Source organism: Camelus dromedarius, chromosome 12 (assembly GCF_036321535.1).
Source record: "Camelus dromedarius isolate mCamDro1 chromosome 12, mCamDro1.pat, whole genome shotgun sequence".
Classification (NCBI taxonomy): domain Eukaryota; kingdom Metazoa; phylum Chordata; class Mammalia; order Artiodactyla; family Camelidae; genus Camelus; species Camelus dromedarius.
Window position 1 is genome coordinate 60,599,072 of NC_087447.1, and position 118,168 is coordinate 60,717,239.

General features: G+C 39.4%; 3 protein-coding genes and 1 long non-coding RNA gene across 5 annotated transcripts; 2 read left to right on the plus strand and 2 right to left on the minus strand.

The window, feature by feature from the left end:
* Positions 1–15,325: 15,325 nt before the first annotated feature.
* On the plus strand, positions 15,326–65,116 carry FOLH1 (folate hydrolase 1). Of its 2 annotated transcripts, none has more exons than XM_031460532.2 (19): positions 15,326–15,602; positions 17,866–17,974; positions 22,787–22,973; positions 25,514–25,615; positions 31,836–31,961; positions 32,732–32,918; positions 35,818–35,911; positions 43,386–43,484; positions 43,766–43,851; positions 45,124–45,243; positions 47,240–47,322; positions 48,523–48,586; positions 51,022–51,089; positions 53,641–53,732; positions 55,760–55,850; positions 58,635–58,899; positions 59,171–59,252; positions 62,650–62,742; positions 64,092–65,116. In XM_031460532.2, the coding sequence occupies exons 1-19, from the start codon at positions 15,485–15,487 to the stop codon at positions 64,279–64,281; spliced, it is 2,256 nt and encodes a 751-aa protein (XP_031316392.2). In that variant the 5' UTR covers positions 15,326–15,484; the 3' UTR covers positions 64,282–65,116. The 2 variants fall into 2 exon arrangements, with proteins under 2 accessions (XP_031316392.2, XP_064348870.1); XM_064492800.1 differs by having other exon boundaries at positions 58,746–58,899.
* Positions 65,117–66,452: 1,336 nt separating this feature from the next.
* Positions 66,453–69,533, minus strand: LOC116155412 (uncharacterized). Its single transcript, XR_004139347.2, has 3 exons — positions 69,373–69,533; positions 68,560–68,671; positions 66,453–67,222 (listed from the first exon to the last, which is right to left on the minus strand). It is a non-coding gene; the product is annotated as an uncharacterized LOC116155412 (long non-coding RNA).
* Positions 69,534–73,057: 3,524 nt separating this feature from the next.
* On the minus strand, positions 73,058–78,749 carry LOC105088598 (tripartite motif-containing protein 64). The gene is made up of 6 exons (XM_010979472.3): positions 78,336–78,749; positions 77,723–77,818; positions 76,776–77,051; positions 76,081–76,103; positions 74,575–74,696; positions 73,058–73,551 (listed from the first exon to the last, which is right to left on the minus strand). The coding sequence occupies exons 1-6, from the start codon at positions 78,747–78,749 to the stop codon at positions 73,058–73,060; spliced, it is 1,425 nt and encodes a 474-aa protein (XP_010977774.3).
* A 9,203-nt stretch (positions 78,750–87,952) lies between these two features.
* On the plus strand, positions 87,953–94,760 carry LOC105088599 (tripartite motif-containing protein 77). Its single transcript, XM_031459308.2, has 6 exons — positions 87,953–88,075; positions 88,755–88,850; positions 91,550–91,780; positions 92,240–92,262; positions 93,094–93,191; positions 94,210–94,760. Exons 1-6 carry the CDS (start codon positions 87,953–87,955, stop codon positions 94,695–94,697), a joined length of 1,059 nt encoding a protein of 352 aa, XP_031315168.2. The 3' UTR covers positions 94,698–94,760.
* The last annotated feature ends 23,408 nt before the right edge of the window (positions 94,761–118,168 follow it).

The following is a 118,168-nucleotide window of genomic DNA, read 5'->3' on the forward strand; positions in this document are numbered from 1 at the left end:
TAGCATTGGGAGAGGAATAACCAGATTATTTATACACTTTGAAGGCATAATAAACAGGATTGATTGATGGACGGATGAGAAAAAGAGTGAAGTCAATGGGGAGGGGTGACTCTTAAGTAGTTGAAGTAACTGAAAGACGCTGACGTTAAATGAGATCAGGAAATGTGCCGGAAGATCAGGTTCGGAGGAGCTGGGTGTCAAGAGTCCTGCTTGGGATATATTAAATGTGAGATGTCTATTAACTGTGCAAATGAGGATGTCCAGTAGCAGTCGGATAGAATCTTGAGTTCGTGGAAAAGAACATTTGCACATCATCAGCATGATAGTTAAAGGTGTAAGATTGGGTGACATCACGTTGGGAATGAGTGTTGATAGAGAAGAGAATGGATTTAGGACTGAACCCCAGTGGAGAGATGAGGAGAATCAACAAAGGGAGCTACAAGGAAAATCCAAAGGGAATAGAGCTGAGAGAGTAGCTTCCAGAAGCCAAGTGGATGAAGTATTTCAGGAGTTATCCATGGCATCTAAGCTACTGAGGAGTTAGTTGAGATTAAAACTGAGAGTTTACCATTGAATCTAGCACTATGGACGTCATGGGTAATCTTGAGAAGAGTTACTTTTTTATTGTGGAGACCTTCTGAAGTAAATTCAAGTGAGAACTGGAGGAGAGAAAGGAGACAGAGTGAATACAAGAAATCACTTCCAAGGAATTTTGACGTATAGGGAAACAGAGGAATCAGGTGAGAGTTGGAAGTTATTTAAAGAAGGGGGCTATTTAAAAAAAGAAGATACCATAGTATGTTTGCATGATTATCTTTGCATGTGATGATCTGGTTGAGACAGAGAAAAACTGCTTAAAGAAGAAAGTCCAATTGCTAAAGTGAAAGGGGAGAATAATGAGTAACGTAATCTAGTAACATTGAGCATTATGCTGGGGGATTTTGAAGGAGGACAAAAGGAAAATGATCTGGAAGTGTCAACCAGGAGAAAGAAGGACAAACTCTCACATCTAGGTCCAGCGACAGAAGAGATAGGGAACAAACCAGCAGCTCCTTGAAAGCACGTATTCCCTAAGTTTGTTATGGTTGTTTTTCTTTCAACAGATATTTATTGGAATGCCAGCTACATGAGGACTTCTTAAATAATGAATTTAGCATTATTTGATCTTGCCGTTTATTTGAACATTTCACTCCGTGTATTTTGGAATCCACTGTGCTTCAAAGAAGACAGGCACTCACATCCCTGTCCTCTAGTCAATTTCCAACTCAGAAAACCACATTGTGCTTCCCTACATATCTTCCTGCTATTTCAGTGGGAAAAGCTGTTCTCTGCTTCCCCTCCGCGGCATTCAGCAGAAAGAACACTGCCTGCACGTGTCCAGAGAGGGAGGCTCTAGTCAAGTGGTGCTTTATATTGTCTCCTAATAGTGACAGTCTTCAAATTGCTTTCAGAGTCTGTAGAGGAAAAGTACCCAACGGACAAAATAACCTGCTAGGAACTTAATCATGCACCCTCAGCAACAGATCACTCAAATATAATTGGCTAGAGATTTCACTTTAATCTTTTTTTTTGTTGTCGGTCACATGTAACCATCCCTGTACCGCACGTGTTCTTTCTCCCAGACTTAAAAACTGTGTTTTCTCGAGCGCGTTCTCTTTTTCAATTCATGCGATCCTAATGATTCTTCTTTGATAAGAGTCTTTCATTCTGACGGTTCAATTCAATTCAATCCTCATGCTTGTTATAAGCAAGACCCCGGGTCCTAGGGGGAAAAGGAATGAAAAGATGAATGAGTTCTGGTCCCTGCAGGCCACAGGCTTGCTGTGAAGAAGGAAGTTTGGCTCACACTGCTTCCCTAATCTTTTGGCTAAGTGATAACAGAATATGTCTCAAGCCTCCTCACTTTAAACACTCCCCTGCAGTCGTGCCTGGAAATAGGAATTATTAACAGGAACCTCAGATGCTTCTTGTGCACACTAAGCCGTCCTGACAATACAGCTGTATTTCTCATCAGAATCTTCCTTTTATTAAGTGCTGAGGGAGTCTACCTCTCCCAATTTCTTCCTGCTTCAATGGTTCAGCACGTATATCCTAAAACACAATTCAGGTCACATAACTACTTTGCCAAAGTTCTATTTCTCCCATTGTTTACTCTAAAGTAAACTTTATACTCTTTAGCTATGAATACAAAGCACTCTAGAATCTGCCTGCAATCTGTCTGGTGCTTGGGGGGACAGTCTCTTTTGTGGGAAGAACAGAATTTGTAGAGTCAGAAACCTCCTTCCAGTTCACAGTTATCCCCAGGTATCAGTCTGGTATAATAACATGAGATTGAAGCAATGCTTGAGCAAACTTCAACATCCTCATCTGTAAATTGGGACAACTATGGGTCACCTCCAAAAAATGTGAATAAAATAGTGTAAATCTTGATTTCAGTTCCTGGCGCTTGCATTAAAACAATAATAATAGCTACTATTGCCATATCATCGTACTAACTTGACTTCTGTGTACTCCAGACAAATGGGCTATTGGTGATCCAGAGGTCCTTGCTTATTCCCCTCTTTGGAATCAAGAGTAAATGAGTGTACATCACTTGTAAATGGGCTCTCATAGTGTCTCCCCCTACTCTCTAACAAAATCAACTGCTCTTTGTAAGCTGAGCTCAAATGCCAGCCCTTGGAGGCCCTCCCAGACCATCTCACGGCCAAGGGTGATCACTGCGCCCTCTTCTTTATACACAGCTGTTTCTTTCCTACTTGGCAATTAGCACATATTGTATGTACTGAAATTACTGCTGTAAAAAGATGATTGGCCTTCTTTTCCTTCAAACTACTTATCCTAATGTGTGATTATTTTATCTTTGTGTATGTTCTTAATGCTCCACCCTACTGCCATCTTCCAAACCATTTGCTCCGTCAGAGTAGGGATCACCATCTCAATCCATATCCTGACTGAGTGCCTGTTACATAGTTACAGCTGGCACTCAACAAATATTTGATTAATAAATTTTACATCTGAAGGCAGGAATCATGTCTTATATTTTGTATCCCTTACGATAGTACCACAAAGTATGTGATCGGTAAGTTTTCTTCCCTTGATAAAGGCATACTCCAGTACGGAAGAGAAATGCCAAAGAAAAAAATCTGCAGCTAACAAGACAATTGTTTGAGTAGAGACACTTAGGTCTGGTATAACCAAGTTTAACAACTGGATGGCTTAAACGACAGAAATTTGCTGACACAGTTCTGGAGGCTAGAAGTCCAAAATGAAAATGCCGGCAAGATTGGTTCCTACTGAGGGCTGTGAGAGAAAATCGCATTGCATGCTCCTGCTCCAGCTTCTGTTGCTGGTAATCACTGGCGCCCTTGGCACGTAGAAGCAGCTCCCTGATCTCCCTCTTCTTCTTCATGAGGCCTTCCCCCTCTGTGAATGTCTGTGTCCAAATATCCCCTTTTCACAAGGACTCCAGGCATATTGGATTAGGGCCATCTCTAATGGCTCCAGTTAAACTTGATTTTCTCTGTAAAGACCCTCTCTCCAAACAAGGTCACATTCTGAGATACTGGAGGTTAGGACTTCAATATATAAAATTTGGGGAGACACATTCAACCTATAACAGGCACATATAAATTTGACTGGAGCATAGAAGTGACACATTTCTAGAGTTAGTCCAAAAAAGGATTTGAAGTTGATTTATAAGAGATTCACAGAGTACAACAGAATGAAAAATAAACAAGAACATACGGAAGATGTGTTAACTAACCACACTTCCCTAACATGTTGTGTATGGGCCATAAAATGGGTAACCAACAATAATTATAAAACGCTTCAATCAAAGGAAGATATTCAATGCTGGTATATCAGAAGTGCCAGGTCATCCACATTTCTGTCCAATGGGAGGAACTTTTTCATTTGAACTATCCATGAATATATATATCTCCCCAGGAGCAAGGAACAACCAGGCAAAGGGCAGATTTTACAAAAGCCTGATGCCACAAAACAGCCAAGAATGTTTCAGAAACCATTTGGGGCTCAAGTTTTTGTGACAGGTGATGGGAGCAGGGAATAGGGGAGATGTGCCGACTGAGAGATGAGTCTGGAGAGCTTAATTATTCAAGCTGCAAGTAAAATTAACTCCAGTTCCTTCAAGTAAAAGGGAGAGAGGGCAAGAGGGGTTTATTATAAGGACACAAGAGTGTCTCACAAAACCCAAGGGAGGGAATGATACTGGGTCTCAAGAAACCCTGGAATCAAGATCTGGAAGGTCAGGAATTAAGGGACGACTCCATTGCTAATACTGTCTCTGCTCCTGTCTGGACACGTGCTTTATTCTGCTTCCTAGTTAATCCTGGTTCTCTGTTGTGTCCACGTGATAGGCAGTAGCTGAGTGTCCACGTATGTAACACTTCCAGCCACTTTGAAGTTCAACCCCTCAGCAAAAGACTTTCCTCGAAGCTCAATCAGGTATCTTGTCTTTCTTCAATTAACTGTGCCCAGAGGTTTTCAAGGTAGATGTCTACTACAAGAATAGATTTGTATAAGGTTTGGGGAAAATGTGAATATCTTGATGAAAAAATTTAACTTTATGTTGTAGGTGAGGGAGGGGAGTAAAGGCAAAGATTTTCAAGCCAGAGAGAGATATGACTGTTTTATTTTTCAGGAGGACACCCGTGGTGGTTGCGTACACCTGAAAGAGAGAAAAGGAACAAGGTCTGCTTTGTTTAATGTTGTATCCGCTGCCCCTGGCAGAGTTCCTGACCCACAGGAGACGCTCAATAAATATTTCATAAGTAAATGGATAAAGAATGACTTGGGCTTTTATCCTGAGCAGCAATGGAGGATGATGTCATTTATTCAGGTAAGGCAGACAGGGAAGTCTGGCTGGAGGTCGGGGTGGTGCTGGGGAGTGGAGAGTAAAAGTGTTGTTGCGGGGGGTGACTGTCACTTTTATGTGTCAACTGGGCTGGGCGAAGGGATGCCCCAAGAGCTGGTAGAGTTATTTCTGGGTGTATCTGTGAGGGATTCAGTAAACTGAGGAAAGAAGGTTCACTTTTGCCAAGGTGATCAGGGCCCTAATAGAACAAACAGGTAAAAGAAAGAAGAATTTCCTCTCTCTCTTCTTGGACTGGGTCATTCCTCTTTTCCTGCCCTCTGACATCAGAGCAAGTGGTTCCTGGGCCTTTGAACATGAAGACTTAACACCAGGTCACCCCCAGCGTGCCCCCTCTCGGGCCTTCAGACTAGGACTGAACTGTACCAGCAGCCCTGCTAGTTCTCCAGCTTTCAGACAGCAGACTGTGGGGCCTCTTGGCCTCCGAGACCATGTGAGACAAGTCCTATAATAAATCTCCCCTAATGCATATCCGGCCCATTGGTTCTGTCTCTGTAGAACATTGACAAATACAGGTGGGTAGCAGCCAGCTTCTCTTTGACCATGTGACATTTGAATGGCTTAACAGAATTCCAGGTGGAGATCTCAATTAGGCCATGAGATACTTAATTCTGGATCTCAGGAGTGAAGTCTAGGCTGATAATCAACATGACAAAATGGAGAATTCTATCAAGATCAGTGATATTTACTGACACCAGCTTCTGGGACAAACAAATCCATTTGGATTAAAATAATAGAAGTTTATTTCACCTCTATAAAGTCCAATTGGGTATTCTTTTTTTAAAAATATTTTATTTATTTTGCTCTCTTTTTTGAGTAGGTGAGGTAATTAGGTTTGTTTGTTTATTTGTTTATTTAAATGGAGGTACTGAGGACGGAACCCAGGACCTCGGGCGTGCTAAGCGTGCATCTTATCACTAAGCTATACCCTCTCTGTCAAGTGGGTATTCTTGATTGCTGGTCACTCCTCCAAGCAATGATTCAGAAATCAATGTTCTTTCCATCTTGAGGCTATACCATTCCCTGGAGCCTCTGATAGTTCTGCTGGATCCTGCATATTCAGCCAAATGACTGAGGGGAAGAAAGAGAGCAGAGGATTGTGTAGGAAGTTTTTAAGGGCTAGGCTTGGCAGTGACAGGTATCACTTCCTCCCATATTTTATTAGCTCTTACACAGTGATGTGGACCTAACTAGCTTTGAGGGAGACTGAAACTTGTAGTTTAGCTGTATGCTTAGGAAACGGAAATGTGTTTGGTGAAACTCTAGCCATTTTCCACCAGATCGTGGATGGTACTGAGAGTCTGAAACCATCTCAAGAGATGCTACAGAAAGAAGAGAGCACAGGGCCAAAGGCAGAGCCTTAAGACACTCCAGCATTTAAAGGGTTGGTAAAGGAGGAGCTGGCAAAGGAGACGGAGAAGGGATGTCAGACAGCATGAGAAGAGTGATTTTTTTTCCCATCTATAAAATGGGTTTAATTTACTTCATCTGGAATTATCTGTATGCTTTGCAATTCATCCAAGAATAAGTGTTATTTTATGTCAAGTACTATCCGTCCTCATCATGTGGCAAAGTTTCTGGGTTATGTCCCCAGATCAGCTGCTGTGTACAGACACTGAGTCTGCCAGGGCCTTGATGTTGGATGTCCCAGCCTCCAAGCCTCAAGAACTATATAGAGCAAGGAGTGATGTCATCTAGTCCAGAAGAGAAAGTGTTCATTGGGGAACTAGCAATTCACTTTGCTAAACTTTCTGACTGTCTGCATTGTGATATTTTAAAAATCATTTTAAATGTTTTTAAAGGAAGGTTTTATATAGAAAAAAACTATGCAGAGTTTAATTTTTATAGTTGATATTCAGTTGAATGAAGTTTGAAAATTTTTTTAAAAAACTTGTTATTTCATAACTTCCTTAATTTCAGCATATATATCTTATTCCATCTATAAATCTAATAAAATTTAACAATAACAATGAGACCTTTTATAAGTTTAGTCTTATTTTACACACTTAATTAAACACTGTTAGATATTTTAAACATCATTTATACATTTAATATATTATGATATTTTTAGGCAATTCAATTGTCTGACAAACCTTATCAAGTTCTTAAAATTAATTCTTATAAGTCTAGAAAATTTAATTTATAATTATGAGGAATCTTAACTCCTTTTCCATATTTCAGTAAAATTACATGTAAATCTAGTAAGTATTTCAATTTAAAATCCAAAAGATTAACTGAATTACACAATTATACAGCTTACATTAGAATCAAGGCTAATCAAATAGGCCAAATTGTCTTAAATATCACATATCCCATTTTTGAAATACTAAATAATTAATGGAATAATAAGTATTTAATTTGGTTACCTATGCATTTCTGTGTTTAAATACGAATATTCTAGAGGTAAAAATATGCTTTCACACAAAGGAAATACTGGTGTCATCACTAAGGGTCCTCAAGGCTGCGCCCTTAGATGTTTACATACTTACCTGAGATACTGACCAGAGACACGCTGCGTGGGAGGCCCTGTTTGTCATCACTGCACCAGCCCACTCAGTGGTCTCGCAGACCTCGTAACCCACACAGATTTCATGCTTGAGTTTAGGTTTTACCTAATTCTTCTTCTTACAAGACTCTGCAACCCCACTCAGGTAGTTATATCACTGGATTGAATTTTCTTTTGGTTCTGATGTTATTTAAAATATTTTCCTATATAGATGTAAATAATTCTGATATTGATGGAAACCCACACTTTTGTAAATTATTCCTATTTGGTAAAAACAGAGGCCCTTTATAGATGTAGATAACTCATGGCCATACAGTGCCAAGGTGCAGCCCAGTCCACTAATGAGAGAGAAAGACAGACAGACAGACAGACAGAGAGAGACAGAGAAAGAGAGAGAAAGAATGAGGAGCAAAGATGATTGACCTCTGCCTTGGTAGCTTTGAGAAGAGCCTTCTCTATGGAATTCATAGAGATTATGAAAAGGGTAAAACTGAACAATTTACCTATAATTGCATATGTGAGTAACTAAAATAGATTTAAAATCAAGTATGCATGATTTCAAAGTCACAACTTTGAGATGTACTTGGCATGTTTGTATGTGTGAATGTTTGTGTCTTTTTCATAATATTTGTCATTGTTAATTTTTTAATTAGGTGAATACTCTAAATAAATCTAGATTCAGCATTTTTAAAAACTAAAAAAGTTAAAATTCATTGTTTTGGTTATGTTGTGGGCCTTTCAGCATCCTGTACTTTTTTAAAATTACCATTGAATTTGTTTGTTTTTTCAATTGTGGTAAGAACATTTGATATGAGAACTACCCTTTAAATAGATTTTTAAGAGTTCAAAACAATATTGTTATCTACAGTGCATGATCTCTATAGGCACAGTGTTGTGCAGAGATAACTACAACTTACTCATCTTGCATAATTAAAATTTTATAGCCCTTGATTAGCAACTTCCTGCAACCACCATTTTATTCTCTGCTTCTATGAGTTTGACTATTTTTAGATATTTCCTGTGAGTGGAAGTATGCAGAATTTTCCCTTCTGTGACTGCTTTATTTCACTTAGCATACAGTCCTCAAGGTTCATCAGTGTTATCACATACTGTAGGATTTCCTTCTGTTTTTTAATTGAAGTACAGTTGATATACAATGTTGTGTTAGTTCCTCGTGTACAGCATAGTGATATCTAGCTCCCTGTGCCCTACAGCAGGGCCTTGTTGTTTTTCTGTTTTATATATGGTACCTTGTATCTTCTAACCCCAAACTCCTAATTTATCCCCTCCCCAGGATTTCCTTCTTTTTAAAGGCTGAATAATATTCCATTTTGTGTATAAACCACGTTTTTAAAAGTCCACTCATTGACTGGTGGATATTAAGTTTGTTTCTACATCTTGGCTGTTGTGAATAGGGTTGCAATGAATGTAGAAGAACTAATATCTCTTTAAGATCCTGCTTCTGGATAAATACCCAGACATGGGGTTGTTGAATCATATGGTAGTTCTTTTTAAACTTTTGAGGATTTTTCATACCATTTTCCATAGGGGCTGCACTATTCTGAGTCTTACAAATAGTGTAAAAGGGTTCCAATCATTTAAAGCAAACACCAAAAAAACAGAGATTCTAGCTTTTAGTTTCTAGTTTGAAAGAAACAATGGAACATCTGTCCAATCCCCACTCTTCTATTTCCCCAATAAAATTGCATTTAATTGAATCTTCAGTTTATGGTTCCCCATATTTTCTCAAGAGCTTTGAAAAAGATATTTCTTTAGACACATGCTAACTCAGTTCCCTTTAGGTCTTAATAATGTATCTTTTCTCTGAATTCCCATTACAGACCTTCAAAACTATGACCTTTGCCATTATTTATTTTCAATTAGCTTCTGGCTGAGTTCTTACTTTTATATTCCAAACAAATACCAACCATTTTCACTTTACTCCATACAGTCACACTCACGTTGCTTCTTATCAAACTAAGATCACTAATATTCTATGATGATTCTGCTGTGTATGGAATAGACAGGGCCCTTCCTACCTCATTGGTCTGGAGAATACCTTGCCACTTTTCAACTTCTTTAAGGGCCACTCCTTCCTTTTAAATGTTTATTCATGGCAAGACTCCAGGTGCTACACTCCAGGACAGATTTCAGCTTTGATTCAAAATATTAAACTCTTACATGAATTAGACACACAGAGAAATTTTTGACATGCCTAAGAAAAAAATATTTGAGTTTTCACATCTATTCTTTAAAGTATTACAAAGCTAGTAAAAACAACAAAGGAGAAAATGTATGTACTAATGTGAAAGTCTGCATTATTGAGTAAAATAAGCATGTTACAAAATCATAGGCATGCCTATTTACAAAATCCTATGAAACAAAAAGAAAAAGGCAGAGCCCCCAGGTAAAAATTGAGTAAAACACTTGAACGGTCACTCCAGAGAATGCAAGTGGGCAAGAAACTTGGGAAAAGCTCCTCTGTCTTATTAGCTGTCGGGGAAATACAATTTAGTTGGCAAGCATGTGGAAGATTTACAATTTCGTATACACTGCTGGTAAGAGTAGTGCATAAAAAGTGGACTCATTTACTAAAGCTAATCATAAACATACCTATGACTTCTAGATGTATACTCACAGAAATAATTACATATTATCTCCAAATGCTCATAGAAGCACAGTTTCTAACAGCGAAGAACCGGAGATTTCTAGATGTCCATCAAGAGGAGGACCGTGGTGATCTGTATCTGCACAGTTGGTTAGTCCAGAACACTGAGAATGAATGAATTATTGCTACATGGGAAAACATGGTCTAGTGATGTGCTGGAGCCTGTTCCTACCACTCACAAGAGGCAATCTCCTTCCAACCGCACCTTCAGCTACATCATGTCATTAGCTTGAAATCTACCATGGCGGTAGTATTTCCATCACAGAAATTAGGAAATGCTACAAACTGGGGCTTTTCCCTTCGTTGGTAGAGCTGATTTACCAGCACACCACTGAAAGTATCTCACAAGCATAATTCTGAGTGTAAAAATCAAAAACAAAAGTAAATATACTATATAATTCTATTTATAAAAATTGCAAAACTAAACACTGGTGTTAGAATTCAGAATAGAATAGTGGATATTATGCAGTGTGAAGGGTAGTGATATAAATGGGATTGAGGAGGACTTCTGGCATTCTTGGTGAAGTTCTGTTTCTTGATCTTGATTCTGAATTACCAGTGTTTTCACTTTGTAAAAATTCATGAAGCTGTATGATTATGATGTGTGTACTTTCCTGTATATATATACTTTTTGATATATATACATCGAAAGCGTTCTTAAAATAAAAAAAATACATAGCAAGACGTTATTTTCTATTTTTAAAGATATTGTGTATGTGCATAGAAAAATGTCTGGAAGGACTGAATAAAATATGAGTACATATTAGTAAAGGACCAAAAATGCTTTCTTTTGAGTTAAAGTTAAATACTTGGATTTTGCACCATGCTGTTCTATTGTTTAAAGGAGCTTTGTAACTAGCTAGTGACTACTCATCATCTGATAGTGGCTAAACAATTCATTCCTTTAGAAGTATACAAAAAGCAATAATATGTATATGTATAACTGAAACATTATGTTGTACACCAGAAATTAACACAACACTGTAAACTGACTAGACTTCAGTAAAATAAAATAAAGTATTGATTGAGTAAGTATTATGTGCCAAATCCTCTGTCAGGCACAATCCTTCCTCTGTGGAGCTTTCAAAAAGCTGATAACTAGTAGCAGATGCAAGTGTATTACCTTTCCTTCACTTAATATTTCTTTTCTGAATTTATTATTTCTGGCACTGGGAGAGAAAGAGAATGGTCAGGTCACATTTTAGCTTCCCTACCTACCTACCAAGTGATGCCGCACGTTTTTGTGTGTGTATGGATGGGCACGTGGCACTGTGAAATATATCAAGGTGTTCTTCAAACAAGAGGTATCGAGGTTAATAGGAATCATTAAGTACAAATAAGGAGTCCACGATGCTTTCCTGAACACCAGCTATTGCTGTTCTTTTTGGCTGACAATCCCTGCTTTCTGGTGTTGTTACTTATCTTTCTATTTAGGCTCTGCCTTCCCCTTTTGAGTCAAGTTCTTCAGTAACAGTAATTATTTCTTATACCTCATAATTGCTTCATGACTTGGCATACTGTCATCCATTCATTCAAAAGGATTTTTCTGTATACGAGGCATTGTGATCACTCTAGGAAAATAGGAACATGATGCGGTTCCCGGCACCAAGAAGCTTAAAATCTGAAAGGAAAAGAGTAAAATGTGTAAGAAAAAAAAAAGTAAAAAGAGTGAAAGCAAAAGGCTAACACAAAATTAAGGAAATGTAGAGATCAGTATATTAGTAGCAAATGTCTATGAATATCAAGAAGACTTCAGAACATAAATATTTTTAAGCAGGATCTCTAAAGAGAGAAAAAATGATGCCTGTGAAGGTGAAAATAAAATGTCTACCTAGAGGAGTACATTTGCATCTTTGGATATTTTAAAATAAAGCATTATTAAATAAATATTATATTCACTTTTCCTTGGGAGTTTAGGAATCATAATGAATGGGTGAAGGAAGCACGTGGTCAGGGCTGGGGAGAGAACTGTATGAAACCAAAGTTCTCGAAATCTCACATAGGCGTGCAGACAAGGTGTAAGTATGTCAGATGTCTCACTGTCGTTAGGAGACATAACATGTAGAGAATTAACCAGCAAATAGCTTTCCTTTTTGACATCAAAGTTGTTCTTCAGTTCAGTCATTCGTTTATTGATTCATTGGAAGTGTATTTATCAAATAGTTTTTTTGTACCAGGAATTATGGGTACAAGTATGTGTCAAATAAAGTCCCTAAGCTCAAAAAAGATCACAGTACCAGGAAGCTATACAAGTGAACACAGTTAAAATACAGTATGATAGATGCTATAATCGAGAGAAATAGGCGCTATCCCGCTGGGTTTGGCGTTCTTCTACAGTCCTTATATGAAACATCATCGACAATTTTTCCTCAGTAATCAAAGAAGGAGGTACAGTGTGATCTAATGCTTATCAAAGCAAACGTGCCAGTTTTTTTTCTTTTTTTTTTTTTTTTGGCGGGGGAGAAGTTAATCACCATCACTAAAGCTTAGTTTCTTCAGCTGTAAAAGGGAAATGATAATGAAAATGATATCAAAATAAAATCTAGCCTGGCTTGTATAACCACTTATTAGAGATTTCAAATTCTTTTGGGTGAAATCCTGATAATTAAATGAAATAATTCCTGTAAAGCATATAGTCAGTGCCTATCATGCAGAATGTGCTCATATTAGTCATTGATTACTCATAAAAGATACGTCTTTCCCACTAAACTGTAAGCTTCACGAGGGGAGAAGGAATTCCTTCTATAAGATTTGACAAATATTCATTTGTTCTCTGATTTCTTCAAATGCAACCCATTTCACCATAAAGGATATTAATTAAATTGTTAGGCAGTCCTAATATTGTTCAAAAAACTCTTCTTATATTTTAGAAGTTTAATTTACCTCATTTATAGTCACATCTGATCTTCAGAACATCTTTATTAACAGAGGGTACTTAATAATGGTATTAGATGGTCCTATTTTTACAAGTGAGAAGATCTATTCAAGCAAATTGAATATGTGATTCTCAAGGGTACACATCTGAGACAGGACCAGATCCTAAGCTTAAGTCCAAGTCTTCTGACCCCAAGCCCAGTGATTCTCCAAATACAAGCAAAGGTCTTAGCAAATTAAGCCCATGCTCAATACAGTGGTTTAGAGTAAGGCAGACACTGGATTATGTCTTAGCTCAGTGACTTGCGGGGATTTACTTCATCTCATTAAATTTCAGTTTTCTAACATGTAAAACGCCAAGGGTGATAACATCAACCATGAAGCACCAGTGATGATTAAATGAGTTATTGTACATAAAGTGCCTCATTTAGAATAAGTGCTCAGTAAGTATTACTCATCTGCCATCCCTGGTTAGATCTGACCGTAGGAACATCAGGAGACATTTAATAAATATAGGACATCGTTAGAAAGAGATTAAGAAATTTCCTCCTCTCCTGTTTGAGGTCATCGAGTAGCTGTCATGGCTCACTGCTGACATTTTAATTTTCCCACGTCTCTTCATTTAGCTCAGAAATTCTTTATCAAAGTACCCAAGACTCTCTACAATCTAGCCCTGTCTCTCCTTAATCTCTCCCTGTCCTCTCCCTTTGCAAAAGGAAACTATCAGTCCTTGACTACTCTTCTGGCTCCCAGACTCAAAGTTTCTTCTCATCTCCCGTGGTTCAGAATCTGCTGGTACTTCATGGTTCTGTTAAACACACTGCTTCCGTAAAGCACTCCTACCTACAGTCCACGCATGCAGTCTCCCTCACGGATTATAAGAACATTGTTGTTTTTATAAAGTATGTGGTCACTGTCCCCCTTTAGATAATCATGTTGTAATTTTTTAAGAATTTATAATAGGGGTAGAATTATGTATGACTGATTCTTCAGGTTAATTCAACAAAGACTGATTTCATACCTACAATGTGAGACAGTCCCAAGTGCAGCTGGAATATGAAAACAGACACATTGGTTCTGCTGCCAGCATTAGTCTGGCCCAATATCTAATCAATGCCAGCTTTCCTCTGAGAAGGGCAGGGGGCGCAGCTAGAACAGTGTAGGTTCACTCATTACCCCTTTTTGCTGTTTTCCCATGATCTAACTGTGTAATTTCTGGTCAGTGATTCCAGGTTTTAAATAATTTTTAAGTGTTCAGTTTCTACACAACTTTGTTATCTGCTAAGAATTGAAAAATCACATTCTCTGTTCAGCTGTTAATGTTGGGACCCATATTTAGTTTTATAAGCTTTTCCCTGTTTTTAGTTTTGTTTTGGATTTTTGGCTCATGGATTTTATTTCTGTTTGTTGATAAAAAATGTAAGAGTGGAATGTTAAATTTCAGTTTAGTTCTATAATGTCAACCATTTAAAAATCTAAAAATGGATTGGTTAAAAAATGTTTCATATTTGAAAAAGCTGGGAACCACTATCTTAAAAAAAAAGTTCTGCCTTCAGCAAGTGCCCATATTATTTCTTTAAAAGTGGTTATGTTATGTAAAGAAGGGGATAATTCCTTAATAGTTTTTCCTTTTTTTTTGGTGGGGTGTGGGGTTGGTCTATTGCTGAAACTTTTTACAAACTTTTTATTGCTGAAACTTAACAAATTAAAGTGTAATTTACAATGTTGTGCTAGTTTCTGGTGTATAGCATAGTGATTCAGTTGTACATATATATATTCTTTTTCGTTATAGGTTATTACAAAAGATTGACTATAGTTCCCTGGGCTAAATAGTAGGACCTTGTTTACCTATTTTATATATAGTAGCTTGTACCTAATAGTTTATTAATATCAATGGTCTTCACTGGAAGAAAGCACAGTGGAAAGCCACACTGAGCCCCATCTCCTCTCTGACTAGCCCAAACAGCGCCGGAACCGGACACTCCCGTTTTTCACTTGACTTTACTCATTACATGGCTATAAAATATCTACTAGGATTTCAGATCTGAAAAAAGTTATTGAGAAATAATTTAGTCTAGTCTACCAACTGGCTTAGGGTATGTGCTTTCCTAGACAGATAAGAGCAGCATTCTGTTGGGTTAAGAGGGAAACTTTTCTTTTTGTGAATCAGATTGTGGTCCGCTAAGGGAAAAAGAACTTCTTGCTCCGCTCCCCCCGCCCCTTTCCTTTCTTCCTCCTTTTCCGTTCATTCTTGAGTAAGGGCTGGAGAGCTGCAGGCTGCGGAGTTTCTAAGCGCCTCTCCAAGGGGGCGGGGCTTTCTTCCGGCCGCGGACGCCGCCTCCCGGCGCCGGGACTGGTCCGGAGTGAAGGAGAGAAACTTTCTGGGCGGAGAAAGCAGAGCCCGGGGCCGGGAGTGGACTGGGTCCTGCTCAACTGATAAGCGCGGGCCCCAGCGGGAGGGAGCCTTTGCCCCGCGCCCGCGAGGCCGCAGTGGGGCCGCCGCCGACGCACGGGTCCCTGCGGGCTCCGCCGACCGCGCGCCGGGATGTGGAATCCCCTGCACGAAACCAGCGCGACCTCGGTCGCCTGGCGCCGGCCGCGCTGGCTGTGCGCCGGGGCGCTGCTGCTGGCCGCCGGCCTCTTCGTCCTCGGCTTCGTCTTCGGTAGGGGGACCCTCGCCACGCACGGCCCGGAGCCGACCCCGCGGCCCCGCGGTTCGCGGGACTCCCGGGCGGGCTGCCGGCGGGAGGCGGGGTCGCGCCGCTGGGCTCCCGGGGTCAGTGATGACTGGGTCGGGGGAACAGGTGGGGACGAGCGCCCCCGAGGTAGGTGGGACTTGCTGGGGGCTGTGCACGGCTGGATTCTGGACACGCTCCTGGAGGGCAGTCACCCAGGGTAAGGAGTAGGACGGAGAGACCCTGAAACTGAACTCCAGAAAGTTCCACCTGCTGGAGCCCTGCGGAAATTGGTTACGCTTCAGGAGGAGCGACCGATCTCTGGGGCGTTTGCCAGGTGGTCCAGGGAGTTTTGCAAGAAACGACCCTTACCTGTTTGGGGTCTGTGCTCTTGCGCTTCTGCCTGGAGCTGCTTCGTATGTACAGCAGGTAGGACTCAGGGCACTGCTGCATGAGAGACCTTTTCGCTCGCTTTTTCTTCTTGGGAGTACATACATAATGGAGGGACATTGTAACTGGCTGACACTGTTGTCAGTGCTCGGAACAGCTCTTTACCAGCAGTTCTTTCGCGTTTTCCCCGTGTACTGATTTGCAGACTCAGCCCAACTCTGCAAGGTAACCAGAGGGGCACCACGGACAAGCTGAGACTTTTAAATTCGAGTTTTGACTCTGCAACTTCTTCGTGGCCTTGAACAAGTTACTGAGTCTCTTAGCCTCAGTTTGTCTATCTTTATGATAAGAAGAGTATTTGTAACTTTTTGTACATGAAATAGCTAAAGCTCCCGGCACAGTCTTGAGGTATTGGCCCTTTTCTTTATTCTTTTCTGATGAGGAGATGCTTCTAGTTGAACATTAATGTGCCGGACTAGCCTAAGATATTGCCAGGTAGTTTGCCCCTACTCCCAATTCTGGGTCCGCTTTCTGGGATTTAGAAGACCAGGGCATAGACCAGCTAGGTTGGCACAGATTCAGTCTCTTTTTGCTTGCTGTGTGACCTTCGGGTCATTTAAAGACTTTTGAGCCACACTCTTCTCATAACTAACATGTGGATATTAGGGTTGTTGTGGGACTTAAATGAGGAAAGTGCTCTCAGTAAGGACACACTTCAACCTCAGTTAATTTTCTCAACTGTAAACACAGAAACAGACTTGGCAAGACTGGTATGGGGATTAACATCTTCTGCGTCTCTTACAGGCATTCTGTTCTCCCCAGTATTGCCCTCAGTACCATCCTTGCATCAGTGTTCAATGGTTTACACAGAATCAGTTCTTTATTAATGTTTGTTAATTTTTTCCTAGGATTCTGTGCTCTCCCCCCGCCCCAGGCCTCCCTCCCTCTTTATCCTGTTCATTTTTCAGATCTCAATTCAAGCATTTCATACTCACTGTGTCCTTCCCTTTGTTCCCTTTGTTTTGCATACTGGTGGACCTGTATTTCTGCCAACCATTTATTTCAATAGGCATGTATATATGCATGTGTGTATGTCTATATGTGATGAATAACTGGGAAACTCCTTGAAAGCTGGCTGGGTGATTTTGGTAACCATTTTATGCCCAAATCATTTCTCTAAATAAACCCTGCAATGAAGCCAACTGTAAGGGCTAATGGCTTTATGTGACCTGGCCACCCAGTGCCTCCAGCCTTCTGTGGGCACTGCCGTCTTGCAGAGATGCTGGGTGAACTGTAGTTTGCATTGTAGCTTTCTGAAGTTGAACTTCTCAAACCTACTTCAGCTGAAACACAAAATCTCAGAACATTTTGTTTTAGTTTCAGAACCAGAACAAATTACAAGTCTGTATTGCTTTCAACTCTTCGAAATAATGTATGTACTTGAAATATACTCATAATTAATTCATCACATTTACTAAATGCTTATTCTGGATCAGCAGAGGATTAGTCACTAGGGATAGAAGCTTTAAGGAGAAAGAAGGTGGGTCTCTTTGCCTTCATTTTCCCCATTAGTTGAACCCTATTTAATGTTAGTGCTAATTTCATAAAATATTTCTTATCTAAGAACAATACTTACTGAAATAGGATTAAAAATATGTTACTATTGATTTGTAATTAAAAGTCTGTCTGCATGACCTTTTTTTTCCAGTGGAAGAAGGCAAGAGAAATTAAACTTCAGAACATCTCAGTTCATGCCAGAGGTCACTGATAATTCGTGTTTTACATGTGATAAATACAGTAATAAGGAAAAATACAACCTGTGTATAAGCTCATACCTCATTCCTATGTTTGTATTTTACAGGATGGTTTATAAAACCCTCCAGCGAAGCTACTAACGTTACTCCACAGCGTAATGCAAAGAAAGCATTCTTGGATGAGTTGAAAGCAGAGAACATCAAGAAGTTCTTATAGTAAGCATCTACTTGAAAGTTTATACGGACAATTTGTTGGAAATTTTTGTTATTCTGTTTGGAAGTTTTGATCTAATATTTCATAAACTGGAACTTTAGAAGTTTTATTTGTTGACGATCTTGTATCATATTTCATCTGGAGAGGATTATACCTTCTTCAGCTGAACTTCATCATGATAGATGTTTTAAAGCAAAAGTCAGGAAACTTTATGTAAAGGTCCACCTTTTATAGGCCAGCCAGGTTTTGGCACAACTACTCAGATCAGCTATTATGGCACCAAAGAAGCCATAGAAAATACATAAATGAGTTAAATGTGGCAGTTTTGACAAAACTTTATTTATTGGCACTAAAATTTAAATTTCATATAAATGGTATGTCATAAAAGATTAATCTTCTTGATTTTTTTCACCTATTTGAAATGTGATGACCATTCCTAGCTTGTGGGCTGTAGCAAAACAGGAAGTGAGCTGGATTTGGTCAGTGAAACATAATTTGCTGACTCCTGTTTTAGAGGAAGGTGGTATATTTTAGTCAAAAGAATAAATTAGGACTTTGAAGTCAGACATACATAACGTTAAACTCCATCTTTGCCCATTGATATTGAAGTAACTTTCAGTGAATACTTAACCTTCCTGAGCTCCCATTTGCACATCTGTGAAATGGGGATGATGATATTCATGTGATGAGCATGAAATTATAGAACATATATGTGACCTTGTGTAAAAACGAGCTCCCTATTTCCTGAAATAGCTGTCTCTGGTGTAGAGCAAAAGAGGTAAATGAATAAATTTGAAAAGTATTTGCAAAGCAACAAAAAATAAAACACTTTTACTGAATGCTTGATTAGAATACAAACTTTTTCAAAGCAAAATGCTTGAAGTCCCTGATAATGATGAAAAGATTTCTTAGTAAATATAAGTTATAATTTTATATAAAAGACAGTCAAGTAAATATATATATGCATAGATGTACAAACATATATGTCTACTTAATTATGATAGAATTAAAACTATGAATAAAATTTCCTAGGGCACCTAGCGAGTCTATGGGAGGGCCATTTCAAATGAGAGACCCGGGAGCTTCAATTCTGTGGGAAGCCCTCTGCCTCTTGCACATGCCTTACTGTAATTATGTGTAATAGCTATACTGAAGGTCGTCTATTGAGATACATCCTTCACTCCTAGACAGAGCTGCTATCTCTGTTTCCTTCCTCCTTTCCTAACCTGGAGTGACCAGCAAAGAAGAAAAAATGAATGCCTTCTTTTATTTCATTCTCTGGAGCCTTGAGCAGGACCAGAGCAGTCAGCTTCTTGCTTGTTTCCGTGGCCTTGACTAAGCTCCTCTGTTTAGAACTCTAGGGTTTTCACCATTAACACACAAAAGAGAGAGATGAACAGAACCTCCAGTCACCCCTCCAAGGACTACAGAATCTCCAGAAGGCTCCCAGACGCTCCAGATTCTCAATTCGCTATTTATCAGAGTGCTTTCAATCTAATTACACCCTTAGGTCAGGGGTTATTAAAGTCTCAGATCCTCGATCTTGTTCCCCTTTGCAACCTTTGCTTTACAACTAAAGATTTTTCCACTGCTTCTGCCTCTCAGTAGCGGCTGGGAGGACTAAGTAGGGGCTACCTTTACAGTCTCCCTTGGGGTGCAGGGGTGCCCTGTTTTCCCTTTTATTTTGTTAACACCTGGTTAAATTCTCAGATCCTTTCACTGTTTTCTCTGTCTTTAAAAGCTTTGTGGGGGATGGGGGAAGGGTATAGCTCAAGTGGCAGAGCACATGCTTAGCATGCATGAGATCCTGGGTTCAATCCCCAGTACCTCCTCTAAAAATAAATAAATAAGCAAACTTAATTACCTCCCCCCCAAAAAAGAACAGAAAATTAATAAATAAATAAAGGAGCTTTCCTCCCCCACCCCGTTCTGAAAAACAAAGTTATTTTAGAATTTTACTAATCTGCATTTGAATACCAGTTCCACCTTTCACCAGCTGTCTTTAAGTCATCTAACTCCTCTGAGCACTGTTCATCATTTGTAAACTAGATGCAATGTATCAGAACAGGAGTATCAATAGCGCCCTTTATTAACTGAGATAATGTGATGGATAATACTTGGAACATATTTAAACTTTTCTAACCAGACAGAGTTGTATGAAACTATTTTTTAATACATGTCATTGGCTATTTTGGATTATTCTTTGTATTAAAAAAAAACCTTGATATTCTAATAGAATCAACAGATTGCTTGTGACACACTTCTCAATCGACTTAAAAAAAATATGAACTGCTTTTTATTAGTTATCTAATGGAGCCTCAAATCTTTGTGAGTTAGTGAGGTAGTAATATTCTTTCCATGTACCAATGAAAGTTAAGACATAGCCAGGATTATACAACAAGTTAGTGGCAAAACCTGTAGTACACTACTTACAGGATTTTGTGCCAATTGATTTATTTATCCTTGGAAACGGATCTTTTTTCTTGCTTGTCATTTTCAGGATCAACTTTGCTCCAAATGGGTAGGTTCTAATCCTAATCATAGCACACTTATATCCTAGCTGGTAATGACAAAACTTTAACCAGGAATTTCATTCGTAACCTTACCTAACCAAACTTGGGTCTGCTAGCCTGCTATGCAGCAAATCTGTAGACACTGGGTTGAGATGAAGGAGTAGAGACAGCATTTATTGCAGGGCACCAGACGAGGAGAACAGACAGCTCATGCTGGAAGACCAGAAATCCCCAATGGCTTTCAGAGTGGGGTTTTTAAAGGCAACATTTAGGGGGAGGGTAGCAGGACTTTCTTCTGTTTGATTGGTGATGAGGTAGCAGAGTGATGTTTCCAAAATCTAAATCATCAGCCTTCTGGTTCCAACTAGTCTGGGGTCTGTGTGCTTGTAGTCAACATGTAGTCACCAACCTCCACCTTGGGGGGGGGTGTCTTAGTTTCTGCAGAACAGCTCAAAATATGCATCAGGTTGTGATACTGCTTAAGCTATCATTACTTTTCTTGCTTGACTGCGTTTCCTTTGTTTCCGCATTCTCTCAATTCCCTAATTAGTAACTTCGAGTCTGCTCTTCAGCACTCGGGGAAAGCCTAGGAGACTAAAACCTTTTTCTACAAACAAGAAACGGGGGACACTGAGAGGCTTTTGTACCCAGGAGGGCCCCACAGGGTCCTGCTTAGTTGCAATCCCCCTTGTTCTTCAATGCTCATTAATCCTGAGGGGAACAGAGATGGGACAAGAAAGGGAATAAAGCTTTGGATAGAGAGGATAATCATAAACTTGGCGGAGGAACTCGGTTTTAGGGAGATTCAGTTTCAATAATAATGAAGTCTGATAATGATCTGTGTGTGTGTGTGTGTGTATGCGCGCGCGTGTGTGTGCGTGTGTAGGTTTAAGTCTCCCATAACGAGTCTACTTTCATCCAAGAGCAGAGGTATAGCTATCACTTCAGGAAACATGCATAATCTACATCTGCTTTAGTTATGTCACAGTTTGGATTTGTGTAATATGGAAGAAAAGAGCAACCTGTTGGCTGTTTTCTGTTGCCTTTGTGGGTATCCATTGATGAAGGGGCACATAGACTCCTGAGCTGCCTCTTAACGTTGTGTTCTCTCCATTACTTTCTTTTGCAAATATACATTAGAAATCCTATGTGAGGTGTTAAGCCCCTAAAATTTTACTGAATGAGGATTTTTAAATACTACTTTCGTAAATACAGTTTAAATGATTTTGACATAATTATAAAATCAATCATAGGAATCTCGCCCCCCATCCCCACCTTTTAAAAGATACACAGTAGAATCAAACATTAGAAATAGGGATCATCATCATGTTGTCTATTAGTTTGTTTTGTTTTTTTTTTAATCATCACAAGGATGGAAGTGTGTTGACTTCAGAAAAACCTACATATTTAGAACCAGAAATTCATGAAGTTCAAGAAGTCCCTGAGCTAGAAAGAAAGAAATGTCTTTTCGTGATACATGATGCTTTTTCAAATGAGGTTTTTTTCCTTGAAGGGATTTAAGTTGAAAATATCAATGAACTGAATCTTCAGGGAAACAGCAAATTTCCAAGACAGAGAAATATAAGACAAATAAACAATAGCACCCCTGTGTACGCATATTAAATGAGAAATTAGTCTATTCGTGAAAATATCTGTGGTAGCTAAAACTTTGGCCACAGTCTATTTGTTAAAGACATTGCTGGTTGGACTGTTTCTCATCACTGACTTTAAGCGTATTATTTTGCATGGTGAATAGAGTAAAAGAGATTCAGTTTGAGCTTGTGTAAATATGATCAGATTACTCCTTAATGAAGACACTTGATAAATGGTTGCTAATCAAAAGTTTTCTCACTTGGCTGTAACTTTCAGTATTTAAAAATAAATGTAATTATCAGTAGTTCTTGGCATGTAAGAGCTTGATCTTTGGATGAAAATATTGTTTATCTTCCAATTATATTTCACAAGGTGAAGTAAACAGATAATTCCATGAAAGTTCCAAGATGCCTGGGTCTTAAGGAAAGAATGTGACACTGTCCTCATCTATTATACAAGGATACATCTACAGTATTGCACATAACAATTCTCTACAAAGATCAGTGTATCTTGAATGAGTACAAATTAGAGCACGAAAATTTCAAAACACACGTGAAAGTCTATTTGATGCAATAATAGTACCACTTTGCTTTTTTGATGTGTCACATTTCAAGGTATTTTTTCATATAAATCTGCTTTATTTGGTGGTTGATTTGGGATAAAGGCTGACTAAACAATTTTTAACCACTTTGAATTTTTGTTTGACAGTAATTTTACACGGATACCACATTTAGCTGGAACAGAACAAAACTTTCAGCTTGCCAAGCAAATTCAATCTCAGTGGAAAGAATTTGGCCTGGATTCTGTTGAGCTAGCCCATTATGATGTCCTGTTGTCCTATCCAAATAAGACTTACCCCAACTACATCTCAATAATTGATGAAGATGGAAATGAGGTAAAAAGAAAGAAGAAAGAACCCCCACCCCAAATCTGCTCTTTTCGAATACCTTCTGTGAAGGAACGCCCTATACTATCTCCACATATTGACAGAAATCAGTATTGAAACTTGTGAATGGTGTCTTTAATAATCTTACTTCCAGCTTCAGCTCTTATGATGCTTGAATTTAATGTGATGATTGAAAGATTCTGAGAAGTTAACGCTTGATGACAGTTACTATTTTCTATTTAGTGTTGCACATTAATATATATTAGTAAACTTCCAAGCAACAATTAGATACTTTTTTGATAGGTTCAGATTATAAAGACCATGCATAGATTTGAGGGTGCTAGGAAGTCCAGAGATGGGCTGTTTGAGCCAGCAGGTTTGTATTGGTACTTAATGATTATATCTCATGTGATCATACGTCCGGCTGTGTGCCCAGATGTGGGCATTTGTAGGGGAGAGAGTTTTGAGAGAAATTCTATGGAATGATATCTACTCCAAAGAATTTACAATCTTCTTTGCAAGTGAAGGCACATATTTGGGAAAGAAGGTAATACAAGTAATTGAGCTATTTCTTATCACGATATAGATTCAATATGCAAGCTTATGAAATATAATTCACATATTCATCCCTTTTTAGCATACTTTAGAGCTCCCATATCTAAAATAGCCCCTTTTACTCTAGATTGCTTCCTTCAGTCCTTTTGTTATTTGGGCCTTCTAAATTGGGTATAGCTTCAGATATGTCTGGCTTGATTAGTCAACTGAAAATGTCATGTGGTTTAAGTATACATAAAATTTTAATCACCTCCTCTTATTGACTAATGAATCAGTCTCTTCTTAATGATTAATATGCTGTTTTGCGGTCCGTGATATGATCTCATGCTAAATTTCATAATATGAGTTGAAACTTCCCATATTAACTATTTTATTTATTTTTTATTTTGGGGGGGTAATTAGGTTTATTTATTTACTTATTTTTTTAATGAAGGTACTAGGGATTAAACCCAGGACCTTGGGCATGCTAAACACACACTCTACCTCTGAACTATACCCTCCCCCATATTAACTATTTTAAATTATAGTTGTTAACACTGTTTAACTTATAAAAGTCTTTTTCAAAATTTTAAAAATATTTTATGGTTAGGTGTGGGTAATACCAATATATGTTCTGTGATCCCATAATCTTTTAAATAAGTGGTGACATATCTATATAATTATCTACTAAAGGGTCTTTAAAAGTATATTTAGGGAAATTATTTAATGGCATAATAAAATATTGGGTAGTATAAAAAAAAGTACTTAAACCAAATTCGATCTATCAAATTTGATGATTGTGTACATTGAGGAAAAGAGTAAGCTTTCATTTCTCTTCTTGTTTTCTTCGTCTTCACCTCCCAGTTTTGACTGTACCGTTGCTTTTATTCCATTTCATTATCTGTTTTTTACTATTACAAGCATTTATGAAATTTCTAAAGCCTGTCACTTAATATAAACATATCATGTAGCAGTTTCATTTTAGAGATTTTCCTGAATTGTGTTAGCTGCCAAAAGCTTAGTCATTGTTTTGACCGTTATATCATTAATTCATTTTAATTTTTATCTAAGTTCTACCTGCACACAAAGAATCACCTAGTTCTCCAAAGGGCCTTGCTGCCTCCCTATTTCCTGCTTCCCTGAGGCAATCACTATCCAACCCTGAGTTGATTCTTTTGATATTCACCTCTATTTTTTTTTTAAATAATGTGCTCGTATTGCTTATGTTTCAGATCTAGGCATTATTTTCTGACATTGTGACAGTTCAGCTCTGTTCTCTTCCCTGTGCCCCAGCTACAAACACTCTCTTACCCTCACCCGCCTCCCAGTGTAGCGTAATTACTGTGACTAACCATTCACAGCCGAGCTGTGTTGTAAATTGCAAACTCCCTTATCTGGGCCGGCTCTAGACTTTGTCTTTTAATCCTTATGCTCCTCTCATGGGACCCCAGGCTTTGATAGTTACAACTAAGGCAAAAGCAGACTTCAGTGCTACCTTTCAGGATTCTTGCTTCCATGTCATTTTTTTTTTCTGAGTATTCCTTACATTCTTTTTCCAATTCAGTGACACACTTAAAAAGATTATGTTATATTTGATTCAATGTTTTTAGTTCTTTTCAGTGTGAATATTTAGATACTGTCCAGTATAGGTTCCCCAAAATGAAATATTTTGTCGAAGTGAATTTAATACTTAATTTGCTCGTAAGTAATTGTCTCAGCATGGCTGTAGGTGACTAAGAACACTGCATCATGTTGCTTTCTATTTAAGGATTCAAGTTTTCCTTCTAAATCAAAAACTGGTGCTTATAGATCCTCTAAGGGTCTGTAGTTTATTCATCTCATGAAATCCTCACAGCTTCTAGCACAGTGCTGGCTCTTTGATATGTATTCTCAAGACACCAAAGGACGGATTAACCCTCTGCTGACAAAAGAGATAATACACTTGTTTCCTTGTTTGATGGGAGTAATCAAACTTGACCTGCTTTGCTTCTATTGATTTTATCTTGTTTCTCTAGATTTTCAAGACATCATTGTTTGAGCCACCTCCTCCGGGATATGAAAATGTTTCAGATGTTGTGCCACCTTTTAATGCCTTCTCCCCACAAGGAATGACAGAGGTAAACATGCAATACAATACAATAAAATAACAGACAGATCCCCCTCCTATGGGCAGGTCGTAAGGAAGGGGGTATGAAGGAGGTTTTAGATATAATTCAAATTAATCTTTTTCACGTTTAAGAAATAGAATTTCTTAGTAATAGAAAAGAATATATATTATTTTGTGTTCATAGTGTTTTTTCAAGATAAAATGTATTACGCTGAGATGCAGCAATCCAAAATGTGCATTTATTGACTTTGACAAATGCACATACCTGTGTAATCCAAACCCCATCAACATAGAGAATATTACCATCACTTCAGAAACTCCACGCACCCCCAAGGCGATCATTCTCCTGATCTTTTTCCCACCATCGATTGGTTTTGCCTATACTAGAAATTCATATAAATGGGATTGTATAGCATATAATCACGTGTCTAGTATCCTTCAGTAAGAAGGGTCTTCTTCCCTTCTTATTTACAGTGGTATTTCTGTGTAGCCAGAATATACAAAAAATACTAATACCTCTTTATTTTAAAAATAGCGTTAGAATTACCAGATTAAATATATACAGACAAGTGATATATAGCAGCAGAAAATGCAACAGAGATATAATTTAAAATAGCCATAAAATATAAAATACATTGTAAAAATTATTAAATTAAATGGGTATGAACTAGTTGAAGAACACTGAAATTTACAGAGCAGAGAAAATATTATGTATAAAGAAAAAGATCATGTTTCTGGATGGGAACACAGAATGTTATAAGGAGAAAATTACACCCACATTAGTTGGTGGGTTTACTGTATCATCAGTTAAAATCCCCTAATTAATTTTTGTACTTTGTTTTTCTTTTTAATTTTTATTTTATTTTTCTTTCCAGTTTTTTTGAAATATAATTGACATACAGCACTGTATAAATTTAAGGGATAAAACAAAATGATTTGACTCATAGACATCATGACATGATTACCACAATAAGTGTAGTGAACATCCATCATCTTGTATAGATACGGAAAGAAGCAGAAAAAATTTTTTTTCCTTGTGATGAAAATTTTTAGGATTTACTCTCTCAACAACTTTCCTATATAATATACAGCAGAGTTCATTATATTTATGTTGTGCATAAATTATGTGTTAAATCTCTAGTACTTATTTATCTGATAATTAAGTTTATGCCTTTGACTACCTTCACCTAATTAATTACCCCTCCCCTCTACCCCTACCTCTGGTAACACAAACCTGATCTCTTTCTATGAGTCTGTTTTTGAGGTATAATTGACCTGCAACACTGTATTAGTTCCTGTTACACAACATAGTGATTCAGTATTTCTGTATGTTTCAAACTGATCACCATGGTAAATGTAGTTATGATTTGCCACCATACAAAGATACTGCATAGTTATTGACTATATTCCCCACACTGTACATTTTATACCTGTGACTCATTTATTTTGTTACTGGAAGTCTGTGCCCCTTAGTCTCCCTCACCTATCTCTCTCTTCCACCCACGTCCCTCCCCTCTGGCAACAGTTTATTTGTTCTATGTATCTATGGCTTTGTTTCTATTTTGGTGTGTTTACACATTTGTTTTGTTTTTTAGATTCCACATATAAGTCAAATCATCAGGTATTTGTCTTTCTCTGTCTGGCTTATTTCACTTAGCCTAATGCCCACTAGGTCCGTCCATGTTGCTGCAGGTGGCAAGATTTCATTCTTTTTCATGGCTGAGTAATATCCCAATATTCCACATCTTCTTTATCCATTCATCTGTTGATGGGAACTTAGGTTGCTTCCATATCTTAGCTGTTATAAATAATTCTTCAATGAACGTAGGGTGCATATATCTTTTTGAATTGGTGTTTTGTTTACTTTGGATAAATATACCAGGAGTGGAATTGCTGGATCGCATGGTGGTTCTATTTTTAATATTTTGAGGAACCTCCATACTGTTTTCCATAGAGGCTGCACCAAGTTACCCACCAACAGTGCACCAGGGTTCCCTTTTCTCCACATCCTCACCAACACTTGTTATTTGTTGTCTTTTTGATGATAGCCATTCTGACAAATGTGAGATGATATCTCATTGTGGTTTTGATTTGCATTTCCCTGAGAATTAGTGATGTTGATCATCTCTTCATGTGCCTGTTGGCCTTCTGTATGTCTTCTTTGGAAGAATGTCTATTCAGGTCCTCTACCCAGTTTCTAATAGGTTGTTTGCTTATTTGATGTTGAGTTGTATGTGTTTGTTGTATATTTTGGATATTTACCCCTTATCCTATTGATCATTTGCAAATATCTTCTCCCATTCAGTCAGCAGCCTTACAGTTCTGTTGATAGTTTCCTTTGCTGTGCATAAGCCTTTTAGTTTGCTGTAGTCCCACTTGTTTATCTTTGCTTTTGTTTCCCTTGCCTGAGGAGACATATCTAAAATAATGTTGCTAAAACTGACATCAAAGAATGTACTGCCTATGTTTTCTCCTAGAAGTCATATGGTTTCAAGTCTTATGTTTAAGTCTTTAATCCATTTTGAATTTATGTTTCTATATGATGTGAGAAAGTCTAGTTTGATTCTTTTGCATGGAGCTGTCCAGTTTTGATAGAATTATTCTACTCATAAAAGAGTCATAGAGATTATTAACTCATTTCTTTTAAGCAGATTTAAACTTTTCCAGATTAACAGGTGGATAGAAGGTGCATGGGATTCTCCATGGAATTGTTGTTTGTATTCAATATTAAATTAGTTTGCTGGCTGGTGTGTTTCACTGGATTACCAGTAACTCAAGCAGTGGAGTATTAATTTTTTTTAATTATTTATGTCTGTATGTGTGCTTGAGTTGTTTCACTATAACGTAATCTTCTGGAGTGTGACATACTGGACTTTGCTTTAGATTATTTGAAATTAGCTATTTGACAATGCCCATGAATTACAGCCTAAGCTAGCGGTTCTCACACTTCAGCATGTGCTGCAATGATCAGAGGGCCTGTAAAACACAGATTCCGGTTCCTTCCCCCTGAGTGTCAGTAGGTCTTTAATGAAGCCTGAGAATTTGTTTCCAGCGAGGTCTTAGGTGGTGTTGATTCTGTGGATTGAAGAAACATGCTGTGAGAACCAATCCTGGCTCTCCTAACACGAGCAAGAAGATGGAAGCTTGGAAGTAATGGAAAATTCTAGGCTCACAGTGCAAGATTGTATTTATTCCCAGTTGGAGAACAATGGTACAGTGTAAATGTTACAAGAAGGTCATTGTCTGATAACAAAGGGTTTTTTTCCCCTAACTAGCAGTGACAACTTGCATTTGTGAAGTGCCAAGAGGGCCCGTCTGTCACGCTTGTTTTCATTTTCTAAGTTTACTGTAATTTTCAAACTAATGTTTTCTCCAGTTCCTTCTCTGTCATAATTTGTTATGTGAGGAGTATAGATTTGTCAAAAGATAGCCACAATTTACAGATATTTAAAGTAGCTCGTCTCCCTAAAGTAGGTGATAGTAAACAGGAATACATTTCAAGTAGAATGTTTACACAAAAACAAAATTCACTGAAACCAAATTGGTTCATGACTGTGTGTTCACAGTCGGCATTAAAAGTGAGCCCCAGAGAAGACCAACAATTACAAATCAGACGCACAGTGCTGTCTTCCACAGTGCGTTAATGTTGCATTGGTCTTAGGAAGAAAAATAAGAGCTAAAAGTAAGCAAAGATTCAAATGTCACCTTCTCAATAGACTTTCTCCTTTTTTGAAAATTGCACCCAATTGAGTACTAGTTCCCTGTTTGCCTACTGTGTTTCAACTTTTTAAAAATTTTTCTGCAGAACTTATCACCTTTTAATATACAATACAATTTACTTAGTTATTAATTTTATTGTTTATAGTATCTCTCTGCTCTCCAGACTAATGTAAGTTTCTTGAGGACAGAGATTTGCTGTATCCCTAATTCTCAACATGATGTGTCTTCAACAGGCTTGTCAAATGCATCCTAGAATCAGCTTGGAAACAACCTTATTTCAAGATGTTACAGGTTTATTGTGCGCATGTCAGGAGACATGTGGTCGAAGAGAAAAACAATAAACAAAATAAAATTCAAACTAGAGTGTGTGAAGACTTTTCAAAGGCAGATGTAGGATCATTTTAAAGAAATCAGTTGCATCATCAATTTCTCAGTGTACTCTGTCACGGAATTGAGAACTAGCCTGTGGCGAGGTCCTGCTGGCACTCAGTCCCCACCTCCCTATTTACAGTTACTTTTCTCTTATTTTATGAGTAAGAGACATCACTCATCCATCCTAAGACAATAGGAAGCATATCTCTGAGTTGTAAAAAAACAATCTCTGGAACTCCAAACAAAGAGATGATGGTGAAAGATTCTAATAGTTGGGTAACAAAGATTTGGCAAGTCAAATGGTTTGCAGTTGAACAAAATTAAGGATGAACCTAGTTGAATTTCCAGCTGATATCATTAGAATGAACTTGGATAACAGATCAGTGTGAGGTTAAGGTGCATAACTTAGAAAGAGTTTAAATAATTTAGTGAAAATTCCATAACAAAATTTCTTTCATTCCCATCCCAAGGTTCCTCAGAACTTATGTCTAAAAATAAGAAATGTGAATAAAATTGATCCTAGGTCTGAACTTATTCTGGAAATAATTTATTCATCCATAGATCCATAAGCTAATACTTTTCATACCTCATAGCACTAAAAGTTGTATTTCAAGTAAAGTGTTCTGCTTAGGTATTATTTATAAAGGTTTGTAATGATGTTGTTAGACTCGCTTTGATGCTACTAATAATAACAGTAAGTTGTTCTTGAAGAATTTTCTTAACATGAGCAGCCTGAATCATAGGAAATAAATATTTTTAAAACTTCTATCTATGTATCTATCTATCTATCTAACTATAAATTTACACATACATTCTTAATCAAGGGAGGTTTGGCAGTGATTAATAAGACTTTCAAGCATACCCAGATTGTAGGTACTAGAAACTGAAACGGAATTGAGCATGCTAGATGTTAATTAAGGAGCATTCTCCTGGGATCGATATCTGTGGCGGGGAGGAGCAGGAAGCTGGAACAGGCAGAGGGAGAAACTGCATCTCAATGCCAGCTCAAGGACAGCCTCAGCTGACCCGATGGGCAGCTCTGGAGTCAGAACAGCCCTTCAGGATTGCCCTGGTTTGGACAAAGATGTGCAGGGCTTTATATTCCCTCCTTGATCAGTCATTGAATGTGTGCATCCTAAGAAGGGGCACGATCTTGAGCGAGGTGACCATAGCTGATCTCACGGGACAGAGAGCCTTCCCTGCAGCAGGAGTAGGAACGCTTGCATTGAAGGGGAATCTGGGCAGGGCACCCTCATGTCCCGCCTGAATATATTTTACTTGAGAGTAGAATGCTTTAGGGAAGGGGGACAAATAAACACAAGTTCAAGGAGAAACAGTGATGATAAGATTCAGACTGACCAGAGAGTGTGTTTTTTAAATGGATGATGTTGAATAATAAATTAGTACAGCATTTAAATTCCTCTGGATACCTATAAAAAGTGAGTTGCTTCTAAAAATGTTAATATTTATAATGGGCTAGAAATTGCATTCTTTGCAGCTACTTAAAAGGCATGATAAAATTTCAGGTGTCAACTTGAAAATATATTGGGGTACATTGCTTTTCAAAATTAATTTAGGAAGTAGGTGAGCAAAGAATGTGTGAAGAACACCGATCTAACTGGCCATTTTACAGACAGTATATTGAGACTCAGAGATGGTATAAGACTCTCACATAATCATCCTAATGATTTGAAACTAGATCCGTAAAACAGTGATATTATCTGACATTTCTTCTTTATCCTGTGGTGTGAAGACCCATTAAGCTACTGTTTGAGAATGTATTTCAAAGAGAATAATGCTGTCTTCAGTGGCTTCTTAATGCAGGGTGCCTGGACCCTTCCAAATTGCATGCAGCAGTGTGTGTGTTTATGTGCCTTTTTCTGGGGAGCGCTTCTATAGTTTTATAACCACTGCAGAGGAAGCATAGATATTAACAAAACTGACTATTTAATTCACAGGTCTCTAACCCAGCTAATTGTCTTATCAAGTCCATTTCTCCCTTGAATCTCTTATCCGAAGCTCATACTTTTCTGGCCCTGTTGCTTCTTCCCCCGTTCCAAGATGTGACGCTGTCCTCAGGCAGAGAAACCTCTTTGTAGTAAATCTTTCTTGTACTAAGTCACCCGTGATCTCAACAGGGAGACCTCGTGTACGTTAACTACGCGCGAACCGAAGACTTCTTTAAACTAGAGCGGGACATGAAAATCAATTGCTCTGGGAAGATTGCAATTGCCCGATATGGGAAAATTTTCAGAGGAAATAAGGTAAAAATCATCTCTTATTTCCTTTTCTGCAAAGATAAAAAGTTATGGTGTGTCTTACGTGAGGTGAACCGCATCCTTACAACTTTCTGAAGACTGTGACCTTCTCATAGGCTGTGCCCATGCTCACCTAATAGGATGACACATATATTTACTGCCTTAGATGGTGATTTTCAATTGGGTCTTTGGAATGTGGCCAGTATACATGTTCAAGGAGAACAGATTTTTTTCCACACCTACAGATCATGCCTCTAATTTACAAAGAAGTATGCACTGGATTTGTCAGTATCTTTGTTTTAAATGTTATCTTTGAAAATATTTACTAAATTAAATCTTAGTATGAGTTCTCACTGTAGGTAATGAGAGAAATCAATTTATACATAGCAGTTTTGAAAGTTACTATCGCTTGATTTCTTAATGTTTTTTTCTTCCCTGGGGGAAAATTAAATTTCAGAAATATTCAATCATAGAAAAAGTGAGACTCTATTCTGTGGATTCTATTTGTTCATTGTGCTTCTGTAACTAGAGGAAGAAAACAGCCAGTACTTGCTTCCACCAATATGTACATTTTCCAAATATGCTGCTCTGAGGGCTGATCCAGCCATGGAAACTCATTTGTAGAGCCTGCAGAAGGAATAGGAAAAAGCCAGTTCTCTGTGAGACGTCCTTTGTTAGAGGTCTAGTGGTAAAAGAGTGAAGATAATGTGTGGCTGCTTATTTAAGTGTAATTTTGAATAACCAACCTAAAACAAGAAAGACATTGTGTTTCCCAGGTTAAAAATGCCCAGCTGGCAGGTGCCAAAGGAATCATCTTGTACTCAGACCCTGCTGATTACTTTGCACCTGGAGTGGAGCCCTATCCAGATGGTTGGAATCTTCCTGGACGTGGTGTTCAGCGTGGAAATACCTTAAATCTTAATGGCGCAGGGGACCCTCTCACTCCTGGTTACCCAGCAAATGGTGAGTGATCAGACCGTAACCATCAGAAACAAACAACATTTTTACGTGATTCTGTCAAAGGATTTCCTTTGATAATGTATGTCTTTTTCTTACTTTACATCTAAGAAGAAAATTAAAGAGTTCTGAACTCTGGTAATTATTGGTTCTGGTCCCTTATCCCGTATTTGGAATCCTTGAGTCTGATAGGTTTTGAAATGCAGACATTTCCAGGTATTTAAAAGTAACCTGGTGTGTACACCATGTTATTGCATAGCATTCACATGGGCGGCTGGGACAGAATACAGGAAGCAACATGTAAATATATGGGCAGCAAAATATATGAACAATCCTATTAAGCAGCGGTAGGTAAGTAATATAAATAGACTCGTGTCTGCTCAAGTCAAACGTTGCTGCCAAATGAGTTCACATCAGATGATGTTTTATTGCCAAGTACAGTCCCCCAAATTAATGGATTTCACAGGTTTTTTGAAATTCTAGTTGTGGATAAGGGAGAGTAGGACAGAAGTTCTATAAACCTTTAGAATACGGCACATTTAGAATACGGAGTCCAGAACAGGCTTGGGGTATCATTACTGCATAAAGACAATAGTAATTCAAGGGGTGTTTCCTAAATGCTGGCTCTTCACATCCATTAACAGTCCTTTATGCTTCATCATGTTATTTTCTTTATTTGACAGAGGAGGGAAGTGAGGCTAGAAGTAAGCAGTCTGCCCCAGGTCATGACATCACTAAACGAGGAGTGGGGATTCAGATTCTGACAGTCGGGCTCCAGAGTCCATGTGTCTGTCTTAGGCTGAAATGCTCTGCTGTAAAACAGTAGATCATTAACAAGGGGAGCTAATTTATTTTGAATGTACCCAGCTATTTGATGACATTTACAGAAATCTGTAATCATTTGGTTTGTGTGGTTTCTAACTAACTAAGGTGTATAACTTGGATAAAATAGGTTGCCAGATTGTGGCATTTCCATAGTTAATTTTCATCTGTTTTTTTCTATCAAAGTGTAGATGCCTTTAAAGCTTCTGTGCTTTGGCTTGATAAATCTTGGAACATGCTACACTGACATAGATTTTTTTTTTAAGCAATACATATTGTCCTATAATAAAATCACATCAATCTACCTGAACTTTACTTACTTAGGCTTTTATTCCTAAGTTTTGGAAAAAAACGAGACCTCTCCCAAGCTCTGTTGGTTATAAAAGCTCAAATTATGAACATAAAATAAGATTAACTGGAATATTTCTGCTTATTATTCTCAAATTTAAAAGATGACAGTATAGAAAGAAAAATCATGTTATCCCTATGGGACTTAACATTTGTGGAATTCTCTTTTGTGCCCTTTTCTTTTTATTTTTACTATTTATTATGGAATAGTTCAAACATATACAAAAATGGAGATAATTATCACCATTTTGCCAATTTCATTTTCTCTTTCATCGTCCCTTTTTTGATTATTACTCTAGAGAATTTTAAAACAAATCTCATGCAACATATCATTATGTCATTTTACCCATAAAAAAATAAACGTTTGCAATCACCTCAAGTTATTATAATTTAAAATTTTGGAAAAAAAATGGAAAAATAGCTCTTATTTTTCTTAAATATCAAGAAATGTCAGAAGGTGTTTTTATTTTGAGGTAGAGTTTACATGTAATAAAATGCACGGATCTTAAGCGTTAACTCAAAAAAATTTTTTTAATTGCATACATCTGTGTCACTCAAAATATGATATAGGACATTTCTGTGACTCCAGAAAGTCCCCTGGTGCTCCTTTCTGGTCAGTTTTCACCACACCTGCCCGCAGAGGCAACCTCACTGATTCGTTTGCTTTTGATCTTCATATAAATGGAAGCAGACAGTATCTATTGTTTTGAATGTTGACAGAAAATCAAATTAACTGTCAAGCTAAGAGGAAAGAACACAGAATTTTAGTTAAGCCAAACTGAGAATTGTAAGCAGGAAAACAGATTCTTAGAACCTGTGAGAAGCATTCCACTGGTCAGGAGTTAGAGATACGGTTTTACACAGTTTTGAGACAAAGAATGTATGTACTGTATTGACAGGTTAGCATTGTACATAAAGTTCCACAGAGATGTTTTGATCAGTTATGCATTTACAGAGAGAGCCTTTGGTCAGTGTGACCTCCGGTCTGGGAGGGAAGAAAGACAATCTTAACATTACAATGCTGGCATCTGCAGAAAAGGACCATTTTCCTCAAAGGTGGGTTATAGCCTCCGGCTTTGAGGTGATCTGGTTAATGTACACAGCAGACGCACACTGCACACCAGGAAAGGCCACCCCAAAGAGGGCGTGCTGTTTTATTTCTTTCTCAGCTTGATGCTGCTGTGATAGAAAAATGTATGATTTTTCCTCATCATTCGCCTTGCTGCTTTCACTCAGTATAATGATTAGAGATCAGCCATGTCTTTGTGTGTATCAATAGTTTTTTCCTTCTGATTGCTGAGTACAGTCCTATTGTGGGACTGTTCTACAAATTGCTTATTCGTTCTCCTGTTTCCAGACAGCTGGACCGTGTCCAGCCTTGGCTGCTCAGACTCAGCTGCTATGAGCAGTTTTGTGCACGTCTTTCTGTGAACATATGTTTTCATCTCTCTTGGGTAAATACCTAGGACTGTAATTGTTGTGCCATAGCGCATCATTTTGTATAACACGACTTGTCAAAGAAGTAACCCAAAGGGACCGCGTAATTGTACACTCTTCCAGGAAACGGATGAATGTTTCAGTTGCTCCACATTCTCACTAACATTTGAAGCTGTTCGTCTTTTTCATTTTAACAGCTCTAGTTAGATGTACTTTAAGAATGTGCTGAATGTGGTTCACAGAGAACGTTTTGAAAGGGACTCCACTTTTATCAGAAGGATGTTCAACTTTTTTTCAGAATATGCTTATAGACGCGACATTGGAGAAGCTGTTGGTCTTCCAAGTATTCCTGTTCATCCAATTGGATACTATGATGCACAGAAGCTCCTGGAGTAAGTTTGTAAGAAACAGACAGATGGGCTGTTTGGGTAATTCTCCTTACTGGCAGTCTTCACCTTTTACGCTTTTATCTCTGTTGTTTGCTACTGAAATTCTCTAGTGGGTGAGGCGTACAATTTTATCATGAGTTTAGAGAACAGGGGTTCTAATCTGGAGTTTGCTTTAAATACTGGTATCCAGTGTGACAGCCAGCAGAGTGGGCCTTTCAGATCCTCAACTTCTCAGTCGGTGGCTGAGAGCGGCAGGATGCTAAATGAGGCCCACGACTGGGAGTCATGGGACTCCGCTGATCAGAGACTCCGGCGCAGGGCTCCCTGACAGCCTTGCCCAACTGGATGCTCTCATCAGCGTGCTTTTCCTCCTCCTCTTTCTCCTCTACCCCATGTCTGCCCTGCATTGCAGTCTGATGGCTCTCTCAGTCTTTCCCAGCTCCCTTCACAGGCCTTTCCCCTAAGAAATCTCCTACTCTCATTGCCTACTTCTTGGAGGACCTGGAATAACACTCTTTGAAAGCATCTAACATTTGGTTTTCGTCTCTGTTCCTGTCCTTCCTCTGCTTTCATTATTGAAGCTTCGCCAAATTTGTTACTATTTCACGTGACACTGCAACTCCTTCCTCTTTCCCGTCCTGCTTTCTCCCATCTGCACGCCCCTTCTTCTCCGTCACCCTTCAGCGCTAACTTCTCTGAAAGTGGAATCGCTGGGAAACCAAAGTGTCCAGCCTTAGACCCTTTTCTTCTTTCAGTTCAAGGCATTTTAAATCATTTTATTCTAGTATCTATAAGAAGACTTTTTATGACCCAGTGCAATGCCCTCATTTTTACAGGTGAGGAGGCTGTCGTCAGAGACTTGAGGGATCTGTCCAATTTAAGGGCAGATTAAGGAACTGCACCCTGTTCTTCTTTTTCATTTATTTTTTTTAGCTGTTAGCTTTTCTGCATGGGATTCAGGATGGGGCACAACTTTTGCAGGCACCTAAATATACTTACAAAGTCTAAATATTCATTATATTTAAAAGACGACATATACCATATATGATATGTATAGACCATATATATAAAAGATCTATATCTACTATGTATAGTACACACATACTATATATAAAAGAAATAGATACTGTTTATTTGGTGAGTATACAGGTGTATCTATATGTATACTATATACTTATAGTATAACCCCAAGGCTGTAAAAGTCTAAAAAAGTGAGCCTGTGTTATCTTTGTAGTTAGAACAATGATGCATGAAAAGAAAGAAGGGAGCATCATATGGAATTGGGGGTGAGGTTCATTGGCCATGTCTACCATTTGACTGCTCTGGTAAACCAGCAGGTTTGGGCCGTGCCCTAGCTGTGTAGTAGAATTACTTGATCAAAAAAGTTACGAAGGCATTTTATCTCAAATGTGTTTAAGCCAGCTTCAGTAAGTCATTTTGCAAATGCAATCATCACTAATAATGTAGCTTCTATGGAAGTATATTTTGTATTCAAAACACCATGATTACAAAATGAATTTTGGAAGTACAACACATTTGAAAGGAGGAGATGGTCTGTATATATCAAAAGCAGTAAGTTTCTATTTCACCAGCGATACCTACTAAGGTATAAAGAAACATTCTACATGACTGGAATTTAGTCATAACAGTTTTGAGAACATATAATTTGTTTATGAACTTCACTGTGAAAATTCACTCCTTCTGCGTAATCATCTAGGGGTATTGCCACTTGTCCCTAGTGGTGAATTCTCATATTCCCACAAATGGTTAGCAGTGTAACATCATGTATTAACTAGAAAAGACAGCATTTTAAAAGCTGGTTGTATCATAAAATGAAAGTTTCTTAATAAATGTGTATGACAAAGAGGAGAGATAGAAAGTTACATAATGGCCCACGAATGCTGAGAACTTCAATAAAAAGTTGACAAAATGTGAGTTACAGTAAATTAAAACTATATTTACCTGGATGGGAGTAAAAGGGGGCAGCATGGCTGTTCTCCCCTATTCTTGTTTCCATCTGTACTGACAGGAGTGTGGTTGTACAGTTTCTATCTGCCTCCCTGAATAACTACCAGCATTAGAATGACAGCAACCACAAAACAGTGAAGACGATACTAATAGCGTCTAACGCGCAGAGAGCGCTAATGATGTGCTGCGCTTAATTTGTCCTAATGTGCATACTGCTTTATCAGTTAACCCATAAGACAACTGTGTGAGTTAGCATTGTGATAATGAATGTCACAAAGTTCAGAGAAGAAGTGATAGATCTGGGACGGGAACCCAGGTCTGATGTGAAAGACAGCTCTGATGAGCATCACTCAGTCTCTGTTCAGCAACACGAGCATTTAGTAGGCACCTCCTTTTGTCGAGGCATGGTCTCATTCTCATGTCTCTGCTCAGAAGGCCTTCAGTGGCTTCCCACCACCTGTCCACTCAAGGTACATTTATGGAATGACATCCGTATGTCAGGCACTGTGGAAAAAGTATGATTTCTACATACGTTTTGTTCTCAAGGGTCTCACAATTTAGGACAGGTGCTCACAGCTTTATGGAGGCTACATGATAAGTGGGAAAATTCTAGCACACCATTGTCTGCCAATCTAGCTTGCCCCTACTTTTTTCTTAATTGAAGTATAGTCAGTTAACAATGCATTGATTTCTGGTGTACTGTGTAATGTTTCAGTCATGCATATGCATCCATATATTCCTTTTCATATTCTTTTTCATTATAGGTTACTACAAGATAGTGAATATAGTTACTTTCTTTAAATTAAACTCATTTTTTAAGATAATGATTCAACTGTAAGAAATAATACAGAGTCACCACTTGGCACTTACCTAGCTTTCCCCAACGGTAACATCTTGCAAAACAGAGTACAAAATCACAACCAGAATATCAATATCGAGAGTCATGATACAGAGTGTTTGCATCACCACTGGGATCCCTCGCGTTGCCCTTTAGCCACACCCACTTCTCTCCTGACCTGCTCCATCCACACCCTCTGACCTGAACCCCTCGCAACTACTAATCTGTTCACCATCCCTACAATTTCGTCATTTCAAGAGTGTTATATAAATGTGATTATGTATACACCGTTTTGGGATTTTTTTTCCCACGCAGCATAATCCTCTGGAGGCTTGTTCAAGTTGTTGTGTATATAGTTTGTTTCTTCTTAATGCTGAGGAGTGTACCATTGTGTTTGGTACCACAGTTTGTTTCACTAGTTGGACGGCAGCTAGTTGGAGCTACTGTGAAGAAAGCCGCTGCAGATAATCGGGTACGGATTTTCATGTCAACATGTATTCATTTCTCTGGACTCACAACTGCTGGTCATATGATAACCTTTTAAAGGATCTGACAGACTTTTCCAGTAGATGTATCATTTTACGTCCTACCAGCAACATAAAAAATAGACACTTCTTCTCATCCTTTTATGAGCACTTACGTACTGACATCACAAAGTATTTCAGGCTTATCTTGTATTTTCTTTCAGCATTTCTAGTTTCCTGATAATTTTCATTGTGAATGGATGTTGAGTGTTTCTAATGTTTTATTGATGCTGTGGTTGCTCAGTTTTTGTGTCAGTTAATATGATCACGTGGCTTCTCTTCAGCCTGTTAATATTGTGTGTTATGCTGATTGATTTTCCTATGTTGTATCAGGCTTGCAATCATGGGACAAAGCCCACCTGCCATGGTGTATGATCCTTTCAACATGCTGTTGAGTTTGCTTTGTTAGTATTTTGTCGAGGATTTCTGTGTCAATATTCATCCTGACCTTCAGTTTCCCTGTGATTCCTTTATCTGGTTTTGGTATCAGGGTAATGTGTGTCATATAGAATAATTTTAGAAATGTTCCTTCTGGTTTTTGAAAGAGGGTGTCAAGCACTGGTGTTTATTCCTGAGCAGGGAAGCCGTCTGGTGCTGGGCTTCTCTCCTGAGAAGTTTTGATTACTTGTTATAGCTTATTTGCATTTTCTCTTTCTTCTCCAGTTTCAGTAGTTGGTGTGTTTTTAAGAATTCATTTCATCAGGGTTAATTTGTTATATACAATTGTTCATAGCATTTCCTTATAAATCCTTTTTATTGCTGTCAAGTCAGTAGTAATGTTCCCCCTTTTGTTCCTGATTTTAGTAACATTCTTCTCTCCTTCGTTTCTTGGTCTGTCTAGCTAATGATTTGTCAATTTTATTGATCTTTTCAAAGAACCAACTTTTGGTTTTGTTAATTGTTCTCTATTTTTTTTCTTATCTTTATTTCACTGTTTTTGTTCCAGTCTTTATTATTTCCTCTTTTATGCCTGATATGAGTTTAGATTGCACTTCATTACTGAGTTTTTTTAGTTGGAAGATTAATTTATTGATTTGATATCTTTCCACTTTTTCAATATGGGTGTTGATAGTCATACATTTCCCTCTAAGCACTGCTTTAGCTGCGTGCCATAACTTTTGGTATGTTGTGTCTTCATTTTCATCCATCTCAAAGTGTTTTCTGTTTACTCTTGTGATTTTTTTTTTCACCCAGTGGTTTATTTAGGAGTCAGTTGTTTAATTTTCATCTATTTGCAAATTTTACAAATTTCCTTCTGTTATTGATTACTAAGTTCTTTATATTGTAGTTGGATTAACAAAAGGTTTGTATGATTAATAAAAATCATAGGATTATATGATTTCAACCTTTTAAATTTATTTGGAGTTGTTTTATAGCCTAATATATGATCTAATTGGGAAAATTTTCCATGTGCACTTGAGAAGAATATATATTAATACTCAAGGCTTCTGTTAGGTAAAATGTTCTATATGTGCCACTTGGCATTTCTGGTTGGCCAGCTTCTTCAGCTCCATGTCTGGGATATGTGAGCCAAAAAAGAAAACGTAAGGAACTCACCACTGTGTCATTCCTTGTGCCCTGAGGTCCCAAGCTGGCTCATGTTCTTCTGTCCACCTTTCAGGGTCTTATGTTTGTTTTCCATCTGTTTATAGTCCAGAGAATCTAGCTGTACTTAGCAGGAGGAACAGGGTAAAGCACATCTTCTCTATCGTCTCAGAAGCAAAGTCCTGCTGCTTTTCAGGCATCTCTGTTATGTTCCCTAATCACTTTATACCCCAGCCAGTTTAATCTCCGTGCCTTACAGTTGCTCTGGCTTTCCTGCCTCCATGTCTCTTCACATCACACACTGTCACTGGAGTCCTCTTCACCTCCATCCTCGTATGCCCACATCTTACTCATTCTTTAAAATCCAGACAAGTGAGACCTCTGGGAAGCTCTCTCTCATCCCACAAGCTCAATCAAGCTCTGTTTTGTTCTTTAGGACTTTATCTATTTTCTGGCATGCTCTGTTTTATTTTATAGTTGGCTGTATATGTATCTTCTTCTAACTAACTTATAACTTCTTCGGTGGAATGACCATTTCTTACACATACTGGTGTTCCTTTGTGAGTACAGTCCAGTGTCTTGAGCCTTATAGACAATAAATCTTTGCCAAATGGACAAATAAAAATTAATATGCTCCAGGATATAGGTTTTTCAGTTCCTTGTTGCTTACAGACACTTACTCAGTATCTACCATCTATTATAGCCTTTCAAAGACATTTTCAGTATTTTCTGAAATTTTTAGGCTTTGAAATTTTAATATTCAACTTTTTAATCTTCCTGGATTTTGTTTAAATTTATAGAGTGAAAGAAAGACCTAGAGAAACTTATATCCCTGATTAATTATCTCAGTGACATTTATTGTCAGACTAAAACCTCTGTTCCTCATAGATAAATGATGTTTCATTCGTCGATACATCAGATTCTTACTTGCAAATACTATGTTCTGTTCCAGTCATCTATTTACTTGTCCTTGTGGAGACACTGTAATCTTGGCTTTGTATTTTATTATTTTCTGGGAATATGTACTATTCATTACCTTCCTTATATTATAATATATAATTGACTATTATTCTTCTTGATGAATTTAAACCTTTTTATGTTTTTCATATTTTTATTTTGAAAAGAAAATACATTTACACAGTTCAGAATTCAAAGGGGTATACAAGAAAAATTTATCCTCCTGCTCATTTCCATCTCAAAGCCAATCAATGTTATTAATCTACAATATGGAATTGTACCAATATTTTACATATAATCAAGCATATGTATATTCTTCATTTGCCCTCTACAGTTTTTTTGTATACATAATACTCTGCTGTTTTGACTATTCATTATGATATTTAGCAATGTGAAATGCCCCTTCATTTTACTTGATGCTTTTCATGTGAAATTTTATTGTAGATAGGCAAATAAATTGTATAGTATATTACATAAAGTTCATATAGTATATTACATAGTATATTTGATAGACAAATAATAGTATATAGTATGTGAAATTATGTTTGTTACACAGACTCTCTAGTGAGATAGGAAAACAGACGAACCTCTCTGATAGGGTATTTTAAAACAAAAATCTTGTTCACAGTTTTCCATAAGCAGATAATCTTATTGTTCTAGTATTGCAAGTGTTACTAGTAGACTCTAGGTCAAGTCGACCTATTCACATTGCCTCCAATAGGTAGGCAGGGAACAGGCACCTGTGTGCAGGTGCAGAATAAAGGAGGAAACCACAGAAAATGTTCCATGCAAAGCATAGTGTGCATGGGGGTCTGTGACTAGAGACAGAACCATGAAAGATAGATTGACGTTTTCCACTCTCTTAAGTTTGTCTGGAACCACCTCCTTTTCTCTGCTTCTTTGAACCAAAAGTACATATGGGTTTCCATGCCCAAAGCAAGACTAAGTTCAAACAGTAAAGGCAGGTATGTGGGAGTGAAACAAGAGCCCCACCTTTCCATAAATAGGGCCATATTCTCTTTCTCAGTCACCTGCTGAGCGAGAACTGGGGCCAGTGGCGTGTACGGTGTGTGGGCTGGTTCACCCGAATCTTCCTTCCTTTTTGAATTAAAAAATAAATAAATAGCATGATACTTTGAGGGGCTGCTGGTTGAAATGAAATCCTTTCCTTTGCTCTTCCTCCCTCCCTAACAGAGTGTGACAGTGCTTTGTAAAGGATGACCATACACAGATTTGGGAAGGTCTTCATCAGTGGGAGGAATCACATAATGCAAAACCCCGAGGAGCGTGACAAGAGCGGCTTCTTCCGAGCGCGCTCTGGAGAGCCCTTTGCACGTGGTTTCCTGTTGGAAACTGATCACACAGAGTCCACATCCTTATCAAACGTTTGAATGTCAACTATCCCGCTAATCAGCTGCCTGGCTTTGGGCATGGTACCTAATCTCGCTCTAAGCCTCGGGTGCTCATGGCAGAATCACCTCAGAAGAGGTGTGGTAAGGTTTAAATGGCATACCTTATGCACTTTGTATTGCCCTGACTCAGAGAAGCTATTACGAGCAGGCCCTCCCGACAGCAAGTTCATTGACGTTTTAACCTATAACTTCAAAGTTTTCCTGCAGCTAATAATACTTTTTGTGTTCACCAGAAAAATGGGTGGATCAGCCCCACCAGATCACAGCTGGGAAGGAAGTCTGCAAGTGCCCTACAATGTCGGACCTGGCTTTGCTGGAAACTTTTCTACCCAGTTAAGAGACAATTTTTATTGTAACTCTTTAGGGGGAGGAAAGCTTTAAAAAAAAAATTATGGAGAATGACTGAAAAGTAAAATCTGTCTACTACCAGCAGGAAACAAAACAACAGGCTAAAGAGGGGAACACACCTACAGCCTTAACAGTTGTACTAATGGCCAGTGTAATGCTTGCCTGTGTGCATTTAGAAATCTTCAAGACGATGTCAGATTTCAGCATTGTGGGTGGCAAGCTGTTAACCAGTATTTTTAGACTTCATCCTTTATGTTTGCATTAGAAAAGTCAAGATGCATATTCATTCCAACAATGAAGTGAAAAGAATTTACAATGTGATTGGAACACTCAGAGGAGCAGTGGAACCAGGTAAATTAATCATTTGCTCAGCAAATATCGATCGGGCAGTTCTTTGGTGCCAGGCACTGCTCTGAGCAGCAGGGATGGAGGGATGGAGGGTAAACAAAGCAAAGCGACTCTTTGTCCTAAGAGAACTCACATAAGCACAAAATAGATCCATAGGAAGTCATTTTGCATTGTGATACATGTTGAGAAGAAAGTAAACTTTGGGACCAGGTTTGTCAGATGAGCGACCTAAGTGATAAATCATGCTTCAATGAAAGGATCCAGGGAGGAAAGGCAGGGAGGGACAGTTTACAGGTGTTTAATCTGAGTTTTCTGGGTTTGTTCACCACCTATTTTGCATGGGGAAATATCTTCATTATAACGATAAATAACACTCTTAAAGAGTTTAGGTAACCTAAAGTTAATGAACCCTTTAGTTTTATTTTACACTGAAATTGGTGAAATATATTGACCCAATTTCTATATGGTTTCAGATGACCTGCTGATAAATACATTCTAAAAATAATCTTACTTCATTATGTGTCGGTTCATTAGGAACTATACGGTGATGTATTTCTTACCTAAATGGATAGAATTAAATTCCATGTCTTTCTTGCAAGCAGCCAGTACTTTCTTTCAGGGATCAAGAATATTGATATACTTCTAATGAGCACTAATCTAAATACAACTGGCTATGTGTTGAATCTCACCAAGTACCTATTTTGTGCCAGTTCTGTGCCAGGCATTGGGGATGGAGGGATTTTTAAAAAGACACAGACCAGGGACAAGAAGCCCCCTACGTTGAAGTGCAGTAAATGGTTTATCAGATAGGAAGAGATTGCGCTGAAAGCTGGGTAGGGGGGCAGGTCTCTCTCCCTACAGGAAACAGAGGGGGGGAGGCTCTGAGCTGTACTTTAAAAACTGAGCAAAAGGAGGAGAAAGTGGAGAACTTGTTATGTGGCTACTGTGTTCTCTTACTCTGAAAATACTGGCAACAAAGCGCAAACAGGTCAGAGGAGTAATAGAGAATTATATAACTAGGTGGATAAGGATAATTTTATACTCACTTATCACGACTTATATATTTATAATTACTGTAATTCACTGAAGTATGCATTCGCTTATCACATTCGTATTTTCTTCATACGTCAGAACAAAGTGACGTATTTACGTAAGTTTTCAGGAAACTTGCTATCTCGAGGCGTGAGTGCTCGGTGTGTAGTGCTGTTGACTCATTTGCAGTTTGCTCCGTTCTTGACCCGGAAGGGTAAGTCATTTTGCGATGGTGCTCTCCAGACAGATATGTCATCCTTGGAGGTCACCGTGACTCGTGGGTGTTTGGTGGCATTGACCCTCAGAGCGGGGCAGCTGTTGTTCATGAAATCGTCAGGAGTTTTGGAAAGCTGAAAAAAGAAGGTAATGTAAACAGAGAGTAAAAACACCAATTTTTTTCTGCATCTCATTTGGGTCCTCAGCAAAGTGAGTGGACAAATACTGCCTTGTGGGTTTGTGTGAAGGGCCAACTGAGGCTACATGATACAAAGTACATCATCTTAGCTGCATGGAGTACTTTGTAGAACTCAGTAGCAAAAGTTCGCTTTCAATAATATAATGACTACGTTACTCAAGTCAATAATATGGTGACTGTATCATGTTGGTTAATTATATTGTTTATTCATTTTTTCACTTATATATATAATATTTACATTATTTGTATTTATATATGAAATTATAATCTGAAATAAAGGAATTACACTGTTAGGGGTTTCTCTTGGCAACTAAGACGATGGAGATGGGTTTTTTCCCTAGAGAGTACACACCAGAATTAGGTCAGAAGCCAAAGCATCCTGGTCTGTGAAATGTGAGCAGAAGTTTCTTGGGCTCTTCCAGCCTCATGCCTCAGGTCAAGGACACTAAGTGACTGAGGAGATAGAAGATGACTCAGAAAAATGCTGGTCTTCTTGCTTAATAGGATTCTGTCGAAAGTTTGATGTCTGCACTTGTTTACTCACCCCCAGCCTTGGTTTCTCTCCCAGAATTTAGGATTATGCTGTTAGCGCCGTTAACTTCCAGTCATTTTAGAATCTTCATATGAAAACAAAAATAAAATTTAGTTCAAACGGTTGCTGTTTAAAATAATCATTACACACCGAGAGCAGAACACCCATTTAGTTTACTGACCCTGCGAACAAGGTGTCTGGGGGCTATTTTTTTAAGCAATAAAGATGATGGTAAAAATGTTAAGTTTGCAAGGTACTCACTTTCTCAGTGAAACAGTGTTATCATACGTGTTATCTGTTTTGAACTCATAACCACCAGGGAGATAGTCACCTAGTTATTTCTGCTCTCATTTTATAAATAAGTTAACCAAGGTTTACAGAATCAAGTCATTCATCCAAAGACTTACAGCTGGTGTGTGGAAGAGTCAGAGTTTCATGATTTTTCAAGAAGATTTCCTGTGGCAAATATAAAGCATCACTCCAACAATGACAGAGTTTGTCAAAAGAATGCAATGGTGAGGAATAAAAATTAATAAGAAATTTGAACAATACTCTTAACACACTTGACAAAAATGGGGTACTGGACTCAACAGCCCCAGGGATATACATTCTTAATAAGCGCAAAGGAAATACTAAAATAATGACAACTTACACTTTTTGGAGCACTTGTTCAGTGCTGGATTTGTACGTATTACTTCATTTAATCCGCCCAACAATCGGGCTGGAACTTGATCTTTACTCTGCTCTTCCTGGTGTACAGATTTAGAAACAGAAGCTCAGTAAGTCTGAATAACATTCCTTCGGTTGGACTGCTAGTAAGTGAGAACCAGGGCTTGAAATGAGGTCTCTCTTTAACTCCAAGGTCAGTGTTTATAACTGCAGTCCACGTGACTGCCCTGAATGATGTGGTTCACAGCAGCAGCCGACCCTGGTGTTGGGATTGGAGCGTCTGTTGATTAATTCCGGCAGAGGGTGGAGTGAAATCACACAACCAGCTGACTCTGAGCAGTTGTTCCTGGGAGGCCAGCACGCGTGGAAGTTGTAAAGGGTTCTCTCTCAGTTATTTCAGCTCTCAGAGCACAGACCACATCTAGCAGTCTCGGCACCTGCAGACCGCAGATGGCTTCCCATGCGTAGTCGATCATTACAAACCTATTAGAACATTTTGTGACCTCACTGGATTTTTACCATGTCTGCCTTTTCCCCTTTTTCAAGACAAATGTGCTATTTTGTATTGACAGATCAGCTTTAAAAATCTATCAAAAGGAAATTACGTAAGTAAAGGTTGTCATCATGATTCGCTCTTCCTAAACAACCAAGGGATCTGTTGCTGGTCTTTTTCTGTTGGGTGTGTCGCTGTCTTGGCTATAGTACGCATTTCCCCTGCATTTATATGTATGTGCATATTTCAGGATGGAGGCCTAGAAGGACAATGTTGTTTGCAAGCTGGGATGCGGAAGAATTTGGTCTTCTTGGTTCCACTGAGTGGGCAGAGGTTAGTTAATAATTTGCTCCAAGATACATTTTCATGATAACAAAGCAGTTAGGATTTAATTCCCAAGGATGTAAGAATAACAAGTCAATCCGGTGAGAAAATATTCCAACTTTTCCCCAGAAAGTCTATAGGAACATATTCTCGTTCAAAACTCAGTAATAAAAGTTCTTGTCCCTTGAGAACTAAATTTTGTTTGAACTTTTAAAACCACTTAATGTCAATTGTCAATATATTTTAATCTTCGTTTTCTGGAAGTGTGATAGTCACTCAGTTCACTAGAAACTGAACATCATGTAAGATGTCATGTTTCTGTTTTTTGCAAATTAGCTCCTAAAACTGATCACATTTAAATACCCCTTGAGTTTGCACTGTCTTCCTCATAGCATAATGACCTACTGTAAATTAAATCATGCTAAAAGTGAGGAGGAAAGCCCCACCACAGAATATTTACCAGGCCCTTTGGAAAGTAATTTTACCTGCATGCATTGTTGGTTTTGTGAAATAGAAGCATGACCTGTAAAGTGCAAAATTAACATTTATTCCATTAACTTTCAGTCATTCTGTAAATGTTTACTTGGCTTCTGTCATCCTCCAGGAATTATGAGAAGCCCTGTAAACTTCAACTTTCTTTGAAGGGGTCAGTGGGATGTAGTGCTCCTGTAGACAAAGATTTATGCTGGCGTCAAGAAGAGCATACATATTTTGAGAGCTTGATTTGTCCTTTTAATATTATTTTCATCACATAGAACTGCATGTTTTCCACTTTATTTCTTATAGTCAGGACGCTTAGAAAATTGCATGTTTTAGAGATTCAGAATCCACGTTTATCAAAAAAAAAAAAAAAAGCCTACTTACACTCAGTTTTTTAAACTGCAGTGGTCAATTCTGACCAGTAGGTGGTGCCATAATATAGGAGACCTTATTGAAGGAGTCAGTGTGATTAAGAAATCAGCTCCTTTTCCACTTAACATATTAAGAATGTAGACAGTCTCATCTTCATCATTTTAGCCTTAAAAATGTTTTGCTCATTATTTCTTACAAACTGACATTTTTTTCAAGCAGACCCTAAAAATCTTATGTGTCAAACTTGTGGTGAACTTGAGCCAACATAATTCAGAAATCTCTATACAGTAAATGTAGGTGTGCGTTTTTTTAGAGGGGGGTTATGGCTATATGTTTGTTTGTTTGTTTTTATTGCAGGAGAATTCCAGACTCCTTCAAGAGCGTGGTGTGGCCTATATTAATGCTGATTCTTCTATAGAAGGTGAATATCCTTGGTCACATAGGAAAAGATGAGCAGTTTCTTTCATAAATTGTTCCCTAACAAGAAATGCAGGTCCATTAACATGTGGTGAGGGAAGCTGCTGTCGGTTTGTTGTGCTTACGGCAGTGGTGAGCCCTGGGCTGCTAATTTAGGAAAAATTCTTTGATTTGTTTCATCTGGCAGATAACCTTGTCCATGGTAGGAATTCAGTGAATACCTATTAAATGGATAAGTCATTTATGGTACTGAAGATTTCTATGATTTTAGAACAGGGTAGCAAAAAGGCACGATTTAAATTTAACCCCTGTGTCATCATAATATCATGCGTACAAAGTTTGAAAAAAAAATGCTGAATTCCAAGATTTCATCTTTCACCAAGAATATTTCTTCTTAAAATTTTTTTTTCTTTAAAGACTGTTTATGAAGCACCTCTCTATGCAATGTACTTCCCAGGATTTCAGACGAATCAGAGGTTAGGAAAGAACAGTCTAGGACTCAAGAGTTTACAGCTGACTATAGATGATAAAATAAATCAGTCTAGGATTTTAATATATGCAGGTACTCAGACTATAAGCAGACTTGTCTTGGATTTCAGAGGAGAGAATGACAGAAACTTTAGGAAAAGCTTGAGAAATGCAGAAGACATCGGAGTCAGGCCTTTTAGAATGGATTTGCTTTGATAAACAAGAGATTTGAACTTAGGGACAATCGCATGTTGTTGTCCAAGAAACTCACAGTCCATTGTCACTGCCCTGCAGCCCTACACATCTTTCTGTTCCTTGAACACGTGCAACTTCCCAGCCATTGCAACTGCTATTCTCTGTATTCAGATTGCTGTTTAACCCACTCTGTTTAATTCTTTATATATATATATATTATTTTTGCAGGGAGAGGTAGTTAGCTTCATTTATTTACTTTTTCAGTGGAGGTACTGAGGATTGGACCCAGAACCTCATGCATGCTAAGCATGCACTCTACCATTTGAGCTATACCCTCCCCCTAATTCTTACCTTTACAAGTCCTCCCTGAAATGTAATTTTTTCTTGGAAGCCATATCTTTGTAGCACTCATCTCTGCCATTATTAAGAAATTATTTGTTTTACAAACTGCCTCCCTTTCTAGACTATATACTTCAGCCTAGAACAGGCAGGATCATACATCTTCCCTCCTGGATTCTTAATGTCTCAAATATTGTTTGCATGGGTGCAACAAATGAATGAAGGGTAGGCTTAAATAGAATATTTTCTTGATTAGTAAATCTGCCCTGTCAACAATAATCGGGCCATTGATGGAGGTACATTGTTATTTATATTTTCTCCTTTGTGCACGTGGCTGAACTGCTTTGTCCCCTAAGTTAGGTCGTGCATTTCAGTTAACTTTTCCTCCTAACTTTCCTTAGTTAGTGGCTAAGGGCGTCCTCTTATTCTTGGCCCTGCTACCCACTAGTGGTGTGACCTCAGGCTGTTACTTTCTGTGTCTCAGTTTTCTCACCTTTCAACAGAGTTAGTAAGAGCACATATCTCAGAGGCTCATGTACGCGCAAAAGAAGGTAATATTCACAAAACTCCCAGACCTGTGCCCTGCACAGAGTAAGTGTTCCAAAATGTTAGCTTGGGTCATTATTATCCTTATTTAAACACACGGATGAAGATGAAATGCCTTTGCCACATAGAATAAGTATTCCAAACATATATTCTTCAAAAGTAGAATAATGTTCTCTCTATTGCTAGCTTTTTTTTTTTTAGACTTGATTTTTCATGTATCTTTTTTTAAAGTCATTGGATTTTTCTGATCACATCATCCCCTGATTTAAAATGCTGCATTATATCCCCATCATTTTAAGAATCAAAAGCAAATGACACACCTTAACGAGATCAATATTCATAGTTGGTATTCTAACATTTTTGTAGCATTGTCTACATTACGTAGTTACATCAATTATTTGTAAAAATAAATAGAACCATAAAAAAAGCAGTTACTCTATTACATTTTCCCAGAGTGTTATTTTTCCCTGGTTTCAGCGAATAGCTCCTTTACTCTTTCTTTCAAATATAATTTTCATTCACTTTGAATTAAGCTTACTGAGGCTCCCCCCCCCCTTTTGGCATGTTAGTCTTGATTATAAATGCGAACCTACAGCATAAGGTCATGGGTCATAAAGTTTAATGGAAACTCAAGATGACATTCTTTTAATTAAATTTTTTGAAGGAACATAGTCTTTAGTTGGGGGACGTTGCCACAGAAATAAATTCAAGGTTCTTTTCCTGGGGGTCGGGGAGGAGGATGGCTTTCAATGAGTGATGAGTTGCAGAGTTTTGATCAGACTTAGGTTTTAAAGGGATCATCCTGGCTAAGGACTTAGGAAGGGTCTTTGAGTGGAAGAATAAAATAAAGGAATGAAATAGAAGACAACCTATCTTCTCCTTGTCTTTCAGGAAACTACACTCTGAGAGTTGATTGCACCCCACTTATGTACAGCTTGGTGTACAATCTAACAAAGGAGGTAAAAATCATTACCTTGAATTTTAGAGAATCTAAGTTCTACAGATGATGTGTTCTTGAAGTGGCTTTGCTATGTTAAACGCCCGTGCTATTTTATGACTTGTCTTTTTTTTCATATGGCAAATACCCACTCCATAGAACGTTACATCCAATGAACAGTTCACGCCTGCTGCCCCGGCTCTCCCCACGCTAATCTGAGGCAGCCTATGGGAAGTGTTATATCTACCATCTCCATTTGAAAATGAATAAACAGCTCAAAAAAGAAAAAGCATTTAGCCACTAAAGTCACACAGCTTGTTTGGTAGCTGAACCGGGAACTTGGTCCTGCAGTTTAACTCCTTAATTTTAAAACTGGCTTCACTCTTTAAATAGAATGATACCAGTTAATTCAGGACTCAGGAAGAATTGACGTTTCCAACCGATTGAGAAAGAGGCTGTAGAAGGACCCCAAGGGCTGACTCCAGGCGTGAATCAGTCTGGGACAGAGGCTAAGGCCATTTCCCCCCTTCCTGATTGCCCACCACGGGCTCAGTCGGCTGAGCTCCACGGGGCCTGGCCATCAGCTGAAGTTACCGTAGTTCTGACAGCAGCACAAGATACTGAACCTGGCAGAGAGGCGGTACCCGAATTTCTTCAGGACCTCCAGGCAGCGCTTCAGTTCTCCTGCCCCCAAAATCCTCTGGTCCTAAAGTTCGTCCGAGTGAGTTTTCATGGCAGATTTGTATTGTTATACTGATTACCTGATTTGAACTGGACTTTCCTGTCCAGATTCACCAACTTAATAGAAATACCAATGGAAATATAATTACCAAGAAAAACAGTTATTGCCCTCAGATAGGGATTTTAAATAAAACCTAAACATATCATTAAGCTTTGGATTCCCAGGCATGGAATTTAACGTATTAACTTCTCCAGTAGGTATAGAACGTTTTAATTTGGCAATAGTCTACTCATGGTATGACTGAAGAGCGCCATTGGGTACCTGCAGTTTTATCAATTCCCATGAAATGTATACAGAATTAAATATCTGAAACGTTGTGTTTCAGAGAATTCCCACCATTTCTGTAATTTAAGGTCAATGCTGACGAAGCCTGACAGTTACATTTGTTGAGCAGGTGGATTGGTGTCTCCGTAAGACAGACCAAATGCAAAACCACTACTCTCTAGGTCAGGTTTGAAATTGTGCTGCTTGACAATTTTGGATTTTTTAAAATTCTGTTTTATTTATTTGGGGAAGGTGATTGGTAGCATTTCAAATTTTGGTGATAAACTGAGAATTTAGTAATATATTTCTGCATTATTCTAAATTTGTATTTCTCAAAATAAATGGGGTGGTACTGTCTCCTGTGTCAAAGTTTTGTGTAAACGTATTGTTTAAGTGAAATTATTTTATTGTTTTGTATTGATATTTTACAAGTTAAGATGTTAACATAAATTCTGACTCTCTCCTCATGCTTATATAAATGTATTTGTGTTCCCATTAACCTTTGCACAGTATTTAGAGAACCTGGCACACTGAATTCCATGTTTTTACTTACAGTTCCCACTAATAGACGGTGTGTAATGCATCTTGTTAAACTTTGTATCACTGGTATCTGCAAAAAGTCTTCAACAGCATAGGTAGTTTATAAATGTTTTTTGAATTTGTTAAAAAATAGAACATAAGACTTTAATTAAATATAAAATAAAGTTTTATATCACATATTGTTCAATTAGCTGTGAATAATCATGAAATATTAATTATAGGTTAGTGTGCTAAATATTTTAGCATAACATCTAATGCTCTGAATCTAGAATTCAATAGTAGTCATATTTTATTCCCTTAGTTTTCTCATCTGTAAAACCTGTAATTGTATTGAAAGCCCCATGGTTTAACACAATTCAATAAATACTCAACTAATTAAATAAAATATTAGTGCATTTGTTTTGGTATGTATTATTTAATGACTTTGACACCCTTCTTGGCACAAAGCAATATTTTTAAAAAATACCTTCCTTAACCAGCTTGTTTGTTTTCTTTTTTTTTATTTTGTAAGAGGAGGAGGAATATACTTTTGAGACTAGCATCCCTTAATTCAGAAAGATTAAAAAAAAAAAAAAAAGACCAAAAACAAAATCTTACAACCATTCATGTGAACACAATGGCTTGGTAATAATTTGATGTAGGTTTCTTTTTCCTTACACTCCATGTATTTTTTTAAATAATAGTTGCATTATACATAATAACATGAGCATTTTCCCATATTGTCAGCAACTCATTCTTAAAATTCTTTTTTTATATATAAATCTTATTTTATTTTATTTTTCTAACGGAGGTACTGGAGATTGAACCCAGGACCTTGTGCCCGCTAAGCACATGCTCTACCACTGAGCTATATCCCCCATTGTTGTCATTCTTACTGACTGCTAATGTATGAATTGCATTCCTTATTTTGCTGAATATAATTTAGCTACTGATTCCCTGATTAATAGATATTTAGGTTTTAAAATGTCTGATTTATAAGTATTCTCTCTCTCTTTCTCCCCTTTTTCCCCCCCTTCAACTTGTGCAGCTCCAGAGTCCTGATGAAGGCTTTGAAGGCAAATCTCTCTTTGAGAGCTGGAACGAAAAAGACCCTTCTCCTGAATTCAGCGGCTGGCCCAGGTAGACAATCAAAACCTCCTGCTAAAGTCAGTATGGGATCATGTTGAAAATAACAGGGTATTTTCTTTCAATAAATAATAGAAATTGAATTAAAAGTTTTCTAACCTCTGATAAAGAAAAAGCACTGCTTAGGTTGACAAATAAAGTTGTTACCAGAAAACTAGGTTAGCCTCTTGGTGGGTGTTGAGCCAGAAGACACAGCCAAGCCCAAGAAGGGGAGAAAGAAGGATTTATTACCAGCAAGTAAGGAGAGCACTGGGGATCATTCCCAAACCAGTGTCTCCCAGAACAGCAAAACCGGGGAAGTTTTGAGCTAAGGGTACGTGCATGTTCATGAGGGGCTTGAGCGAAAAATTCATAATAAAATTGGGGCAAAGTTTGACAGAGTCTTAAGCGTTAGTTGATTGAAGTCAGGAAAGGTCAACATCAACTTTCCTTAGGTTCCCATTGGTCTGGTGGTTGAGCAGTCCAGGGGGTTTGAATTCTGCAAAACAGCTCAAGAATGGGCTTGGGCTCATCCTTACCCTTGTAACAGAATGGGGAGTCCTTACAACTGCGTTACTATCTTTGCTGTTGTTACTTCTCTTGCCTGATGACAGTCATTTGTTCCTAAATTCTCTTGTCCCCTTAGATCATTAATTACCGAGACCTGTTCAAAGCCGAGCATTTATCACAAAATGACACAGGCCAAAAATGACTTCTCTTTTTCCATTTTTAAAAATTTTTTAATTTTTAAATTTAAAATGTTTTTATTATTTTTTTAATTGAAGTGTAGTTGATTTACAATATTGTGTTAGTTTTAGGTATACAGCACAGTGATTCAGTTATACATATATATGTTCTTTTTCAGATTCTTTTCTATTATAGGTTATTACAATATACTGAATATAGCTCCCTGTGCTGTACAGTAGGTTCTTGTTGTTTATATATTTTATATATAGTGGTGTGTAAATGATAAAAATGGCTTCTCTTATGTCAAGAAAGCCAGGCCTGGTTCTTTCTTTTTCTCCAGGGAACCTCTACCCTATCTGCTTAGAAAATATTATTATGTTCTTTGAGGTTAAATCTGTAAGCCATCAAACTATGTTTCTCTTTTGAATAAGTAGTATATATGTGTGGCTCTAGATCTGTCTTCTGGTCAATTTATAAATTTTTTTTCTGAACATCATACAGTTAACAAATATTTATATATGTGTAACTGAATCACTTTGCTGTATACCTGAAACTAACACTGTAAATCAACTACAGTTCAATAAAAAATAAAATTTAAAAATGAAAAAAAATCTTTTTTAAAAAAAGTGATGTGCAATTGTGATACTGTGATTCATAAGAAGAAGTGTGTATCTGGTCCTCTGAATTCTCTTACAGAGCTCCTAAAACCCTTGGAATTTCCTAAGTGACGAGAGGGACAAAGATGTCTTTTATTACGTTAGTGAGGTGACTTGGACCCCACCTAAGGTGGGGGCTCCTTGCCAGGAGAACCAACCAAGTGACTAGAGGACTCCAACTCTCAGCCCTGCCCTCCACCTCTGAGGCGGAGAGAGCCTTACAGTTGATTCAGTCATCAGCGGCCAATGATCTAATCAATCATGACAATAGAATGAAGCCTCCATAAACCCCCCAAAGGACAGAGGGGACAGTCTCCTGGGATTGAGCCCTGAAGCTCAGTGGAATCTGATGCTGTCTCTGGGTAGACAGTGTCAGAATCGGACTGAATTGTAGACCCCAGCTGGTGTCCAAAGCTTTGCTTGTAGTTGATGTGGGAAACCCCTGCATTCCCCCAGGTTGGAACTGGGTCCAGGAACCCAGAAGGACAGTGGTTACTCCTATCCATAATAGTCTTATGGAAGTAAATATTTGTGATCAGAATTGACTTTCCTCTCTCTTTTTTTTTTTTCTGCTTGTCTAAGGTGATATATCTAAAAATTGTATTTTTAGTATTAAGAATGGAGTTTAGTTAAGTTAACCTTTGATCTGCACTCAGTGAAGAACTTAACTCAAATAATCCTGTATTTTACCCCTAAAAGGATTAGCAAATTAGGATCTGGTAATGATTTTGAAGTGTTCTTCCAAAGACTGGGAATTGCCTCAGGCAGAGCACGGTACACTAAAAACTGGGTAAGTCTGTCCATAAGGTCTTCAAGATTATTTACGAATATATTTTAGACAAACAAATAATTCTGAATCAAAAAAAAAAGTGACTTAACACATCATAATTGTTCCACCCCTGATTGTGTTCAGAGATTAAAATTCTTTCAATGTGTAGTTGGTTTCTTCTGACTTCTATCTGCATGTTTATGAACAAGTATGCCTGTGCTGCTTTGCTTTCCTTTTCAGTTTTCGGTATTATGCATTTACTTCTTAGGGAAAATAGGCATTCGGTTCTCTTATACCACTTCTTGTCCCAACTCTCGAATACTGTCCCTCGTGGCATTTTCTCAGTATAGAGCTGTGCTACACTCGTTGATTAGCAGACTTTTCCTTCCCTCATGCATATGCAATTAACTCACCTCAGACTCTTAGAATATTCAAATATGTCAGGTGCCCTGGGAGATTTCATTTTCCCCGTCAGGGCTCTTCTGCTCCTCCAGTTTCTCTGGTTATTCTCTGTGCCTTTGGCACAACTCTTGCCTGTGAAATTTTCTTTCACTAAAAATCTGAGAGTATTTTTATTTCTCTTGTATTTTGGATTTTCTATTTCCTGGATTTTGTGTCTTCCTTTTTGTTACGATCTCTCTACTCATTTTGGAGCACATCCTTTAGGAACTTCTTGAAACGGGTGAATGAAAGCTACAGACCTTGCAAGTCTGCAAAAGTTATCTATACTACACACAATTCTTCAATTGTTTGGCTGAGAGCAAAATTTTGGTTGAAAATCCTGTACCCTCAGAATTTTGAACTCATTGCTTTATTTTCTTTTTGTCTTTCAGCCCCTGATCTCTTGTCTCTTTTTTTTTTTTTAAGGAAGATCTTAGTATCTTCTCTTTATGACTGTGTTGTTCTTGGCGTACACATTGTTGTATTAGTTATGCCATTTTTTAATATGCTGGGCTGGACACAAAGTGAACCCTTTGCTCTGGAAATCTGTGCACTGTAATTGGAGGAAGTGGCTTTTTCTTTGATTATTCCCTCTTTCCCCTTTCACAAACTTAGTCATTTGTTTAGCATCTAGGGATTAATTTCTGTTGTAATAGTCTGCTCTCTTTTGTTCCTATCTCTGTCTTTTTCTACTTTCTGGGATATTTTTCTCAAGGCTGCCATTCATGCGTTCTTTTTTATTAAGTTTCCTCCATTTCCTGCAGTACCTTCTTACTCTGAGTTGATTTTACTTTAGTTTGTGTGTTTGATCTGTATCTTTCAAATTAAAGGCTTTATTCAAATGCCTGGCCACCTTTGGCAGTCTGTCTTTGGGAGAGAAACCATAAAAGACTGATTGAAGCCCTGTATGCAGGGACGGTGCTTGTTGACTGGGAAGTTTCACAAGAGACAGACTGAGAATGCCTGGTCTAGTTGCTTCGTTGGGAGGCAACCGACACTGAGAACCTACAGGTCTTTTTCTTGGGCTAGTTATTTTGGCCAGACAGGAAATCTTTAATCTCTTACCATGGGGGTAGGACGTTAGGCAGGGTTAGATGGGGTTGGTGATGGGGTAGATGTTAAGATTAGGTACATTTTACTTAGGAGAAAACCACAGCAAAGAAAGGTTTAATAACCACCCAAAATTATTTGGTAATAAGTCCTGAGGCCTGGATTCAAACTCTGGCAGGCTAATTCCAGAGTCCTACTCTCAACACACCACTATATAAAGTGTTCCATTATATCAGTGTTGGTGTCACAATATCAATGTACACATACACACCGTATGCAGAGAGAGCTGATGGCTACTCTGAAGCTTTATTAAGTTACATAGTCTTATGTAGCAAAGAAGAATGACAAGGGAAATGGTTAACAGACAGTGTCTGGCTCAAGGTCATAAGACCCTTGATGTTTCGGTAAATCATGTTCATCTTGGCACCAGCAAGCCTTACAGCTTATCAGGGCAGAACGTATGAGAAACAGCTGCTTAACAACAGTCTTCCTGGACTCAGGCGGCTCTGCCTGTCTTAGGTTGCCCCGCTCTGGGGATCTTACCTGTCACTGGCTAACCAGCCTTCTCACCTCTGAGTCTGCAGCCTTTTATGACTTGTTTACCATTCCAGCCCAAGGCTCGTTCCTTTGTTCCCACAGTTGGGAGGCTACAATCAGTTAAAAAGGAAATAAATAGATAGCTAAGGATGTGAAAAAATGGATAAAAGGCATAAATCAACAATTCATAGTTTGAGAAGTCCTTGCCTCTTGCCTTTTAGGTATGTTCTTATACCTGTCTGAGCATTATTTCCCTCCCCTCAGGGAGATTCTGGACCCACTCCTGAACCCCTCCCCTGCTCAGAGGCCTCGTTTGTCCCCGCACTGCTCGTCCGAGAACTGCTCGTTCATGGAATTTATTCACTAAGCAGTTTGCAGCATTGCCCTATATAATACTGTATCGTGCTTGCTTACTTGCTTCTGACAACCCTCTGTCTTCTTAAATTTGTTTCACTCAAATGCAAATTTATCTTGTCTTTACTTCAGAAACATTTCTACATCTCCTGTTTTCTTAAAGGCAAGAATGTTAGGTTTTTCCAAGATAATTTTTATAATATCATTTATGTTCTAGACATACACTTTTTTTTAAACTAGTAAAAACCTGGGATGGGTTTTAGTATTTTAATATTAATACTTTAGTAAGTGGCTTATTGAAGTACTTAAATTCTTTATTTATTACTGACAAAAACAGTCTTAATAATATTAAGAGTAAATATGATACTGTGCATTTTATTATGTTATCTTACAAGAGAGATTTTTTTCATGCGTTTTTTGTAGGAAACCACCAATTTCAGCAGCTATCCACTGTATCACAGTATCTATGAAACATATGAATTAGTGGAAAAGTTCTATGATCCAACTTTTAAGAATCACCTTGCTGTGGCCCAGGTTCGAGGAGGAATCGTGTTCGAACTAGCCAACTCCATAGTGCTCCCCTTTGACTGTCGAGACTACGCTGTTGTTTTAAGAAACTATGCTGATACAATCTACAATATTTCAATGAAACATCCACAAGAAATGAAAACATACAGTGTGTCATTTGGTATGCTACCCTTCCTCTTTCAAAATTCACAATCTATGTTTCTATTGATCTCTAAAAGGTAATGACTTACCTTAGATCCATTTATTATCTATCGCTGCTCTATATGATCAAATATTTTATGCATACAGATGTACCTTCCATTTCAGTGACGCCTGTCTTGCAGTACACAAAGTATAAATACCTTGTTAAATACAGAAGAGGACACCTTCCTATGGTGCTCCCTTTGCTGAAGCTACAGAACGATGCCATTAAGTGCTGATTTCTGTTGCAGATGCACTGTTTTCTGCAGTGAAGAATTTTACAGAAGTTGCTTCTAACTTCAGTGAGAGACTCCAAGACTTGGACAAAAACAAGTATGTTCTATATAGATAAAGTTATACATGTAATAGATACGATGAAAGAGAAACACTAGTTGACATCTTTGTTGCTGAAATCTCTTTGGAAAATTTTTTTCTGCTTGCTTTCTGTCCACTCTAACTTCCTGTACAAGGATGGATGCCGTATCTCTCAAGAGATACTTTCCACTATAGCATCGAAGGTCCTGCACTGTATGTCCCCATCTTTTTCCAGTTTTATCTCTTGTTCTTTCAGCATCTATACATCATCCTTCAACCAACCTCTCCTATACCAAAACACACCTTCTTCCTCTCTCTTCTTAATGTCATTACCCCACAAAGAGTTCCTAATTTCCACTTCCACCTGGAAAAATTCTCTGTATCCAGAATAGCAAATAAAGTCACTACCTTTTTTTCCAAAGTGAAGCATTTAGGATTAATTCTGGTAAAAATCTCAAAAGTAAAACATAATTTGAGCAAAATTTTAAGATGGGAGGAAAATAGAGAATATTAGACACAATTTTTTTAAAAGTAGAATTTTGAGTGACTATCCACTACATATTAAATTTATTATGATGATACAAACATCAAATCTTTGGGGACTGATGCAAAAATACATAGAAAGACAAGAACAGACAGACCAAAGATTAGACTAGTGATATGTAAGGATGTATTTGTAATAAAGGATATATTGAAATCAAAGGGTTAGAAAAAAAAAAGATACATACGTTTTAAGAGATCCCAAACACCATATATTCTATGAAGCTGATTTTCTATCACTAAAAAAAAATGATGTTTCTTCTCCGTGACAAACTATCTGATGGCTTGGTATGATAATCTAGGACCCTTGGCTTTCTCTTCCTTGAGTATTTCTGTATTTGTCTTACCATCTCTAAATGATAGGAAGGTACAGTTTGTGTGTCTGTATTATAAATCCTGAAACACCTGGAGCACAAGCGACTGCACGTAATAATAGTAAATGGTGGCTAAAGTCAATTAAAGTGGATGTCGAAATTCTCAACCAAAACTTTGAAATCTGAGGAAGAGACACTTCTTTTTTTTTTTTTTTTTTTTTGTGGTCTTTTTTTAAACTGAAGTATAGTCAACTTACAGTGTTGTGTTAATTTCTGGTGTACAGCATAGTGATCCAGTTTCATATTCTTTTTCATTATAGGCTATTATAAGGTATTAAATATAGTTCCCTGTGCTATATAGCAGGACCTGGCTGTTTATCTACTTTATATATAGTAGTTAGTATCTGCAAATCCTGAACCCCCAATTTATCCCTCTACCATCCCCTGTCCCCGCTTGGTAACCGTAAGTTTGTTTTCTATGTCTGTGAGTCTGTTTCTGTTTTGTAAATAAGTTCATTTGTCTCTTTTTTTAGAGTCCACATATAAGTGATCTCATATGATATCTGTCTTTCTCTGTCTGACCTTCTTCACTTAGTATGATAATCTCCAAGTCCATCCATGTTGCTGCAAATGGCATTATTTTATTCTTTTTTATGGCTGCCTAATATTCCACTGTGTGTATATGTATATGTGTGTGTGTGTGTGTGTATACATACACACACATACACACACACAACATCTTTATCCAGCCATCCGTAGATGGGCATTTAGGTTACTTCCACATCTTGGTTTCTGTAAATAGTGCTGCTCTGAGCACTGTGGTGCATGTAGGAAGAGACACTTCTTTGAATCCTGCTTTTCTTGAGTTAATCCCTTAATTCATCGTAAAAGGATACAGAGTATTGACTCCTTGGTACCTTCATGCACACATAGCATTTAACCTCAAGACCTAGCCTCTTCCAGTCTCTCCAGGAGGCCAGCATGCTTCTGAAGGGAAAAGATCCCTTTTACCTAAGGCTGGTGCTCTGGGCATTTATCTCCCAGGGATATTTCAGATTGAACTCTGCTCTGCACAAGGAATATCCAAGCAGGCTGTGTGTATTCACATGAATTTGTGTGTTTGTAACAATGCTTTATAAATTTGGTTCAGAAACTTAGATTGTCGTATTGAAATTATGGTTCTTGCAGTTGCCTCCTTTGTTAGTTTGTGAACTGTTCACAGGTAAAGTCTATACCTAGTTTACCTTTATCCTATCACACCTGAGTTTTGATGCTAAATAAATGAGTGTTGAAAATAGCTCAAATCCAAATTGTGGGGCCTTTATTCTGTCTTCCTTTCATCAGCATGGTGAAGGGATAGTACTGAGCTCCCATTTCCCTCTAGGACATTCTGGTTGTGAACCTGGTCAGGTTTTTATGTATCTCATCTATGGAATGGGGCTATTACCATCTCTATCTTGGAGGATTTCTCTGAAGGTAAAAAAATAGTGTTTGTATAAATTGTATAAACATTCAGAGTAGTAATTGGCACATAGATAAATCAGTAAATAGTAGCTGTTATTATAAAAGCTAAAACATCACAAAACTAAGAGATAATTAAAATTTTATATAAAGTAATTTATGATTCCTTATTGTAATGATTGTTTTTTCTCTCTCCCTCCCTCCCCATCCACCTACCTATCTCTTTTTACCTACCTATCCATTCGTCCAGCCACATACCCTGCAATCCATCCATCTACAAACCTGCCTCCCTGCCCACCTTTCTTTCTTTTTTTTCTTCTTTCCCTCCTCTTTCTTTTTTCTCCTTCTTTCTTCCTTTCTTCCTTCCTTTCCTCTCTCTCCCTCCCCATGATTCCTTATTGTAACAATTATTTCTCATTGGTTAATGAAATTATGACAGATTAATCCATTGAATTTAATAACATCGTTGCACTACTCTAGACTTGCTGGTAAATCTTCAGTTATATTGAGTCATTCTTGTTACAGTAACACTCTTCCCTGCCCTCTGGAATGTGACCTCTGCAAGCAGGAAGTGTTTGATACACAGCAGGCATTCAAATGCTGTTGAAAAGATGGATTAAGCCCCACCTCTTGTGCTCACAATGGGTGTATCTTTATAATAATAACAATAAGAATACTATTAGCTGTCATTTGGTAAATACGTATACTTTTTCAGGCACACTACAGAACATTAATAAACTATCCCATTTCAATATTGAAATGACTTCTGTGAACAGATTATTAGGATACCTAACATGAAAAAAGTCCTGCCAATATTTAAGTATCAAGGTTTATCAATTAATTACTTCAATATAAATAAAAATTACTACAATTTTTTTCCCATTGGCACATTGAACTGTTTCGGTGGTTTTATAAGCCTCAGCAGAATAGCATTTTATAGGATTTTGAAAATGTAAATATGCATGCTACTGTTCTTAATTTGCATGTTACAGGAATTTAAAATATATTTTAGCTGTGTTTACTTCTGTTTGAGATTTTTAGTTTGCTGGGTATTACATGTATTTTCATGCAGCTACAACTGTCCTCCTTTCCATTTCTAGCCCGATATTATTAAGAATTATGAATGATCAACTGATGTTTCTGGAACGAGCATTTATTGATCCTTTAGGATTACCAGACAGGCCTTTCTATAGGTAAGGATAAAAATATGACTCTGTAGTCTAATACAATACCATTTTTTTCTTATTTTTTGCACTGAGGAAAAAAATACAGTTGATTTTTGCAAGCAAATAGAAAATTCCAAAATATGTGTCATAAGTGATAAATATTTATTTATGTAATGCAATACGATTGCTACAGATCTTTATTTTTATTATCTTTTTTGTTTCTGTTTATAAAACAATGTATGTTCACTGTAGAACAGTTAGAAGATCCAGGAAGTCAGAAGTAGAAAATAAACATTTCCCCCATTCAATTAGTCATATATAAAATCATGTTTATTCTTTGGTATACATGATTTTAGCCCCTCATTTTGTTTTAAGTATATCTGTATTTATGTCATAAATATATGACATAAGACATAATAAATATGTATTTATTTACTCTACCTCCTAATGTGGACATTTATTTTTTCCTAATTTTTGACAACTGTACTTATTTCAAATAAACGCAACTGTCTCCAGGTTGATCTTACTAAGTACGCAGGATGAATCAGAGCATGGATTACCTGGGTGCGACCCCATCTTTCTATACAGGAATTCTCTCAAATGATTGGAATTGGGAGTAAGGGCATCATCCAAACAGCGGGAAAGATCTGTCAGGGGCAGCACGACCATGCCCCTTTCCTTCCCGACCGCTCTGCTGTGGAACCTGTCCCTCCCTTCCAGGGCTGACGCCTGCGCGGTTGTAGCTCCTTCAGTAAAACCTCACCTCCTGGGTCATGTCGGACATTACAAAGCTGTCTGTAGTGATTCTTCATGCTCGTGCTAGGCATTCTAACGTGACTTCTCTTTTAAAGACGAAAATAAAACCCACAATAGTAGGTTGGCTGGTCACAAACAGGACTTTATAAATCACACTTGTGCTACATCTCAGAGGGTAGAGTGGTTTTTCCAAGCCAGCACGTATTTGCCATGTGCCTTGAGACTGATCTCTTCATCTCCTAGACCTCAATTTCCTCCTCTTTGAAATGCTAATATCAACTTTGTAGAGTTTATTTTTCAAGGACTAGAAAAATTGTCAATAAATAATTTAGTGGAAAGCATGACTCATAGTAGGTGATAGAGGTCCTTACTGTCACTGTCTTTATTTTTATGGCTCTGAACCACTTTTAAGTCATCTGTTTAAAGTCAGCATATAATTAATTGGTACATATTTCACAGACTAGTCTTTGGAGATTAAACTTGGAAGTTTAGTTGACAAGTGGCTTTTTCAAATCATAAAGTTAGAATTATGTAATCCAGGAATTGCTGAGTGTCCCTGTGTTTTCTCTTGTACATATCATTCGAGCAACTAATAGACAGCAAACTACTTCTGCCAACAGGCACATCATCTATGCTCCAAGCAGCCTCAACAAGTACGCCGGGGAGTCGTTCCCAGGGATCTATGACGCTCTGTTTGATATCGAAAGCAGCGTGGACCCTTCCAAGGCCTGGGGAGAGGTGAAGAGACAGATTTCCATTGCAGCCTTCACAGTGCAGGCTGCAGCAGGGACTCTGCGAGAAGTAGCCTAAGAGGGACCTTCAGAGAACACACACTGAGCTGGTGCGACGCATCAGGCAGGAAGAATCATGATGTATGTATTGATAAGCTGGAAAATAAACTTGTGTACATATATATATATATATATATATATATATATATATATATATATATACATATACACAGATAGGTATTTTTTCTTCTCTCTATAGAATCAAATAAGAAAGATAGGTGATTTTTACTCTATAATTATAGAAAGTTATTCTGAAGTTGAGCCAAGTGTTGAAACTAACAGGCTAAAATTGTAATACACTTGTGTGGCATTGTCAGAGAATCAGGTGTAATTCAGCATTTCCAAACCTACTCTTGTCAGTGCACACGTAGAAAGCATCCATTAAAGAACACATGAGAAAATACACAGAGCTGCTCCAAGCCAGAGGCCTTAGCCGGCCCGTCTCCCCCGGCTGAGGAGACCAGTATCTTAGCTCACTAGACGGGCAGCTCTGGTGTAACCCAGTGGAGGTAAATATAGTCCCTCTATACTATAATTACTTTTTTTAAAATTAGCAAATATGTTGTTTATACCAAAGGGCATACATAACATATATGTACAGTGAAAATAATAAAGAAATGGGCATTTGTAAAGCTCCCCCAATAACCAGGTTAAGAAGAGGCACATCGCAGATCTCTGGATCCCCCATGTACTGCTGACCACGCACCCTCCTTGCCTTCCAGAGACACTCACTGTCTTGAGTTTTGCATTAATCTTTGCTGTTATTTGTAATTTCACCACACACTGCTGTATCCCTTACATGTTTCTGGCTTTGAGTATTTTTAGAATATTTATAAATAAAATCATGCCATGTATATTTTTCTAGGACCTGATTTTTCACTCACTTTTGACATTTCATCCGTGTATTACTGTGGCTTTAGGTCATTAAATTTCACTGACACAGAGCATTCACTTGCATGGATATAACGTTTATCAGTTAGCATCCAGTCAAGACAGAGAAACCACGCAGAAACATAAAAGGGGAACATTATCATAAAGAATGGCTAATTATGATAGCATTGGAGCAATGAGCTACTGTCTAGTAAAAGGTAAAGAGAAGTTTAAAGAACAGAAGAATGGCAGATGTGAGGCGCAGTCATTGTCCCTTAGATGGAGGACTGCAGGAATACGCAGATGTTTCCTTAAATAGATCAGGCCATTGGATAAATCCAATCAAAACGGTTTGAACTTGCGCTTACGCCTGTGAAAACCTAATCTTCTTTTAAGAGTTTAGTAAAATATATCAAGTAAAGTGTAGTCTTTGGAAATTCTACAAAAAGGCTGAAGAATAAAATTGAGTCTATTATCCAAAAAATAAAAGACCTTCACTGGTGAACATTAGGATGCCAAGTACGGCTGCCAGTGAGCCCTGTGTTAGAAAGCAACCAGCCTGGCTGATGCTGACAACTTTTCCTCAAAAACTATCATCTTGAGACCACTTATAATCCTCATCCATGGGTGTGGAATTTGGAGATAGGAGGTTCCAATCCACCCTCTCTTCCTAGGACTTCTTGTAATTACTGTCTGTTCAAGGATTTGAAAACAAGGTGTCTCTCATGCAGTGGGCCATCTGTCTAGTCCCATGTTGTCTAACAGGGAGGGCAGCCACATCTAGCTATTAAGCACTTGAAATGTGACTAGTCTGAATTGACCCGTGCTGTTAAGTATGAAATGAATTCTGGACATCAAACACTTAGTATAGAAAAATGAATGTAAATATTTCATGAATATTTTCAGTATTAATTTTATGAACCCAATTTCTTACATCGCCTCATACCTAGAGAAGCACTAAAATCATTAATGGAGAAAATCTGCTCCTCGTGACCAGCAACCATCCCGTGACTCGCAGTAACTGTCTACCGAGATGTGTGCTTGATTGTACGTACCCCCTTCACCAAAACCCCATGTGTACTGACCTCCCCCCACCCCCTCTTCAGAGCAGCTCCACAGAGCTATCTGAGGCCATCTCCTGGGCTACAGTCATCAGTAAGCCCCAAATAAAACTGAACTCACAGCTCTCTCATGTTTTTCATTTTTTCCCGCTGGACACAATATTAATACCCATTCATGATTAAAATAAAACCCTCTTAGCAATCCTGCAATAGAGGCTCATTTCCTTAACTTGATAAAGAATATCTACAAAAAAATTTGCAGATAGCATCACAGTTAATGGTGAAACTCTGAATGCTTCTCACTAAGATTAGAAACAGGGAAAGAATGTCTGCTCTCATCATTTTTATTCAACACAGTATTGGAATTACAACCAGCACAATAGGGACAAATTTATATATATATAAATATAAAGCTATATATATATATAAAGCAATATATATAAATATGGCATACAGTTTGGAAACAGAGAGATAAAATTGTCCCTATTTGAAGATGGCCTGATTTCTTACACAGAAAATAAATCCTAATGAATCTACAAAAACTCCTAGAACTAGGACATGAGTTTAGGCAGGCCAGATGATGCAAAATCAACAGTGTTTCTATATACTAACAACAAACATGTGAAAACTGAAATTAAACACAATATGATTTACATTTGCTGCAAAGAAAATGACATAGTTTGATATAAATATAACAATACGTGTATAGGATCTGCATCCTGAAAATTGCAAAATGTTAATAAAGGAAGACCTAAATAATTGGAGAGACTTACCATGTTCATGGATTGAAAGACTAGACATAGTAAAAATGCCAAGCACTCCTAAACTGCTCTATAAGATTAATGCAATTATTATCAAAGTCCCAGCAAGAATTTTTCCAGACATATACATATTTATTATATATTTTATATTAAAAGGCAAATGATATAGAATAGCTAAAACAATTGTTTAAAAGAACACAGTGGGAGGAATCAGTCGATGCCTTGTTACGGCTTACCACGTAGCTTCAATAATCAAGACAGTGTGGTGCTGCAGAGAGAAGGCACAAAGATCAGTAGAGCATCAGTGAGCCCAGAAACAGACTCCCACAAATATGCCCAACTGATTATTGACACAGGAGCAGAAGCAATTAAGTGGAAGAAAGACAGCCTTTCAACAAACGGGGCGAGAGCGGCTGGACGTCCACAGGTAGAAGAATGACCCTCAGCCAAACATGACACCTTATGCAAAAATTAGCTCTATAAAGAATCATACACTGTAATGTAAAACGTAAACTATAAAATGTGGGGATGAAAAAAGAGGAGAAAAAGGATCTAGGACTCGTCACAGAGTTCTTTAAAAAGAGTTCTTAAAAGAGTTCTTTAAAACGTTCTTTAAAGCACAGACTGATAAATTAGACCTCATTAAAATTAAAAACTTCTGATCCACAAAAGACCCCAAGACCACTGCTGAGTGAAAGAAGACACAAAGGAGCACGTACTGTATGATTCTATTCACATAAAATTCTAGAAAATGTGAAAGAGTTCATAGTAACGTGAGACTGATCAGTGATTGCCTAGAGCCAGGACAGAAGGGCGGAATTAACGGCAAAGGGCATGCTGCAAATCTTCTGTGTCTTGATGGAGGAGGTGGTCTGCTGAATTTATTTCACATCACTCAATACTCCCAAATTGTAGGCTTTATATGGATGCAATTTATCCTATGTAAGCTATGCTTCAATAAAAACTGTTGTTTTGTTCTTATGATACGCCTTTGAAAGAGTCTGAATATAGAAATAAATGTCACGGTAACTGCCCTTAAGGAGTTCATAGTCACTCCCCTGAATGTCACTTTCTCCTATTAAGAGACTGGTGGGTTTCCACTGATCTTCTGCTTTCTTTTTGTCCTATTTGTGTTACTTATATTTGCGACACGGGATAAAGGTTTAATTTGTGGCAGACAGAATCTGAAGCTTCAATTTCCTTTCCTCTAAATCAGAGTTTACAACCATCTTAGTCTTCCTGACAGAATATGACTTTCAAATAAAATTGCTGATTAAACCCAATGGGCTGATTAAGCACGGAGAAGAAAGAATAACATTCATTCGCAGTCCAAAGTTACGTGAAGTTGAAACATCTCTTAATAAAGCAACCGGATACTTTTTATGCAGATAAAATTAGTGAAGAAAGACTCCTGCAACATTCAAATAGATTTCATCCTAAGAATGGTATAAAGGGACATCTTAAACTACCATAAATTAACAAGTATCAAAAATTTTCACACAAAGAAATTACCCACCTGAATAAATACTCAGTTTTCATACAATTCTCACCCTGCAACATTCTAAACACTTTATTTTTAAGATCAAATATACAAGACAAACTTACCGAAGAAATGATTTAATATTTTCAGCTTTCATCTCAGACAGCAGTTCGCCCCTTACATTTTGGTGAGGGCTCACTGAAGTGGCTGTTTCTTTGAGAGGCTTACTAAGCCAGCCTGGAGGGAGAATACAAACACGTATGCACACTACAGACACACATAACTGCTTTTGACTTTATAAAACTAGAAGCCAAGGGGAAAAATTTGCCCTTATCCGAGAAATACATCATGGTGAGCTTGACAACAATAACAAAAAAAAAGTCACACAGATGCAGAAAACCTTACAATTCTGCTGCTAATTCTGAGCCGGTTAAAGGAGTCTGGAGGAGGGGTAGCTTTTCGCTTCCCCACGTGTCACGCATCACACGGGCCTCTGGCTTTCCTGTTCCCCCCCGGGGTCTGGGTCAGAGCGCAGCGCCTCACACACAGGGAGCATTCCACAAACATTTACGTGATAAATGATTACGGAACGGCAGCTTTTTGCAGCGCTGCCCATATTCGCTACAAGTTTTGCCTCCTTAACGATGCTTGGAAGTGAAATCACCTTTTTCACCCCTGCGGATAGTGGCAACTCTAAACTGCCCTTGCAGCCGCCCTTAACAGTACCGTGCAGGCGGTGCGCATTTAACACACTTGAACTTCGGCCACCCTCTACTAGGAAGGCTGAAGCGGCGGAGCTCGCCGGGCCGGGCGCTCGGCCGGCCAGGGCGCCCCGCGCGCAGCCCAGCCCCGCAGCCCCGGCTCCCGGCTCCTCCGCGGAGGGGCGGCTGCGGGCGGCGGCGCCGGCCCCGGCCCCGGGGTCGGGTCGGTACACTTACCCACCAGAAATCCGCCCAGGAAAGAGGCCAGCGCTGCAGCCAAGCACATCCACAGGTGCGGACGACCCCTGGACTTGGCCATGGCTTCGGCGGGGCTGAGCGAGAGACGCCGGCCGCCGGTGCGAGGTTCGGGAGCGCGGGAGAGCGGAAAGCGCGCGCCCGGTGACGCGGAGGACGCCCAGGTCGCCGCCCACCTCGGCCGCCGCCGACCGGGCGCAAAGCCCCGCCCCTGCCCTCCAGCTCTGTCCAGAAGCGAGTGGAAATCGGCCCCAAACTCCTGGCCCCTGTGGGCCCCAAACTCCTGGCCCCTGTGAGCCCCAGGGGTTTTGGAGGGGAGAGAGGAAGCCCTGCAAGGGGAGGAGACAATCTTCCTGTTGGCCGGCAACGTCCATTCTGTTGCTCCTGGACAAAGTCGGCCTGGGGTGGGAAGGAGCAGCTGAACATGTCCCGAAGTGTTCCCTGAAAAACTCTGCTTACCAGCCTCTTTCCAGGAACTGCTCAATTTTGGCAGCAAATGCATTTAACTACTGCTTTTCCTTCCGTGTTGATTACCTTCCTGCCAGATTCTGGCTAATTTCTAACTGGTCACACTTGGGGAGCATTTCTGGTCCTGGCTGCTTCACGTGCTGCTTAACCAGGTACAACATCCGAACTGATGGGATTGGGTTCTTTCGTTTTCCTTTCCCTGAACAAGCCTCCAAATTTCTGTAATTGTCAGTTTCTTCTTCTGTAACTGGGCTTTTCCCCTACCTCACTGGAATGTTGTAGGTTCAAATTAATATTAACCATGAAAGTGCCTTGCACCATAACTGATGGTAGGTTTTTAACAAATGTCATGCTCCCCGCCCTCCCACTCCTATCTCATTTCTCCCAGAATTTTTCTTTAAAAGGTTTACAAGATGGTAGTCCTTGTAAATAGGCCACCTGCATCCATCCATTTTACCCCGGAGGAAATCTTTTAGCAATTCATGACTGGATTCCTCCTATCCAACTAAAAGCAATTTTGCAGCCAGAGCAAAAGCTACTGAGTGGACTATGAAGAGGACAGTATGTTTCTGCTTATAACCTCAACTTCACTGCGTTGTCCGAGGTCATGTTGATCTCAGTTAAGGCACTTTTTTTTTTTTTTTTTGCTCCTAACAAGTTGCTAGAAGAATCTAATTTCTTTTCCTTGCACTGTAATTGCTGATGGTCATATCTGATGGTTTTTCCCTCAGAACTTTTGTAGAAGCCTTGATCGTTAACTTTGAACCAAATATCTTTAGTGAACTAGTTGATTTCAAAATACATGTATGTTGTTGAAGCCCTAAGTAGCTTCACCTTTTTTAGCTACTAGCCCCTTTGTTACTCCTTAACTGATGCCTCCAGCATTTCCTATTTTAGAGATGAACATCTTTAAAATGATACCATTTTCATAACAAAGTCCCCTCAACGCACACACACATACAGCAGCACAGACAGAGATCTAGAATGAAGTTATTCAAATAGAACCAATAGCCAATGAAGTAATCACACTCCTCAAACCTAGTTTAAGGAACAGTTCTGTTATGGGACACAGTGGGGCGGCCGGTCAGTGACATGGTGATGCTCGGGTTGGTAAAAGAATTTACCAGATAATGTATGGGAATAGACAGGAGTTTTATTAGAGGTACATTGCCAAAGACAACAGTGAGCCACACAGACAAGAGGTGCCTGTGTGAGCCCCAAGGGCCAGTTTGGTGTCTTTTATAAGATAGGGTCACAAGGTGCCTGATTGACTTGTGCACAAGTCTCTGATTGGTTGTAGGTGAGATAAGAGTTTTAGGGTCTGTGAAGGACAGTGGGGTTTATGACTCTGATAAGGTGGGCTAAAACAAGCCAACCTGAGCAAATTCCCTAGAGCATCCAGAATTATTTTTATGTCCCATAACTAAAGAGTATTAAGATTTCAATAGCTAATCCAGTTTCTACTGTAACAGTTGGGTAACAAGGATCTCCTTTATGCCAAAAACAAGATCAAATATTATGTGTCAGTATATACAAAAATGTGTGACACACAAACTTTTTGAGAATTGATTATATAATTTATTAATTTCTATACCCTTGGCACTTTTTGTCTGCTACCCATAGGACCATGGGCTATTGATGACATATCTCTCAAAAAGCAGAATAAAATTGCCAGGAAGGAAGAAATTTTCCTCTCCCTTTCTAGGTTCTTCTGGTTGGTCTAAGAATTAAATTGGCATGAGACAGGTTAATAGGACAAATCCAAGAAAAGTTTAATAGCGTGTATACATAGGAGAGACCCAGGAGAACTGAGTAATGCACCAAAATGGCCCAAACCTCTCAAATAAGTACCATCTTCAGCTAAAGGCAAAAGAGGATGTTGGAGGTAGTTTGGGACCTCAAGTGGAGGAAGGCAATTCACATGGGGATGGAAAAGCAAATGTTTGGTAAAAAAAAAAAAAAAAAAAAAAAAAAGTGTGCTGGGCCATGCAGAGACAATGGGACACAGAATGGACTCTGATCTCTAAATGTTCTCAGTATCACTGTGTGTTCTCTACCAGGCTCATGGAATCTGTCACCAAGGAAGCAAACTGAACTTCTAAAATGTCTGTTCTTTCCTCTCAACCTCCCTATCTGCTATTATCTGTTTTTATCTGAACCACGAAGCAGTTATTTTTGGTTTTTGTTTGTTTTGCTCTCTGTCTGACCCAATTCCCCGCCCCCCAGCCCCCACCCCAACCCATGTTCCTTGCAGGTATATCTGGTGATAGCTTTGTTCAGTGAACAGTTCCTCTATGTAAATTACTTTAGGCAGTTAGTGGCAGAATGTCAAAGTTTATTCCTGAGTCTTTTGGGCTTTGATTGTTTTCAGCTCCAAACAATCCACATTCCAGAGACATTTTGGGGTAGCAAATTTTGCTCCCATTAAAAATCATCACTAGTAAAAGGGTTGTGGGAGGTAGAGAAAGTAGAAACTAATAATTAAAATGACTAAGTTTTTGGAGTTACTCAGGTTTCCTTCCTTTTGTTTGCTAAGCTGAATGATACACCACTTCATTCTTCTACCCCAGTCTGGCTCAGATATGCAAGTAAAACACATTGCTTACGATGCAGATGAAATGTGAAAGCATTACGTTAAGCGAAAGGAACCAGAAACAAAAAGCTACACGTTATGTGATTCTACGTACATGAAGCACATATGATAGAAGAATCCATAAAGACTGAAAGTGGACTTGAAGTTGACAGGGGTAGGGAGGGGAAATGGGAAGTGTATGTTAATGGGCCCTGGTTTCTTTCGGGGGTGAAGGAAATGTCCTGGAATAACATAGTTATGTTTCACAAATCATATTTGGATATTACTAAAAACGGCTGAATTATATATTTTAAGGGGGTGACCTTTATGGTATGTCACTTTTATTTTAATAAAACTATTATTAAAAAAAAAAAAAAGAGCCATTGATTGTGTTCTAGGAAATGCTCCATAATAATTAATTTTTATTTAAAGAAAATTTGATTAACACATGTATACATGCAACATGGTTATGCCATCTTATACACATACAACACTTACGTTCCCTTAAATTCCCAATGTGCTCAAAAGCAATCTCGTGTCATTCTGCTGCCTCATATGAGGTCTCAGGACAGCCATGTCCTCAGACATGGAAGTTTATCAAAAAAAATGGTCACAAAACGTGACTACTCATGGGGCTCTCAGGTAAAGGAAAGGCTTCAGAGGGGAAGAGAACGGGGATGGGAGGAAACTGTAAATGAGGGACCCCGTGCAAACATCATAGAAGCTCACAGTTCCATCGTCGTAATCCAGAAACACCCCAACCCTACCCAGAGGCCTCTTCACATACTGAATTAACGCTGGGGAGTTGGTGGAGAGAATATAATGATTGTTCACCTTCGTCGAAAATAGAAGAAATGCTTCCACAGAATTATTAATGATGTCAGTAACATTTGTCAAGACATCTTCACAAACTCCCAGGACCCAGTTCGGGGAGTGGCTCACATCCACCTCCCAGTAATGCCTCCCGGAGGTGAAGGCCTCAGCTCCCCACACCGCAAATCCCTCCGCCCTCTGGGGCTCTGCGGCCTCGCCGTGATGGTCACCTCCAGATGTCACACGTGCATCCTCGTCAGAAAGGCTCACGTTTGGAATGGTCGTTTTCAGACTCACAATGTTATCCACTGCAGAAAGAGCAAAAGTTAGGTCAGCGATGGGCTTTCCATGTCCTAAGAGGCAAAGGCTCTCCACCCAATGAAACTGCATTTTCCCTTCTCCAAGCAAATACAAAAACGAAGGGAGCAAAGAGTTCAGACTGACTCTTCTATGAAGAACAAGAGTTATTACTACCTCTACAGCACGGAGAAACCCTTCAAATCTTACAGAAAGAGAAAACAAAAGTCCAGACATACGACAAACTGTGTGAAGACTGATGTAACGTCAATCTCTAGATAGTTTGTTTCAGGACACACTGAAAAAATTTTTTCTTTAGAAAACTTTTCTTGTGTCCTTTGTCTTTAATACTATTCAATATAAGACAGCAGTTTGCTATTATGTGGGTATTTATTGGGCTACAGTATCTACCTATTAAATTTGCAAAGGTCAAAAACTTTGATACAAATCCATAAATGAATAGTTTGGAAGCTTGTGAAAAGAATGTTCTGGCTAAGCAAGTTCACATATCTCCTGCCTTTCCGTTGTTTTGAGATTGATCTAATGGCATTAAAATCATTCTGCTTACACTAATTATAGTCCTTTTTGGTCAAATCATCCTAATTTTAGAAATAAATATTCTTTGTAGAATGCATGATAAATGCACTTGTAATACAGAACCAATTAAAAGCACCAGGGCTATCCTCAAGCTTTCCAGAGTGAAATAAAGTGAATAAACACAATACTGACTGCTACTCTGAGAACTACATACTTTCTCTCTGTAACCACAGGACCAAGCTGATTGCCCTCCTCCTGCTCTGCCTATGTCAAATGTAACTAAACATGTGTCTGGATTTGCATTCTCAGTGAACTATAGGATACAAAGTTCAGTCTTGATCTCTGTAACATAACTATGCAGGCAGAAAAGATGTAACAATTTTTTAAAGTCAGGTACTATCTTCATGTCAGAAAAAATAAAATGAAAATAAAAGAGGGCTCCTTCACAAGAAGCACTAATGAAACTGAGGCCTGATCACCAAAGGGCTGAGTCTCACCTCTGAAGGTGTTCAGCATGTCTAAGGTTCCAGCGATGGGCCAGGAAGTGAGCTCCGGGTTCACTGGCTGAGGCTTCTGCATCTGTACCAGCTCAGCCCTGTGAAGAATGACATCAGTTATACTTCAGGGCCAAAGGGTAACACAGCCGTTACCAACAAAGCAATTTTTTAATTCAAGATATTTCAACAGAATTCTCCATTTTTGGTGAAGAGGGTACATATTATATTCTAAACTCCTGGGAATATAATACATGTTCCTTTATTTTTTTCCCTAAATATAAATTATACCAAATTTCAACTTTCCTATTCATCTTAGATATTATTTCATTTGTGAAGTTGTTAAGGTTCATTCAGTGCCTCCGTTCCACCTCCAGGAATGCAGAGACACTGGGCATTTTACAGACAGCAGAAAATTCAGGCAAAGCCTTTGGGACTTCAGTCAGCAAGTAGTCACCAAGCATACATTCATTAAAAGGAAGAGTGCACTGAGCCAGACAGCTTTGCTCTTGTCAGCCAGTAATAGAATCCAGTGCCAGCCTGGCTACCCTGGTCCTCAAGCTCTCACTTCCCAGTGGCACCGGGAAGCTGTTCCCTCTGAGGTCCTGCCTACAAGGGGGCGTGCTGGTGAACAGGCTGAGTCCTTTTACCACTCCTAGGAACAAAATCACAGGCCCCCTTCCCATTCTTTCCTGTCTTTTTCATCTTCCCGCTCACTGGGACAGGTGTTTCCTCTGTGACACCTTAGAAAAACTCCCTACGATTTACTGTGGTGAAGCTGGAGAGGATGGGGTGAGTGTGTAGAACAAGGACAGAATATTGGATGGTTTTTACGTGTATTTGAATTCAGTCAAATGAGAAGGAAATTTCTGAGACCAAGGAATAGAAGACCTTGGGGTTTTTTGGTATGAAATAGAAAATATATGCAAGATCTTATGGTAGCTCACAGAGAAAAAAATGTGACAATGAATATATATATATGTTCATGTATAACTGAAAAATTGTGCTCTACACTGGAATTTGACACAACATTGTAAAATGATTATAAATCAATAAAAAATGTTTAAAAATAAAATAGAAAATATTAATATTAATAACTCAAAAGATGGGCAATCTGCCATTCACATCCTAGGGTTCCACACCTGTGAATTCAACCATAGACTGAATCTGTGAATTCTGAATGGAAAATATTCAAAAAAAAAATCCAGAAGTCCCAAAAAGTAAAACTTGAAAACAGTGCACATGAGGCGACTATTTACATAGCATTTAATTTCCATTATATTAGGTGTTATAAGTGGTCTAGAAATTATTTAAAGTGTATGGGAGGATGTTTGTAAATTATATGCAATTACTTTGCCATTTTGTATAAGGAATTGTGCATCTTGAAATTTGGGGGGTGGGGTGGGGGCTGGAACCAGTTCCCCATGGTGCCAAGGGACAAATGCACATCCACTTCATCGAAAAGACGACAATTTTCTCAGAAACTAAAAATCATTAACGTAAACTCACCTTTCCATTGCATTTCGGAAGTCCTGCAATGAAAACAAGTAAGATCGTGTTAATCATGAGAGCTCTGTCCTTTTGCCTCTTTAGTATTCTTGTTGTTCAGTAAGGTACTTTTTCCTTAGTTCCCCTTTAAGAAAGTCAGGCTATATTAATAAAAGGAGCTAAATTCAAAGCCTATGACAGGCTTCCTCAGGGTGCATTAAGGAAGGAAGAAGGTCAGGAAAGGGCTGTGTAATGAGGCAATAGCCTCCAGGTTCCCAAGCACTCATTGCCCAGCCCTATTCCCAAGGAGAGATCTCACCATTTACAATAACAGTTAAAACAAAACAGGGAATCATCAAAAACTAATTATAGAACGCATTGAAATTGACCAATTCTAAAAATCTTGCCTACACAAGGAGCAAAACTTCAAAGTCTTCAGCAGTTGTGGGATAAGAGAGAGTGACAACAGATTAGGGAAACATATATTGAGACCTTCTCCCACAAGGTTAATGCTCCCCTGGTCACAGAGTTTTGCTGATTTTGGAAAATCTAATGTGGATCGTACTTCTGATTACACTGAAATAATTTTGTCCTACGTCAGCTACTAAAAGGGAAGACTCTCCCAAAGATTACCAGGATATGAGGGGGTAAGAGATCAGAGCATCCTCCCTTATGTGGGAGTAACTGTATATGCAGCAACATCATGGTGACATTGCCCAGAAAAGTGTTTCTGCCTCTGAGAATGGGCTCTCCCTTCTCACCTGGAGCAGCTCCACATCAGGCTTGTGGCACACCTCCGTCAGCTCTCTGTACATTTCTTTCAGACTTTCCTTCTGTTGAGCCATTCTGAATACACTCTCCTTGAGTTGGTCGGAAGTCTCCTTGGCTTCCTTCTCCAGCGCCTCCAGATGGACTTGCTCCTCCTCCTGGAGAAATAGATGCATCTTCTGATATTGAGCTCGAATGGTCACCTTCCTCAAGGACACATAGTTCTGCAGAGATGGTGGATGAAAAAGAGTTACGCATCCTCACTCTCAAAGGAAAGCTTCAAATGCGACTTCCCTAATGGCATCAAGAAAGATCTTGACAAACTTTCTGCCTCACACCTGAAAGCGTCTTGAATACTTGCTGGTCCTTTCTGTCCATCCTTTGTCTATGTTCCTAGTCTCTTTCCCAGTTTAAATCAAGCCATCAAGGGGCCCCAGGCTCCCTCCCTGGGATGCTTCTTCAGGGTTCTTATCCCATCAAATATTTTCTCTCTTACCTGAATCTTCTCTTCCTTTTGTTCCTTTACCTGATTTTTCTAAATATTTTTAAAAATCAGGTAAACTCCATATTGTAAAGTTTAAAAAAAATTCTCCTGTTTCTCCTCTAGCCCTTTCCTCTCCTTCACAGCCACACAAGTGCCATGTTGTCTTTTACTCCGTGTCTGTTAAGTTTATCCCAGCCACCAAAATACTTCTCATGACCTGATTGCCCATAGTATAGCATTCTTTGAGTTTGCCTGTATTGACCTGTATATTTGTGATTACTGATCGGTCCTTTGAAGCCACTAGTTTTCCAGGGAAGAGACTTGGTAACTTGAATTTAGCTGAAAGTCTAAGCCAGAATTATATCGATCTCCATACCAAAAAAAGAAAAAAAAGAACATTTTCATTCTTACCTCAAATGACTGGATTTTGTCAGTTTCCTGAGTCAGATTGTTTTGCATTTCTTGATTCATTTTCCATAAAGAGCCCATTCTCTTTAGAAGTTTCTCCTGCAAAGTAGAAACTTTGGGCTTTAGTGACTCAGAAGTTGACACTGTAAATTTCACCCCCTTATTTATTAGCAAAGGCTCATAAATTGAGAAAAAGAGTAATCTTGAGTCAGAATGGGGTGGTCTGATTTTTCCACATTAATCTAATCTGACTCTAATATTTCAAATACCGAAAGTGATTGGAATGTATACTAGCAAATTGAGGGAAATCCACAGATAAGAAAATCCATTTCCTAGGAAACTGAGACTCAGCCTTTGATATAAACTGACTAAGGAAGCATCGAGCTTACATCCGAAGCCAGTGTTCCTGGTGCTGCCACCTGCCCCAGGATGCAGCAGTCCCACATATTTGGACCGCTGGTCAACAACATTGCAACAATACACTTATATCATGGGATTCACATTGAACAATCCCCACCTCCACTGTCTCCATTCCCATCAGCTTCATTATCATTCTCTTCTTTTTCTCCTGTTTGGGAGCCTGTGGACTCCACATAGCTTTAGAAGCATCACCTACCCTGTATTCGTCAGCAGCCCATCGTAGTGGATAGTGGCTGTGAGCCCCATGTTCTGGGGATTCAGAGCAGGACACACAGAGCAGGGTCTTGTCCACCTCACAGAAGAGCCCCTTCGCTTCTTGGTGTGTCGCACAGATCTGCTGCTCAGAGCTGCTGATGTGGTTAGCTCTAGCCTGTCTGGCAAGGGAAGCCAGCCTCTTGAGAACAATATTGGTTTTAAACTCCAGCTTCTCTGACACTGCCCTGCACTCAGGGCAGCTCAGTGGGGTTAGGGCTTCCTCCCAGCAGAGGTGCAGGCAGGGACTGCAAAAGCTGTGCCCGCAGTCTGTGGTGACAGGATCTATGAAATAGTTCATACAGATGGAGCAGATAAGCTCATTCTGGAAGGCTTGCATGAAGCCTCCTGAATCCATGCTTCTATAAATTAACAAGAAAGAGAGAATAAGAGAGAAAGTCATTCTTCTACTCTTATTAAAACAAAAAATCCTTTAGACAAAGTCTTGTGAGATTTACCTATTTGCCTATCCCCAGAACAAACCTAGAAACGGTGAATACAGACAGGTTGGGTTTCTGCTATGAAACAATGATAAAATAAGAGAGCCCTTTGCAACTTTTTGCTTAAGGTAAACCATGTTCTCAATCACACTGAAGTTACTTGGAAAACTTTAAAGATTAGAGCAGAGAGTAAAAGAGGGTGATAAAAGGAACATCAGAGCACACTCACATTTTCAACTGCTGATTGTTCCAGCGACAATGATAATCAGCAAAAATGAATCAATAGTTAAAAAAAAATTAGAATAAACACTGGGATATTCTCTCTATACTAGAATATCCAGAGGTGAAGTCAATGGAAGCGTGACGGTGTCCTCTTTGTTTCTGATATTTCCCCACGTGACCAATGCCACCTGGGAGTTTCTACCAGTTGGTTAGATCTATTCTGAACACTTTTCAAATCTAGACTACAAACTGAAGGCTTTAAACAGATAGCAAATAAGACTTTACAACAAGGTGTTCTAATTAATCCAACCCATTTAACGCTTGGGTTAATCTGCACAAAGACCATGAAATGTATATATGATATTGAACATTTTTGGTGTTTTATGAGTTTTGTGTATGTGCATATATATATATATATATGAAATTTCTTTTAAAAACCTAAAAACATCTAGTAACCCATAAGGTAATAGAATAAAAAGGATTAAGTAACTTAATATTACAAATATCAGCATATTTTAATTGTTCTAGTTACGGATATTTTCAACATTGATGTCATTTTTTAATAAAAAAAAAAACTAAGAAAACTACTTGTTTGTTTGGACAAGACTCAAGCAGGCCAACAGGAAAATTAAAATTATTGGGATAAGAGAAATCAGGCATGGAGATATTTACAATCAATTCTGTGTTCACCAGAGTCTCCTGCGAGCGGTCTCAGCTCTGGAAGGCTGGACGTCTGGAAGTCTGTGGATGTCAGGGTCAACGAGAACTCTCCGATGCCCGGCCGCAGCAAACTCCCTCAGTCTACGCTGAAGAAGTAGTGACCGCTGGACAAAGGCGCTTTATAAAGCGTTAGACTCACCTAAGGCCACACCTACGTCTTGAGATTGAGTCCTGTCTTCAAAGGGGATTGGAAAACACTGATTGGATCACTCAGAAAGATGTGCAAGCGGGTGATTAGGTTATAGGAAACAACACCTGGGGAATAAGACCCTAAAAGAATGTAGACTTCGGGTTTTTTCATTGAAGTGTGATAAGTTTACAATTTTGTGTCAATTTCTGGTGTGCAGCACAGTGAATATAGACTTCTTTTAGGGTAAACGGAAGAAGGTGACTGGGCACAAGTTGTTTGAAAATACATTTTAACGGAAGCCATGCTTTCATGAAATGACTTTTTATTCTACAAGCAATGGCATCACAATTTTTCAAATTTATTTTCCTATTCTACTTTTAACATTTGTAATAGCCAACGAAGTCTCTAGCCATTGTTTATTTGATTATGCCCAATAATAAAACATTCACTGAAATAACTGGACACATCGGCACTGTATACCTTTCTCATAAAAAAAGTGTAACTAGGCACTCAAATGTGGTTTCAATAATTGTATAGCAATTGTATATATAATAATTTGTTGAATTAACTTTCCTAGTTAATTGATATATTTAATATCAATGGGTATATTTATATTAAATATTAATATAATGTAGTAATTATTTGCATAATAATTATGTCTAATAAAATGCATAAAGAAAATTGTTGTTTTATTAAGGTATAATTGACATATAATGTTATATAAGTTTCAGGTATACAACATAAACATATACATATACAACATTAAAAAGTGGGTATTTTTATATATTGTGAAGTAATCACCACAATAAGTCTAGTTAACATTTGTCACGGTACATAGTTATAAATTCTTTTTCTTGTGATGAGAATTTAGGATCTAGTATCTTAGAATCTTTCAAATATGCAATAAAGTATTATTAACTATGGCCACCATACTGAGCATTCTGTGGGATGTTATTTTTAGCACAGGTGCCAGACTACCTGTATTTTGCTGACACTTATCACAGTTCAGCAAATTACCCATGATTAGATATTAGATGTTTCATTAAGTTATCTAATGTTTGGGGATTTAGGTCTTATTTTTATAACATAGGAAAATAATCTAACCTTGCTAGAAATTGAAAAAGTGAAAATGTCAATAAAAGTCACATTTTAAAAAATTACCAAAATGAAAAAAATGATAGCCGTGCAAGCCAGCATATGCTAGAAAGAGGAAAAGTAGCTGGCCTCTTACTCCAAGCGTAGGACTGTAAATTAATGTAAGCCTCACTTGACCAGCAATTGTACTTCAATAATGTGTCCTCAGGATATTAAGGAAAGGAAAGGAAGCAGTCTATATACTACTAAGGTATATGGAGATGTGTACATGAGGGCTTTTCCTGACATTTCATTCTCGGAAAATTGCGCCAAATGTTTCTTCACATGTTACATATCATCTACATAAGCACGTAGAGGAAGAGCTTTCTAACCTCGTTTTTCTGTGGACATTAAGTGGTTGGGGGTATAGTGCTGTTAAATGATGCTCTTTCTTAGAGGGCTTTCTCCAACATTTGCAAGCTCCATTGTTCCCTGGATTAGTGATTATTTCACACAGCATTCTAAACTTGTATAAACCAGACTCTGTGGTCTCATCCCTACCTCAAATAATAAATACAGTAATTAATCAGTTGCTACCCTTCCTATGTTTTACTAAATATCATAATAACTTCTCGATTACCCTAACCCCCAGCAACCTAGTCTTCAAAGGTGAGACAAAATCTGGAGATTATAGACTAGTGGGAAAGCAAATGCATATATATAGAAGTAAAAAATGTGTAACATCTCTAATGAGGAAGAGAAATCTGCCGTGTACAGATTGGAGAAGACAACAGACAGCACCTGGCTGAACCTGCCATTCTTCGCCCCCTCATCCTTCCATGGGGAAAGCCCCCTGAAAACACATTTATTAAAATGACTTGAGCCCCTGGGATGGCCAACACTGAGCCTGCCAAAAAGCAGAAAAGAACCACGCCCACTCCTGTGTGCTAATTCTGCAACAGTTAACCAATGTGACTTCACCAGTGTTTACAGGCTTAACTCGATTAAAAAAAAAAAAAAGAACTTAATATGAACACGAATGTAAAAATGGGCAGTTAAATTGTCTCCAGAAGCTATACGTTGTAACAAATTTATTGACGCTTTCTCCTTTAGAATAAAGACTAGGGAAAAGCAAGCTTGCAGTTCTGACGGAGAGCTAGACATCTGGTAGACAGCACAGTGGAACTATTAAGATGGGTCTCACGGGCATGGTCCGGACTCGGGTTGGCTGCCTGCTACTGCTGTCTTCTCCTCTTAGCTTGCTGATGCTTGTCATAGTTGAAGCCAGGTTCTAGAAACAGAGGTCAAAGTTCATTCAGGTGGAGGGACCTTTTTTATTTGAGAGAGGTGAATCAATGAATTAACGTCTTTCATTTTGGCTACCTATGGACTAGTTAATAATACCTGATGAGGTTCTTTCTTAGCAGAAAACCATCTAGTTTTCCACTGTTGAGTCCGATGCTAGCTGGAAGATTTTTTTTATGTGTTCTTTATTAAGTGCCTGAAATGCTCTCATTCCCAGCTTGCTAAGCCTTTTGATAAAATCATGAATGAAACTCAGATTGTGTCAAATGCTCTTTTTGTGACTATTGATTTGATGTGATTTTCCTTTTTTAGCCTGTTAGTATGATCATTACATCAACTGATTTTCATTATTCAATCTGTTGAGTTTGTGACTTTTTTCACTTAAATGGGAGATTCACTTCTGATCTTACACGTTGCAGTGGTTTGTTTATCATCATTGCTGCATTTTACCCTGTAACCATATCACACTTCAGTTCTACTGTTGGTGTTGCATTTGTGTTGCTAAAGATTTCGCCTGTTACTTGGAATGCTGCTGTGAATACTCCTGTACGTGTCTTTTTGTGAACACGTGTTCCCATTTCTGTTGAGTGTACGCTTCCCTGTGTCATTAGGCGGGTATATGCCCAGCCACAGAAGATACTACTAAACCACACTTCAAAGTGGTTGTACAGAAGGGTATTAAAATCCCAACATTTGCATATCCTCATCAACAAGTAGTAGTTTCAGGTATTATTATTTTTTAACATATTGTTTGACATATTGGTATTATTTAAAAATTGTAATTTTGATTAGTGGATGGGATGAGAGAGGGACCTGTTGCATAAAACAATACTATTGAATGTAATGCTTCCTGTGACCTCTGGCATGGGACTTTTTATACCCAGAAACAGATTGACCCCCCCTGGCAGGTTCAGTATCCCAGGCAGGGAATAAGGTTGAATCCCACATGCCCTACTGGGAGAAGTTAAATATCCTTTCCCAGCTCATCGTGTCTTCCTGCAGCCACTCAGTGGGAGACACTGGCACTATTCATGTTGTGGATGTTGCTGCTGGACTGTTTGTGTTGGTTATGATTTATAAAAAGAGAAAATCATCACCTGCAGAATCTAGCCCTGACTCATGGTCACTGGAGGCTTCTGAAGTTGGTAAAGGATCAGGCTGTCAATGAAGCAAATAGCATAAACTTCTCATATATTAAAAAATTTAAGGTTAACTCCAATGAGTCTCACACATTTATTTTTCTTTATCCCTAATTCTGAGTTATTTGATTGTGCTGTGCCTGTTACTCCATCTAGGATGGAAACAAAAATCCAGATGAATGTTCGTCTCCTAATTTTCTCACCTTCAGACAAGTTTGAGGAACACAAAGCCATATCATCTACAGGGGAAAGAAATATCTCATGAAACTATGTAGACTTCAATCCTGAGTTACTTTTTAGCTTTTTCTGGGAAGGCTCTGTAAATGGTATTTTCTCCGGGAACTTTGTCATGTTGGGAGCAAGCATAGACTTCTCTTTAGATATTTGGCTTCTACGATAATTAAATCACAGAATAATTGTGTTTTCTGTTTCTCTCTCTGTTTTTCTCTTTCTCTGTCTCTGTCTCTCTCTCTGTCACACACACACACACACAGACACACACACACAGATGTCTAGATGGAAAGGACACAAAATAATCATAAATCTTAGACTTTGATTTTGTTATCTGATGTTTTAAGGGGGAGAGGATGAAGGAGAAGAATCTGATATTTTTTTTCATTCATTTCCATGGGTTCTTCCCGCTAGTTTATTTATAACAACACATTTCAGATCTTACTCTTGGTCCATAGAAATAAGTGTCAAATTCTTACCAAAGAGGTGAACAGACAGGAAGATCCAATACAAAATTCTTTTATAGGTAGTTTATTCAGCTATCATGGTGTGTTCAACGTTTCGGATTTCCACCTCTCATCCGACCTTGTCCAAGCTCTCCGCTCAGCTCACATAAGTAAATATTGCTGGTGGCAGAGTCCAGCATGAGCACATTTGCAAGTCTCCTCTTGTGGGTCAAATTATCCCCCATATTATGGGAGATTCTGATGTGTCACCTGAAAGGAGAGGACCTAGAGAAGAGAGGGAAGCAAAGTAACTGGCAGCTAAGATAGTTGAAGCCCTTGGGGTGGGCGCATGAAACTTGTACACGGTCAACAGTGCCTCCAATCAGGCTATTTCTCAAAATGAGGGGGGTTTTTTGTGGGAGGAGGGACAGGGGGATGGAAGGCTGGGCAACGAACAGTGTTTCATATCTCACTGTGGACTTCAGGATATTTTTTGCAATAGAACTGCAAAGATATCTACAATGATCATTTTCTCAAGAAGCTCACATTTAAGTAGAAATTTTAACTCCATTGTTGTATGTGCAGAAGCACACAAAAAATGAAGCAATGCCAGAGATAAACTTATTACTTTCAATCTGTAATTTCCAAGAGAAGAGAATACTGAAGATAAAAATTTTGGAATCCTATGAAATACGTCACGATTTTAGCCATGGATTTATATGAGAAGAGCAGATTTGTGATTACTGAACAGTCGATGTAGTAGAAATAGAGTGTTTAAAGGTTTCCTTTCTAGTATCCTTCCTTGAATTGAGCATCATTGTCTATCACTGATTAAATAGGGAAATGTTTTGAGAAGGCTGAATAGGATGCAAAGCCAGCCAAGATAAAAAACAAACAAAAGAAAAACCCTTAAGAGATGGTTGCCGGAAACTTAACAGACAATATCATTATTTCTTTCACAAAAACATCTATGATTTATTTTGGTCAATTATATAATATAAACTCATAATATGATCATTAATTCCACAACATATCATCAATATCTTAATTCTGCATATATATTGAATAATAGAATGAGAGTGTATGAGATAATGTGCAGGGTACTAGGAAAAGGGACAGACTCAGAGAAGAACCAGCAACAGCTATTGTTACGTGCACTTATAGATGGAAAGAAAAAGCAATACTGTATTACCAAAAAGGGAGAAAAAAAAAAAAAACCCTCAGAGGGATGAATTTTGTGAAGAACTCAATGAAAAGTATAAAATTTCAGAGAATTTTAGTTCCGATGAGGTAGACAAGATCCATAAAACTGTAGAAGGCTACTCTGCCAGGGCCGTGAGGGGATTATTGGGCAATTTGACAGCACTGGGCTGACAAATGGATGGTGAGTGACTCCTCTTCCTGAGGAAAGAAACATCAAGGAAGTGATGCACGCAAAGCCAGACAGATAATCAAGTATACTGGGTGGTAATGAGTCGCTGTGATTAGGACTAAAACATGGTTCCTTAAATGCAGATATGAAATTCATTTTCGGGGAGTTCACTTATTTTGGAAACAACAACTCGGCGGATTACAAACGTGAACTCAAGGCATGACTTTTTATGAGATCGGATTATGGCAATTGGATTAAGTAAGTTTCAAACGGTTTCCTATGTTTTCAACTCTGCAAAAATCTAATCACTTATACCTTTTCAAAGATTTGATAATTGAATCACCTGGAGGAAATGGGTGTGGTCTTCAGAGAATATATAAAACCTCTAGCAAAGAGCCAAGTTCATTCTTCTCAAGCCCCTGTTTGGAGTTGGCCCAGCTGTGAAGACTTCTGAAAGCTCCCAACACTGGGAGGTGAGCTCCTCACCCTTGCACTGAATTTAGCAGAGTTACTTATGAACAAGAGTGAACATCTCATGAACGGTTCCCAAAGGTGAGTCCCGATCAATGTACAGTGCCTTTCTGCTATTTTCACTTTAAAGTGAAACTTTACTGGTAATCTTGGACACTAGAGCTAAGTCGTTTTATTTTTTTATCAGTAGTATCTATATGTGAGTACTGGATCAATCATTTATTCAATGTGTGATTTTTAGAAAAGGTACTTATTTTATCGGCAAGTAAATGTCAAATAACCTCATTGTAAAATGTTGGTAAAGAAGGAAAATTAGTTAATAATAGCGTTCAGAAGATTAAAAGAGTTAATGCATGTAAAAGGAAGGAATCTAATGCCTAGAAATGGTAAATAACACATATTAGCTTCTCCTATTACCATTTTAATGTTATCATTATCATTACATCATCAGTCTAGAAATGATTATGTTCATAATGAAGTCTTGGCCAGCTTCTAGCCCACTCTACACAGGGCTTACCTATATACTCTCCCTGGTCTTCAAAACTATCTCCTTGTTTGAGGAATATTTGAGTCCATGGCTTCAATGTTTTATATCACTGATAATTTTGTGGCCACTGATCAGAAGTCCTTAACTCCCCTCTCAAAAGTTTTTCTCTATAAATGTATCTATGCACCTTCCCTTCATTGTTACTCATTTTTAAGAGGTAACTTAAAGCTGATTTTATACTTGTTCAATTAAGCAATTGTTTACTTTCTGTCCATTTTGGACCAAAAATAACTTCTCAACCATGTAAATATGTAGCCTCTCCCATTCAGTTGCTCACAGGCAGGGAATATAACAGTTACCATATAATTAAAGAAAATGTTTACTCACAATGTATGATAAGGTAAAGTCTGTCTCCTTTAAACTAAATAAGCAGTTTAACGTGACATGATGTGACAGGAATGAGTTAACAGTCTTAGGGCTGATACTGGCTTTCCAAATGTTTCTCACGTCCATTGATGATTCCCTACCAAATATATTATTAATCGTGATGTTTGTGAAATGATTTTTCTATTTCCTTGATTCCTCTTGCATTTATTGGCAGTCTCACAGTTGGTTAGTTTGTTGCCTCGATGACATTATCAAAGACCCAGGTCTTCTGTTTCTCTGTCACCCTCAGGCTGTAGGCTTTGGTGTCTAGGCAAGTGCACTTTCTGGTCACAAAATGACAGCCCCATGACTCACCTTCAAGTACTATGTGGAAGAATATGAGACAGTTGACTCTTATTTTTCTTTTAATGAGCCAAAAAAAAAAAACTTTGACAAAATCCTTCTAATAATATTTTCTTCAAATCTTATTGGCCAAGTAGGGTCTAATGGCCATATAAACTAGCAGAACACATAAACCAGCAGAGGTATAAACAGGATTATTTTAGGTGGAATATGACCAAAACTCTGTGGCCAGGGATTGTTTTGGAACTGCACTAGAGAGCTGAAACTCTGATGGGAAAGCTGTGTTTGACCTGGCAGTAGGCTGTCTGAATATCATGAGGACGCTCCGTTGCTCAGCATCCTCTTTGTTAAATGCAGTGCATAGCCTGTCCTGCTGTACACACAAGCCCATTGGTATGAAGGGGAAGTAAATAATTCTCATTCCCTTTGGTATGTTTAATGGTTTTGAAAAGAAACTTCTTTTAATGCTCATGACAACATAATGTTCTCTTTCTTTTCTTCTCTCTCCTCAGAAACATGAGTGCCGACAGCTTCCAGGATGACTTCACCTGTTCCGTATGCTTTAAGCATTTCATTGACCCAGTCACTCTAGGCTGTGGGCACAGCTTTTGTATGCCTTGTCTCTGCATCGGCTGGGAGGAAGCCCAGGATCCCCCTCGCTGCCCTGTGTGCAGGGCAACGTCCCATCCAGTAAATTTGAAAACCAATATCATTTTGAAGACACGGGTGTTCCTTGCCAGGAGGACAAGCCCCTGTGAATTACCCAGCTCTGCAAAACAGACATGTGAGATACACATGAGTACGAAGAGCTTCTTCTGTGAGGTGACCAAGGATGCGCTGTGCTTACCCTGCTGCCAGTCGAAGGCGCACGTGACTCATGGGCACTGCTCCATTGAGTGGATGGCTGAGGAATACCGGGTAAGCAGTGGCTGAGAGAGGAGTTGCAATCTGGGGGACTCTATCTGAGAGCGAATGCAATTGAAGTGAGAATAATTATTCTCCGTTCATGTAAAATATAAAGCAGATCCTAACTAGTACTACGTGCCAGGGACTATTATTGAAGAAAGGATGGTCCCAATCTTAAACACTTTAGTTTTTACATCTTAAAATCTTACAAATCGAGTTGACATTGATGATGATCATGACTAGGATTGGGATAATTCAGTATGAGACTAAGGTGGACAAATCTGGTAATTTCAGTGACTTTGGTCACTATAACCATGATCGCAACAAGCCTAATGTAACAATCTCTACTTAGAAACACTGTCTTTTAGCTAAAGTAACAGAGTAGTGGGAGATGAAAACTAGCAGCAGAGCAACTCTAATCTGAGACAATAGTCACTTAATGCAAATTGGCTAGGTGGAATAAAGGACGAGGGCCAGTTTCCTCTATGGAGAAGCACCCATTGCCACTATAAGTCTAGTCTGTGGACAGAAACATGCTACACACTAGGTAACTTGGCTTAACAGTGAAAATAAATTGGTCCTTTGCCATCTTTAGTTATTATTTATCTGATATTTCCTGCCATTCTTCCACTCGGATTTAAAATTGTCAATATCACCTTATCTGATAATAACATGTTTGGTTCCTTTGCAGCAAAAACTTCTGAAGCAGATGCGGTCTGTGTGGGAAAAGACACAAGAAAATAAAAGAAATCTAAACAGAGAAACTAGCAAAGTCAGGATGTGGGAGGTAAGCAAGAAATTCTGTTTCATTCAGCACCGGCTTGGGACACATGCTGATCATTCAGTAAGTTCTTGAACTAAAAATCATAATGTTTATCATCCTCTAGGAGTGGGTAACCACCAGTGGAAGGCTCTCATCTAATCATGTACAACGAAGTATGTCCCTTTGTTAGGATTTCTTTCTAAAAATCAAAATACCACGCTAAAAGAGCTTATTTCCTGTGTAACACCATAACACACCAACGGATATAGAAAAATCAGAATTATCAAGGGATACTGTACTTAGTGAATGAGATAAACCCAAGGTTTTTCCAAAGCAAAATCTTTGAAAATTCAGGAAGACATTAGCTGGCTACTCGGTAAAGGGCAATTTGAAGTCAGAAATACATGGGGATGTTGGGCAGGTTGTGACAGTTGAACACTAGAAACTATAGGAATCATCAAGTTAGAATTCTACAAAGTTCATGTTGGTTGTCACATGTATAATAAGAGGCGCAGGGCTGAGAGGTATGGCTGGAATGTAGGATAGTTCAGGTCAAAATGTGACCTAAATACATGGCTGATGAATTTAGGTCTACATTTGTTGATTAAAAAATGTGGATTGAGCATCACAAAGACAAGAGTGAAATTAAAGTACATTTATACCCTCAAAGAAGTAAAGATTTAATGATGGAAAGGTAAAAAGCAAGCACTTCTTCCCATTAAGAAGGAAATTTGAATGGGGCTGTATGAATGGCAAAGAGATGTAACAAAATCAACCCAATTATTTAAAGGTGACGTACTTGGGTTATAATTTGCACTATTTTTCTTTGAAATGTTGAGTGGTTGCTGTGCCCTTTAGCACAGTAACTGTTCTAAGCTAATGTAGAAACAGACAAAAGGAATAGATTTCTTTGTACTCAAGGAGCTCAGAAAGTAATGCGGGAGGTGAATTAACACGTCTAAATATAACATCTGTGGTGTGACCCATTGTGATGAGTGCTTTTGAGAAAAATACGGCAGTAAAGGCAAATAAGAAAAGTAATTTGACAAAACTGAATTTTACATACGATGAGAAAAGACTCACTATGGAAGATCACTTTTGGACATAAGGGTAGAAATCGAGGCAGGTGTCTATTTGGGGAAAGGGCTTTTTAGGAAGAGATAACTAAATCCACCACGTCTCAGACTAAATTTATGCTTCTTCCACGCCACACTTCCCTTTGTTTCTCCATTGTGCAGACCGTGATATGAAGGAGAATGAGAGAGCATGAAGAAATTGGAAGTCAGACCTGAAAGTTGAGGAATCCTTAAAGGAACGTTCAGGGATACACTGACTACAGACAATGGGAAATGATCAGATTCAGGGATATTCTTTACAGTTGAGAAATGTCAGAAAATAGGACTTATGTGATGTATAATGTTAAGAGGATAAACTTTAAAAACTGAGACCCAGTTTCTGCTTTGAGGTTTGAGCATCACTGAGGATAGAAACAAAGAAGGAAGTGCTGGCTTGGGTTAAGAAAATTTTCATTTGAGAAATGTTGCACTTTGAGTCTCTGGGAGATATCCTAACAGAAATAGGTTGTAGGCAACTGGGTGAGTGAGGTTGGTGCTTATGTGAAAGAGTTGGTCTGGGCAGGGATATTGAAAAATTGTCCAGGAGAGTTTTTAAAAGAAAAGAGTAAAATTTCCACCTGGAAAGATAACTGGAGGACTTTCTGTGTTCATGGGTCCAGCTGGGAAAGAGGAGCAGGTGGAAGAAAATTGACAGAGGGAACCGGGGGGGGGGGGGGTTGACTGACCCAGGGTGGACAGGCTTTCTAGAAGGAAGGACTGGTGTGAGATGAAGAGATTAGGAACTTGCGTATTAAGAAACGTATGGATTCAGCAAGGGAGGTTCTTGATATGATGAATGTGGTTTCATTAAAGTGCTGGGAATTAAAGATGGTTCATTGCTTTGATGAAAGATTGAGAGTTTCATAAATGAGTTCAGTGACTGTACACTTGTGATTCAAAAATCTGCTCCTTGGAGATAAAGATGACAGCACGAGAACCAAATGGAGACATCAGGTCAATGGTGGATGTTTTGTTTTGCTTCAAACAATGGGGGCCACTACTTTAAAAAGTGGAGAGGAAAGAAGGAAGAGAGAAAGTGAAAAAAAGAAAAAGAGAAAGAAGATGGAAATTAAGACCGGAAGTTGGCTGTCTATTGACCCGTGTCTCAGGCTAGGGTGGAAGTCAGCTAAGACGTGGAGGGTGAAGCCTCGGTCAGAAAGAGTCAAGCTGCACTCACGCACACAAGGTTCTGGTCCACGTGCAGTTTGTGGACCTGGAACTAAGTATTACAGAAAGGGCTTATCTAATTCTATTTGCTATTTTTTCCTAAAAGGAAAGAGTCAGCCTGTAGATAAAATATCTGAGGATAAGACAGACTAGATAAATTTAAGAATTGGAGTTCTTTGTATATTATCCAACACAACTATTAAATCACAAGTACCTATTTTCAAGAAAATGTGGATATTTGAGGCAAAGTAGTTAGAGTCAAGATTTTGACTGCAGATGCAATGAAATTTTAAAAAATGAGGATAGTTTAAAAAGGAGTTCCAAAATTTCTGTTTATAATGAATGTACCAACATTTCTAAGTATCAGAGGACAAATAGTAGCTACTAGGCTGGATGAAATCTCCCAGACTATATGACCTAATTAATTCACGGTCACTCTAGGGTTATGTGACTCTGTGGAGGAAGATGATCTTTGCTGAATATTGGAAGATGTGCCCCTTGGGCGACCACGAAGAGACACGTTATTTAGAGAGAATAGAGGAGGAAAGCAAGGAGATTTTTCAACAACTTAAGGAAAGTCAACACAATATGGATGTGAAGGGGCAACTCTTAAGAGGGATATACGAGGAGCTGAAGGAATTGTGCCGCAGACCAGACATGGACCTGCTCCAGGTAAGGACTGAGGAACGCAGAGTCGTGTGGTTCTCAGATAATGTCCACCTTCTCTTTGCCTTCCATCATGTGTGGGAAAGACGCTCTCTGAAGCTGTGGTACAAGAGTTTGATGGGTCTGGGTATTGCTAAGGACCGAGGGCCATCCCTGCCATATACAAGAATAACAAAACTTTGTGGAGAAGTAGGTTAAATTAATCCTAGACAATGCTTCTTAAATTCTCCTAATACACGTTAGATTACTGAACAAAGAGGCTTCCTTGAAGAGAGATAGATTTGTATCTGGTCCCAGCAGTAATGAGAAATTGGGGAATCTCTGCAGCTCATTTCCCCTTCCCATTCTCATGTACAATTTGCTGAAATTTGGGTTCACCCACCCTTGGGAATAAGAAACTAAGTTTCCACTCTGAATTTCGTGAAAAGTGCTAAGACTTGACCTTCTCTGTTTTTCTCTCTACAGGGTTTTGAAACCGTGTTGGAAAAGTAAGTTTGCCCTCCTTTTCAAGTTTTGAGAATTGAATCTGTGATCAGTCAGTTGATGTTGAAACGGGAGCACAAGTTATCATGATGTAGAACCTCCTTCATAATGTATTTATGTTTCCCTTTCTCAAAAGTTAGAGTTTCTTTCATTGTTTTGCCTCAGGTGGAGTGGGGGAGGGGGCTTATGCAGGGTTCTGTGCAAAGGTGGCATGAAAACAACTCTCATTCCTGGTTAGACATGCAAACACAGTGAGCATGTGCCCAAAGTCCTGACACGATTATGTGCAAGAATTAGGGGTTTCAGAGAAGCCTAAGGTGGATGCAGGGAGAGCCCAGGCATAAAGAGGGCCATCGGGGGTTGGGTTTCCAGGTGTCGCATGTGGCACCTTAAAAAGCAAAGATCCTAGGGTGCACCTTGTGAACGGGGTCCTGGGAAGCAGGGCCACTGCCCCGGCAGAGCTCCTCTGCCCCAGCTGTGGTCACGCAGACACCGAGCATTTCAGTGGTGACTAGTGTGGATTACAGATCAAATTGCCTTTCTTCAAAGTCCTTCATTTCAAACCATTTTGCATAGGCAAGTGGTTGAGAAGAATCAGATTCAGTCACGATGAACCTGAATTGGATGCTGCGATTGCTGTGTTAGGAGACAGGACGGGATTTTATTTTTCATGAAATAAGTTGTAATTTGCTTCAGTTCCCACTTGGTGGCGTTACCCTCATGGCCCTGAACCTAATTATGAGGCTTTCAATGAAGCGTCTTGGGAGGGATGCATATCTAATCATTGTCATGAAAACTTTGAGCTCAAAAAGAGTAACTAAGTGTTCTTCTTGCAGGAGTGAGTCAGCGCAGCTGCACATGCCCCAGCCTCTAGTCCCAGAGTTCGGTTCATGTCCCAGGCCCGGACTGATAAACTGGCTCGACCAATTCCAAGGTAACAGGCAGCCGCTGGGTGACAGAGCTGCACATTCTCCTCTGTTAGTTTCCCGTGGGTTACCCTTCCCCATCGCTCTGTCTGTGGGCTCTTTGCTGGAACTTTTATAACCAAAGTTACCTTTATAGAAGAATAATATATATGTTACCTGAGGGGAAAAGCCGCTTATGATAGATTATAAACAGGTTTCTGGACGGTAAACAATAGGGAAGATAAGCCTGCAGCTCACAGGGGTGCAGTGTTGACTGTTCACATGGAGCAGGAATCTGCATGCACATTCAGTACATTCCAGGTTCTAGGTGAGTTATCACTGCTTGTGAGATGCTTGGAGAGTTTTAACTTGATTTATGAAACTCTCTGTAATACATCCACTTTACAAAGAACACATTTTATTCACATGATATAAAAATACATTAAGATCAATTTTATTAAAAACATAATAAGAAATTTTATACACAGTTCATGTGCAACATTGGCAAAGTAAGCTGACAACTCATTTCATTAGATTTCTCCCTTTTCTTTTCAAGGGATGCTGGCAGAAAATTCTCACAAAGGAACCACTTCAAAAAATGTGAATTTTTCTTTCATTATATTTTAGCTTTGCAGGCTTTAGGGGAAAGTCCTTACGTTAGGAAAAGAAAAGTTCCTTAGGAGTTATTATTACTATTATTTTTCTTGTTGTATGTTTTCTGAGGAGGTGGGCAGGTTACTTTTGTTTCTGACTGTGAAGTTTTAATTAAATGCCAATTTCAAATGTTCCAGGGAAAATCATGGCTAAAACTTAGCAATATGCCTTTTCTTTATGTATATTTTTAAAAATCATGATTTTTTTTTCCATCTTGTCTCATTAAAATCTTCTTTTTATGAGGACAGACCAGTAACCCTGGACTTTCTAGATCTCTCTTGCTATTCTGTCTCCTACTTCTAGTAATGAGCTAGGAAACCCAGACACTATGTAAAGCTCACGTCCATCGTAAATTTATGATACCATTAATACAATTTCCCCTTCTTCTTGCAGTGTATGTTGCCTTGGATAATGAAACAGTCACTTGTCAAGTCCCTCTGTTTGAAGATCTGAGACGTCTGCTGTCTGATCGTCCTGATGTCGCCAACAATCCAACAAGATCTAAATATTTTCTTGCGTGGGGAGCTGAGTCATTCACTTCCGGTCAACACTACTGGGAAGTGGATGTGGCAGACTGTGCTAACTGGGCGATTGGATTTTGTAATGATTCTTGGACAAGGAAGAATGACATGGTGGTTGACTCGGAAGGAATTTTTCTCCTTTTTTGTATCAAAGAGAACAATCAGTGCCATCTCTTTACCTCCTCCCCACTATTACCTCAATATGTCAAAAGGCCTCTCGGCCATGTGGGGGTGTTCCTGGATTATGAAGGTGGTGTAGTGAGCTTTGTCAATGTGGCCAGGAGTTCCCTCATTTGTAGTTTTCTCTCATGCTCCTTCTCGTCTCCTCTCAAGCCTTTTCTTTGCTCTGGACACCCATGATTGGGGACAAGTCAGAAATTCGACCACAGGCGTCAGGATGTCAATGACTGGGATCACTAAGTTAGTGCCTGCTTGATTTTCTTTAACTTCACTTTCCTTTGTGAGATGTACTGATTGATTTTAAAGGGTTGATATGTTAAGTGTATAAATTTGTTTCCATTTTCTTTAAATAAAAATAATCTCTCTTGGAACACTGTGCCCTCTTTATTCTATGTCTTGGTGTTTTGCTTGATTTTGAGGGTGGCTGGAGATAAAAGAAGACCTGGGCTTGTTACCCCAGTTTAATGGGTTAAGGCAAGTGCACAGGTTCCTTCTCACGGGCAGACTTGGAATTCCCTTCTCCTCGCTGTGCCTCTTACAAATCATGGCCCTTCAAGTCTCAGTTTTAAAATCTCCTTTATGGTATTATTGCTAAACCTTCTGGACTAAACGAGGCCATCTTGTTGTAGGGACTCACCACATCTGACACTTTTCTTTTTAAAACTCAGAACCTACTATTGGCCTTTCCATCTAGGTGACTTGTTAGAAGAAGGTTCACGTCTACGGCATGTACAGATAAATTCCAAACAAGTAGCAGAGACCTACCTGCTGGAAATGTATCTGTTTGAGTAAATTAAGAGATGTACAAGGTCATGTACAAAAACATGCTATTCCACTGTTAAAAGGCTCATTAAATGTAAGGGTAATCAGATGGAAAAACGGGGGATATTACCTAACAGAAGCGTGAAATAGGCTAGCTTCAGAATTCATGGGCTGGACAAATTCTCCATTACAGACAGAAAATAGGAATGCAATCATATCTTAACAGAATGACACTGATAGAGAAAATAGAACTGCATCTTCAGAAATTTCAGATATTTTAATGAAGAAACCTGTAGTCACAGCTATTTTGAGTTGTCACTAGCTTAGACAGTAAATTTTTTGTGGTTTAAAAGAAAGAGTACTCCATTAAAAAAAATGCTTTTAAAATGTTTCTAAAGTTAATCAAACCTTAAAAGTTTCAATGTCACAGGGCATGACCACCATGTGACCCACATCTACCATACGATCCAGCAATTTCCCTTCTGGGTATTTATTTGAGGGGACAAAAACACTAACTGGAAAAGATGTATGCACCCCAGTGTTCACTGCAGTGGGTATGATTCCCTGTGCCCCTTTACCCCAAGTTGGTTGGGCGTTTTTCCCCCTCCTGTGTCGCAGAGGCATGTGCTGAAGGACTCAGTGCAGGAACTGCAGGACGACGGCTACCTGTGTTCGCAAGATTCAAATCCACACACTTCTCCAGGTGTGTAGGCTAGTTTTCCCCAGGGAGTAGGGGAGAGCGGCGAGGACCTCGGAAAGTAGGACACAGAGCAGAACTGAGAAGAAAAACAACACCAGCTGTGGGATTTCAGAGACGCAGGCACAAATCAGGCTTCCACACGCCACACACGCCGCCTGTGACGGTATCATTAGTTTATGTGGACTTTTTTGCAAAAGTACATTTATACTATAAATATATTCCTTAAATGTGCCTTTTTCACTACATAAATACATCATGTAACTTGTTCCATATTAGTACCTACAGAGAATGTCTTCTTTTCAACCTCTACTGAATATTGCATTGTATGCGTGAAACAGTTTCCTTGACCATTTAATTATTGACAGTTATTTTTAGTAAGTTTTTAGTCTTATTTTAGGACATTTTTTAGATGTATAGAAAAGTTGCAGAGGTAGTTCCAAAAGGATATAGCACTCACCCAGTTTTAATTTTCTTTAATGCTATTTTCTTGCATTTTCATGGTATGTTTGTCAAAACTAAGAACCCAGATTGGGACATTCTACTCCTAATCTCCAGATTTTACTCAGATTTCACTTGTTTTTCTGCTAAAGTCCTATTCCGGCTCCAGAATGCAATCTATATACCACACTGCAGTAATGGGCATGACTCCTTACTGTCCTCTCCGTTTTTCATTGGTTTTCATGAACTTCACATTTTTGAGAAGTACTGGTCAGGCATTTTTGTAAATGTCCTCAATTTTGAGTTTTCTTATATTTGTATAACTAGACTGGGCTTATAAACTATTGGGAGGAAGACCACAGTGGTGACGCGCCCTACTCTTCACATCAAGTCAGAGTCCCAACATGACATCACTGGTGACATTAATCTTGATCACTTGGTCATGGAACTCTGAGCCCGATTTCTTCACTGAAAGTTACATTTCACTTTCCCTACTTTATTTTGTGCAGTCAAGTCACTGAAGGCAGACCACCCTCAGAGGAAAGTCGGTGAATATATAGGTTTTTGAATTTCTTCAAGAAGAATAAACTTAACACATTTTTATAGGTTTCCCAATAATTAGCATTATCAGAAATGCTTAGTAAATATCGTTTACATTCTTCTTTGTGTTATATACTGGGTGGGTGAGGGGCAGTAGTAATCTCCATGCTGGCAACATGTGTTCTTACATTGAAGTCTTGCTTTAAATTTCAAAAATCCACCAATTAATAAAATAAAGCACTTTATTCATGACACAAAGTATTTAAACAAGTCTCAGAAAACAGATTTCCATGTTTTCAAAGACATTTATTAAACACCCTAACTGATAAACTTTCCAAGTTCTTTGGTAAATTAAAAATAAAAATCCTTGATATCCAGAAACTCAGATAACAAGGTCCATTTGAGGGTGCGTTTGTGGTCCAATCAGTGGCTCTTGATGAGACAACGGTCGCAGAGATGTGTTTATGCAGATAAGCCAAGGTGTTAAATCAATCTCGTCCTAGGTCTGAGGAAATCTAACCACTCATATTAACACCCAACAAAAGGCTTTGAACACGTAGGCGTGGTCTTCAAGGCTCCATATAAAGAGACTCAAGGAGCCAAACTCATTTTTCTCCAGAACTGAGAGCGAGTGTTTGGAGCTCACCTGGCTGTGGAGGCTTCTGAAAGCTGCCGCTCCCACATCTGGAAGCCTTGATCCCCGGGCTGGATTTCTCCTCTGCCTTCCCCACAGTGGAGTCGTCTGCCTCTCCTTAGGTGGGCACACCATTCATCTTAGAGCAGCTCCTGTGACCCTCCTGAGGGAAACAAAAACAAAATTTCCTAATTTTACCAGAAAACTGAGGTGGTTTCATTGAAATAACCTTGTTTGCCCACTTACTGGAAGTGATTCCATTTCCATTTTGTCATCTTGTCTTGGCATGCAAGTTGGAATTCATACGGTGATTAGCGTTAGTTCTCTGGCTTCACTTATCTCTTAGTAATTTCCTTGCATGGCAAAGACTCAGACAGCGGTTGCCTGGTGTCTCACAGTTTTCTGTTTGATGTAGAACCTAAAACGCTTTTTAGGACTCTTTGCCTCCATATGCAGTACCTACTTCAGGCTACCCTAAGAGTGGAGGCGCCGGTACACGTTCTCTTCAGTTTTTGGTTTCATTCATGAGTGTGGTATTGAAAATAAGAACAGGAGGGAAAATGCAGGTGATGAGTGTATTCATGTCGGTAGATTCTGGTTAGAACAGGAGCCAACGTGACGGCGTTTAGTTTCCTGTTCATGAACTCTGAATGTATTCAGGAAGGTTTTGGGAAAGAAAAAGTGTTTGCGTATGTGGATTCAGACTGAGATGAAAAAGGACATCCAAGGAAGAGGCCTGTCAGTTACAAGAAATAACAAACACACCCTTAGTCAGGTGTCCTGTGCTCCGGGACCGGCCCTGGGCATTGTGACTGGTGCCTTTAGAACACTTAGGACCCACCACCTGGAGCTATGAAGTAGGTCAAGCTCCTGAAGCTCAAGCTGCTGCAGGAAAATGACCTCAGCAAACCTAAGGCCCCACCTCAGGTAGGAGCTAAGGGGGCAGCGGGGAAAACGTTCCGAAGCGCTTGGGAGCCCTCCTTGCGTCTCGGTTTTCCATTTGTGTCAAAGCAAAAGTGTGTCAAAGCCTCTTCTGTCCCAGACGCAGCGCGTTACTGAGTCGGAGCCTGAGTCCACATTTGCTTAGGCCTCTTCTGTCTTCGGGCAGAGGAATAAACTCCGGATTTTCTTCCCTCAGGAGAATGGACTCGGGCATCCCAGGAACCTTCCAGAAGGAACTCAGCTGCGCCGTGTGCCTCAACTACCTTCTAGACCCGGTGACCACAGGCTGCGGGCACAGCTTCTGCTGCTCCTGCCTCTGTCTTTGCCGGGAGCGAACCGGAGAGCCCGCCAGTTGCCCCGCGCGCAGGCAGCGGGCAGAGAAGAGACACCTCAGAACCAACCTCCTTCCGAGGAACCTGGCGTCCGTCGCCACAAGAGCCGGCCTCCGGCAGCGCCTGGGCTCTGAGGAGCACGAGTGTGCGAGCCACAGGGAGGCAAGGACGGTCTCCTGTGAAGCCGACAAGAGCCTGCTCTGTCTGCTCCGCTCCGGCTCCCGGGCGCACAGGGCTCACGGACGCCGTCCCGGCCACGAGGCTGCTGAGGAGCACGGGGTGAGCGGGCCCGCGGGAGCCCGCGGCAGGCGGGAGGGCGGCGCGGCCGACGCCCGTGGCTCTGCAGCGCGGCCTTCCTGACACCGCTCGTCCCTGGGGGAGAGCAGGGAAGCGTGGCGACCCGCTGCGGCCCTTCCGGTCTCCCGCAAGGACCTGCAGCTACGGCCTTGGTTCACCCCATCGTTTGGGCTCTGAAACCCCCATCTGTTTGCTTTTCTGGTGCTAACATTCATAGTTCTCATCGTTACAGGAGGAGCTGGCCAACCAAATGAGATCTTTATGGGAAAAGATACAAGAGATAGAACAAAATCTCACGACAGTTGGCAGAGGAGCTGACCCCCTGGATGGTAAGTACGAGAACGAATTTCTCTTTGCAGGAGGTTGAGACAGACATGCCAGAAACGTATCTGTTAATAATTTGATGTGAAATCATGATGTGCCGTGAAATTCTGAGAATGGGTTGATCACCAGGAAATACATATTCCATTCACCACTGCAGCATACGCTCGCAGCCTCGCGGGCTTTTAGACTCTAATGGGGTAGTAACTGCAACAAAAGGGCCACTAGGGGACGTGCAACAAGTGCTAAGGTGGAGGCGCCTCGAGGGATGGCGACAATTCCACAAGCAGGATTCAGGGTCTCGGGGAAGTTTCTCAGGCTTAAGATCCATCCCAATTCTGAAGTTCAAATAGTTGTTTAAAAATCCATGGATTGTTTAATGTCAAGATTTCTGTAGATCATACATTCTAGAAAGAAAAGGGCAGATCCCTGAGAACCATGAGTATTTCAGTCTGATTAGTACCCGAGCCCAGGTGATGCAATGGAAAGTGAACAGCAGTTTGAGGAGTGAGACGGTCATGGTGAAAAGTGGCAGCTCACTAACTAGAGAATGATATTGGTTCAAGCAGGAGGAAAAGAGACATGTTAAAAAAAAAACAAAAACAAAAACCAAAGGGGAAAGAGAAAGACAGAGGTGCAGAGTGAGAGAGAGAGAGCGACTCCATCCATGCTGGGAGGGAACATGCAGGGAGTGAGGACCACGGACCTTCCAGACATGGTGGGAAGGAGCCTGTGGCCCTAGAGGGGAGGTGGAAACCCGTTCATAGAGGAAAGGAGGGCAGGGGGAAAGGGCTACGAGGATGGACATCTGCCTGAGGGCAGGTGGGTGAGAATCTTAGGAAGATCTTTGCTGACGGCTTCTACCTCTGAGAGTAAACTGGACCGTGGCTGCTAAGAGAGAAAGTCAGCCTGTGGAGCTGGGAGGTTTGAGATGAGAGACAAATTTACATAGTGAGACTGAAATGAGGAGGTTGCATACAGTCTGTGAATTGCCCATAAATTTCAGTCGCTTGCATGGGGTCGTTCAGATTTGACAGGATGTATACGAAAGAAATGACCCATCAAAGCTTTTCTCTGGGCGTCTCACGAACTCTCGAAGTAGAAGAAAGTGGTGTGTGGAAGGGGTGGGTTTGGCTCTGGATTCAGTAGGAAAGAATGGAACACAATTGAATGAAAATGAAAGAGGATTGAATTTTGTTTCTGAGAAGAGGGAGGAAATGAATTTAGGATGAATATAGCTCCTTGGAAGAGGACATGAATCAAAGAAAACTAAGTGTTTTCTAAACCACCTCCCAACAGTATTACATGTGTCGATATAGAGACATGATCAGGAAAACGTACCAGATGCTCCCTCTAGATCTCCAGGATGAAGAAGATTACTACCTAGAAAGCCTTCTAAGAGAAGGCCAAGAGATGTGTCTGCAGATCAGAAAAAGGCAAGAGGAAATGATTGGGAAGAGGACAGACCTCAGAGCAATCCATAAAGAACTCATGGAAATGTGCTACAAACCAGATGTGGAGCTGCTCCAGGTAAGAACGGAGCAATGGCCTGAAAATATATTATCTGAAGCTCACACCTTTGACTTCCATCAGATGGTACCAGCCCTACATTTCTTCATGTCTTGCATTTAAGGTGGGAGTCTCCCCTAGTTGGAAATATGAGAAATAAATTTCAAACCATCCAAATCACGGGTGAGCAGGCTTTACGGAACTGTGATTATGCAGATTCCCCAGGGAACACTCCTGTCTCAAATTCTCCTTTTGTAGCTTGTCTGTAAACACCAGAAAGGTACAACTTATGGACTGTCATTCAGTTTTTTTGGTCTCCAATTGTGCAGTGGGAGACACTGTGGGAAAGCTCATGTATATTTCCACTTCCTGTTGGGATATTTTAGGTCTTAGTTGTCTTTAGTTTGAGTCATGTTACCCTTTAGGGACCAGACCCAGTAAAGACCAACGTACACAGAGCTGAGGGGAGCAGCAAAGCAGAGTCACTGCCCTTGTCTTTTCCCTCTCTGTCTCTCTCTTTCTCTATTTCACACTCAAGCTTGTTAATTTTTTAAGAATTTAGATTCTGTCAATATATTGTGCTGGAAATTTCTTCAGGGAGGAGAAGGAAAATGGATTTCCCAGACTGATTTCTGGCGGTGGTGATTAGAACTCTTCTCAAGTCTTCCCCAGCCCACAGACTGGTGGATTATTTATGAAAAAGTCTAATCATATCTTTTTTAACTTTTTTTCTTGACAGGAATTAGGAGACAAACTGAAATGGTAAGTCTGTTCTTGGATGCTAACTGGGGCACTGTGAGGGCTGTGAAAGATCAAGCACATTTAACAAAGTGACGACATCACTTACTAGATAATCCTACATTGCTTGGGTGTATGTGTCTGTGCCTGTGTGTCTGAGTATGATTTTCCTTGAATCTGAAATTAGCATTTTTTTTTGCTCCTGTGGCTGAGAGAGGTGTGTATCATCAAGCTCAATGCAAAAGTTTTTATAAGGCCAGTTATGTCTGCATTTAGATTTCAAAATCATAAACACATTGAATTGCTAGGTCTAGGTTTTAATGAAAAAAGTACATGCTCCAAAAATGGCTCCTTGAGCCTTAGAAATATCATCACATACAATGTCAGCTCTTCCCCGAGTCCTACAAAACTGACTCCTAATCCAGGATATTCCAAGTCAAAGTTTAAGTGGAGTTACTTAGAGTTAGTATTTGCTTGAATGTTTCTGAGCAATTGAATGTATGATGTGCTTTCCCAATGATTAAATCAGAAAAACCCCTACTTGGCCCCAAAATTAAATGCAGAAACCAGGAATTTGCGAACAACCACAAGAAAGCAAACTGGTGGTTGATGACCCTACACAGAGCTCCGAGATAAACCTACCCCTGGGGGTGAAGTAGCAGGAAGTGGAAGGAGTGCCCCCAGGTCGGAAACACACAGCAAAGGCAGAAAATTCTTACAAGGCAACCTCTCTTAAGAGGTTTTCTTTTTTCTAGGTTTTGTTTCTTCAGTGTCCATTTGCTAATTTAGCTGGAATACCACAGCACCCCTGGTAGGGCGATCACCAGTCCTTTAGTCTAAGATGCACTTTTGTCCCCTGAGCAGGGGTGGGGGAGGCGGAGGTAATCATATTGCCCTGGTCTTAAAGGTGATCGACGCCCAGGTGTCCAGGCTTTTCGATCAGAAGTAACTATGACCTCCCCCTCCTTTATGATCTCTGAATTTTTAGGAAGATTTTTTCATGGTAACTAGTTATCTGCTTCCTCAGACATGCTGACAACTTTCGAACTCAATGCTTTCCAGTCAGAAAGGACCTTTGAATCATAAGGTTATTTTCCAGTGAGACTCTAGGTGGACCCTCGTGTGCAGTAGATAACTATGTTTAAGACTGATTTTGCTGGAATGTTCTCTCACCTCTCCACAGTGAGCATTTCATTCAGCAGCGAGGTCAGCAGTCGGCACATGAGGCCGCTGGACGAAGCGCGGAGGCTGAGGTACCGGCTCGCCGGCCTGGCCGGGCCTTCGGCCGCCGGGGCGCCGCGGTGCGTCGCTGCCCGGGGCTCCCGGGCTCCCTCTCGGGCAAGCACCGCTGGGAGCCGGACGTGGCGGCGCGCGGGGCTGGGCCGCCGGCGCCTGCGAGGCCTCCGGGCTCAGGACGGACGCGCGCGGGCTGCGGGACGCCGGCAGGGGCGGCTTCCTGCTCGTGCGCGTGAGGGGGGCCCCGGCCACCGCCCTGCACGCGGAGCGGCCTCGGGGCCGCGCGGGCGTGTTCCCGGACTGCGACAGCGGGGGGGCGAGCTTCGTGGACGCTGCCAAGCGCTCCCTCGCTTGGAGGTACGGGGACGGCCGGGCCCCTCTCCCCGTCAGGCCCTTCGTCCGCACCGGCCGCGCGTGAGGAGGGCCCGGCCGGGCGCCCGGGACGCCTGCCCCGAGGGGCCCTTCCCCGGGGCTGCAGACCTAGGGTCCTCCGTAGCGTTGCAGCTCCTTCCTCGCTCACGTAGACTCCTCGTGTTGTTTTGTATGAAGAGCATGTCAAATGCACATTTTGGTTTTTCTTTCCATTTATTGGCAATAAAATCTTCCCTGTAGCCACTTGTCTGGAATATCTGATGTGGGTGTTCACCTGTTTTGTGAGCTTGCCGGACCCCCACAATATGAGGGTGTGCCTCCCCCTTCCTGGTCCCCAATCCGGGAACGCAGGGCTTGCACAGCCCGGGCAGACTGGCCACCTACCAGACCTGGTCAGCCTGCAACCTGCTCCTCCTTCCTCTTGAGCCGGTCTGTCCTCACAGCCACTCACCCTCGGGGGAAACTGATTTGACAGGGAAATCTCCACTGACCCTGCGATTGGGATAAGCCTTTCTTTTGAAGAAACCAGAATCTGCAGGGCCTTTTATTTTACAATCGTATAAGGGACAAGAGGTAAACAGGGAGTGCCTCTTGTAGTCACTGCTGCCTTCTCAGCGGGTTACTCGTGGGCTGGGACATGAGGGCCCCTGAACCAGTCTTTGGCTGAATCATTAATAAATGGATGAGACAATTATGTTACGGGAGAGGAGCTTTGAGGTCAAATTAGGGACCAGAATCTAAAGTTAAAATTTTCAGGATTTAAAGGTGGCTGTCAGACACTGAGCTTGAGCCTCATCAATTTTATTTTACTCTACTTATTTTTTTAATTTGCATGTATGTACTGTTCATTGTTTCTCAGAACTTTTATAGCTTTAGCTTTTTAAACTTACATAGTTATCAGAGGAATAAAGCCAACCACAAAATACGAATTAATTCAAAAAGATACATACACCCAGCTAATAACAGCAACATAATGTATAATTGCCAAGATACGGAAGCATCCTAAGTTCACATCAACAGCTGAATGGATAAAGGAGATGCAGCATATAAATGTGATGGACTACAATTCACCCATAAGAAAGAAGGATTCTGTGCTGAGTGGAGCTCTAAAATCTATTTTAACAACCCCTCTAGGTGTATTAGTGCCCAGAAACGTTCACTTACTCCTGTCTCTTTAGACTAACAGGGCTGATGAATAAAATTAGGTCCAAGAAGAGATGGAGTTAGAGGGACTATAAAATTGCTTGGACAGTTGAGCTTGTGCTAAGAATCTCAGTTGCCAGTGCTGTAGAACCTGTGCCAAATGGTCTCTACCATCAAGGTTATAAGAGAACGTTTCACATCATGAAATACTGCAAGTACTCTCCTCCGGAGAGGAACTGCTGCCTGACTTCCAGTGCAGTCGTGATTTGACAGAGTGGTAGCTGGGCTCGGCCGGAAGGTCCACTGGCTGGGATGCTTTGTAATGTTTTTAAGTCTCTCTGAGGTTTATATCATTGTAATTGCAACTCAGTATTTCTTTTTCCTTTCTTTTAATCTCTCCAAAGGCTGTTGCAATATCTACTTACATTTAACCATGTGTACAAAACCTGTGAAAACATGGTATATCAAAAGTAATAGGGTCCCTGAAATTCATGCTTGCTTTGAGCTGTAAGCTGAAAGTAGAATTTGTTCCTAGATTAAACATCACATTTTTCAAAATGTGTATTCTATTTGATTCCTATAATTGAATATATAGTTAGAGGAAATAAAAAATTTCAAAATCTGATTCTGATATGTAAGGCCAATTTACAAAACCATGTTTACGTAATTTGAGAAATGGAAAAGGAATGGGATTAACAGTGCTACAATTTTGGTATTATTTTCCTCCAGTTTTTAATCCATGTGTTTCATAATGTTGTCATAATAGTTCTAAATGCTACCTTTAAAATAATAAGCTTACAGCATAAATTTTTTTTCATGTTGCTATACACTATTTTAAAAATATTTTTAATAGAGGGTTAATTTTCCATCTAATGAATAAACTGTAATTTGCTTAACCAATTCCGTTTAAGTGGACATGCAGGTTGATTCTCATTTTTGTTGTTGTTGTTGTTTTGCTTCTTTTTCATTATTACTTAAGGCTGGATTCCTATAAGGACAGGCAAAGCTTATGAACATGTTTACAAAACATTGCTAACTTCAATTCCAAAGAGTTGCATCAATTTACTTTCCCATCAATAATACAGGAGCCATAGTTTCTGTCCTCCCTTTCCAGCATTTCCAGGATTCACAAAATGTCACCTTCTCAATAATTTATTCAAAAACAGTTATTTAACACTCTACTATGTGTCAGAGTCTGTATGTACAAAGAATGATATCTGAATGAGTTTCTGATTAAGTAGGAGAGACAGTTATTTTTAAAATAAATGTTCCAGTTCAATTTTAAAAGTCCAGTAAGAGAGATTTTCAATCAAGATGGCACTAGATAATCATGATGGCAGTGCCCCATCTGCTCCACATATGTAACAACAATAGGTAAAATATAAAAATATAAAATTTAAAAGACATGGCTATTAAAAGCCAAATACAGCTGAAGTCCCAGCCTACTAGGCTCCTGGTCTCTGATAATTGTCTATGGTGTTGGTGCTGGAGGAGACTAACTTGTTGACAAGTCCCTCCCCCAGCCCCAGTGAAGAATGCATCCTTCTGTCAGTGTGTGATGTTCTACAGAGAGAGTCAGAGAGGTTCTTAGATCTTTTAGCTCCACCTTCTCCTTTTGCTTTGTTTAATGCTTAATTCATTACACTTAGAACCTTTTTGTTATAAACATTCTCTTAAACATGGAACGCTCACAGTCTCTCTAAATATTTTTATTCCACTTATGTCGACACTTACTGAGTTCAGTTAAAAATAACTCAAATATTTAAACAATTATGAATTTATTTAATTTTAGTCTTCTGAATATTTAATTGAAATCCAAACATGGAAATATGAAATTCTCCTAAAGGCTTTAAACAGTTTGAAGAACAGAAAACCCGCACATAAAATAGCACACCAATTACAAATATTACAGTAAAATTAAAATAGTTTTAAAAGTAAGGATGAAAACATGTAGCTACATTATTCATGATTTCATTTTATATTTATAGTCTTGTTTTTGGTCTTCCTCTTTACTGTCCCAATATTGCAGTAATTTTACCAGATGCTGACTTTTATACCTTTTTAAAGGTAGTAATAATCTTTCCAAACCCCAAATTAAAAGAATACTCTCTCAGACTTGCCAACGTCTAGGGTTACATTCTTGATAAGTTGATTCTTAGTTGAGTTGAAGAAGCCAAGCAGTTCAAAGTGATGAAAAAATACAAAACAAAACAAAACTAAGCCACTTACTGAGGATAGATCCTTTCTAATAATGCCTCTCCCTTGTTAGGTTATGAGCATTTAAGTCCATGAATTTTGTAAAACGTTATGGTTTTGAAATTCCAGGAACAATGTGCACTTTAAAATGGACAATAATTACTAATTCATTATCCTGTCATTATGAGAATTTTTTGGCATCACTGGAAATATGTTTTTGTAAGTGTTTTGTTATCATTAATAGAGACAGTAGGGGTGTCAATTTCCAGAATGAAATAAATGAAGCAGTGTGGGAGGACCAAAACTTTGTTTTACATTTAGAATTTCTGAGAAGCACTTTTTTTTTTTTAACATTTTTTATTGATTTATAATCATTTTACAATATTGTGTCAAATTGCAGTGTAGAGCACAATTTTTCAATTATACATGAATATATATATATATACTCATTGTCACATTTTTTTTCTCTGTGAGCTACCGTAAGATCTTGTATATATTTCTCTGTGCTGTACCGTATAATCTTGTGTATCTATTCTACATTTTGAAATTCCAGTCTATCCCTTCCCACCCCCCGCCCTCTTGGCAACCACAAGTTTGTGTTCTATGTCTATGAGTCTATTTCTGTTTTGTATTTATGTTTTGTTTGTTTGTTTGTTTTAAGATTCCACATATGAGTGATCTCATATGGTATTTTTCTTTCTCTTTCTGGCTTACTTCACTTAGAATGACATTCTTCAGGAACATCCATGTTGCTGCAAATGGCATTATGTTGTCATTTTTATGGCTGAGTAGTATTCCATTGTATAAATATAGCACATCTTCTTTATCCAGTCATCTGTTGACAGACATTTAGGCTGTTTCCATGTCTTGGCTATTGTAAATAGTGCTGCTATGAAATTGGGGTACAGGTGTCATTTTGAAGTAGGGTTCCTTCTGGATATATGCCCAGGAGTGGGATTCCTGGGTCATATGGTAAGTCTATTCCTAGTCTTTTGAGGAATCTCCATACTGTGTTCCACAGTGGCTTCACCAAACTGCATTCCCACCAGCAGTGTAGGAGGGTTCCCTGAGAAGCACTTTTTTTAAAATTCAGATTCATTTTAAGGAGTAGATATTTGGCAAAAACAGTATAATCCAGATTTACATAGACTTTTGTCTTCTCTATGGCTTGAAAAGAGCTGCCTCCAAGGGACACTGTTATATTAAAGTCCACAATAATATTAAAGACCAAAAATTAGATTCTAGATATATCCGGGTGGTGGGGATAGGAAACAGGTTCTTTTAACCTCTCTGAATCGGTTATAGTCAGGTAACTCTATGCTAAGTAGCTGTTGGGAGCAGCAGCAATTCCTCTGAAGGAATAAATGAAGGCAATGGGCTCACCAGACCCCAGGATCATGGAGAAGGGCCTGCTTGAGCCATTGTTGAAGTCACAACTGAAGCATCACCTAAAACAGGTGCTGGGACTGCTGAGAGGCTGATATTCAGCAAGTGATGAGACTCTTTGCTGCAGGTGACGGAAGTGCTGGAAGACAAAGATGGAGTGCCATCACTCTTGCTGCTGGAAAATGCTGACCGAATGCAGAACAAGAAGCAAATTCCTCTTCCGCATTCCTGCCTTCCAAACTCCTGTCAGTACTTCCCACTGGTAGAAACTAACCAGAAGCTTGCTAGCAAGTAACTAGGAAAATGGAATACGCTGGTCCCTGGGCTCTTAAAACACATGGCAGAAAGTAGAAGGGCAGAAGTGGGACCCAAGAGCGACAGGCAGATGATCGCTCCAGCCTTTTTCTCCTCAGGGACTGCCAGTGGGTAGAACACATCCCAGGAGGTCACCTGTTTCACTTTTTGAGCATAGATCTATTCTCTTTGAGAAATCAAGTAGGTGTGGTGCCTTTTTAGCCTCACTTGGACTGGTTTATTTCCATAGGTTTCCATATCTCCACCAGGTGGCGTTAGAGGCCAGTTTATCAAAGGGTTAAATTTAAGGAGTCAATTTGGTTGAGGGCTCCAGTTTCAGGATGGATGAAGCAAAGATAAACCATACCAAGAGGACTACTCCTTTTCTCTGCTGTTTCCTTTTGGAGATATTCCTTTTTGACTATTTATGCCAGTGTGTCCCATTCTCTGGCTGTGACTTAGCATATTTCTGTTGCAAGCAAGAGAGACTCATTCCAACAGGCTTGAAGGAGAAATAATAAAATGGATGCACTTAGGCTGACAAATTCTTGGCTTTCTGCTTGCTCTTAGAACAGTCAGCAAACCTGACCGACCCGTTATTCCTCCCAGCTCCAGGCCTATTGTTGAATCAAAAGTTATTGATTTACTGTTTTTACTTTACTCTGGCAATTAAAATTTATAATCATGTTTGGCTTCTGAGTTGTTCTCCAAGAAGAAGTTCATGGAACTGTAACCCTGCAAAATAGGCTAATTTTTCAAAAACAGACATGCCGCAAGATAAAAAGATTGGAAAAGTAACAACTACTAGTCTCTATAGAATTGTTGCCTGAAGACGTCCTGACGCCAAGAAATATTGTGACAAGAAAAATCATTTTGTTGATTGTTATTTTTGTTTGAGCTACGACTTTATAATCACCCCACCCCATCCCCAAGGTGGGTTCACAGTTTTGAAGGCACCAGCCTGCTGTGGGTCCCCTTTGCCCGGCAAAGCAATAAAGCTGCCTCTTTTCTTCTAAGCTCCAAGACCCTACCTCTGAGTTATTTGGCTTATCAGGGCTGGGGGCCGACTTTCCACAACAGGCTCAAGAAAAAAGAATACTATTGTAAACATACAAGAAGGAATATCACAGACATTTTTCGAAGAGAAACAATATACAGCCAAGGCCGACCAACAGCAAAGGCTGCTCTTTGCTTTCTCTTAGGGAAACCACAGTCGCTCTCATCTCTGCTTCTCTTTTATTCATTATTCATGCATTGAGTATACACTGAGTCTCCACTCTGGTGCTGAGCATTTGAAATGGCAGTGAGGAGGGGATCAGGCATTAAATGGGAAGAGAACCATTAGACAAATAAATATGCATGCATAAAAAATTATAAATTGTTATAAATGCTATGAATAAAACAGGCAGCCTTTAAGATAGAGTGTAACATGGAAGTTTAATTATAACTAAGAGGTTAAGGGAAAAAAATTTAAATGATATTTAAGTATAGACCTAAAAAGACGGCCAGTAATCAGCACAATCAGAGGGGAACAGAAAGTTTGCTCAGCTATAAAGTGCTTGAACGAGGAAGAATTTAGCTATTTCCTATGTGTACATGAACCCTGGGCTTATTATTTAAATAGCTTATTGTTTTAACATGAGTAAACATATCTGCGGTAAATGGGGGAATTCTACCAAGTCCAAACTTGCTCTGCTCACTGCATGACAGGCCAATAAATCAAGAGAAAAGGTATTGGGGCCACAAAGAATAACAACTTTATTTGGAAAGGCCACAGACCAAGAGGATGGCAGATAAATGTCCTGGAGAACCATCTTATCCAAGTCAGAGTTCAGGCACATTTTATACTAAAAATGGGAGGAGGTGGTTGTTGCAAACTTCTTCTTATCAGAATCCTTTGTTCTTGGGGCTGTCCACCTAAGTTGGGTCATGATGTTCCTGTAAATCTCCAACAAGACAAATGTTATTGTCTGTCCTGCAACTTTTAATCTGTATATGAATGGAAAAGTGTCACACCCTTAAAGGTGAGAGCCTTGAGAATAGGCTATCCAGGCTGTAGGCAACTGAGGGAGGCTGACATGGGGTTCTAGGAGGTGAGTGGCCCAAACGAAAAAATGCACGAGGAGTTGCCATACCGTCAGACAGACTTCAGCAGGAGACACCATGCGTACTTCTATTTTCTTTGTTCTAAATCTTATATAATTGACACATGCGTACAGCAATTATTTACTGCATACTACAAACATGGTCTGATCGTGGACTTAGGTCCCACGGCCTTAACTCATCTCAAGGCCAGCTCACAGCAACATTCTTTTACAAAAGATGCAGAATCAGCATGACTCAGCACAGGAAACAGAGCACAGGGTCAGAGCCAAAGAAACGGATCTAATACAGAGGCTAATTTGTTATCCCCTATTCCAGGAAGTTGTCTCAGAATTAGTGGAAAACCTTAGTTGCGGAAAAAAGTGAAATATATGTAGTTCTCTTTCATTTAAATTGATTCTTCGTTTCATATTTGCTTTATATAGAAACTGAAGGTAGAAATCATAAACTTGTTATTAGTGCAATGCTTCCCAATGTTCGTTCCTAAAGTAATTTAAAAGCACATGAAAATGCCTTGCATTTCACGTTGACCAAACTCCCTGCTTCTTAGGGGAGATTTGATATATTAAACTAGCTATTCTGGTTTTTTTTTTTCCTCTCCTGAAATGGCACAGAGGCAAACCTGAGCCAGGCATATAACCAATGTCCCACCTACAAGTGACTTTTCTTCTAAGTCAAGTTGTTGAGAGCCCCCAAACTCTCCCTGACATCCATCTGATATTGCTGTAGACGTGGCTGTCAGAGATCTGACGTAGGGTCCTTGTCCACCCTACCTCTCACGTGCAGCTGGCTAATTATGATTAGTGAGTTGGCCACCCTGAGTCAGAATGTTGCTGGTGGCTTTACTCCCCGGGTCCTGATTTTACAGAAAAGAATCTCAGTGAAATCCATTGATTGAATAAAGCTTCAGTGACAATTCTGATTCACAGGTTGATGTTTCTGTACTTACTAGAATCGGGGTAGTGTACTAATAGACCATAAATACAAAGGAAAAAAAAATACCAAAGAGAAAATCCTAGTAGTCTACCGGCGTAAAAGAATGGCTATAAAATGAACGCTATTCTTTCCTAGCTATCTAAGCCTCGCAAAAGGTCTATTTACAAACTTTCTATAAAGGAAATATTCCACTCAGAAAATTTCCGTTTCCTGAGAAACACCTAGAAATTATAACTAATGTAAATTTACTTGCATTGCTTGAATGATAGACTGGTGATGTAAACAAAAACTTATTTAAAGAGGAAGAGAATTCCAGGTCGCTTTTTTGCCTGTTGTGAAGCCATTCTGATGAAAATAGCTGAATGTCTTTAGTCTCAGTCAATATCATTTTATTATCTTCATGGATTTTTCTGATCTCCACTGAGTTAGAGATTGGACTGCCAAAAAGATACACCAAGATATGAAATCTGTTCTATTCTTCAGAATTAAAACATCTGTTCTGACAAGTTCTGAGAATGTCTGTGGTGCAGTAGTCAGAGTGCATGTTTTAGAGTCAGCAAGACCTAGGTTTGCATTCTGCCCTGAATTTATCATTTAGCCGGTGACTTTGACCAGTTATAAAAGCATCAGTAATCATTCATTCATTCTGTGAACGCTATGAAGATTTCACAAGATAGGCAGTGTGAGGTGCCTTGTTCGGGACAGTGGCTCCTAGCAGCCAGGACATCCTATGACTTTGGGCTAGTGCCCATCCTCACTTCCTCAGCCCACAGCCACAGTCTTCATCTATAAATTGGAGATAATAACTTCCTTGCATGAGCTCAAGGAAGAAATGAAACCATGACGTTCTTAGGAGAATTTAATAAATAGTAACTATTATTATTATATTTTTATTTCAGTGGCAAAAAAACTCAAGAAAAGAGACAGTTCTCTCTCTCTCTTGTCCTTTTCGCTTCTGCCATCTCCTTCATTCATACTCCCTGAGAGTGCAGGAAGGAAACAAAACAAAAAAAGGAAATCAAAGAGAGATTTTTAAAAATATTTTGACACATTGCAAAATAGTGGATGAATTTAAAGTTTCTTCAAAAAAAGAGTTGAATGCCCTTGTTCTTGTAGCTACATCGATTGGAAAAGCACTGAGGATATGTGACAAGAAAAAAATTAAGTGTGATGATTACTGTCACCTCCTGCCCCTGTCTCTTTTTTTATGCATAGAAGAAGCTGCCAAAACATTGAGAAGTGGCATATTCCAAACACATGGCAGTGCAGAGGAGAAGAAATAGTGTGGGAGCTTTGCAGCCGCATTTCCATCAATATAATATGGGAATATTTCCTATTTGTGAGTGTAGTTGTGAGTGTGCAGGTGGGAGCCTGGGTGTGAGAAAGGGAGAAAGAGAGAGGGAGAAAGAACGAGAAAGAGTTTATGTTTTAATCGCTAGGTCAGAGCTGCAACTTAAAAAGAAACTTCTTGGCTCACTGAGCCGTACCTTAGGATGGACTCTATTTGGGCTAGATTGAGTTTTATGTCAAACCTGGGGAAATCTCAAGGAAGTCGGATGGAATATTGTTTTCATCCCATCAGGAGACTGGAGTTCACCACTGTGCCCAGAGGGTCAGATACGTGGTAACTGCGAGTTCCCTCAGATCAATCCGCTTTTAACCCTTCTTTTCTCTTCTCTTTTCTTTCTAATTTTGTTGTGGGATGAGACCCAGTTTATTATCTCTCCTATGGGATCTGTTCTTTGCAAGAAATGGGAAATTTTAAAACATCATAATTTATCAGTGCATCTAAGAAGCTTACTAAATGATACCACCAAGTTGCTTTTGGTGACTCTGAGGCCAGTGTCTAACACATGGAGTGGCCCTCAGGGACCCTGGGCTGCCCAGGCAGCCACGACAGCCACAAAGCTTCCTGAAAGAAACTTTTTAAAGGGACTTTGGGGGCCTAGAATCCATTCCCTGGAAACCAATATTAAAAGATTCACACCAATGAGGGCAGATTTATATTACTCTGTCTTGTTTAGAGAAGACGTCCTGTTGGTCTCAGATTCACCTGCACGGTATGTTCTCAATAATTAATTGCCTGTTGATTGAAGGAAGACAGAGTGAAGCTAAAGTCATGACTCCAATTTGAGATGTGGGCTTGGGATGTAAATGGTCCTTTGGACACTGAGTCATGCCACTGTGAGCGTGCAAGTCTGTTTAATGGAGGGGGGCTGTCATTCCAGTTCAGAAGTATTCAGCCTTTTCTATACCTTTTGCAACTAAAAACCTCTTATTGAAGCACACTGTTTAAACAGATGCAGCAGGATTTGTTCTGGCTGGAGCCTGAGGGAGTGGGAGGTGTTCTCCCAAGCTCCAAATCTGACTCATTCATGCCTTGCCATGCCCCAGAAACAGCCCCTGCCCTGCTCCACCAAGAGGGCATGTGGGCAGTTTGCACAAACCAGAACCAACCCACTAAAAAACAGGGTTGTCACTTTAAAACAAGACTCTATCCTAACAATAATCCCTTAGAAGCCAACATATCAAAATTGAGACCACAAGGCATTATACTAAAAATGTAGGACTGGTTCCGCACAGGGTGAGCAGTCACCTTCAACTGGACCAAAATTAAACAGGTTATCGGTGTAGGGACCACGGCAGTGGAGAAAGGGGTGGGGAACCAGGCGTATGCAGTAAGCAACTGTATGGGCACAGGGCTGACTTTTTAAGGCCATGGGGAAATAAGAACCAGGCAGACAGTGTGGGGAAATGTTAGTGGCTCCTGGGGCCTCAGGACTCACTAAAGGGTCCCTGAAGGCTGAACACTCCTGACAGGTGCCCCAGACAGAAGGAAGTGAGGGAGGAGATCAGAGGCATTTTCTTTGTATAGGGAAACCTCACAAGGAGACACCAAGCAGGATGCAAGGGTGCCATCTTTATGTCCACATTACAAATGACAACTTTAAACTTAACTTGATCAAGGTCCCACGATCAGAACTGGTAGAACCAGGATTTGAACTCAGAGTTGCCTGGATTTAGAGCCTTCAGCCTTTTAATCTTACATTCTTATCTACAAAGTATCAACTGAATTAAAACCACTTTCTTGATGAAGAGACTCTTTCCAAGTGCTCTATTGCCATTTGGTTTTGTGCCACTCTCTTGCCGTAACACACGTAGTGGTTACGGTGGCTGGGGAGCTGGGTGTGGTGTGTGGGTCCAGACCCCTGAGGAACCAGAGGGCTGGGCAGGAAGATTCTTCTGAGCTCAAGAGTCCCTCTGGGTGTGGAGGTTTGAGTAAGGAGTGAGTAAACCAAAGGCTATTCAGAAGTAGGGCAAATAATAGCAGAACAAAAGAGCTGAGTTAACAAATGAGTGAGAACACAAACCCATGAATGAAGAAAGAAATGAAATTTGTTGGTGGAGGGAAAGCATGTAAGGACAGAGGGAGTGCATTGCTTCATTCTTAGTAACTGGGCAGGGTTCTTATTCAGGGCTCTGATGCCACAAGAGAAAAGCCTCAAGCCTCCCATCCTCTCATTATTTTTTTCAGCTTCCTAGAGGTATAACTGACAAATTGTATACCTAAGGTATACAGTGTGATGATTTGATATGTGTACACATTGTGAGCAGATGACCGCGTTCAAGTTAACACACCCACTACCTCACACAGCTGCTTTAACTACAGTCACCATGCTGTATGTTAGATCTCCAGGACTCGTTCATCTTATAACTGGAAGTTTGCACCCTTTGACCAGCATCCCCCCATTTCCCCACCCACCCCCAGCCCCTGGAAACTACCACCCTACTGTCTGGTTCTGTGAGTTCCCTCCACGCTGCACCCCCATTCTCTCGGCTTCCTTCCGCCACACGTTGGGTGGTCATGGTGGAACAGGGTAAGTCTGTTTGTGATGCTTTCAGAGGCTTTGGAGGAGGTCTTGTGCAACCCTTTTTCAATCTGGTGAGGAGGACTCCCTTTGAATTTATCCCAAATAGAGTCTGAATGCCAGCTTCACAAGCTACTAGACTTATGACCTGGAAGAACAAAGTGCTTAAACAGCAGGAGTCTATTTTCAACAGTTCTGGAGGCTGTGGTTAAGACGTGGACAGGTTTGGTTTCTCCTAAAGCCTCTCTCCTTGGCTTGCTGATGACTGCCTCCTTGGCTGTGTCCTCACAAGTTCTTCCCCTTGTGTGTCTGTCTTGCAATCTCCATTATAAGAAGACCAGTGATGTTCGCCCACCCTAACAGCCTCATTTTAACTTAGTTGCCTCTTTAAAGCCTCTTTCTTCAAATACAGTCACATTCTGAGGTACTAGGGGTTAGGACTTCAACATATGATTGCGAGGGGGTGGGAAGGGGGGCTGCAGGCACAATTCAGCCCATCACACAATGTGATGGGAGGGTTGTCAGGGCAGCTGTCTTAGATTCTATCAAAAAGAAAGGTTGACTTGCTGACATTTTATGGCTATGGGTAAGAATAACTTTCCAGGCATAAAGAAGATAACATTCATCTTGTTGACGGCATTGGCAATCTGAGAACCCCAGCACTGGAGTTTTCTAAAGAACCCACAAAATGTCCACAAGAGAAAGTCAGAGGCAGAGACCGCAAAGCCAGAGAACCACAGTAGGAGGCAGGTGAGAACCTTCCTACTGCCACACTACTCCCTCCTCCCTTCTTGCCCCATCCTGCCTCCATCACTAAGTAGTTATGACTTTGACTGACTAGCGGGCCTTAACATTCTAAATCCCAAATGTTTCTTAAAAATATAAAGAAGGTTTTTTTTTTCTCTGAGAGGGAAAGAAATTCATCAGTCTCTTGAAGTTCTCATGCAGGATCAGAAAATCTTCTGCCACTAAATATATTTTCAGAGGAGAGTGGGAGAGTTAAAAAAAAAAAAAAGCTACACAGACTTAGATCCCTTGTCTCACTTAGTCTGCAGGCTACCTGTCTTAGGGATCATTCTCTAGTTCCAGCTATTGCCTCAGATAGAGGTCTGATTGGCTTCGCTGTGGACCAGGTATGTAACTTGACACCAGTCCCCAAGCCTAGGAAAATAAGAGCTTTGACTGACCAGACTTGGATTAATGCCCACCCGCGAAGTGAGAGGAAGTGCATGGCTTCCCACTTTCCCAAACCAGACGGAGAGTGGAGAAGAGTTACTTCTTCAAATACATACCAAGCTGGCAGAATGAAACAATGACCAGAAACTCGCAAGGCAGTGCCAACTGAAGATGTAAATATTTTATGGTTAGAATGTGACAAGCAGAATGAGAAATGTCCCCAGTCTACAAAGCAGCGATCCTGCTTTCAGTCGTGATGCTGAAGGAAGATTAATAAAATGGCCGCACTTAGGCTAACAGATTGCTTATTCTGATGCTTGCCCTTAAAATGGTCAACTAAGCTGACCGACTGGCTGCTACTCACAACTGCAGGCCTGTTGTTAAAACTAAAGCTATTAATTTACTTTTTCTACTTTATTCCGGTCATTGGAAGTACTAATCATGCTTGGTCTCTGGGGAGAAGTTCACGGGACTGTAACCTTACAAAATAGCCTCAATTACCAAGAAGACCACGCCTTGGATTCATTAGGTAAAGAGATCAAAAGAGCTACAATCACTAGCCTCTATGGACGTGGTCACCTGGAGACGCCATGACACCACTCTGATCCTATGAGAAAAAAATGATTCTGTTGATTGTTACTGATGTTTTATTGTTTGAGCCATGGCTATGTAACCAAGATGGTTCACAGTTTTGAAGGCACCAGCCTGCTGTGAGCCCCCTTTGCCCCGCAAAGCAATAAAGCTGCCTCTTTTCCTCTAAGCTCTAAGACCCGGTCTCTGAGTTATTTGGCTCATCAGGGACGGGGGCCAATCTTCCGGCAACAACACTGTCACTAACTAGCTGTGTGACAGCAGCCACCCCACTTAGCCTCTCTGAGCCTCAGTATCTTCACCTACACAGTAATAGGTATGTGCTAGATCCTTTCCCACTTACAACCCTATCTATGGCAGAAATGGAAAGATTTTGTTTCTGGAGGAAGGGGTCTGACTTTGCAGCCAATTTATGCTGACTCAAATCTGTGGCAAACAATCTGTCACAATCCAAAAATAAAACCACAAACTCTGGAAAGTTAACTGAAATGTGGATGACTTACAGAAATGTAATTTCAGTGCTTCCCTTTTACCTGTTGGATATAATCATGTCATAGCTGCCTACATTTTTTTCTTTTTTGCTTCTAAAACATTTTATAAACCAGGAGAAGATCAGACACTTTTGTAAGCCCAGCAAAACCGCTGTCTTTCTTTAAATTGCATCATCTGTCCCCCTCCAGAATGTGATTCAAAATGACTGGAGAAAAAAAAAATAATGCAACAATGGAGAGAATATCCTATAATCTTTTAACACCCTCTGCACAGTCATTTTCTGCCTATTCCTGCATCACAGATTCTTGACACTTCATGCCATTAAGGCAGATACTGCCTTTTTGTTTGATATTGTTCGGAACATGCGATTTTCCCAAGGGCAGGTTGTAGCTAAACATTTTCATCTACCCCACCCTTTCTTCCTGAGAAAGGCTACGGCAGACCTCTCAGTTTCAGTTACATGAACTAGCCTGGGATTTGCAAGATTCAGAGATTTTACCTTTCAGAATGCTCAATGCCGTAAATCCTGTTGGAGGAGGCTCTTTGGCTCTTCAGTAGTGACCATTTTGCTTCCAATATTTTTTTGGGTGAAAGATCCAGAAATGACTCTAGCTTCCCACCTCCATCACCATTTAAACTTTCTT

What these genes read in the sequence shown, in the direction of transcription:
- FOLH1 (XM_031460532.2), top strand. Translation starts at nt 15,485, where the DNA reads ATGTGGAATCCCCTGCACGAAACCAGCGCGACCTCGGTCGCCTGGCGC. An exon ending in TTGATGAAGATGGAAATGAG is followed by an intron (nt 22,974 to 25,513) that starts GTAAAAAGAAAG and finishes TTGTTTCTCTAG; the next exon opens with ATTTTCAAGACATCATTGTT. An exon ending in TCCTGGTTACCCAGCAAATG is followed by an intron (nt 32,919 to 35,817) that starts GTGAGTGATCAG and finishes ACTTTTTTTCAG; the next exon opens with AATATGCTTATAGACGCGAC.
- LOC105088599 (XM_031459308.2), top strand. Translation starts at nt 87,953, where the DNA reads ATGAGTACGAAGAGCTTCTTCTGTGAGGTGACCAAGGATGCGCTGTGC. An exon ending in GCAAAGTCAGGATGTGGGAG is followed by an intron (nt 88,851 to 91,549) that starts GTAAGCAAGAAA and finishes CGGTCACTCTAG; the next exon opens with GGTTATGTGACTCTGTGGAG. An exon ending in CAGACATGGACCTGCTCCAG is followed by an intron (nt 91,781 to 92,239) that starts GTAAGGACTGAG and finishes TTCTCTCTACAG; the next exon opens with GGTTTTGAAACCGTGTTGGA.
- LOC105088598 (XM_010979472.3), bottom strand. Translation starts at nt 78,749, where the DNA reads ATGGATTCAGGAGGCTTCATGCAAGCCTTCCAGAATGAGCTTATCTGC. An exon ending in AGGCAGAAACACTTTTCTGG is followed by an intron (nt 76,104 to 76,775) that starts GCAATGTCACCA and finishes TTTTCATTGCAG; the next exon opens with GACTTCCGAAATGCAATGGA. An exon ending in CATGCTGAACACCTTCAGAG is followed by an intron (nt 73,552 to 74,574) that starts GTGAGACTCAGC and finishes CTCTTTCTGCAG; the next exon opens with TGGATAACATTGTGAGTCTG.